The sequence below is a fragment of the Petromyzon marinus genome, chromosome 38, assembly GCF_048934315.1.
Source record: "Petromyzon marinus isolate PM22_M1 ecotype Great Lakes invasive population chromosome 38, UKy_Petmar_22M1.pri1.0, whole genome shotgun sequence".
Taxonomy (NCBI): Eukaryota; Metazoa; Chordata; class Hyperoartia; order Petromyzontiformes; family Petromyzontidae; genus Petromyzon; species Petromyzon marinus.
Window position 1 is genome coordinate 12419443 of NC_133704.1, and position 144179 is coordinate 12563621.

The window sequence follows — 144179 nt, forward strand, 5'->3', positions numbered from 1 at the left end:
CCTTCTCCTAGAACTCACTCACTCAGAGCAGTCCCTCCTCCTGCTCCTGCTCCTAGAACTCACTCACTCAGAGCAGTCCCCTCTTGCTCCTCCTGCTCCTAGAACTCACTCACTCAGAGCAGTCCCCTCCTGTTCCTGATCCTAGAACTCACTCAGAGCAGTCCCCTCCTGCTCCTCCTGCTCCTAGAACTCACTCACTCAGAGCAGTCCCCTCCTTCTCCTAGAACTCACTCACTCAGAGCAGTCAACTCCTCCTCCTGCTCCTAGAACTCACTCACTCAGAGCAGTCCCCTTCTGCTTCTGCTGCTAGAACTCACTCACTCCTCCTGTAGGAATCTAGAAGCTGCGATTCTACTTCGAGGTGGTGGTGGTCGATGGAGCCAGAGGATTGCGGAGTGGTGAATCATCACTGCGGTGACGCCTCCTCCTTCGCGGATATGTCAGTGTGAATGCATGGGTCTCTATGTAAATCTATAGGTCTCTGTGTAAGTCTTTGTGGATCTCAGTGTGAGTCTGTGGGCCTCTATGTGAGTTTATGGGTCTCTCAGTGAATCTATAAGTCTCTGTGTAAAACTTTGTGGATCTCAGTGTGAGTCTGTGGGTCTCTATGTGAGTCTGTGGGTCTCTATGTGAGTCTATGAGTCTATATGTGACTATTAGTCTCAGTGTGAGTCTGTGGGTTCTAGATTTAAAGCTTTCGTGACTGCAAGGATCCATACTCTTTGGTTCTATTCGGTAAAGTCACGTAGGTAAAAAATAAAACAACAAAAATCACGACGTTTCGGCCACAACACAAGCGGCCTTCATCAGGTGAAGGGACCAGGCTGTCTCGACGACAGCGCTGGAGTGAAACACAGCCAAGTTCAGACCGCGACCTTTAAGCTGTGTGCGAGGAAACAAGGTGCCTTGACAAAGGAATTAGCATAAAAATTAGCATTTGATTGGCCGACTTAGCATGATGAACGGTGTAGAGGTGGAGTACATGCGGGTGAACATGCCAGTTGGCGCGGGGGGGAGGGGGAGTTTACCTATTGATGGTGTTGTTGTTGTGTTTGTTGTTGTGTTTGTTGTTGTTGTTGTGTTTGTTGTTGTTGTGTTTGGTGTTGTTGTTGTGTTTGTTGTTGTATTTGTTGTTGTGTTTGTTGTTGTTGTGTTTGTTGTTGTTGTGTTTGTTGTTGTATTTGTGGTTGTTGTTGTTGTGTTTGTTGTTGTTGTGTTTGTTGTTGTTGTGTTTGTTGTTGTTGTGTTTGTTGCTGTTGTGTTTGTTGTTGTTGTTGTGTTTGGTGTTGTTGTTGTGTTTGTTGTTGTTGCGTTTGTTGTTGTTGTTGTTGTGTTTGGTGTTGTTGTGTTTGGTGTTGTTGTTGTGTTTGTTGTTGTGTTTGTTGTTGTGTTTGTTGTTGTTGTGTTTGTTGTTGTTGTGTTTGTTGTTGTTGTGTTTGTTGTTGTTGTGTTTGTTGTTGTTGTGTTTGGTGTTGTTGTGTTTGTTGTTGTTGTGTTTGGTGTTGTGTTTGGTGTTGTTGTTGTGTTTGTTGTTGTGTTTGTTGTTGTGTTTGTTGTTGTTGTGTTTGTTGTTGTTGTGTTTGTTGTTGTTGTGTTTGTTGTTGTTGTGTTTGTTGTTGTTGTGTTTGGTGTTGTGTTTGGTGTTGTTGTTGTGTTTGTTGTTGTGTTTGTTGTTGTGTTTGGTGTTGTGTTTGGTGTTGTTGTTGTGTTTGTTGTTGTGTTTGTTGTTGTTGTGTTTGTTGTTGTTGTGTTTGTTGTTGTTGTTGTGTTTGTTGTTGTTGTTGTGTTTGTTGTTGTTGTGTTTGCTGTTGTTGCCCCACCTCCGATTTTGCACGGTTCGCGACGTACGGTGCGAAAGAAGTCCAGCGCCACACACAACGTTCCCACGACTCAACATTGTCCACACAGCAGCATCATCATCATCAGCATCATCATCAGCATCATCATCAGCATCATCATCAGCATCATCATCAGCATCATCATCAGCATCATCATCAGCATCATCATCGTCATCAGGGCTGCGAGTCTCCGCTATTGCAGTGACGCCAAGTGGACAGCAGGTGGCGGTGTGAGCGCACAGTCCAGACGGGTCCCACACAACCGCCGCGATCCGGTTGCACGCAACTCGCGACTCGCAACTCGCGACTCGCAACTCGCGACTCGCAACTCGCGACTCGCAACTCGCGACTCGCAACTCGCGACTCGCAACTCGCGACTCGCAACTCGCAACTCGCAACTCGCAATCGGTCGTCTGGAAAATGAATCGCGCAACTCAATCGTCGCCCTGCGGCTGCTTTGTCCACCACCCCCCATCCCCCCAGCCCCCACCCCCTGGATACCCCCGGCCCCCACCCCCCCATCCCCCACCTCCCTCGGGCCCCCACCCCCCGATCCCCTCCCCCCGGACCCCACCCCCCATCCCCTCCGGCCCCCCACTCCCCACCCCCCAATCAGAGCGGCTTCGACGTAGCAGCAGCAGCTCGTGGGTCCGAACCCTGCCTGGCAGTGGGAAAAAAACAACAACTCGACACGTTCCGTGTAGCATTCAAATAAAAACAAGATCTAATAGTCGACGTTTCGGGCAACGGCCCTTCTCCGTAGCACACGACAAAGCTGGCACGTCTTCATATAGCGCGTACACGCTGTGCTAATGAAGGAACGTCGCCCTCTAAAATCGCGTCAAATGTATTCGCGTGCCATGAAGTGGGTGCATCGCCCGAATCGTCGCCAATTTCCATGTTGTTTGCTTCCAATGGCGAAAGTGGCCCCCGGCTCCGCTCCGTGAATGAGCGAAGAGCCTCCGTGAGAGAGGAATTCACCAGTAGCACCTTCCCCGTTCATCACGAAACTAAACGAGAACATAATACTCTTTGGTTCTATTCGGTAAAGTCACGTAGGTAAAAAAAAATAAAACAACAAAAATCACGACGTTTCGGCCACAACACAAGCGGCCTTCATCAGGTGAAGGGACCAGGCTGTCTCGAGGACAGCGCTGGAGTGAACACAGCCAAGCTCAGACCGCGGACCTTTAAGCTGTGTGAGCTCGGCTGTGTTCACTCCAGCGCTGTCCTCTAGACAGTCTGGTCCCTTCACCTGATGAAGGCCGCTTGTGTTGTGGCCGAAACGTCGTGATTTTTGTTGTTTTATTTTTCACCTACGTGACTTTACCGAATAGAACCAAAGAGTATGGATCCTTGCAGTCACGAAAGCTTTAAATCGAGAAAATAATAATGTTATTTTACATGATGAAGGCTACCGTGTGTCTCTCTTTCAGAAGCGCCCTGGGCCATCACAAACGAGAGCTCGACGAAGTGGCATTATCATCATCATCTCTATGAGTATTGTGTTTCTTCATGAGTTTCCATGTATCTCACGGAGTTTCTGTGAGTCTCTATATCTCGATGGATCTCTATGAGTCTCTAGGAATCTCTATGGGTCTCTGTGGGTCTCTTTAATTCCCTATTTTATAGCGTACACATATGTAGTCCTGTATTTATTTATTTAAAATTATTAAACTACGTTTAATTTTTTTTTTACCAGGTAAGGCCTACTGAGCTATAGAGTTATTTTTCAGAAGCCACCTGGCCACAAATGATAGCTCAAGGGAGTGAGCTCATCGTCATCATCATCACGTGAACATTTATAGCAGTAACACCGGAGGATCCAGAGAAAAATCCACGCGATCACGGGGAGAGAGACACCGCAGACTCCAAATATACAGCAGCAGCAGCAGGCGTCAGGTTCGGGATTTAACCCACGACCTCCTGCATACCAGGCGAGGTAGTTAACATCTCCTAGCAACCGTGATGATGATGAGAGAGAGAGAGACACGCAAACTCCAAATATACAGCAGCAGGCGTCAGAGTCAGGATCGAACCCACGACCTCCTGTACACCAGGCGAGGTAGTTAACATCTCCTAGCAACCGTGATGATGATGAGAGAGAGACACGCAAACTCCAAACATACAACAGCAGCAGGCGTCAGGTTCGGGATCGAAACCACGACCTCCTGTACACCAGGCGAGGTAGTCAACATCTCCTAGCCACCGTGATGATGATGAGAGAGAGAGAGAGAGACAGGCAAACTCCAAATATACAGCAGCAGCAGGCGTCAGAGTCAGGATCGAACCCACGACCTCCTGTACACCAGGCGAGGTAGTCAACATCTCCTAGCAACCGTGATGATGATGAGAGAGAGAGAGACACGCAAACTCCACATATACAGCAGCAGGCGTCAGGTTCGGGATCGAACCCACGACCTCCTGTACACCAGGCGAGGTAGTTAACATCTCATAGCCACAGGCGTCAAGATCGTAAGGAGATGTTGGGAGGGAGCGGTGGGAGTGCCCAGGTGTCTGCACCTGCCGTGGGGGAGGGCCACGGGTCCCAGGCGGTCTGGGTGAATGTCACACGAAGCGTGCCGCCACGTGACCATTGAGCCGGACACGTTCTGGATCCATAATCGATGATGGTGAATCAGAATCCCGCGCGGCGATGTTGACGCGCGCGCGGGGTGCACTTTGTAAATGTGCCTCGGGTGGGTCTGGGGGGGGGGGTTTGGGGTACACCGTGGGAAGATGACGTCACGCTGCGCGCTCGTCTGCCGACACCTCTTGCGATAGCGCGCGCGAGCGCTCTGCGATGGCCTCTCCCTCCTCCCTCACCCCCTCTCCCTCCTCTCCCTCCTCCTCCTCCTACTCTCCCTCCCCCTCCTCTCCCTCCTCCTCTCTCTCCACTCCCTCCTCTCCCTCCTCCTCCCCCCTCCTCCCCCTCCTCATTTCCCTCCTCCTCCACTCCCTCCCCCTCCTCTCTCTCCTCCCCCTCCTCCTCTTCTCCCTCCTCCTCTCCCTCCTCCTCCTCCTCCTCTCCCTCCTCCTCCTCTCCCTCCTCCTCTCTCTCCACTCCCTCCTCCTCCTCCTCTCCCTCCTCCTTCTCCTCACCCTCCTCCTCCTCTCCTTCCACCTCCTCCTCTCCCTCCTCCTCTCCCTCCTCCACCCCCTCCTCCTCCTCTCCCTCCTCCTCCACTCCCTCCTCCTCCTCTCCCTCCTCCTCCTCTCCCTCCTCCTCCTCCTCTCCTTCCACCTCCTCCTCTCCTTCCACCTCCTCCTCTCCCTCCTCCTCCTCTCCCTCCTCCACCCCCTCCTCCTCCTCTCCCTCCTCCTCCTCACCCTCCTCCTCCTCTCCTTCCACCTCCTCCTCTCCCTCGTCCTCTTCTCCCTCCTCCACCCCCTCCTCCTCCTCTCCCTCCTCCTCCACTCCCTCCTCCTCCTCTCCCTCCTCCTCTCCCTCCTCCTCCTCTCCCTCCTCCTCCTCCTCCTCTCCCTCCTCCTCCTCTCCCTCCTCCTCCTCTCCCTCCTCCTCCTCCTCTCCCTCCCCCTCTCTCTCCACTCCCTCCTCCTCTCCCTCCTCCTCCTCCTCTCCTTCCACCTCCTCTCCCTCCTCCTCCTCTCCCTCCTCCTCCTCTCCCTCCTCCACCCCCTCCTCCTCCTCTCCCTCCTCCTCCACTCCCTCCTCCTCCTCTCCCTCCTCCTCATCCAAGTCGTCGTCATCCTCCGCCTGCCGCCGCATCCTTGGGTCGAGAGCAGAGGGAGGGGGCGAGGGGGGTGATAGTTGTGGTAGTGATGGTGGTGGTAGTTGTGGTAGTGGTAGTTGTGGTAGTTGTGGTAGTGATGGTGGTGATAGTTGTGGTAGTGGTAGTTGTGGTAGTTGTGGTAGTGATGGTGGTGATAGTTGTGGTAGTGATGGTGGTGGTAGTTGTGGTAGTGATGGTGGTGGTAGTTGTGGTAGTGATGGTGGTAGTAGTGGTGGTAGTGATGGTAGTGATGGTGGTGATAGTTGTGGTAGTGATGGTGGTGGTAGTTGTGGTAGTGATGGTGGTGGTAGTGATGGTAGTGATGGTGGTGATAGTTGTGGTAGTGATGGTGGTGGTAGTTGTGGTAGTGATGGTGGTGGTAGTTGTGGTAGTTGTGGTAGTGATGGTGGTGGTAGTTGTGGTAGTGATGGTGGTGGTAGTTGTGGTAGTGATGGTGGTGGTAGTTGTGGTAGTGATGGTGGTGGTAGTTGTGGTAGTGATGGTGGTGGTAGTGATGGTGGTGGTAGTTGTGGTAGTGATGGTGGTGGTAGTGATGGTGGTGGTAGTTGTGGTAGTGATGGTGGTGGTAGTGATGGTGGTGTTGGTTGTGGTAGTGATGGTGGTGGTAGTGATGGTGGTGGTAGTTGTGGTAGTTGTGGTGGTGGTAGTTGTGGTAGTTGTGGTGGTGGTAGTTGTGGTAGTGATGGTGGTGGTAGTTGTGGTAGTTGTGGTGGTAGTTGTGGTAGTTGTGGCAGTGATGGTGGTGGTAGTGATGGTGGTGGTAGTTGTGGTAGTTGTGGTAGTGATGGTGGTGGTAGTTGTGGTAGTTGTGGTAGTGATGGTGGTGGTAGTTGTGGTGGTAGTGATGGTAGTTGTGGTAGTGTGGTGGTGGTAGTTGTGGTAGTTGTGGTAGTGATGGTGGTGGTAGTTGTGGTGGTAGTGATGGTAGTTGTGGTAGTGATGGTGGTGGTAGTTGTGGTAGTTGCGGTAGTGATGGTGGTGGTAGTGATGGTTGTGGTAGTTGTGGTAGTTGCGGTGGTTGTGGTAGTGATGGTGGTGGTAGTTGTGGTAGTTGTGGTAGTCATGGTGGTGGTAGTTGTGGTAGTTGTGGTAGTGATGGTGGTGGTAGTGATGGTGGTGGTAGTGGTAGTTGTGGTAGTTGTGGTAGTGGTAGTTGTGGTAGTTGTGGTCGTTGTGGTGGTGGTAGTTGTGGTAGTTGTGGTGGTGGTAGTTGTGGTGGTGGTAGTTGTGGTGGTGGTAGTTGTTGTGGTAGTTGTGGTAGTCGGGGAAAGGAAGCGTCGTAGTTACGGCACTGCACCTCGAACCCGGCGACCCGAGTTCGATTCCCACTCACGGCCACCAACTCCAGTGACGATTGTCTGAACCATTCCTAGGTCGACTCAGCCTCAAATGAGCACCTGGTGCGGTGTGTAGTAACCATCGCTAGCACTGGGGAGACAAAGGCGGTCGGGCGTGGTGCTGGCCACCCACCCCCTCCTGTGCCGTGCCGGTCTTCATAGGCGCTGCTACTCGCTAGCAGCACTTGCCCCAAAAGTCTTTGGTGGGGGTGTTGGTCATTGTTGTGTTAAGAAGGGGCATTGCCCGAAACGTCGTCTATCATAGACGCGTTCCTTTCAAGGCCACTGCGCTAGATGACATCAACGAGAGCCAACCACGGGATTAAAGAGTAACCATAATGCAGAGTGAACCGATAACCTCATTGAGAAACCAAATCAACAAACTAACAAACTCAATTTCATTTTCATTCTCTCTTTGTCATGGTGCCTACACGCCGCGCGTCTCTCCGCTGCGTGATGTGACCGTGACAAATCTTGATTTGAAGCTTTCGTGACTGCAGGAATCCATACTCTTTGGTTCTTTCGGTAAAGTCACCGTAGGTACAGTAGAAAATAAAATAAATCACCACGTTTCAATCGCAGCACAAGCGGTCGTCCTCAGGTGGGAAAAAAATGTAATCCAGCGGTGGTTCAGCAGTTCCACTGTAACTGTTCAGCAGTGGAACTGTTCAGCAGTGGAATCAGTGGACCTGCTGAACAGTTCAGTAGTTCCACTGTAACTGTTCAGCAGTGGAACTGTTCAGCAGTGGACCTGCTGAACAGTTCAGTAGTTCCACTCTAACTGTTCAGCAGTGGAACTGTTCAGCAGTGGAATCAGTGTAACTGCTGAACAGTTCAGTAGTTCCACTGTAACTCTTCAGCAGTGGAACTGTTCAGCAGTGAACCTGCTGAACAGTTCATGAGTTCCACTGTAACTGTTCAGCAGTGGAACTGTTCAGCAGTGGACCTGCTGAACAGTTCAGTAGTTCCACTGTAACTGTTCAGCAGTGGAACTGTTCAGCAGTGGACCTGCTGAACAGTTCAGTAGTTCCACTGTAACTGTTCAGCAGTAGAACTGTTCAGCAGTGGACCTGCTGAACAGTTCAGCAGTTCCACTGTAACTGTTCAGCAGTGGAACTGTTCAGCAGTGGAATCAGTGGAACTGCTGAACAGTTCAGCAGTTCTACTGCTGAATTTTATATATATTTTTTTCCACCTGAGGACGACCGTCGTGATTTATTTTATACCTAAGTGACCGTGCTAGTTGCGATGTGTGGCTGTAACCCCGGAGTCTGCTCTTAAAGTGACTATGTGTGACTGTGCAAACAGAAAATCCATTAAAAAAACAGCAAAATATTCCTGAAAAAAGCACCGTACACCAACGCTGTGTGCAAAAAAAATCGCAGTTGGATGCAAGTCAAACAACAACAACCACAAGAAAACTTAGATTAAAGCCATCAGTCTAACTCCATACTACAACAAAACAAACATGTCCAAACCAAAAAGACGTTTTCGAAATCACCAAAAAATAAAGCCATAATTGCAACGTAACAGTGATAATAGGGACTGTGACCGAATTTTTACAATAAACTACGTAAATAACATGTAACACCAAATCCTAGAGCCATAGCTGGCTGCATGAGTTACTCCACAACAACAGAAGCATCAGTCGGAGTATCAAATTTGTCAATGCACCTTTAAGATCAGCACGCTAAATCAAAATACAGATAATACTTTGCAGCGTCATCCGGAGCGAAACATTTTATTTTATTTCACGCCAATGAATAGCAGTGGCAGCTAGGGGTGTACAACTCCTCTAGAGCAGTTTTGAGAGAAGATCTCATTGGTAGCGATTCAAGTTGCAGTTTATTGGCAATAGCATTCCAGACCCTGGGGGCATCAATAGCAAAGGCCCTTTCTCCAGTTTTTGTACGGCAATAGGGAATGTGAAGCTGGTAAATGAGCGAAGACCTGAGGTCAAATTTGTTCTTTGAAACAGAGAAGAGATCCAGCAGGTAGTCTGCGGATTTTTTTGTAAGTACATCGTGAATAAATAAGATCTGGTGCACAAGCCGTCGAACATTAAGAGATGTTAAGTTTGACCCAATGTAGAGATCACAGTGGTGAGTCCTATATGGGCAGTTCAATGTAAATCTTAAGGCCGAGTGATAGATGGAATCAAGCTTCTTCAATACAATACTTGGGGCTGATTTATACACGATATCAGAGTAGTCAAGTAGAGGCAGTATGGTAGAATGTATCAATTCCAAACGGAACATTGGGGGGAAGCAGTGCTTGTGTCGATACAGAAAACCAATTTATATTTTTGTCTTTTTACCAATATAATCAATGTGATCTTCAAAATTAAGTTTTGAATCCAGGATGACCCCAAGATACTTATAGATCTTGACTTGCTCTATTTGATAATTTTTTAAGGAATGTAATTGGGGAAAAATAACTTCCTGCTTTAGTCCTGGTGAGAAGCATAGCACCTTGGTTTTGGAGGTATTCAGGACTAGTTTAAGAGCAACTAGCTGATGTTGTAGTTTGTTGAAATCACCCTGTAGCTTAGCAATCACGTCATCCGGAGAGCGACCAGCAGTAATCAGTATCGTGTCATCTGCAAAAAGATTTACCCTGGAATGATCCAGGTCAGTGCCCAAGTCATTGACATAAAGAGAGAACAAGAGGGGGCCGAGGATGGAACCCTGTGAAACCCCTTTTGTTATCTTAACACTGTTTGACCTCCAACCATCTGTGAATACAGTTTGGGTGCGAGAAAAGAGGTAATTTTGTAACCATTTTACTGCGTTTTCGGAAAAACCGAGGCAACTTAGTTTACTAAGCAGGGTGTTGTGGTCTACTGTATCAAAAGCTTTGGACAGGTTTAGAAAAAGACAGGCACAGTACTGCTTATTATCAAGGCTACTGTAAATGTGATTCAGAGAGTCTAATGCAGCAGATGTGGTGCTGTATTTTTTTCTGAACCCAGATTGTTTTAGATGTAGTAGATTGTTGGTGGACAGGAAACTGCTTATTTGGTAGGTCAATAATTTTTCAAAAATTTTCATCAACGTGGACAAAATTGAGATAGGTCGGTAGTTATTTGTATCATCTTTAGGGCCCCTTTGTGAAGTGGACGGACATAGGAATGTTTCCATTCTAGAGGAACTGATGCTTCTTTGATGGACAGGTTGAAAATATGGGCTATAGGTTTGTATATTAGGTGACCAACAGTTAGTAGTGCAAAGACGGGAATACTATCTGCTCTGGTAGAGGAGTACCCTTTGAGGTAGGACAGTTGTTTCAGAACATTACTTTCGTGGATTGGCTGGAAACTAAATTCGTTTAATGTTTGGACAGGGGTGTAGGAATTTGCATGAGCAGGGGTGACTGCCAATACATTATCAAAAAGATTACCAGCTTCAGAAAAATGAAGGTTAAAATTGTCAACTATTTTTTGGGGATCTGAAAAATATTTCCCATTTCGGTTAAGCTCAACGGGCAGATTGTCTGTTTTGGATGCCTTTTCGATAACATTTGATTGTTTTCCAGAAAATCCTGGCATTTCCATGTGATTCCAGGAGAGTGGAGGAAAAGTAGGCATGAAGAGGGAGCGTGTGTTCATGGAAATCGAGAGAGCGAGAGAGAGAGCACGACTCCTCCGGTGTGGTTGACGGAACGAGAGATTTCAGCGAGACGGAGATAATGAGAGAGAGAGAGGGGGGAGCGAGACACGCACACGCGGATAGAGACGCAGGCAAAGATGCCCCGTGTAGCTTCAACAGACTGCTCGGGCAAGTGCTGTTAGCGAGCAGCACCTAATGAAGGCCGGACCGACACACGAGGGGGTGGGTGGTCAGCACCACGCCCGGCCGCCTTTGTCTCCCCAGTGGCGATGTTTACACACCGTACTAAGTACTAATTTGAGGCTGAGTCGACCTAGGGGATGCCCAGGACAGACACGCGTACACGTACAAATATAAAGATACACATATGTAGAGTAAACGCATACTATACTTATATACGAATAAACAAACATGCACGTACTATCATATTCATACACATGTACACACAGAAGCATGTACACATATATACAATATACACACACAAGCATCTCCACAAAAATACATGCATATCCACACAAATACAAACACATATATACACACAGAAGCATCTACACACATACACAGAGGCATGTACACATATATAAACACACAGGAGATTGTACACATATTCACACATATACATACAGATATACACACATATATACACACAGAAGCATGTACACGTATATACACACAGAAGCATGTACACGTATATACACATATACACACATAAATATACACACACACAGAATCATGTACACATAATACACACAGAAGCATGTACACATATATACACATAAGCATATACATATATATTTACAGACCCATATATACACAGAAGCATGTACACATATACACACAGATATACACACATATATATGTACACACATATATGCACACGTAACAAACATATAAAACACGTATACACACATACATACATACACACACAAAGAAGCATGTACACATATATGCACACAGAAGCGTGTACATATATCCACACAAAGACAAAGATCCCCAGTGTAGCCTTAACTGACTGTTGGGGCAAGTGCTGTTAGCGAGCACCAATGAAGGCCGGCACGGCACACGAGGGGGTGGGTGGCCAGCACCACGCCCGACCGCCTTTGTCTCCCTAGTGGCGATGTTTACTACACACCGCACCAGGTACTCATTTGAGGCTGAGTTGACCTAGGGGAGGCCTTTGACCGGTTCCGATCATCGTCACCGGCTTTGGCCGTGAGCGGGATACGAACTCGGGCCTCCGGGTTCCTAGCGCAGTGTAGCGCTAACCGCTACACCACCGCTCGTTATATATATACAGAAGTACAAAGACAAAGATTACCCGTCCAGCCTTAATAGACTGTTGGGGCAAGTGCTGTGAGCGATCATTTATGAAGAGCGCCAGGGCACACGAGGGAGTGGGTGTACGGCAACCACCACGTATTCGTGTGTATTTGTCTTTGTGCCTTTTGTCTGTGTGGCGCGGTGCGTAAGCATCGCCACTGGGGAGACAAAGGCGGCCGGGCGTGGTGTTGGCCACCCACCTCCCTCGTGTGCCGTGCCAGCCTTCATAGGTGCCCGCTAACAGCACTTGCCCCGACAGTCCGATGAGGCTACACGGGGGATCTTTGTATCTGTGGGGAGCGGAGCACAGCGAAACGAATTCCTTTGTGTTCTGACTTTTGGGCCATCCTGCAGTATACCTCGATGCGCGTATAGACCTTTGGATTGTTTGACCATTATTTTACACGGAAAGCAAAACTATTTTCCAGTAAACATAGAAATACACACACTGAAATGGACGCATAAATAATACGCGAATCGTTCTACGGTGCTATGTTTATTTTTTTTTCCGTACTCTTTGGTTCTATTGGGTAAAGTCACGTAGGTAAAAAATAAAACAACAAAAATCACGACGTTTCGGCCACAACACAAGCGGCCTTCATCAGGTGAAGGGACGAGACTGTCTGGAGGACAGCGCTGGAGTGAAAAAAGCCACGCTCAGATCACGACCTTTAAGCTGTGTGAGAAGAAACAAAGCGCCTTGACAAAGGAATTAGCATAGAATTTAGCATTGAAATGGCTGAGTGATTAGCTTGTGACTGGTCACAGAAATGGCTATGTTAAAGTTTAAGTATACACATCCGCAGAGGCACCCCTTGACAAAGGAATTAGCATAGCTAAATCTAGAATCTTTTATTTCCGTCAGTTTTTATTTTAATACCGTACAATACAAAATGTAATATTGCTCTCAATTCAAATTGTGTTTGTTTACAATTGTGAATGATGAGTTATGAAGTGTTTGTGGTATTAAATGTAACTTTTACGGAGGCTGGGAACGCATCCTCATAGTACTAACGGTGTACGTTATTCAACATACGACGTTTCGATATATACGAACGAAGCCCCCCAGACACGTGCCTACCTCGTGTCTCGAGGTGTTGCTGGACTGGTGTCCCTCGAGTTACGAACCGTTAGACTTACGAACGAATCTCAGGAACGAATCGTGTTCGTAAGTCGAATACTTGTGCACGTATACGCAAGCGTTATAGCTGTAGCCAAACACTCGCAAACCGCGGGATGTTGATTCGAAATGGGGAGGGGGAAATCGGAAGACCAGGACAAAAATCCACGCGACCACGGAGAGAGAGACACGCAGACTCCAAATATACAGCAGCAGCAGTAGGCGTCAGGGTCGGGATCGAACCCACGACCTCCTGCACACCAGGCGAGGTCGTTAACATCTCATAGCCACCGTGGTGATGACGAGAGAGAGAGAGACACGCAGACTCCAAATATACAGCAGCAGCAGGCGTCAGAGTCGGGATCGAACCCACAACCTCCTGTATACCAGACGAGGTAGTCAACATCTTCTAGCCACCGTGATGATGATGATGATGAGAGACACGCAGACTCCAAATATACAGCAGCAGGCGTCAGGTTCGGGATCGAACCCATGACCTCTTGTACACCAGGCGAGGTAGTCAACATCTCCTAGCCACCGTGATGATGATGAGAGACACGTAGACTCCAAATATACAGTAGCAGGCGTCAGGATCTGGATCGAACCCAAGACCTCATGTGCACCAGGCGAGGTTGTCAACATCTCCTAGCCACCGTGATGATGATGATGATGAGAGACACGCAGACTCCAAATATACAGCAGCAGGCGTCAGGTTCGGGATCGAACCCACGACCTCTTGTACACCAGGCGAGGTAGTCAACATCTCCTAGCCACCGTGATGATGATGAGAGACACGTAGACTCCAAATATACAGTAGCAGGCGTCAGGATCGGGATCGAACCCACGACCTCTTGTACACCAGGCGAGGTAGTTAACATCTCCTAGCCGCCTGGGGTGCTACTTAGTTGAAGGCGAGAAGCTTAGACACGGGAAGTCGAAGCAAGGTGGCGCTCAGATCCCTCGCCTTACGAAACCTTCGGGTTCACGACATTTCCCGGCAACGCAAAGTTGACAAATCGACGAAATCGAATTCCCGCGTGAACGAAATTTCCCTGCAGGGCGACGCTCCGCAGTGGAGATCATCGAAGGGGGAGCAGCTGCACGGGCAGGCTGCCTCACCCACCAGCGACACAGCATCCCGACAGTTCGTACCTTGTGACGTACGCACCTTGTGACGTACGTACCTTGTGACGTACGTACCTTGTGACGTACGTACCTTGTGACGTACGTACGTTGGACTTCTTTCGCTCCGTACGTAGCCGACCGTACTAATCGGAGGTGCAGTGTTGGGTCTACGGGCGATGTTGAGTCTATGGATTCGTGTTCGTCTATGAGCACTGTGTATGTTGAACTTCTTTCGCAACGTGCGTAGCCAACCGTGCTAATTGGAAGTGCGGGGAGGGGGGGGTGACAACACTAACACTAACACGACAACAACAACAACAACACTAAACACGACAACAACAACAACAACACTAAACACGACAACAACAACAACAACAACAACACTAAACACGACAACAACACTAACCACGACAACAACAACAACACTAACACTAACACGACAACAACAACACTAAACACGACAACAACAACAACACTAAACACGACAACAACACTAAACAACAACAACAACACTAAACACAACAACAACAACAACACTAAACACAACAACAACAACAACACTAAACACAACAACAATAACACTAAACACAACAACAACACTAAACACGACAACAACACTAAACACAACAACAATAACACTAAACAACAACACTAAACACGACAACAACACTAAACACAACAACAACAACACTAAACACAACAACAACAACAACACTAAACACAACAACAACAACACTAAACACAACAACAACACTAAACACAACAACAACACTAAACACAACAACAACAACACTAAACACAACAACAACACTAAACACAACAACAACACTAAACACAGCAACAACAACACTAAACACGACAACAACACTAAACACAACAACAACACTAAACACAACAACAACACTAAACAACAACAACACTAAACACAACAACAACAACAACACTAAACACAACAACAACACTAAACACAACAACAACAACAACACTAAACACGACAACAACACTAAACACAACAACAACAACACTAAACACAACAACAACACTAAACACAACAACAACACTAAACAACAACAACACTAAACACAACAACAACAACAACAACACTAAACACAACAACAACACTAAACACAACAACAACAACACTAAACACAACAACAACACTAAACACAACAACAACACTAAACAACAACAACAACAACAACAACACTAAACACAACAACAACAACACTAAACACAACAACAACAACACTAAACACAACAACAACAACACTAAACACAACAACAACAACAACACTAAACACAACAACAACACTAAACACGACAATAACAACAACAACAACACTAAACACAACAACAACAACACTAAACACAACAACAACACTAAACACAACAACAACAACACTAAACACAACAACAACAACACTAAACACAACAACAACAACACTAAACACAACAACAACACTAAACACAACAACAACAACACTAAACACAACAACAACACTAAACACAACAACAACAACACTAAACACAACAACAACAACACTAAACACAACAACACTAAACACAACAACAACAACACTAAACACAACAACAACAACAACACTAAACACAACAACAACAACACTAAACACAACAACAACAACAACACTAAACACAACAACAACAACAAGAAGCAGTGCAGCGATAACGCCCTCGGCCTCACGGCTCCGGTCATTCCAACATCGCAGCGGGTCCTTGGTCGAATTCCCCGAAAAGGTCTAATTATTTTTTTTATTTTAAATTAATGAGTGTCGTCATTCATTATAATTCGATAGTGTTCATGTTTATGTTGTTTAGTATCATCGTTGTGAAGAGGTGATATAGGCGCTGTGCATTTTGTAGGCTTGGGAGTAGAGTTGGAACAAAGGCTGTCCGTAACGCGTCTGTAAAATAAAAATAAAAATTAACCAAATCAACGGCGACAATCCATGTCGGGATTTTATTCATTTCATTTGGCGCGCGTCTTTAATGGCTAGGAGATGTTGACTACCTCGCCTGGTAATGCGGCAGGTCGTGGGCTCGATCCCGACCCTGACGATGCCTGCTGCTGCTGCTGTATATTTGGAGTAAGTCGAGGTATCGCTGCAAGTCTGAAAAGCTTTAGCGAGACGAGAATTAAGCGTTGCGATGGGGCTGCCGAGTTCACGGCTGATCGCGAGCTCTGCTCAAGTGGCAAGCCAAGTCACCAGGGGGAATGCATCAAACCAAATCTACTTTTTTGTTGTTGTTTTTTTTACCAGGTGAGGCCCCATTGTGTTGCTGTGTCGCTCTCTTTTGGAAGCGACCGGGCCACCACAAATGACAACTCAACCAAGTGGGCTCATCGTCACGTGGACATTCATAGCAGCAGACACATACTCCGAAACGCGCGATGTTGATTCTAAATGTGGAGGGGAAACCCGCAGGAATAATCCTCGTGACCACGGGGAGAGAAAGGGAGAGACGCAAACTCCAAATATACAGCAGCAGCAGGCGTTAGGGTCGGGATCGAACCCACGACATCCTGTACACCAGGCGAGGTAGTTAACATCTCCTAGCCACCGTAGTGATGATGAGAGAGAGATACGCAGACTCCAAATATACAGCAGCAGGCGTTAGGGTCGGGATCGAACCCACGACCTCCTGTATACCAGGCGAGGTAGTTAACATCTCCTAGCCACCGTAGTGATGATGAGAGAGATACGCAGACTCCAAATATACAGCAGCAGGCGTCAGGGTCGGGATCGAACCCACGACCTCCTGTGCACCAGGCGAGGTAGTTAACATCTCAGCACCGCGGCGGGTGGTGCATCCACGGTTCTAGCGGCCGAGAGAGGGTACATAGAGACTCGCACAGAGCACAGGTGAGGAGAGGGGGAGTGACAGACAGAGAGGGACAGGCGGGGTAGAGTAGGAGGAGAGAGACGCTGACAGAGAGACAGAGATGGAGGAGATAGAGGCTGACAGAGAAAGAGACAGAGAGATTGAGTAGAGAGATGGGGTGCCTTACCTGGCTAACAAGTGCCGTGACCTCACCAACTTCGCCTGTGCTCAGGCGAAGTTGGCGGTGTACAGAACGAGGAAGAAGATGCTGCAAGGTGACACTGACGGCTGCTCTGTGCTGCTTCCAGTGTTCAGGGGCCTGCTCAAGGCGCGGCTCCGGCTGGAGCACGCCACGTGACACACCCACGTGTCGGTGATGTGCAGCGCGTCTTCTTCGAACGATGGTGAGCCGGACAAGCCCCTCTCTGTACCAGCGTGGACAGCACCACCCCACGTGTTCACCTTCTGAAGCGCTCGCTCGTCAACGTGGCGCGCGCGATGACCACCACCACCACCACTACGTGACTTTTCTTTCGTGTTGTGCGCGGCGCATTTAGCGCCACAGCGCGTGGATTTATAGCGATTATTTGTGTTGCTGGTGACTTTGTGTGTTTCATATCGAAATCGCCTCCAGTGCTGTTACTGCTGGCGGCCAAATACAAGTTATTTATATTAAAAAAAGTAAAAAATGGAGGCGAGAGAGAGAGAGAGAGACAGACAGAGAGAGGTTTAAACCAGTTTTATTGCTGCCAGCAGCAAAAGTACCGGAGGAAGATTTCGATACAGAATCACGTCGAGTACAGCGTCACGTGCGCGCGTCACAAACACAACACGTGGCACGTAGCACGTGGCGCCGCACGTGACGCGCGCAAACAACGAGCACGGGCGTCGTCACCCCACGGCACGCCGCCCGCGACCAATGTGCCTCGTCAGGAAGTGAATGTCCACAACGCCGGTTGCAGAGGGATCGCAAAAACGCCACGCGCGCGTGCGTCCACGGCACTGGCGTGGCACGCGCGCTCCTGCCGGAGCCTTGCGGAAGCCCCCAAACAATGGCAGCACCGCAGAGCGGCCGTCAATCTCCCATCGCGACGTCGTTTTTAAAAATAAAAATAAAAAAAATGTTGTCCCGCTTATTGTAAACCGTGCGATCTTTGCGTGGACACAGACAAAGCTTGCGAGATCGTGGCGCTCATGAACCAGGTGAGACAACCACGGCTACTTGTGAAAAGGGCACCCCCCGGTCTCCTGTGCGGGAACCCCCAAAAAGCCGGGACATCGAGTTGAGCCGCAGACACCGCTGGGAGAGAGAGAGAGAGAGTAGCACAGAGGGGGGGAGAGATAACGTGAGAAAGCGGGAGAGAGGGGCAGACTGAGAGAGTTGGAGAGCGGTGGAGGGAGAGACGGAGAGAGAGAGACACGACTGAGCGGAAATAAAGAGAGACACAGAAGATATTGAGATGGAGGGAGGGAGAGAGGGAGAGAGGAGGAGCGGGTTGTGGAGTGACTGCGAAGGGGAGTGGGGGGGGCTGTGGAGAGTGGGGGGGGGCGGTGGGGAGGTGGGGGGGAGGAGTGGGGGCTGTGGGGTGGGGGCTGTGTGTGGGGAGTTGTCTCTGAACAGGGAGAGTCGATCTCGGGGTCACCTCGCCCGAGCTCAGATCGACCTCGCAAACACCGTCCCACTCTCCCTCCCACTCTCCCTCCCACGCACCCTCCCACTCTCCCTCCCACGCTCCCTGCCACTCTCCCTCCCACTCTCCCTGCCACTCTCCCTCCCACTCTCCCTGCCACTCTCCCTGCCACTCTCCCTCCCACTCTCCCTGCCACTCTCCCTCCCACTCTCCCTCCCACTCTCCCTGCCACTCTCCCTGCCACTCTCCCTCCCACTTTCCTTTTATCCCTCTCGATGTATATCTATGGATCTCTATGAGTGTGTCTCTTTATGAGTCTCTGAGTCTATGAATATGTATGGGTCTCTATGGGTCTCTATGAATCCCTATTTATGTAACCCTGTATTTATTTAAAACTAGTGCCCCACTGAGCCTGTGTATCTCGTTTTCAGAAGCGACCTGGGCCACCACAAATGATAGCTCAACGAAGTGGCGGCTTACCATCATGTGGACATTTCTAGCAGCAGCCAAATACTCTGAACGCGTGGTGATGTTGATTCTAAATGTGGAAGGAAAACCCGGAGGATCCGGAGAAAAATCCACGGGACCACGGGGAGAGAGACACGAAAACCCCAAATATACAGCAGCCGGCGTCAGGGTCGGAATCGAACCCACGCCCTCCTGTACACCAGGCGAGGTAGTTAACATCTCTGGATCGAACCCACGACCTGTAGACCAGGTGAGGTAGTGAACATCTTGTGATCGAACCCACAACGTCCTGTATAGCAGGCGAGGTAGTGAACATCTCTGGATCGAACCCACGACCTGTATACCAGGCGAGGTAGTGAACATCTCTCGATCGAACCCACGTCCTCCTGTATAGCAGGCGAGGTAGTTAACATCTCGGGATCGAACCCACGACCTCCTGTACACCAGGCGAGTTAGTTAACATCTCGGGATCGAACCCACGACCTCCTGTATACCAGGCGAGGTAGTGAACATCTCCAAGACACCGCGCCAAATGACTCGGTGACGTTTGTGCACTGCACCTCCTCCACTGCGACGCAACTTGGCACGGCGCTCCGGACAAAATAGCCGCGGCGGAGGGCCTCGGTGAACACGCGCAAGAGACGGGGAGACAGAGGTCCCCCGGATAGCCCGGACAGGACTTGTGATGCGAGTGCTGTTCGCGAACAGCACCCGCGGTCCCGTGGATTTTTCTCCGGATCCTCCGGGTTTTCCCTCCACATTTACAATCAACATCACCACGCGTTCAGAGTGTTTGGCTGCTGCTAGAAATGTCCACGTGATAGTAAGCCGCCACTTCGTTGAGCTATCATTTGCGCTATACGCTCCGGACCCGGCGGAGTCCCGAGTTCGATTCCCGCTCGTGGTGAATAACAGCAAAGATAAACTCGGCCTCGAATGAGTGCGTTGGTGCGGTGTGTGGTAAACGTCGCCACAAGGGAGACAAAGGCGGCCATGCGAGGTGCTGGCCACCCACCCCGTCGCGTGCCATTCCGGCCTTCATAGGTGCTGCTTCTCGCTGAGAGCACTTGCCCCAACATTGTGGTGAAGGCTAACCGGGGGATCTGTGTCTTTGTTGTGTGTGTACATACACCTTATATGTACGTCCGTGTGTGTGTTTGTTTGAATGTTTGTGTGCCGACGTAGAGATAAGCGTACGTCTGTAATATACACAGATGTTCGCTGTTTATTTACGTGAGCGTGTGTATGTGTATACATGCCGAAACAAAGACAAATATCCCCCGTATAGCCTCAGCAGACTTTTGGGGCAAGTGCTTTTAGCGGGCACCTATGAAGGCCGGCACGGCACACGAGGAGGTGTGGGACCAGCACCACGCCCGGCCGCCTTTGTCTCCCCAGTGGCGATGTTTACTACACACCGCACCAGGTACTCACTTGAGGCCGAGTCTACCTACGGGAGGCCGCTTCACCGCCTGACGACCGGTACCAGCGGTGTCAAGATCGGCCTCCGTGGAGTAAGGTTCGTGAAGGAGGCTACCGGGCTAGTGCCAGGCTAGGTGCACCTTGAGGCTACTGGGCAGTTGGAGACATTCGCCCTCCAACAACAACAACAACGGAGGGCAGAGGAGCGACGCTCACAACAACGAGCGGAGCGCAGGGCGGCTAAATGGCCGTGAGTTGGCACAGTAGGGGGCACGGGTGGCGCGTCTGCGACCCGTCTCAATCAGTCAACCCGTGGCACGCCCGGGTCTGCCCCGTGGGTGTGGAAACACCAACACGAGAGAGACAAAGGCGGCCGGGCGTGGGCTGCTGGCCACACTACCCCCTCGTGCGAGTGCCGACCTTCGTAGGTGCTACTCACCAACGGCACTTGCCCCAAAAAGGAAAGTGAGGCTATACGGGCGGGGGGGGGAGCTTTGTCTTCATCTTTGTACACGCATTGAGTGTAAGTAAATAGCAGAGACGGTTGCCACAACATCGGGAGTCGACTGCTCACGATGCGTTGACAACTTGGCACGGCGCGCTGGCCGCAAATTGCAGAGTGATGGCAAAATTGTAACCACCTCCGTCGTCGTCATCATCATCAGCGTCGTCATCATCATCAGCGTCGTCGTCATCATCAGCATCGTCATCATCATCAGCGTCGTCGTCGTCATCATCAGCGTCGTCATCATCATCAGCGTCGTCGTCATCATCATCAGCGTCGTCGTCGTCATCATCAGCGTCATCATCATCAGCGTCGTCGTCATCATCATCAGCGTCGTCGTCGTCATCATCATCAGCGTCGTCGTCATCATCATCAGCGTCGTCATCATCATCATCAGCGTCGTCATCATCATCAGCGTCGTCATCGTCATCATCAGCATCGTCATCATCATCAGCGTCGTCGTCATCATCAGCGTCGTCATCATCATCAGCGTCATCATCATCAGCGTCATCATCATCATCAGCGTCGTCGTCATCATCAGCGTCATCATCATCATCAGCGTCGTCGTCATCATCAGCGTCGTCATCATCATCAGCGTCATCATCATCAGCGTCATCATCATCATCAGCGTCGTCGTCATCATCAGCGTCATCATCATCATCATCAGCGTCGTCGCTACGTTCACGGTCTCCAACATTTACCGCTGTAGGGGCTCCGCCTCGCAAAACGCAGCCACGACAGCTCCGTCGTAGTAGCAGCAGCAGCAGCAGCAGCAGGAGGAGCAGCAGCAGGAGCAGCAGCAGGAGTAGCAGCAGGAGCAGGAGCAGCAGGAGCAGCAGCAGGAGCAGCAGGAGCAGCAGGAGGAGCAGCAGCAGGAGCAGCAGCAGCAGGAGCAGCAGCAGGAGCAGCAGGAGCAGCAGCAGCAGGAGCAGCAGTAGCAGGAGCAGCAGCAGGAGCAGCAGCAGCAGGAGCAGCAGCAGGAGCAGCAGGAGCAGCAGCAGCAGGAGCAGCAGTAGCAGGAGCAGCAGCAGGAGCAGCAGCAGGAGTAGCAGCAGGAGCAGGAGCAGCAGGAGCAGCAGCAGGAGCAGCAGGAGCAGCAGGAGGAGCAGCAGCAGGAGCAGCAGCAGCAGGAGCAGCAGCAGGAGCAGCAGCAGCAGCAGGAGCAGCAGCAGCAGGAGGAGCAGCAGCAGGAGCAGCAGCAGGAGCAGCAGCAGCAGGAGCAGCAGCAGGAGCAGCAGCAGCAGCAGGAGCAGGAGCAGCAGGAGGAGCAGCAGCAGCAGGAGCAGCAGGAGGAGCAGCAGCAGCAGGAGGAGCAGCAGCAGGAGCAGCAGCAGGAGCAGCAGGAGCAGCAGCATGGACTGTCGGGGCGAGTGAAGGCTGGCACTGTGGCACGCGAGGGGGTGGGTGGCAAGCACCATGCCCGCCCGGCCGCCTTTGTCTCCCTAGTGCAAGTGATGTTTACTGCACACCGCATCAGGTTACTCATTTGAGGCTGAGTCGACCTTAGGGGAAGCCCAGGGCCGGTTCAGATAATCGTGACTGAGTGTTGGTGGCCGAGAGGGGGAATCGAACTCGGGTGGCCGGGTTCGTAAGGCGACCCCCCCACCCCCTCCCCCTTACCCCCTATCACCCCCCAGCCCCTCCCCTCACCCCCACATTCCCACGCGCTCCGTGAAGCCAGTGCAGACACACTTTATATAATTATTAACATTCCTAACTCTTTCCCTATATTCCTCATTAAAAACGTGAATGAGCACTCCACTATCCGTGGTGGGTGAAGGGGGTTGCGTCTGCTTACTCAGTCTCGACACGCCTGTCGACCGACATTTAGAGTTTGTCTCTCTCTCATCATCATCACGGTGGCTAGGAGATGTTGACTACCTCGCCTGATATACAGGAGGTCGTGGGTTCGATCCCGACCCTGACGCCTGCTGCTGCTGTATATTTGGAGTTTGCGTCTCTCTCTCTCTCATCATAACCACGGTGGCTAGGAGATGTTAACTACCTCGCCTGGTGTGCAGGAGGTCGTGGGTTCGATCTCGACACTGTCGCCTGCTGCTGCTGCTGCTGTATATTTGGAGTCTGCGCGTGTCTCTGTCTCTCCTCGTGGTCGCGTGGATTTTTCTCGAGGTCCTCCGGTTGTTCCCCTCCCACATTTAGAATCAACATCACCACGCGTCTCAGAGTTATTTGGCCGCTGCTATAAATGTCCACGTGATAAGCGGCCACATCGCCGAGCGGTTATCGTCGGTGATAGGCCAGGTCGCTTCTGAGAAAGAGCTACTACATAGCTCAGTGGGGCCCTACGTGGAAAAATTAAACAAACATGCCTCCAATATGTGACTGCCAGACACACACACACACACAGAGGAGCAGCCTCCAAGTCGTCTCGTCCACCACGCCTCTGCCTGCTGGCCTCTCTTGTTTAATGTGCCCTGAAAAAGGGGCATTGCCCGAAACGTCGCCGACTATATGTCTTTCGTTTTGAGACCACACGCATATACACAGTGACGTTATTGACGAATATATGTTGAGGTTTTTATATATATACAGTATACATTCAGTAGAGAAACAGTGCATATACAGTATGAATACAGTATATATAAAGTGGGTGGTCAGAACTGTCCCAGTCGTCTGAGCTGAGACAGTTGTGGAAATTCCACGTTCCTATGCCGGAAGTGAGTATCACTCCAATGAACAACCCTCTTCTTAGAGAGTCCCTCTAGAGAGTCCCTCTAGAGAGTCCCTCTAGAGAGTCCCTCCCCCTAGAGAGTCCCTCTAGAGAGTCTCTCCCTCTAGAGAGTCCCTTTAGAGAGTCCCTCTAGAGAGTCTCTCTAGAGAGTCTCTCTAGAGAGTCTCTCCCTCTAGAGAGTCCCTTTAGAGAGTCCCTCTAGAGAGTCTCTCTAGAGAGTCTCTCCCTCTAGAGAGTCCCTCTAGAGAGTCTCTCTAAAGAGTCTCTCTAGAGAGTCTTTCCCTCTAGAGAGTCCCTCTAGAGAGTCCTTTTAGAGAGTCTCTCTAGAGAGTCTCTCTAGAGAGTCTCTCCCTCTAGAGAGTCCCTTTAGAGAGTCTCTCTAGAGAGTCTCTCTAGAGAGTCCCTCTAGAGAGTCCCTCTAGAGTGTCCCTCTTCTTAGAGACTCCCTCTCTCTCTAGACTTTTGTATACTGTATACAGTATATACAACCAAGTATAAACTGTATAAGGTGTCGCTCAATATTAAAATGCTGTCTAAGGCAAAGATCCCCCGTATAGCCTGTAACAGACTGTTGGGGCAAGTGCTGTTCACGAACGGCAGCGCCTATGAAGGCCGGCACGGCACACGAGGGGGTGGGTGGCCAGCACCACGCCTGGCCGCCTTTTTCTCCCCAGTGGCAATGATTCACATACCGCACCAGGTACTCATTTGAGGCTGAGTCGATCTAGGGGAGGCTCACGACCGGTTCAGATCATCGTCACCGGTGTTGGCCGTGAGCGCAAATCGATCTCGGATCGCCGGGTTCGTAGCGCAGCGTAGCGCTAACCGCTGCACCACCGCTCCCCACATCAACAGCAACACACACTCACGCATTACCGTGTATGTAAAATTACGATAAAAACACGTGGAAAAAGAACCACCAGCGGTTGCTGCAGAACTACGTCTGTGGTCATCGTCGACGTGGATTTGAGTGAATGATGTGAGCAAGCGCACAGCAGCAGAGACGCAGCGGAGATTCTATTCGGCTCTTGCCAATCGATCCAACAGCCACGGGTCCAGGAGTTCCATGACCAACGTGGAGGTCCTCCTGCTGCTGATCCTGCTGCTCCTGCTGCTGATCCTGCTCCTGTTGCTGATCCTGCTGCTACTCCTGCTACTCCTCCTGCTGCTCCTCCTGCTGCTGCTGCTACTGCTGCTGATCCTGCTGCTCCTGCTGCTACTCCTCCTGCTTCTGCCGCTCATGCTGCTGCTACTCCTGCTACTCCTCCTGCTGCTCCTCCTGCTGCTGCTGCTCCTGCCGCTTCTGCTGCTGCTCCTGCTGCTGCTGCTCCTGCTGCTCCTGCTGCTGCTGGTCACGACGAGAGGTGAAGTACAGAGAGAGAGAGAGTTCGTGTCGTGTCGCTGTTTCTCCGTTGAAGGATCGCAGACCACAGCGGGTTCACTGTGCGGGTCTCTATGTATCTCTATGTGCCTCTGTGTACCTCAATCATTCTCTATGGGTCTCTATGTATCTCTATGTGCCTCTGTGTACCTCAATCATTCTCTATGGGTCTCTATGTATCTCTATGTGCCTCTGTGTACCTCGATAATTCTCTATGGGTATCTATGTATCTCACTGGGTCTCTACCTGTCTCTATGGGTGTCTATGCATCTCCGTGTGTCTCTGTGCATCTCTATGAGTCTATGTTTCTCTATGGGTTTCGATGTGACTCTATGGGTCGCTATGTGTCTCTATGGGTTTCTATGCATCTCTATATGTCTCTGTGTATCTCTATGAGTCTATGTTTCTCTATGGGTGTCTATGTGTCTCTATGGGTCTCTATGCATCTCTATGCATCTCTATGGACGAATCCAACAGGAGCGCGTTCACGAGATCCACAGTCAATGTCGAGTGCAGCCGTCGCGACGAGAGGACGTCGGCAGAGAGTTCTGTGTCGTGTCGCTGCTCCTCCTCCGTTGAAGGAGCGCAGACAAAAGTGGCTTCACGACACAGAATCCATGCCTCTGTACGAGTCCCCATGACGCGTAGGCTTTCCCCGACCAATATTATTCGTATTAAAGGGGGGGGGGGGGGGTTGTTGGTGACATCGCTTGAGTATAAATGTGGTGTCGTTCAACCCGACACCACCGGACATTGACAAAAAAACGTGCCAATTAGTGACCACTTCAGCCCACGTGCGTGTTGGAGAGTAAACCAACGACAGCATTAACGACTCGAGAACGGCGACGTTTCGCCGGTGAGAACATCAAGCGGCATCATCGGGCGGTTTGGCAGAGCGAACTAATAGTTTAAAAAAAAAACGTTAAACTACTGCAATCATTGCAAATTCGTTCATTCCCAAGGCTGAGCAATAGCGAATTAAATCAAGGGCCTCAATAGCACCTAGACATTACGGGTATTCAAAGATTCATAAAAAAAAAAATTTAGTGCTCGATTAAGACCCATAGTAAGTACAATAGGCTCTGCCACACACATATATATTTTAGTACAATACGTAACAAGGCAAATACAGGCCCGCATCGCGAGGGCATCTTAAGTCATACGAAACACGGAACGTGTTGTGAATGTGATTTAAATATATAAAACTTAACAATAATGATATTCTGGTAAGCTTTGATGTTCTTTTTCTGGTCACGGGGGTTCCGGTTAAGGGGCCGCCCATAAATGACGTCACGCACCTGGGGGGGGGGGTGGGGGTCAGACATTTGTGACGATGTGTGACGAGGGGGAGGAGGGGGGGTTGAGAAATGTGACGTCATATCCAAATTCGCAACTTTAAATAAATATAGGCAACACGTTCTACTTAATTAAATATACTTTTTAATAAATGTTTACTACTACAACATCAGAGTGCAGCGCCACATTAAATACGCACTACAATGACAATCGTTTAAAGCGATTTGAAGCATGTTTTATTTTCAAAAAGGAAATATGGTTTGGGGGGGGGGGGGGGCAGAGCTTTGTGACGTCATATTTGAGGGGGGGTCTGACTTTTTGTGACGCCGTGTGACGAGGGAGGGGGGGCTCAAAAATCGTCCAAAATCGCGTGACGTCATTTATGGACGGCCCCTAAGGAACCAATTAAACTCCTCGACTCGCCGGTAAATAAGACAGGGTTACCCCAAGAGATTCCACAATTAGCTGAGCATTGTCTCAAGAACGCTCATTCCTTATGAAGCGCTGATTTCTATGAACAAAAGGAGCAGCAATGGGCTCGCCTTCGTCTCCTGCCATTGCGAATCTGTACATGCATGGGAGACTTTAAAGCAAGAGCACCTGCTTCAAGGACACTAAAACCATCTATTTGGTTTAGATATGTGGATGCCACTTTGGTTGTATGGCCACGTGGTAAAGGTGCACTTAATTAATTGCTAAATCATCTTCAATCCGGAAAAACCCGAACATCCAGTTCACCATGGAAGTGGAAGTTCACACAACTCCCCCGTTCCTGGATATTTTGCTCGGACGCTGCCGAAATGGTCAAATCACGCACAGCGCGTTCACCGACAGGAAACGCGCACTGATGCCTACATGAATAGAGATTCGCATCATCACCCCGCACAGACATCCTCTGTCATCAAGACCTTCATGCATTGGGCTAAAGCACTGCCGGATGGTGAAAGACTAACCCAAGACACATTTGATTATACGTCTCTTCACGTAACTACATGTTGTGTATATCGTTGATTGTTAAATTTCAATCACAGTTCGTATGATTGCTGTTGGCCTGATAACTTTAATCTAAATTGTCTGATGGTTGTTATTGTTTGACTTGCATTACATTGGGATCTGTGCACACGGCGTTGTAATACGGTGGGGTTTTTTTTTCTGGAAGATTTGCTGGTTTATCCCAGGATGTTTCTGCTTCGCGTCGACGCTTTAAGATGTTTCTCTGTTCACGTTTTTGTTTGTTGCAGTTGCACCCGACTCAGGAGCCGCGTGGCTCACAGGGCTACACCTAATGAATGGAACTTGAAACTATATGAGTCTTTATGGGTCTCCATGCATCTCTATGTATCTCTATGGATATTTTTTTCATCTCGATCTAACTCTATGTATATCTATGTAACTCTATGGGCCTACTACACAGATTCTATGTATCTATACGAGTCTCTACGTAACTGTATGCGTCTCTATATAACGCTCTGTGCATCTCTACGTGTAACTGAGTGTCTCTATGTATCTCTAGGTAACTCGATGTGTCTCTGTGCATCTCTACGTGTAACTGCGTGTCTCTATGTATCTCTAGGTAACTTGATGTGTCTCTGTGCATCTCTACGTGTAACTGCGTGTCTCTATGGATCTCTAGGTAACTCGATGTGTCTCTGTGCATCTCTACGTGTAACTGCGTGTCTCTATGTATCTCTAGGTAACTCGATGTGTCTCTGTGCATCTCTACGTGTAACTGCGTGTCTCTATGTATCTCTAGGTAACTCGATGTGTCTCTGTGCATCTCTACGTGAAACTGCGTGTCTCTATGGATCTCTAGGTAACTCGATGTGTCTCTGTGCATCTCTACGTGTAACTGCGTGTCTCTATGTGTCTCTGTCGGTCTCTATGGTTCTCTGTAACTCGATGTGCCTCTGTGATGCTGACCACAACTCACTGACTCATCCATTTATGAGTCAATGAGTTGTGGTCAGTAAATATTCATATGAATACGTATTATTATAATTAGCTACGGAACAATGACGTCATGACACCTACATGCCAGTCAACTCCGCTCGGGAAACCGCTCTGACAAAGCATCCATTCCATGGACACAAGTTTTATTGATAAGTCACGGTTTTTATTCAGCAGGGAAGGCGTCTAGAACGCACGAGGACTTGCAGCTCAGTCGCAGGTTCAAGTTAATTTCGTTTAGCCAGGGGCGAGGGCTCTAAGTCTCAATCGCACGAGTTAACCTCGCTCCATTGCGCACAATACAAAAAATACTATTAAGATTAATAATACAGGGTTTTTTTAAAAAAAAGATTGACCCAATTGCAAAGCAGTACTGCTTTGCAATTGGGTCCATATCTTTAAAACACCCTGTACAATTTATTTTTTACTTTTCGATATTGCCAATGATTTTCTCATGCTTAGCTGCATCACTGTTTCAGTAACTCAAATCAAGCGATGATTTGAAGCACCGCTCAAACGAAACTGATCTCCCGAGAGGGGAAACATCTTGGAATTTAAATGCAGTGCTTTGAGCGCCAGCTCAGAATCAGAATCTTTATTTGAACTTCAGCAGGAGGAATCTGATGAGCTATGAAGCTCTTTGTTTCACTGATGTCCAGCCAGGGGCACGAGGTCAGCTATCTGGGTCTCCCGTCGTCTCGACACAAAGACAAAGGTCCCCCGTGTAGCCTGTAACAGACTGTTGGGGCAAGTGCTGTTAGCGAGGAGCAGCACCTATGAAGGCCGGCACTGTGGCACACGATGGGGGTTGCGTGGCCAGCAACCACGCCCGGCCGCCTTTGCCTCCCCAATGTATGTACTACGTGGAACTTCTTCCGCACCGTACGTAGCCAACCGTGCTCATCGGAGGTATCGGGGCAAGGACAACAAACGAAGCACGCGCCAAAGAATGCTGACGTCTGCACATCGTAACCGGGGCACTTATCAAGGGCCGAGTCGACCTAGGGGAGGCCCAGGACCGGTTCAGATTCCCGTCACTGATGATGGCGAAGGGAGAGCGGTAAAGGGAGAGCGAGGGGTGGTCGAGCGAATGAAGGAGTGAAAGTAAAAGTGAGAAGACGAGCGAAGGGAGAGTTAAAGGGAGAGATAAATGGAGAGATTAAGGGAGAGATTAAGGGAGAGCGTGCGGGTGGCGGGGGGGGGTGAGAGCGAGATAGGGAGAGCGAGGGGGAGAGAGCGGGGGAGGGAGAGGGGTCGCAGGGGTCACGGATCCGAGGGGATGAGGTTGTTGTTAGAGCGGTGATTGGGGAAGGGTGCGAGTGGGGTGCTTGGGTGGGAGTGTGCGCGTGTGTATTGGGGGAGCGGTGGTGCAGTGGTTAGCGCACTTCACGCAACAAAGCCCTCCGAGTGGGGGATTAATTATCTGAATCGGTCCCAGACCTCCACGAGGTCGACTCAGCCTCAGTTACGAGTAAGCCGGTGCGGTGTGTAGTAGACATCGCCACTGGGGAGACAAAGGCGGCCGGGGCGTGGTGCTGGCCACCCACCCCCTCGTGTGCTGTGCCGGCCTTCATTAGGTGCTGTTCGCTAACAGCACTTGCCCCAACAGTCCGTTCAGGCTATCGGGGGATCTTTGTCTTTTTTGTATATATACACACACACCGGCTGTCCGAAAATGAACATACCACAAAGTTGAACAGTTGTATTGTTCATAAAGCAGTTTTTTTAGTTGGGTTAGTTCACGTCAATATATTAACGTGTTGTTAAAGCCCCACCAGTTCTATTGTCATTCGCGATACTGGCCTCAACGTGATGTTAACAGCCGCACGAGGGCTGACATCGCTTCAAGCTGGCGTGTGTCAGTAATTGACCGGCACTTTCTCGATGCTTCGGGAGCAAATCTCCCTCCCCTCCCTCCCTCCATCCTTTTTTTCATTTTTTTTTAGTAAACTTAGAAATTTAATGCAATACAACACAGAATCATCATCAGCATCATTATCATCAGCAGCATCGCCATTATGATGATCATCACAAAATATACATGAACTTCAGCGCGGTGAATGATCATCATCATCATCATTATCTCCAATTCATCCATCCCCCTCCCACAATCCCTCTCGTCCGCCCTCTCCTCCCTCCCACCTGAAAGAGGCCGAGGGCGGCTGGAGAACAGTTTCACAATTCTGGCAACTACCTGATGGTGGCGGCTGTAACTACCAGCGAAACGTCGGACATCGCAATTGTTAAACGTTACGTGCGTGGATCGCTCTTCCAACAACATCGACGGCGCTGCTGAATCCGTCATACATTGTCCACGTGACAACTTTATTCATCGGCTGTGTCGGCTGGATGAGGGCGCACGACACGAAATGTTTGCTCACGCGGCGTGAAGCACAAAACATTTGACGACGAAACAAGCTACAACTCAACTCTGAAAACGAACGAGGGTGATGGCAAAACGAGCTCGGCATTTGGAGGCAGTCGCCCTCCGGCGACAACGGAGGGCGGAGGAGCGACGCTCACAACAACGAGCGGAGCGCCGGGCGGATAAAACGCAGCGAGTTGGCGCAGTAGGTGGCACAGCTGTCGTGCATTCATGACAGTCAGCCAACAGGGTAAATAAATCGAGCAACACGCGAGGCATTGAGGTCGCTGGCAGCGCCGGGAACCCGACACGCAGAGAGGGCGTGGAGTCACACTCGAGCAAGAGACCGCCACTCGTGCGCTCACACGACTGCAGATGAAACGTGCGATGTTCAGACAAATTTGAACATTTTTCAGGTGTTGAATTCACCTCCCTCCCTCCCTCCTCCCCCTCCCTCCCCTCCTTCCCTCCCTCCCTCGGACGTCCCGTTCGCTACGACACGCGCGCTTTTCGCGTGACCAACATTCTCAATTGTGTCTCCCACACGCAGCGCTGCTGTAGCGGCTCACGGATCGCCCGCGTTTCGTGTTCCAGCGACACAAACCTCCTCTCGAGTAGGCTGTGTCGGGTGGTGGCGGGGTTCACAACACACCTCGTGTTGTTCATGCTGCCGTGTTGAGCATCAGTCCCTCTCCAGCCGTGTTGGGGAATACTTTTCTCAGACTCTTTGGTTCTTTGGGTAAAGTCACCTAGGTATAAAATAAAATAAATCACGACGTTTCGGGCGCGACACAAGCGCCCGTCACCAGGTGGGAAAGCGACGGACGCTTGTGACGCTTGTGTTGCGTCCGAAACGTCGTGATTTCATTTTATTTTCTACCTACGTGACTTTGCCTAAAGGACAAAAGATTCCTGCAGTCACGAAAACTTCAAATCACTTTTCTCAGAGTTTAGACGCCGAATTAGTTTGATGAAAGTTAACGATGGGCGACATTCAGAAGCGTATTAATCATTCGAGAATATCAGTAGCATTCAAAAACACACACACACACATCCGCGTATCAGTCTACAACTAATGAAAGTTCGTGAGAATTACGTCACTGTTATGTTATTCACTTTCGGGCACCCTGCATCTACACACACATTGTGTGTGTGTGCGTCTAATGCGCTATATACACGCACGTTATGTATGTGTATTAAATTGTATTATACACAGAGTGTGTGTCTACTGTGTCATATATAGTTATACGCACATTGTGTATGTGTGTGTAGATTGCGTTACATACAGACATTATGTATGTGTATATATTGCGTTAAGTGTGTTTATTGCGTCATATACACACACATTATGTATATATGTGTGTATTGTGTTATACACGGATTATGTATATACGTGTGTCTATTGTGTTATATACCTACATATTGTGTATGTGTGTGTACCTAGTGTGTTATATACACACGCTATGTATATGTGTGTACCTATTGTGTTATACACACATTGTGTATGTGTGTGTCTATTGTGTTATATACACACACTATGTATATGTGTGTATTGTGTTATACACACATATTGTGTATGTGTGTACCTAATGTGTTATATACACACTATGTATATATGTGTGTACCTATTGTGTTATACACACACATTGTGTATGTGTGTACCTTTTGTGTTATACACACACATATTGTGTGTGTCTATTGTGTTATATACACACATATTGTGTATGTGTCTATTGTGTTATATACACACTATGTATATGTATGTGTGTATATTGTGTTATACACACACTATGTATATGTGTGTCTATTGTGTTATATACACACATATTGTGTATGTGTGTCTATTGTGTTATATACACACTATGTATATGTATGTGTGTATATTGTGTTATACACACTATGTATATGTGTGTGTCTATTGTGTTATGTACACACATATTGTGTATGTGTGTGTACTGTGTTATATACACACACTATGTATATGTGTGTGTCTATTGTGTTATACACACACTATGTATATGTGTGTGTCTATTGTGTTATATACATACACATATTTCGATTTAAAGCTTTCGTGACTGCAATGATTCATCTTCTTTGGTTCTTTCGGTAAAGTCACGTAGAATGAGAATAAAATAATAAATTGATAAAATAAAATAACACAATAATATTCTCACGACGTTTCGGCCACAACACAAGCGGCCTTCATCAGGTGAAGGGGCGAGCCTGTCTGGAGGACAGCGCTGGAGTGGAAGAAGCCACGTTCAGATCACGACCTTTAAGCTGTGTGAGAGGAACAAAGCGTGCTGAAATTTGAGGGCGCTTTGTTCCTCTCACACAGCTTAAAGGCCGTGATCTGAACGTGGCTCTTTCACTCCAGCGCTGTCCTACCAGACAGTCTCGCCCCTTCACCTGATGAAGGCCGCTTGTGTTGTGGCCGAAACGTCGTGAGAATATTATTGTGTTATTTTATTTTATCAATTTATTATTTTATTCTCATTCTACGTGACTTTACCGAAAGAACCAACGAAGACATACACATTGTGTATGTGTGTGTCTATTGTGGTATATACACACACACTATGTATATGTGTGTATATTGTGTTATACACATACACATTGTGTATGGGTGTATCTATTGTGTTATATACACACACTTATGTATATATGTGTACCTATTGTGCGCTACAAACCTGTAACCCTGGGGTTCGATTCCCGCTCACGTGACTACAACAGTGGCGATTGCTTTAGAACCGGTCCTCGGCATCCCCCTGACACTTAGCCTCAAATGAGTACCGGTGCGGTGAGTAGACATCGCCACTGGGAGAGACAAAGGCGGTCGGGCGTGTTGCTCGCCACCCCACTCTCTGAATCGACCACGCAAAGTCCACCGAATCTGCTGCTGCCCCCTTGTTCAAGTCCACTCTGTACCACGTGACCTGCCCCGTGTGCTTGAGACTCTGCTGCTGCTGCCCCCTCGTTCAAGTCCACTCTGTACCACGTGACCTGCCCCGTGTGCTTGAGACTCTGCTGCTGCTGCTGCTGCCCCCTTGTTCAAGTCCACTCTGTACCACGTGACCTCCCCCGTGCGGTTGAGACTCTGCTGGTGCCCCCTTGTTCAAGTCCACTCTGTACCACGTGACCTGCCCCGTGTGCTTGAGACTCTGCTGCTGCTGCCCCCTTGTTCAAGTCCACTCTGTACCACGTGACCTGCCCCGTGTGTTTGAGACTCTGCTGCTGCTGCCCCCTTGTTCAAGTCCACTCTGTACCACGTGACCTGCCCCGTGTGCTTGAGACTCTGCTGCTGCTGCCCCCTTGTTCAAGTCCACTCTGTACCACGTGACCTGCCCCGTGTGCTTGAGACTCTGCTGCTGCTGCCCCTTTGGTCCAGCCAAGACCGAGGCAAGAGATGGCGTCACTTGACGTGCGAACGGCTAAAAATTGTGGACATTTTTTTCCCTTCCTGTGAAACCGTTTGGAGATTCCGCAGCCCTCCGAACCAAAACAAACATCTCCATCTCATCCTCATTCTTCTTCTTCTTCCTCCACGCGTTTGTCTCGCTCGCGCGGGGTGTTCCTCTGTCCTGGCCAACCTTCCCCACGCTGCCGTGTGCTGCTCCATCTCTCTCCGCTCCTCGTATCACCACGGTCCCATCGTACCACATCGCCCCCCCTCCCTCCTCCCCACACCTCTTCATCATCTCTTTCACTCCACTCGCTTCACTCTCTCTCATCTTCTCCGTGACTTCTACCACCTTGAGTCTTCCCTCTCGCTGCGTCATTTCTCACGCCCCGTGTCCTCCCCTGTTGAACCGAACATCTCTGTCACTGCTGTTGCTTGGTCCTCCCTCCGTCTTGTGCCCCAGCACTCCGGCCCAAACAACAAAGGAGACATCTACTTTTGTGTCATGTTGTGTACAGGCAGATCTCGTCGAGCGCGGGGGTTTGCGGTTCCTGGAAAATGCCGTGTTGGAAAATAAACCGCGTCAGAACTGCTTCTTGTTGTTGTTGTGTTTAGTGTTAATAAGTTCAACGTACGCGCGCGCGCATATACTCATGAGTGACGGCACACTTGCGAAACGGCATTAAACTGGGAAGACGTACATCGGGGCATGCGTGTATATTTGTGCGTATAGTGTTGTGTATATGTGTGTGTGCATATATGATGTGTATATGTATACATCATATGGGGCGTGTGTATTCGTGTGGAGACGGATTTTGTTTGGTGACTCTGCTGGCTTCTGCTGCTGCGTTGCCTACTGGTGCTACACGCACAGTCAACAACATCAACACGCTCTGTGTCAACAACAACATCAACAACAACTCAACACGCTTCGTGTCAACAACAACATCAACAACTCAACACGCCCCGTGTCAACAACAACATCAACAACTCAACACGCTCCATCAACATCAACAACTCAACACGCCCCGTGTCAACAACAACAACTCAACACGCTCCATCAACATCAACAACTCAACACGCTCCGTGTCAACAACAACATCAACAACTCAACACGCTCCATCAACATCAACAACTCAACACGCTCCGTGTCAACAACAACATAAACAACAACATCTCAACACGCCCCGTGTCAACAACAACATCAACAACTCAACACGCTCCATCAACATCAACAACTCAACACGCTTCGTGTCAACAACAACATTAACAACTCAACACGCTCCATCAACATCAACAACTCAACACGCCCCGTGTCAACAACAACATCAACAACTCAACAACGCAACACGCTCCGTGTCAACAACAACAACTCAACACGCTCTGTGTCAATAACAACATCAACAACGCAACACGCTCCGTGTCAACAACAACATCAACAACTCAACACGCTCCGTGTCAACAACAACTCAACACGCCCCGTGTCAACAACAACATCAACAACTCAACACGCTTCGTGTCAACAACAACATCAACAACTCAACACGCTCCATCAACATCAACAACTCAACACGCTCCGTGTCAACAACAACTCAACACGCTCCGTGTCAACAACAACAACAACAACTCAACACGCTCCGTGTCAACAACAACAACATCAACAACTCAACACGCTCCATCAACATCAACAACTCAACACGCTCCGTGTCAACATCAACAACTCAACACGCTCCGTCAACATCAACAACGCAACACGCTCCGTGTCAACAACAACATCAACAACTCAACACGCTCTGTGTCAACAACAACATCAACAACTCAACACGCTCCATCAACATAAACAAGAACAACTCAACACGCTCCGTGTCAACAACAACATCAACAACTCAACACGCTCCATCAACATCAACAACTCAACACGCTCCGTGTCAACAACAACATCAACAACTCAACACGCTCCATCAACATCAACAACTCAACACGCTCCATCAACATAAACAAGAACAACTCAACACGCTCCGTGTCAACAACAACATCAACAACTCAACACGCTCCATCAACATCAACAACTCAACACGCTCCATCAACATAAACACGAACAACTCAACACGCTCCGTGTCAACAACAACATCAACAACTCAACACGCTCCATCAACATCAACAACTCAACACGCTCCATCAACATAAACAAGAGCAACTCAGCACGCTCCGTGTCAACAACAACATCAACAACAACATCTCAACACGCTCTGTGTCAACAACAACATCAACATCAACAACTCAACACGCTCCGTGTCAACAACAACATCAACAACTCAACACGCACCATCAACATAAACAAGAGCAACTCAACACGCTCCGTGTCAACAACAACAACAACAACGCACGTGGCCTTCAAATGATACTCGGCGACGATTCGGGCAATGGCTCTTCTACACACCACGTGTGTGTGTCAAAAAACGTGGACCCCCTTAATGGAGCATCTTCGCCGGTTGGAAACATTTAGGCTGGCCTGCCTACGATCCATCCTGGGTTTAACCAGGCTGCATTGTGTGAGGAGCTCACAAATCCTCGAAAGATCTGGGCAACGTCCCATCGGTGAGCTCCTCCGGTAGGCAAGGCTGCGTTGGCTGGGTCATGTGGCCCGCATGCCCAGCCACCGCATGCCGAAACAGCTTTTGTTCGGCCGGATCGAGGGGGCTAAACGGGCGCGGCACGGGCTAGAGAAGAGATGGAGTGTTGCGGTACAGGAGGACGTGGAGCTGAGTGGACTTGCCGATGACTGGTACCAGCGGTGTCAAGATCGGCCTCTGTGGAGGAGGCTCGTGAAGGACACTACTGGGCAGTTGTACAAGCGATGCTCACAACAACGAGCGGAGCGCCGGGTGGCTAAAGCACAGCAGGTTGGCACAGTAGGGGGCACAGGTGGTGCACCAGCCAGTCATCTCAGTCAGTCGACCCGTGGCACCTGGGTCTGCCCCGTGACCTCCTGCCCGCGGGCGTTCGACACTTCACGTGGCCTCAAGGTGCACATAGCCTGGCACAAGCGTCGTGGTGACGTCACCGCCACTTAGTGGCGAATGGCGGTTATGTACACGAGGCGGTGGGTGGCCAGCACCACGCCCGACCGCCTTTGTCTCCCCAGTGGCGATGTTTACTACACTCCGCACCAAGTACTCATTTGAGGCTGAGTCGACCTAGGGGAGGCCCACGACCGGTTCAGATAATCGTCACTGCTGTTGGTGGCCGTGAGCGGGAATCGAACTCGGGTCGCTGGGTTCGTAGCGCAGCGCGCTGACCGCTACACCACCGCTCCCCACACACACACAGTTACACACACACACAGTTACACACACACACGGACACAGTTACACACACACAGTTACACACACACAGTTACACACACACAGTTACACACACACACAGTTACACACACACACGGACACAGTTACAAACACAGTTACACACAGTTACACACACACAGTTACACACACACACAGTTACACACACGGACACAGTTACACACACACAGTTACACGCACGGACACAGTTACACACACACACAGTTACACACACGGACACAGTTACACACACACACAGTTACACACACACAGTTACACACACGGACACAGTTACACACACACACAGTTACACACACACACAGTTACACACACGGACACAGTTACACACACACACAGTTACACACAGTTGCCTTCACGTAGCACGGACACCCGACACACGCACACACACAACATTGATCATCTACTCGTTAAACACTACAACTACGACGACAACACTTCACCCGGCGTCATTTACAAGTGAGGACTTCGGCTTAATGATATAAAAGAGGAAAGTCCAGCGACAGTTTGTGGGGGATCTCAATGCGGCCGATCGCGGTGGAGTAAAGACGAACAGCTAGCTGTGCGGAGCCGGCCTCCCTCCTATGCAGATGCCGCCGAACGTTCCCCAGCTGCCTCGGCGGCGGCGTCTGCGGCAAGAGATGGACACCTGAGGCGCTCCCGGCTCCCAGCAGCGGCTGGCTCACTCACACATCATACACTGACTCACTCACACTACCACTGACTCACTCACACACCATGCACTGACTCACTCATACATCATGCACTGACTAACTCACACATCATACACTGACTCACTCACACACCATACACTGACTCACTCACACATCATACACTGACTCACTCACACTACCACTGACTCACTCATACATCATACACTGACTCACTCACACATCATACACTGACTCACTCACACACCATACACTGACTCACTCACACACCATACACTGGCTCACTCACACACCATGCACTGACTCACTCATACATCATGCACTGACTCACTCACACATCATACACTGACTCACTCACACATCATACACTGACACACTCACACATCATACACTGACTCACTCACACATCATACACTGACTCACTCACACTACCACTGACTCACTCACACATCATACACTGACTCACTCACACATCATACACTGACTCACTCACACATCATACACTGACTCACTCACACATCATACACTGACTCACTCACACACCATACACTGACTCACTCACACACCATACACTGACTCACTCACACACCATACACTGACTCACTCACACATCATACTCTGACACACTCACACATCATACACTGACACACTCACACATCATACTCTGACTCACTCACACATCATACACTGACTCACTCATACATCATGCACTGACTCACTCACACATCATACACTGACTCACTCACACATCATACACTGACTCACTCACACACCATACACTGACTCACTCACACATCATACACTGACTCACTCACACACCATACACTGACTCACTCACACATCATACACTGACTCACTCACACATCATACACTGACTCACTCACACACCATACACTGACTCACTCACACATCATACACTGGCTCACTCACACATCATACACTGACTCACTGACACTACCACTGACTCACTCATACATCATACACTGACTCACTCACACATCATACACTGACTCACTCACACACCATACACTGACTCACTCACACACCATACACTGACTCACTCACACCACCACTTACTCACTCATACATCATACACTGACTCACTCACACATCATACACTGACTCAGTCACACATCATACACTGGCTCACTCACACATCATACACTGACTCACTCACACATCATAGACTGACTCACTCACTCATCATACACTGACTCACTCACACTACCACTGACTCACTCACACACCATACACTGACTCACTCACACACCATACACTGACTCACTCACACATCATACACTGACTCACTCACACATCATACACTGACTCACTCACACCATGCACTGACTCACTCACACATCATGCACTGACTCACTCACACATCATACACTGACTCACTCACACCATGCACTGACTCACTCACACATCACACACTGACTCACTCATACACCATACACTGGCTCACTCACACATCATACACTGACTCACTCACACATCATACACTGACTCACTCACACTACCACTGACTCACTCACACATCATAGACTGACTCACTCACACATCATACACTGACTCACTCATACATCATGCACTGACTCACTCGCACATCATACACTGACTCATTCACACATCATACACTGACTCACTCACACATCATACACTGACTCACTCACACATCATACACTGACTCACTCACACCATGCACTGACTCACTCACACATCATGCACTGACTCACTCACACATCATACACTGACTCACTCACACCATGCACTGACTCACTCACACATCACACACTGACTCACTCATACACCATACACTGGCTCACTCACACATCATACACTGACTCACTCACACATCATACACTGACTCACTCACACTACCACTGACTCACTCGCACATCATACACTGACTCACTCACACATCATGCACTGACTCACTCACACATCATACACTGACTCACTCACACCATGCACTGACTCACTCACACATCACACACTGACTCACTCATACACCATACACTGACTCACTCACACATCATACACTGACTCACTCACACACCATGCACTGACTCACTCATACATCAAGCACTGACTCACTCACACATCATACACTGACTCACTCACACACCATGCACTGACTCACTCATACATCATGCACTGACTCACTCACACATCATACACTGACTCACTCACACATCATACACTGACTCACTCACACTACCACTGACTCACTCACACATCATACACTGACTCACTCATACATCATGCACTGACTCACTCACACATCATATACTGACTCACTCACACATCATACACTGACTCACTCATACATCATGCACTGACTCACTCACACATCATACACTGACTCACTCACACATCATAGACTGACTCACTCACACATCATGCACTGACTCACTCACACCATGCACTGACTCACTCACACATCATGCACTCGCACAACCACTGACCCATTCACTCATCATACACAGGTTCACTCATCGTGTGCTGGCTCACTCGCACATCATACGCTGACTCACTCATCATGCGCTGACTAACACATCGTGCGCTGATTCACACATCATACACTCACTCACGCTGCTGCTGACTCGCTCACACATAATACACTCGCTCACACATCATACACTGACTCACTCACACATCATACGTTGACTCGCACATCATACGCTGACTCACACATCATACAGTCACTCACGCTACTACTGACTCACTCACACATCATACACTCACTCACGCTGCTGCTGACTCACTCACACAACATACACTGACTCATCCACACATCATACACTGACTCACTCACACATCATACACTGACTCACTCACACCATGCACTGACTCACTCATACATCATGCACTGACTCGCTCATCATGCGCTTACTCACTCACACATCATGCACTGACTCGCTCATCATGCGCTTACTCACTCACACATCATACACTCGCACAACCACTGACCCATTCACTCATCATACACAGGTTCACTCATCGTGTGCTGCTGGCTCACTCGCACATCATACACTCACTCACTCATCATGCGCTGACTAACACATTGTGCGCTGACTCACACATCATACACTCACTCACACTGCCGCTGACTCGCTCACACATCATACACTGACTCACTCATCATACGCTCACTCGCACATCATACACTGACTCGCACATCATACTCTCACTCACGCTGCTGCTGACTGACTCACTCGCACATCATACACTGACTCACACATCATACATTCACTCAAGCTACTACTGACTCACTCATCATACACTGACTCACTCACACATCGTACGCTGACTCACATCATACGCTGACTCGCGCTGCTGCTGACTCACTCACACATCATACACTCACTCACGCATCATACACTCACTCACGCTGCTGCTGACTCACTCACACATCATACACTCACTCACACATCATACACTCACTCACGCTGCTGCTGACTCACTCACACAACATACACTGACTCACTCACACATCATACACTGACTCACTCACACATCATACACTCACTCACGCATCATGCACTCACTCACGCTGCTGCTGACTCACTCACACATCATACACTCACTCACGCATCACACACTCACTCACGCTGCTGCTGACTCACTCACACATCATACACTGACTCACACATCATACACTGACTCACTCACACATCATACACTGACTCACTCATCATGCGCTGACTAACACATCATACACTCGCTCACACATCATACACAGACTCACTCATCATACACTGACTCACACATCATACACTCACTCACTCACACATCATACACTGACTCGCACATCATACACTGACTCACACATCATACACTCACTCACGCTAATGCTGACTCGCTCACACATCATACACTGACTCACACATCATACACTGACTCACTCACACATCATACACTGACTCACACATCATACACTCACTCACTCACACATCATACACTGACTCACTCATCATGCGCTGACTAACACATCATACACTCGCTCACACATCATACACACACTCACTCATCATACACTGACTCACACATCATACACTCACTCACTCACACATCATACACTGACTCGCACATCATACAATGACTCACACATCATACACTCACTCACGCTAATGCTGACTCGCTCACACATCATACACTGACTCACACATCATACACTGACTCACTCACACATCATACACTGACTCACACATCATACACTCACTCACGCTACTGCTAACTCACACATCATACACTGGGAGTGTCGTGCTGCCAGCTATGGCTGCAGTTTTTTGTCGTACGTGTTATGTATATCGTTTATTGTTAAATTAAAATCACAGTTCCTATGATTACTGTTGTTACATTGTTTTTTATTGCTTTATTTTGGTGATTCGAAAACATATGGTTGATCTAAATTGTCTTATGGTTGTTGTTGTTGGCTTGCACCACATTGTGATTTTTGCACACAGCGTTTTAATAATTTTTTGTGTGTGGAATATTTGCTGGTTTATTCCAGAATGTTTCTGTTACGCGTTGTCGCTTTAAGATGTTCTGTGTTCAAATTTTTGTTTGTTGCGGTTGCACCCGAGTTAAGAGCCGCATGGCTCACAGCGCTATACCTAATAAATTAAACTTGAAACTTGAAAACACACACGCGGACACAGTTACACACACGCACACACACAGTTACACACACACACAGTTACACACACACACGGACACACACAGTTACACACACATAGTTACGCACACACACGGACACACACAGTTACACACACACACGGACACACACAGTTACACACACACACGGACACACACAGTTACTCACACGGACAGAGTTACACACACACACGGACACACACAGTTACACACGGACACACACAGTTACACACACACAGTTACACACACGGACACACACAGTTACACACACACAGTTACACACACACGGACACACACAGTTGGTGGGGAACGGCTACAGCGCCGTTAGGGAGACAAAGGCGGCCGGGCGTGGTTTGCTGACCACCCAACGCCCCGCGTGCCCTGCCCATCGTGCTTGGTGCTGCCGCTGCTACTCGCGAACAGCACTTGCCCCAACAGCCTGCTACAGGCTATACGGGGGACCTTTGTATTTGTGTTGCTGTTGGTGGGAGGGAGGGAGGGGTGGGAGGGAGGAGCCTCGGAGCCGGGTTCACGCGGAGAGTCGGGAGGGAGGGAGCCGGGGGAGACGGGGAGGGAGGGAGGGGAGAGGGGGGAGATGGGATGGATGTAGCAGGGGGTGAGGGAGGGGAGGGGCAGGGGGTGAGGGAGGGGAGGGGCAGGGGGTGAGGGAGGGGAGGGGCAGGGGGTGAGGGAGGGGAGGGGCAGGGACTTGCCTCGTCTCCTCCTCCGACTCACTCGGCTCGCGTCTCCCACGTCTCGAACCTCGCCTCCTCCTCCTCCGCCTCCTCCTCCTCCTGCTGCTGCTGCCCCCCCACTCAGCCCCTCGCCTAGGACCCAGCGGTCTCCTCGCCCCAGGGGGTAGGGACCCCCCCCCTTACACCCCCCACTTCGCCCCCTCCCTCGCCCCCACCCCCCTCCCTCTCTCTTGGCTCCCCACCCCGGCCCCGCCCTTCCCTGGACGGGCTCCGTCGGAGTCGCCTCGCGGTAAGCGACGCGCGTGGACTCGACCCGGACTCGACCCAGACTCGACCCGGACTCGACCCGGACCCGGACTCGACCCGGACTCGACCCGGACCCGGACTCGACCCGGACTCGACCCGGACCCAGACTCGACCCGGACTCGACCCGGACCCGGACTCGACCCGGACTCGACCCGGACCCGGACTCGACCCGGACTCGACCCGGACCCGGACTCGACCCGGACCCGGACTCGACCCGGACTCGACCCGGACTCGACCTCGATTCAAATCGAACTCAACCTTGACGCGACCCGGCACCGATCTCTAGGGGATCACAGCTCGCTCCACTCCACCTCGACTCCACCTCCACTCAACCAAGGCAATGCTGACCCTACCTCGACCTTACTCACCCCGACCTCACTCACCCCGAACTTACTCACCCCGACCTCACTCACCCCGACCTTACTCACCCCGACCTTACTAATCGCGACCTCTCCCGACCTTACCGGACTCTGAGGCCGTCGATTCCAAAGGGAGCTCTGGCGGCACGGAGCGTACGGAACAGAGAGAGAGAGAGAGAGGGCCCTCCCCGCCGGCCCTCCTCGCCGGCCCTCCCCGCCGGCCCTCCTCGCCGGCCCTCCCCGCCGGCCCTCCCCGCCGGCCCTCCCCGCTGGCCCTCCTCGCCGGCCCTCCTCGCCGGCCCTCCCCGCCGGCCATCCTCGCCGGCCCTCCCCGCCGGCCCTCCCCGCCGGCCCTCCCCGCCGGCCCTCCCCGCCGGCCCTCCTCGCCGGCCCTCCCCGCCGGCCCTCCTCTCTCTATGAATCATCTCCCGTCTCTCTGTGCCGCCCAGCCAAGACTCTCTGACTCTGCCCATCTCTCACTGGCATCTCTTGCTGACATAGCTTCTCCCCCCTGATACCGCATGTCTCTCTCTCTGTGCCACTCTACTGCTGGCTAACTTGATTTAACTCTCCCACTCTCTCCCTTCTACATCTCTCTCGCTGTCATCTCTATTGATGTGTTTTTCTCCCGCTACGCTCTCCTTGATCCCCTCCCCTTCTCTCTACTCTCCGTTAAATAACGAACCCCATCGAGCGTAAACTACATATAGACCCAGAGCTCCATCTCTCATCTTCTCTGTACCATTTCTCTCTCTCCATCTCTACCTCTATCTCCCCTACATATCCATATCTTTCCACATCGCAATCCCACTATCTCTCTCTTCCACATCCCAATCCCACTATCTCTCTCTCTCTTCCACATCCCAATCCCACTATCTCTCTCTCTTCCACATCCCAATCCCATTCTCTCTCTCTTCCACATCCCAATCCCACTATCTCTCTCTCTTCCACATCCCAATCCCACTATCTCTCTCTCTTCCACATCCCAATCCCACTATCTATCTCTTCCACATCCCAATCCCATTATCTCTCTCTTCCACATCCCAATCCCACTATCTCTCTCTACCACATCCCAATCCCACTATCTCTCTCTCTACCACATCCCAATCCCACTATCTCTCTTCCACATCCCAATCCCAGTATCTCTCTCTCTCTCTCTACCACATCCCAATCCCATTATCTCTCTCTCTTCCACATCCCAATCCCACTATCTCTCTCTTCCACATCCCAATCCCACTATCTCTCTCTACCACATCCCAATCCCACTATCTCTCTCTCTCTCTTCCACATCCCAATCCCACTATCTCTCTCTCTTCCACATCCCAATCCCATTCTCTCTCTCTTCCACATCCCAATCCCACTATCTCTCTCTTCCACATCCCAATCCCATTATCTCTCTCTTCCACATCCCAATCCCACGATCTCTCTCTTCCACATCCCAATCCCACTATCTCTGTCTCTTCCACATCCCAATTCCCCAGTATCTCTCTCTTCCACATCCCACTATCTCTCTCTCTTCCACATCCCAATCCCACTATCTCTCTCTCTTCCACATCCCAATCCCAGTATCTCTCTCTCGGCTCCTTCTCCCTCCGCTTGGTTTTTCCCCTCCATCGATTTGGCGACGATCAGCTGCTGCACGACCTCCTCATCCCACCCCTACACCCCGATCGTGGAGGGAGTTGTTTCGTTCATACTTCCCCACTCTGGTCACTCTCTCGAACAACGCTATATTTCACCAGGACATACTGATATAACTCTCCATCACTACATATAAACGGTGTCTCATCTGCAGACATCAACGACCATCATCATCCTCACGAATAATCCCTCTCATCAGACCCATATTTCGCCCCAACGCAACAGCCATCTGCGATCAATCTCACGTCTCTCTGCGTTAAACAATCCCCCCCCCTTCTCTCTCTCTCTAAGCTCTCCTTGCCCTCTCCCCCCACCCCTTCTCTCTCTCTACGCCCTCCTTGTGCTCTCCCCATCGTCACCTTTCTCTCTCTCTCTCTCGCTCCATAAATCTCTCCCCTTACCCCCCCCCACCTCTCCTCCTGCAGTGGTCCCATGCCCACGTGAAGTACCCGGGCCACTCTGTCGAGAGGGCGCGCGCGGAGTCCGAGGTGAGTGCCCGGGGTACCTCTCCTGACGAGCACTGTTTTGTCGAACTTCTTCCGCACCGTACGTACCGAGCCAACCGCGCTAACCGGAGGTACGCAGTGAGGGTGGTAAGGACAGCCACCCCAGACACGACAGCCAGACACGACACAGCCACCCCAGACACGACAGCCAGACACGACACAGCCACCACAGACACGACAGCCAGACACGACACAGCCACCACAGACACGACACAGCCACCCCAGACACGACAGCCAACACAGACACGACAGCCACCCCAGACACGACAGCCACCACAGACACGACAGCCACCACAGACACGACAGCCAGCACAGACACGACAGCCACCCCAGACACGACAGCCACCCCAGACACGACAGCCACCCCAGACACGACAGCCACCACAGACACGACACAGCCACCCCAGACACGACAGCCACCCCAGACACGACAGCCAGACACGACACAGCCACCACAGACACGACAGCCAACACAGACACGACAGCCAACACAGACACGACAGCCAGACACGACACAGCCACCACAGACACGACAGCCAACACAGACACGACAGCCAGACACGACACAGCCACCACAGACACGACAGCCACCACAGACACGACAGCCAACACAGACACGACAGCCAGACACGACACAGCCACCACAGACACGACAGCCACCACAGACACGACAGCCACCCCAGACACGACAGCCACCCCAGACACGACACAGCCACCACAGACACGACACAGCCACCCCAGACACGACACAGCCACCCCAGACACGACAGCCACCCCAGACACGACACAGCCACCCCAGACACGACAGCCACCGCAGACACGACACAGCCACCCCAGACACGACAGCCACCCCAGACACGACACAGCCAGCACAGACACGACACAGCCAGCACAGACACGACAGCCACCCCACACACGACAGCCACCCCAGACACGACAGCCACCCCACACACGACAGCCACCCCAGACACGACAGCCAACTAAACCCAACAGGCAACGGCAGCTGTGACGAAGCGAGGTTTTGGTCAACGAAGACGACGAAGTGGAAGTTCACCGCGGCTCCCTGAGCAGCTTCTCCCCCCCCCCCCAGCGAGAGGCGTTCCAGACGGCCCCAGGGGGCTGCCGCTGCGTCAACCATCCCACTAGGTCGGATAAACTCGGCAACAAGAAGTTGGGTCGTGGTGTGCCCCGTGCGTCCACGATTGGGGGCATGGCGGGGGGGGCATGGCGGGGGGGGGCATGGCGGGTGGGGGGGCATGGCGGGGGGGGGGCATGGCGGGGGGGGGGCGGTCTGGGCGCGCTGCGCTACGGAACGCGGAGCGACACCCCGGGTCGCATCCCGGTGGAGGGCGACATCACCACTTGTGTATATATATACTATAGTATACATACTATAGTATATATTATATATACTATAGATATACTATAGATATATACTATAGATATATACTATAGACTGTGTGTGTACTATAGACTGTGTATTATAGACTGTGTACTATAGACTGTGTGTGTGTGCTATAGACTGTGTGTGTACTATAGACGGTGTACTATAGACTGTGTGTGTACTATAGACTGTGTGTGTGTACTATAGACTGTGTACTATAGACTGTGTGTGTGTACTATAGACTGTGTACGATAGACTGTGTGTACTATAGACTGTGTACTATAGACTGTGTGTACTATAGACTGTGTACTATAGACTGTGTACTATAGACTGTGTGTGTACTATAGACTTTGCGTGTACTATAGACTCTGTGTACTATAGACTGTGTGTACTATAGACTGTGTGTACTATAGACTGTGTACTATAGACTGTGTGTGTACTATAGACTGTGTACTATAGACTGTGTACTATAGACTGTGTGTGTACTATAGACTGTGTGTGTACTATAGACTGTGTACTATAGACTGTGTACTATAGACTGTGTGTACTATAGACTGTGTGTACTATCGACTGTGTGTACTATAGACTGTGTGTACTATAGACTGTGTACTATAGACTGTGTGTACTATAGACTGTGTGTGTACTATAGACTGTGTGTGTACTATAGAGTGTGTGTACTATAGACTGTGTACTATAGACTGTGTGTGTACTATAGACTGTGTGTACTATAGACTGTGTACTATAGACTGTGTGTGTACTATAGACTGTGTACGATAGACTGTGTGTAGTATAGACTGTGTGTGTGTACTATAGACTGTGTGTACTATAGACTGTGTGTACTATAGACTGTGTGTACTATAGACTGTGTGTACTATAGACTGTGTGTACTATAGACTGTGTACTATAGTCTGTGCGTGTACTATAGACTGTGTACTATAGACTGTGTACTATAGACTGTGTTTGTACTCTAGACTGTGTGTGTACTATAGACTGTGTACTATAGACCGTGTGTGTACTATAGACTTGTACTATAGACTGTATGTGTACTATAGACTGTGTACTATAGACTGTGTACTATAGACTGTGTACTATAGACTCTGTGTGTACTATAGACTGTGTGTGTACTATAGACTGTGTGTACTATAGACTGTGTGTGTACTATACACTGTGTACTATAGACTGTGTACTATAGACTGTGTACTATAGACTCTATGTGTACTATAGACTCTATGTGTACTATAGACTGTATGTGTACTATAGACTGTGTGTACTATAGACTGTGTGTACTATAGACTGTGTACTATAGACTGTGTGTGTACTATAGACTGTTTACTATAGACTGTGTGTGTACTATAGACTGTGTGTGTACTATAGACTGTGTGTACTATAGACGGTGTGTACTATAGACTGTGTGTGTACTATAGACTGTGTACTATAGACTGTGTACTATAGACTGGGTGTGTACTATAGACTGTGTACTATAGACTGTGTGTGTACTGTATACTGTGTACTATAGACTGTGTGTACTATAGACTGTGTACTATAGACTGTGTACTATAGACTGTGTACTATAGATTGTGTGTGTACTATAGACTGTGTGTGTATTATAGACTGTGTACTATAGACTGTGTGTGTACTATAGACTTTGCGTGTACTATAGACTCTGTGTACTATAGACTGTGCGTTTACTATAGACTTTGCGTGTACTATAGACTGTGTGTGTACTATAGACTGTGCGTGTGTACTATAGACTGTGTGTACTATAGACTGTGTGTACTATAGACCGTGTACTAGAGACTGTGTGTGTGTACTATAGACTGAATGAGATGGTCACGGAAACAGCCTCTGACGGTGGTGGTATTGGTGGTGGTGGAAGTGGTAGTTGTGGGGTTGGTGGTAGTGGTGGTGGTAGTCGTTTTGGTGGTAGTGGGGTTGGTGGTAGTGGTGGTGGTAGTGGTTTTGGTAGTAGTGGGGTTGGTGGTAGTGGTGGTTGTAGTGGTTTTGGTGGTAGTGGTGGTGGTAGTGGGGTTGGTGGTAGTTGTGGTGGTAGTGGTTTTGGTGGTAGTGAGGTTGGTGGTAGTGGGGTTGGTGGTAGTGGTGGTGGTAGTGGTTTTGGTGGTAGTGGGGTTGGTGGTAGTTGTGGTGGTAGTGGTTTTGGTGGTAGTGGTTTTGGTGCTGTTTGTGGTTGCAGCGTTTCTAGCATTCGTTGTAGTGATTGTGGTTGTAGTGATTGTGGTTGTAGTGGTGGTGATGGTTGTAGTGGTGGTGGTTGTAGTGGTGGTAGTTTTGGTGGTGGTTGTAGTGGTGGTGATAGTTGTAGTGGTGGTGGTTGTCACGTTGGTTGTAGTGTTGGTGACGGTTGTGGTGGTTGTGGTGATGGTTACAGTGGTGGTGGTTGTAGTGGTGGTGGTTGTAATGGTGGTTGTAGTGGTGGTGGTTGTAGTGGTGGTGGTTACAGTGGTGATGGTTACAGTGGTGGTGGTTGTAGTGGTGGTGGTTTTGGTGGTGGTTGTAGTGGTGGTGGTTGTAGTGGTGGTGATGGTGGTGGTGGTTGTAGTGATTGTGGTTGTAGTGGTGGTTGTGGTTGTAGTGGTGGTGGTGGTGGTTGTAGTGGTGGTGGTTGTAGTGGTTGTAGTGGTGGTGGTGGTTGTAGTGGTGGTTGTAGTGGTGGTGGTTGTAGTGGTGGTGGTTGTAGTGGTGGTGGTTGTAGTGATTGTGGTTGTACTGATTGTGGTTGTAGTGGTGGTGGTGGTGATCGCTGCGGTCTCTGAATGATCAGGGGGACATCCAACAGGCGCGCGTCTCCGTGTGCCATGTAAACATTGCCAACAACAACAATAACAACAATAACAACAACAACAAACAACAACGCGCGTGGCCTTCAAATGAACCAAACGTGCATTCGGCGACGTTTCGGGCGACGGACCTTCTCCGAAGCGACGTAGCCCTTCTGTGCTCAGGACAACGTTTTGGAGGCGCGTGTCAAGTTGAGTGGTGGTTGTTGTTGTTGTTTACTCGCTGCTCTGTGTGTACCTGGGAGCGGCAGACGCTGGCGTGAGACGTGCGGATTGGCTCCCAGGACGTGGCTACGGCGTTGACTGCTCGCGAGCAGCACTTGCCCCAACACTCTATCAAGGCTATTAAGGAGGGGGGGGGGGGTCTTTGTCTTTGGTGTGTAAACGTCGCCACTGGGGAGACAAAGGCGGCCGGGCGTGGTGCTGGCTACCCACCCACCCCCTCGTGTGCCAAGTGCCGGTAGCCTTCATTAGGCGCTACTACAACTCGCGAAACAGCACTTGCCCCAACACTCTATTAAGGCTATACGGGAGAGTTGGGGGTTCTTTGTCTTTGGTGTGTAAACGTCGCCACTGGGGAGACAAAGGCGGCCGGGCGTGGTGCTGTCCACCCACCCTCTCGTCGGTGAGCTCGTGCCGAACTTCATGGGCGCTGCTTCTCACTCGTCGACAGCACTTGCCCCAACACTCTATTAAGGCTATACGGGGGGATCTTTGTCTTTGTATTGTAATATCTGGCTAGGAGTCCAGCCTGTGTACACACACACACAGAAGGTAAATCTACATGTAAATGTGTGTGTGATGTATATAACGGATTATGAGTAACTTTTTAATGTTGCTGAAACACGCTCAGAGCGCCGTCACCCAACCACGTGAACAATGATAATGCGACCATTGTAAACAATTTGACAAATATATAATTTACATATATACATTCTATAATTGATTTGAAGCTTTCGTGACTGCAGGAATCCATACTCTTTGGTTCTTTCGGTTAAAGGCGCGTACAAAAATAAGAATTGATAACGACGTTGCAATAGATCACATCGTGATCTATTGCTAGATCGCTTGATCACGATCACATTGTGATCTATTATTATTTTTCTACATTACTTTACCGAAAGAACCAAAGAGTATGTATATACATACATACTATTGTGTTTAACCAGCCCCCAGGATATATAGATAGAGCCTTATATATTCAAACTGAACTATGTTGTTAATGATAATTGTTTTTTTACCCTTTTATCCGGCAACAAAACTGACGCCTTTTTTTACAAGGAGTCATGTTTACATTGACCACAATACCTGCGGTCGGAACGCAAACAAAATACAACAACTCTGATAATGTATGCACTTTGCAATGTTGTGTAAATGCTTAACCCCGAGCTCTCATACTCTGATGGTGCATTGCCTTTGAGTTGTGCGCCTTTTGGCGTCATCTGGTCCAACACCAACGTGAGACGAGGCTCTAAAGAAAGCTGTCTCGGGTGTGGACCAATCAATTTCAAGGACAGTGCCACATACATTATCAGAGTTGTTGTTTTTTAGTTTGCGTTCCGACCGCAGGTATTGTGGTCAATGTAAACACGACTCCTTGTAAAAAAAAGGTGTCAGTTTTGTTGCCAGATAAAAGGGTAAACAACCAATTATCATATTTTGTTACTGGCAAAATGAGGTTTCCCATGTTGTTAATTCCACCAGCTTATGATGCCCACCGAGATGCTCTTCGTCTACGAGAAGCTACCGGGCGGGCCAACTCGATGCGGCTCTCGCTAGCGGCCACGGCAGACGAAACACAACTTTAGTTTTACAGGAACTGAACCTCGTCGCGCTGCGAGAAATCGATCGACAAATTGTCATCAGCGGCCCTTCAAGCAGGGGGTGCGACCAGGCCACACTCGCCCTGGGGGCTGCGAGACGACACGCACAGAATTGTTTATTTTTAGAAGGTAAATCAACAAGTTTAGCACAGGGCACGTCAGTTACAACTCTCTTTGTTTCATAAACACCTCTGTGTTTATGAACATTCTTGCTGGGGTTTTTTTTTTACGATTGACAACCAAAGCGGTGCATGGTTGCAGTGAAGGTTAAGCACCACCGATATAGTCCGAACCATAAAACTAAATCATTGTTAAATACACCCAGGGACGTCCAATGGGGAGGGGTGGGAGATTGGGGGGGGGGGACTGCGCCCCAGCCCCCCAAAGCGCAGGGCCCGGGGCGGTCGCCCCGATTGGCCGTTACTCCACGGGACGCCTCTGAATGTTGTACAGCAACAACAAGAGCAACAAGAACAATAACAACATTGTCACCACACCGGAGGCGTCACTCGGTCGCTGTCGACCGGTGTGGGTTGACACTGCTAGTAGCACACTTGCCATCACGACACAAATACGTGAAACGTTAAACACACACACACACCATACACACACACACACACCATACACACACACACACACCATACACACACACACACCATACACACACCATACACACACCATACACACACACACCATACACACACACCATACACACACACACCATACACACACACACCATACCCACGTAACAGTGGGTGACGTTAATCTGCGTATTGCTGCATATGATGGTACTGCAGCGGATACAGTAATACCTGCGACGAGCACGCTGGGGCTACGTACTGTGTGAAAGAAGTTCAACATGCAAATATAAATAGCGGTCGGTGTATGCTGTGTATATGTGTGTATGCTGTGTATATGTGTGTATGCTGTGTATATGTGTGTATGCTGTGTTATGCCTCAAGGTGCACATGGCTTGGCACAAGCGTCGTGGTGACGTCACCACCATTTAGTGGCGAATGGCGTTTGTTGTGTGTATGCTGTGTGTATGCTGTGTGTGTGTATGCTGTGTGTGTATGCTGTGTGTATGCTGTGTTTATGCTGTGTGTGTATGCTGTGTGTATGCTGTGTGTGTGTTATGCTGTGTGTGTATGCTGTGTTATGCTGTCTGTGATATGCTGTGTGTGTTATGCTGTGTGTATGTATGCTGTGTGTGTATGCTGTGTGTGTGTATGCTGTGTGTGTGTATGCTGTGTGTGTATGCTGTGTGTGTTTATGCTGTGTGTGTATGCTGTGTGTGTATGCTGTGTGTGTATGCTGTGTGTGTATATGCTGTGTATGCTGTGTGTGTATGCTGTGTGTGTATGCTGTATGTTTGTGTTTATGCTGACATGGCTTACGGGCTTGGTCTGTGCCACGACTGTAACGGGAGGATATCGTCAAGACATCGCGTCCCGCTGCCATGATGGTGATGACGGTGGTGGTGATGGTGATGATGGTGGTGGTTATGGTGATGATGGTGGTGGTGATGGTGGTGATGGTGATGATGGTGGTGGTGATGGTGATGATGGTGGTGGTTATGGTGATCGTGGTGGTGGTGATGGTGGTGATGGTGATGATGGTGGTGGTGATGATGGTGGTGATGATGGTGGTGGTTATGGTGATCGTGGTGGTGATGATGGTGGCAGTGGTGGGGTGTTGTCGTGGTGGTAGTGATGTTCGTTTTGCCTCCTTACAGCGTGGCGCTCAGTCCATACCCCCCCGTGTGTGTGTGTTTGTGTGTGCCTGTGCGTGTGTGTGCGTGTTTGTGTGCGTGTGTGTGTGTTTGTGCGTGCGTGTGCGTGTGTGTGCGTGCATATGTGCGTGCGTGTGTGTGTGTGCGTGTTTGTGTGTGCGTGTTTGTGCGTGCGTGTTTGTGTGTGCGTGCGTCTTTGTTGTGGCTGTGTTTGTGCGCATATTTTATTGTGTATTTGTATTTTTTGTACACGTGTGTGTGTATATATGTGTCTTCGTGGGGAGCGGTAGTGTCATCATCGTCATAGGCTCGTGTAGCAGTCCTGGGCCTCCCCTAGGTCGACTCAGCCGTAAATGAGTACCTGGTGCGGTGTGAAAACATCACCACTGTGGTTGTGTGTGTGTAGTTGTGTGTGTAGTTGTGTGTGTGCTTGTGTGTGTAGTTGTGTGTTGTTATATGTGGGTTTGTGTGTGTGTGGTTGTGTGTGTGTAGATGTGTGTGTGGTTGTGTGTGTGGTTGTGTGTGTAGTTGTGTGTGTGCTTGTGTGTGTAGTTATGTGTGTGGTTGTGTGTGTGGTTGTGTGTGTGTAGATGTGTGTGGTCGTGTGTGTGGTTATGTGTGGGGTTGTGTGTGTAGATGTGTGTGTGTGTGGTTGTGTGTGTGGTTGTGTGTGTAGTTGTGTGTGTGCTTGTGTGTGTAGTTGTGTGTGTAGTTGTGTGTGTGGTTGTGTGTGTAGATGTGTGTGTAGTTGTGTGTGTGTGGTTGTGTGTGTGTGTAGATGTGTGTGGTTGTGTGTGTAGATGTGTGTGGTTGTGTGTCTGGTTATGTGTGGGGTTGTGTGTGTAGATGTGTGTGTAGTTGTGTACACCCAGGACCCCATTCTGACCTAAAGTGGCCTGGTCTCAGTTATCTGATGAAAGTTGCAAGCGAGAATTTCATCATCGCTTGCGGCTGGGATTGGCATCGTCCCCGACTCCTCCTGATGTCGAGGGTAAATGGGCGAGGTTTAGGACTGTGACTCATGCAGCTGCAATGGCTGCTTTGGGTACGCGGTCCAGACCTCCCCAGAGACCCTGGCTGACAGAGGAGGTGTTCAGGATGGTTGAGAAAAAGCAACAGGTCCACTGTCATCGGCTACAGAATCCCACGTCAGAGAATGAGGAGGCTTACCGCAGCCTTCGCTCGAAGGTTCGGAGAGCCGTGAGGCGCTGCAAGGATGGGTGGTGGTCGCGGGTTGCTGAGGAGATGGAGTCTGCCTCAGTGGCCCGTGATCACAAATCTCTATTTAACTCCATCAAAAAAGTAACCTGCAGCGCCACACCTATTACCATCATTAGGGGAAAAAACGGTGATCCAATCTCCGACCCCCAGGAACAGGTTTGCAGATTTGCTGAGCATTTCTGTGAGGTCCTGGGGGAGGGAAAATCCCTCAGCCAGGAAAACATCGTGGCACAAAGTGAGGATGACCCTGCTGAGGCTGCGGTGCCTCAAATATTGGAATAAGTCACCCCTTGTGAGTGGCTGGCTGAGGTGCCATCTGTTGAGGAAGTACTGAAGGCGATCCGGAGTCTGAGACCAGGAAAGGCAGCGGGCAGAGATGATCTCCCAAGCGAAATGCTGAGGGAGGGTGGCGTTTGTGCACAGACTGCCCTATATGACATCATAACAACGGTCTGGACTACTGGACGGGTTCCACAGGATTGGAAGGATGCCCTGGTGGTCCCCCTCTTTAAGAAGGTGGACCGCACAGACTGTAACAACTACAGGGGTATCTCACTCCTCAGTGTGCCGGGAAAGGTCCTGGCAAGGATTATTCAGCATCGCCTTGCCAGGCACGCTGAGGAGAGGCTCGCGGAGCCCCAATGCGGTTTCAGGAAAGGGCGGTCCTGCACAGATGCCATATTTTCTGTCCGTCTGCTACAGCAGAGGTGTAGGGAATTCCAACAAGACCTACATCTCTGCTTTATTGTCCTGGTCAAGGCCTATGATACCATCAGTAGGCCTGGGCTCTGGGTCGTTCTTCGTGCTTTTGGAGTACCTGACCCTCTGCTCACGATCATTAAGGACCTTCATGATGGTGAGCGGGCCCGGGTAAAACTACGTGGCCGGGAGTCAGAGCCATTCCCTGTACACCTTGGGGTGCGACAGGGATATCCTCTGGCTCCCACATTATTTAACATCTATTTTGACCACGTAGTTCGTGAAGCCTTCAATAGCTGTACCGGGGGAATCTCCATATGGTACAGATATAATGGGAGGCTGATCGATGCCCGGGTGCGGTTAAGGGATGGCTCCCTATTGCTCAACCACGTTATGTATGCTGATGATTTGGTAATAGCTGCTCAGTCAGAGGAGGAGTTGGAGACGGTGCTGCTGAGACTGGAGCGTGCCACTAAGAGGTGGGGCCTTACCATCAGCCCCACCAAAACTAAGCACCTGCCTGGGTATTTTGTACCATCGGACACTCCACCCCCACAACTCCCAATCGGTGATGGGGCAGTTGTGGAGAGAGTGGAGAGTTTCCCATACCTGGGCAGTGTGCTTATGACCGGCTCCAGTTTAACAGCAGAGGTCTCACTCCGAATCAGTCGAGTGGCAATATCTTTTCATCGGTTGCGTAATGCTGTGTGGAAGCTACCTGGTCTGTCGCTCCGCACTAAGCTTCAGGTCTTCTCGGCCACGGTCATTCCCTCCCTTCTCTACGCTTGCGAAACATGGACCCCCCTAATGGAACATCTTCGCCGGTTAGAAACATTTAGGCTGGCCTGCCTACGATCCATCCTGGGTTTAACCAGACTGTATTGTGTGAGGAGCTCACAAATCCTTGAAAGATCTGGGCAAGGTCCCATCGGTGAGCTCCGGCGGGCAAGGCTGCGATGGCTGGGTCATGTAGCCCGCATGCCCAGCCAACGCATGCCGAAACAGCTTTTGTTCGGCCGGATTGAGGGGGCTAAGCGGGCGCGGCACAGGCTAGAGAAGAGATGGAGTGATGTGGTACAGGAGGACGTGGAGCTGAGTGGACTTGCCGATGACTGGTACCAGCGGTGTCAAGATCGGCCTCTGTGGAGGAGGCTCGTGAAGGATGCTACTGGGCAGTTGGAGGTAGTCGCCCTCCAACAACAACGGAGGGTGGAGGAGCGACGCTCACAACAACGAGCGGAGCGCCGGGTGGCTAAAGCACAGCCGGTTGGCACAGTAGGGGGCACAGGTAGTGCATCAGCCAGTCATCTCAGTCAGTCGACCCGTGGCACCTGGGTCTGCCCCGTGACCTCTTGCCAGCGGGCGTTCGACACTTCACGTGGCCTCAGGGTGCACATAGCCTGGCACAAGCGTCGTGGTGACGTCACCGCCACTTAGTGGCGAATGGCGATTGTTGTTGTTGTAGTTGTGTGTGTGTGTGGTTGTGTGTGTGGTTGTGTGTGTAGTTGTGTGTGTGCTTGTGTGTGTAGTTGTGTGTGTAGTTGTGTGTGTGGTTGTGTGTGTAGATGTGTGTGGTTGTGTGTGTGGTTATGTGTGGGGTTGTGTGTGTAGATGTGTGTGGTTGTGTGTGTGCTTGTGTGTGTAGTTGTGTGTAGTTATGTGTGGGGTTGTGTGTGTGTAGCTGTGTGTGGTTGTGATTGTGGTTATGTGTGGGGTTGTGTGTGTGTATAGTTGTGTGCGTGTGTAGCTGTGTGCATGTGTAGCTGTGTGTGTGTGATAAACATTCCGGCTGTCCCTCCCTCGGATCCATCCGTGGCTTTAACCAGACCGCCTGATAGCCCCAGGAGCTCACGGACGCCTTTAAAGCAAAATCTGGACACGGTCCCCCATCATCAGCGAGCCGAGCTGTGCTGGCTGGGGTCACGAAGCCCGCGCATGGCCCCCTAGCCCCCCCCCCTAGCCACCGCATGGCCCCCTAGCCACCGCATGGCCCCCTAGCCCTCCCCCTAGCCACCGCATGGCCCCCTAGCCCCCCCCAGCCACCGCATGGCCCCCTAGCCCCCCCCCCCAGCCACCGCATGGCCCCCTAGCCCCCCCCAGCCACCGCATGGCCCCCTAGCCCCCCCCCCAACCACCACATGCCCCCCCCTAGCCACCGCATGCCCCCTAGCCCCCCCCAGCTACCGCATGCCCCCCCCAAGCGGCTTCTCTTTGTCCGAACAGACATAGGGGGGGGGTGCTGAGGGAGTCGAGGGATGGAGCTGAGTGAGTGATGGAGCTGAGTGAGTGATGGAGCTGAGTGAGTGATGGAGCTGAGTGAGTGATGGAGCTGAGTGATGGAGCTGAGTGAGTGATGGAGCTGAGTGAGTGATGGAGCTGAGTGAGTGATGGAGCTGAGTGAGTGATGGAGCTGAGTGAGTAATGGAGCTGAGTTAGTGATGGAGCTGAGTGAGTGATGGAGCTGAGTGAGTGATGGAGCTGAGTGAATAATGGAGCTGAGTGAGTAATGGAGCTGAGTGAGTGATGGAGCTGAGTGATGCGCTGTAGCTGAGTGATGGAGCTGAGTGAGTGATGGAGCTGAGTGAGTGATGGAGCTGAGTGAATAATGGAGCTGAGTGAGTAATGGAGCTGAGCGAGTAATGGAGCTGAGTGATGCGCTGGAGCTGCTGATGCGATGGAGCTGAGTGAGTGATGGAGCTGAGTGAGTGATGGAGCTGAGTGAGTGATGGAGCTGAGTGAGTGATGGAGCTGAGTAAGTGATGCGATGGAGCTGAGTGAGTGATGCGCTGGAGCTGAGTGATGCGCTGGAGCTGAGTGAGTGATGGAGCTGAGTGAGTGATGGAGCTGCTGATACGCTGGAGCTGAGTGATGCGCTGGAGCTGAGTGAGTGATGGAGCCGAGTGAGTGATGCGATGGAGCTGAGTGAGTGATGGAGCTGAGTGATGGAGCTGAGTGAGTGATGGAGCCGAGTGAGTGATGCGATGGAGCTGAGTGAGTGATGGAGCTGAGTGAGTGATGGAGCTGCTGATACGCTGGAGCTGAGTGATGGAGCTGAGTGAGTGATGGAGCTGAGTGCCACTCGCCAATGAGCGGCACCAGCAGTGTCAAGGTCGCCCTCCCTCATGGAGGAGGAGGAGGCTCGTGAAGGACGCTGCTGCTGCTGCTGCTACTGGGCAGATCGTGGGAGTTGTTGTTGATGATGTTGTTGTCCATACTTCGCCACGTCGGTAAGTGCGAGTTGCTGAATGACTGCGTAAATAAGTCGTCGCGGTCCCGTACCGCACTAGCAAGCGATAGGCCTTAGCGCCACCAGTATTAGTGCACTTTAAATATGCGGTGTTGTACGATGGATACTTGAAGACATTTTAAATTACTTAAACAACATCAATTTGTTTTGTGCACATACTGTACTGTTACATATCGATAAATTGCGATAATTCGTGGAAACAGAGATCCATTTATAGATACCCTCGGCTTAACGCTAGGCAATCTTACACGGGCGACTTTGGATGCAAGTTCCATCGGCAACAGCAACAACAGAGTTTTAGAAAAGACGTCACGACATTCGCGTCGAGATCGGCGGGAGACGCGTAGAGCCTGCGCATCCATAGACACGTGCGTTCAATCTTAATATTAGCTGAACGCTTGTTAGTCTAGTGGGGTATCTTTAAATGGATCGCGCTGGCATTTAACGTTCCAGCTTCGTCGAGACGCGCGTGGGGGGTCGTGGGGGGTAGTGGAGCGGGTTACTAACGCAGCCACTGCGCCAACCTGCTGCGCTTTAGCCACCCAGCGCTCCGCTCGTTGTTGTGAGCGTCGCTCCTCCGCCCTCCGTTGTTGTTGGAGGGCGACTGCCTCCAACTGCCCAGTAGCCTCAAGGTGCACCTAGCCTGGCACTAGCCCGGTAGCGTCCTTCACGAACCTTACTCCACGGAGGCCGATCTTGACACCGCTGGTACCGGTCTTCAGGCGGTAGTGAAGCGGTCTCCCGTAGGTAGACTCGGCCTCAAATGAGTACCTGGTGCGGTGTGTAGTAAACATCGCCACTAGGGAGACAAAGGCGGCCGGGCGTGGTGTTGGCCACCCATCCTCTCGCGTGCCGTGCCGGCCTTCATAGGTGCTGCTCGCTAATAGCACTTGCCCCAAAACGTCTGTTAAGGCTATACGGGGGATCTTTGTCTTGTGTATGCGTGGACCGAACATATACATAGGGTGGCCCAAAAGTCATGACGCAGAGCGTTATTATATTTTCGTTAACAAATCACACATAGGACAATTACATTTGTTTGAACAAATATAATGCACGATGCATGAAATCGAGACGTTAACCACCTCGCCTGGTGTACAGGAGGAGGTCGTGGGTTCGATCCCGACCCTGACGCCTGCTGCTGCTGCTGTATATTTGGAGTCTGCGTCTCTCTCTCTCATCATCATCATCACGGTGGCTAGGAGATGTTGACTACCTGGCCTGGTGTGCAGGAGATCGTGGGTTCGATCCCGACCCTGGCGCCTGCTGCTGTATATTTGGAGTTTGCGTGTCTCTCTCTCATCATCATCACGGTGGCTAGGAGATGTTGATTACCTCGCCTGGTATGCAGGAGTTCGTGGGTTCGATCCCGACCCTGACACCTGCTGCTACTGCTGTATATTTGGAGTCTGCGTATCTCTCTCTCTCTCTCTCCCCGTGGTCGCGTGGATTTTTCTCCGGGTCCTCCGGTTTTTCCGCTCCACATTTCGAATCAACATCACCACCACGCGTTTCGAGCGTTTGTCTGCTGCTATAAACTTCCACGCGATGACGAGCCGCTTCGCTGAGTGGGTCTTATCGGTATTATATCGGTCCACTGCATAGACAAAATTCACTCACATATAGCCTGAACAGATTATTAGGGCAAGTGCTGTCAGCGAGCAGTACCTATGAAGGCCGGCACGGAACACGGAGTGGGGGGGGGGGGGGGTCAGCACCACGCCCGGCCGCCTTTGTCTCCCTCGTGAAGATGTTGACACACCTCACCAGGTACTAATTTGAGGCCGAGTCGACCTAGGGTAGGCCCAGGACCGGCTCAGATATTCGTCACCGGTGTTGCTGGCCGTGAGCGGGAATCGAACTCGGGTCGCCGGGTTCGTAGCGTAGTGTAGCGCTAACCGCCACACTACCGCAACTCCACAATATAAATGCGTGTACACTAGACACTGCATCACGTTATGTACACGTACTATGTGTGAAATATACCTGCAATATACCTGCCAAGCGTGTACACACATATGCATAGGGCCTATGCAACCGTGTGTTAATAATAGTTCATGAGTAATATAAATGCAAACTGACGAAGGTGATATTCATGCATTTGCCCGTCAAAGTCTGCTGAAGGCCATACGTGTGGGGTTGGGGAAGATTTTGTGTTCATTTTAAAATATTCATCGAACATTAAACAAATGCGACGCCTAATCCACGAATACTTAACGCTCGGTCGACACTTGTATGTGTATGTAAATACCGCGTGGATGTACTGGGGCCCGTCGCGTTAATGTGGAATTTCCATGGTCGTCCATTTAAGCAGGGGTGTGAGGAGCGGTGGCGCAGCGGTTATGGCGCTGCGCTACGAGCCCGATCCACCCGAGTTCGATTCCCGCTCACGGCCACCAGCACCGGTGACGATTATATGAACCGGTCCTGGGCCTCCCCTAGGTCGACTCAGCCTGCAGTGAGTACCTGGCGCGGTGTGTAAAACATCCACACTGGGGATGGTGCTGGCCACCCACCCCCTCGTGTGCCGTGCCGGCCTTTATAGGCGCTACTCGCTAACAGCACTTGCCCCAACAGTCTGTTAGAGGCTACACGGGGGATCTTTGTCTTGTCTCGTGGTGAGCGGTGGCGCGGTGCTTAGCGCACTGCCCTAAAAGCAGTTGCACGGCCCCCGGTTTTGGAGGAACACGAATTTTGAACTAATTTCGAAGTTTTAAGCAACACTTTATACACGTGTTATATTTGTGTATATACATGTGTGTGTGTGGATCTTAATTTTAGGACAGATTTGTGAAATAATTCAATTAAAATAGCAGAATGTTGGTTCTTTAAATATTGGGGAGATCAAATATGAACATACGGACACGTTCCGAATCAGTCTTGATTTAGACTGCAGGAATCCGATGAGCTATGAAGCTCTTTTCACAGATATCCATTCATACAAATATCCCAGGTGTATATTTTACCGGTGTATATTTTACCGGTGTATATTTTACCGGTGTATATTTTACCTGTGTATATTTTACCGGTGTATATTTTATCTGTGTACATTTTACCGGTGTATATTTTACCGGTGTATATTTTATCGGTGTATGTTTTATCGGTGTATATTTTATCGGTGTATATTTTACCGGTGTATATTTTACCGGCATATATTTTACCGGTGTATATTTTACCGGCATATATTTTATCGGTGTATATTTTACCGGTGTATGTTTTATCGGTGTATATTTTATCGGTGTATATTTTACCGGTGTATATTTTACCGGTGTATATTTTATCGGTGTATATTTTATCGGTGTATATTTTATCGGTGTATATTTTACCGGTGTATATTTTACCGGTGTATATTTTATCGGTGTATATTTTACCGGTGTATATTTTATCTGTGTATATTTTACCGGCATATATTTTACCGGTGTACATTTTACCGGTGTATATTTTATCGGTGTATATTTTACCGGCATATATTTTATCGGTGTATATTTTACCGGTGTATATTTTACCGGTGTACATTTTATCTGTGCATATTTTATCGGTGTATATTTTATCAGTGTATATTTTATCGGTGTATATTTTACCGGTGTATATTTTATCGGTGTATATTTTATCGGTGTATATTTTATCGGTGTATATTTTACCGGTGTATATTTTACCGGTGTATATTTTACCAGTGTATATTTTACCGGTGTATATTTTATCGGTGTATATTTTATCGGTGTATATTTTATCGGTGTATATTTTATCGGTGTATATTTTATCGGTGTATATTTTATCGGTGTATATTTTATCGGTGTATATTTTACCGGTGTATATTTTATCGGTGTATATTTTACCGGTGTATATTTTATCGGTGTATATTTTATCGGTGTATATTTTATCGGTGTATATTTTATCGGTGTATATTTTACCGGTGTATATTTTACCGGTGTATATTTTATCGGTGTATATTTTATCGGTGTATATTTTATCGGTGTACATTTTACCGGTGTATATTTTATCGGTGTATATTTTACCGGTGTATATTTTATCGGTGTATATTTTATCGGTGTACATTTTATCGGTGTATATTTTACCGGTGTATATTTTATCGGTGTATATTTTATCGGTGTACATTTTACCGGTGTATATTTTACCGGTGTATATTTTATCGGTGTATATTTTACCGGTGTATATTTTATCGGTGTACATTTTATCGGTGTATATTTTACCGGTGTATATTTTATCGGTGTATATTTTACCGGTGTATATTTTACCGGTGTATATTTTACCGGTGTATATTTTATCGGTGTATATTTTACCGGTGTATGTTTTATCGGTGTATATTTTACCGGCATATATTTTACCGGTGTATATTTTACCGGTGTATATTTTATCTGTGTACATTTTACCGGTGTACATTTTACCGGTGTATATTTTATCGGTGTATATTTTATCGGCATATATTTTACCAGTGTATATTTTACCGGTTTATATTTTATCCGTGTATATTTTACTGGTGTACATTTTACCGGTGTATATTTTACCGGTGTATATTTTACCGGTGTATATTTTACTGGTGTATATTTTATTGGTGTATATTTTACCGGTGTACATTTTACCGGTGTACATTTTACCGGTGTATATTTTACCGGTGTATATTTTACCGGTGTATATTTTACCGGTGTATATTTTATCGGTGTATATTTTATCTGTGTATATTTTATCGGTGTACATTTTATCGGCGTATATTTTACCGGTGTATAGTTATCCTGCAGTCTCTTTGAGTTCTCAGTCGGAGGTTACACACAAAATCATCTTTTTGGGGGTTATGCCGCGTAAATATATAAATGTGTCGTTAAACCCGCCACCACCCGACACAGCCAATCGGTAAAGTTTGTCACAACACGAGCACGCACGTATATGTGCGTACTCGTGTGTGCGTGCATGTGTGACCGTGTCTTTGTGCGGGCGTGGTGCCGACCACCCACCCCCTCGTGTGGCACCGTGCCGACCTTCACCGGTGCTGCTATACTCGCGAACAGCACTTGCCCCGGCAGTCGTTAAAGGGATCTACTGAGGATCTTTGTATGTGGGGAGTGGTGGCGCAGCGGTTAGCGCGCTGCGAACCCGGCCACACGAGTTCGGTTCCCGCTCGCGGCCAACATCAGCGGCGGATGTCTTAACCGATGCCGGGCCTCACCTAGGTTGACTCAGCCTTTAAAATGATGAGTACCTGGTTACGGTGTGGAAACATCAGCAATGGGGACACAAAGGCGGCCGGGAGTGGTGCTCGCCACACCCCTCCCTCGTGCGCCGTGCCGGCCTTCATAGGTGCTCGCGCACAGCACTTGACCCAACAACCTGTGTAGGCTATACATGGGGAAACTTTATATTTTTATATACCATTAAACAAGTGCTCGGGTGAGTACACGTGTGTCGTACGTGTGTGTGTGTGGGTACGCATGTACGTGCACGTGAGTACTTCTATGCGTGTATTGTAGGGGTAGTCGTAGTGCAGCGGTTAGCGTGACCCGAGTTCGATTCTCGTTCAAGTTGACGAATACCTACAACGGGCTTGGGCCTCCACTATAGGTTCTTAGATTTTTTTGTAAATTTCTACTAATTATGTTAATAATAATAGATGAAATCTATAATTTTAAAGGATGCATAATGTACAATGCGATGGCAAAATAAGAATAGGTCCATAATAGATGTTTTTTTGTGTTAAATCACGTAAATATATAAATGTGTCGTTAAACCCGCCACCACCCGACACAGCCAACTAGTAAGGTTTAGTGTCGCGTAAACTAGTGTATAGTGTAGTGTATAGTGTAGTATACTAGTACAGCACTAGTGTATAGTGTAGTGTATAGTGTAGTATACTAGTACAGCACTAGTGTATAGTGTAGTGTATAGTGTAGTATACTAGTACAGCACTAGTGTATACTGTAGTGTATAGTGTAGTGTATAGTGTAGTATACTAGTACAGCACTAGTGTATAGTGTAGTGTATAGTGCAGTGTATAGTGTAGTGTATAGTGTAGTATACTAGTACAGCACTAGTGTATACTGTAGTGTATAGTGTAGTGTATAGTGTAGTATACTAGTACAGCACTAGTGTATAGTGTAGTGTATAGTGCAGTGTATAGTGTAGTATACTAGTACAGCACTAGTGTATACTGTAGTGTGTAGTGTAGTGTATAGTGTAGTATACTAGTACAGCACTAGTGTATAGTGTAGTGTATAGTGCAGTGTATAGTGTAGTATACTAGTACAGCACTAGTGTATAGTGTAGTGTATAGTGCAGTGTATAGTGTAGTATACTAGTACAGCACTAGTGTATAGTGTAGTGTATAGTGTAGTGTATAGTGTAGTATACTAGTACAGCACTAGTGTATAGTGTAGTGTATAGTGTAGTATATTAGTACAGACTAGTGTATACTGTAGTGTATAGTGTAGTGTATAGTGTAGTATACTAGTACAGCACTAGTGTATAGTGTAGTGTATAGTGTAGTATACTAGTACAGCACTAGTGTATACTGTAGTGTATAGTGTAGTGTATAGTGTAGTATACTAGTACAGCACTAGTGTATAGTGTAGTATATAGTGGAGTGTATAGTGTAGTATACTAGTACAGCACTAGTGTAGAGTGTAGTGTATAGTGTAGTATACTAGTACAGCACTAGTGTATAGTGTAGTGTATAGTACAGCACTAGTGTATAGTGTAGTGTATAGTGTAGTATACTAGTACAGCACTAGTGTATAGTAGTGTAGTGTATAGTGTAGTATACTAGTACAGCACTAGTGTATAGTAGTGTAGTGTATAGTGTAGTGTATAGTAGTGTATAGTGTAGTATAGTAGTACAGCACACCGGTTGTGTGTTGGAGAGTAAACCCACAACATATACAATGTGAGTACCGTGACGAGACGGCTGCCTGCTCAGTAGCGCGCATAGCAAGTACACACTGGTTGTTGTATATGTGTGTATCTATGTGTGATTCTCTGTGTGTATCTCTGTGTGTGTATCTGTGTGTATATCTGTGTGTATCTCTGTGTGTATCTCTGTGTGTATCTCTGGGTGTATCTCTGTGTGTATCTCTGTGTGTATTTCTGTGTGTATTTCTGTGTGTGTATCTGTGTGTATATCTGTGTGTGTATCTGTGTGTATCTCTGTGTGTATATCTGTGTGTGTATCTGTGTGTATATCTGTGTATATCTCTGTGTGTGTATCTGTGTGTATCTGTGTGTATATCTGTGTGTGTATCTGTGTGTATATCTGTGTGTATATCTGTGTGTGTATCTGTGTGTATCTCTGTGTGTATATCTGTGTGTGTATCTGTGTGTGTATCTGTGTGTATATCTGTGTATATCTCTGTGCGTATCTCTGTGTGTATCTCTGTGTGTATATCTCTGTGTGTATCTCTGTGTGTATCTCTGTGCGTATCTCTGTGTGTATCTCTGTGTGTATCTCTGTGTGTATCTCTGCGTTGTCTCTGTGTGTGAAACAGCACACACTGCGTACACACACAGTACACACGCAGCACACACTCCATGCACACACAGTACACACACAGTACACACGCAGTACATACACAGTGCACACACAGTACATAGACAGTACACACACAGTACACACACAGCACACACTCCATACACACACAGTACACGCGCAGTACACACAGTACACACATAGTACATAGACAGTACACACACAGTACACACGCAGTACACACAGTACACACACAGTACACACAATGTTGTATATCTATGTATGCCTATGTGTGTATCTCTTATTTATAATTGTGTATGTATCTGTATATATATGTATCTCTATGTGTGCGTATCTGTGTGTGAGACAGCTGCCTGCCCAGTGGCGCACACAGTACACACACAGTACACACACACAGTACACAGACAGTACACACACAGTAGACACACAGTACACAAATAGCGCACACACTACACGCATAGTACACACATAATACACACATAGTACACAAACAGTACACAGTACACAAACAGCACACATGACACACAGTACACACAACACACACAGTACACAGACAGTACACATGACACAGTACACACACAGTACACACATAGTGCACACAGTATACGCATAGTACACACATAATACACACATAGTACACAAACAGTACACACAGTACACAAACAGCACACATGACACACAGTACACACAACACGCAGCACACAGACAGTACACATGACACAGTACACACATAGTACACACACAGTACACACACACAGTACACACACACAGTACACATACAGTACACACACAGTACACACATAGTACACACACAGTACACACATAGTACACACAAAGTACACACATACAGTACACATACAGTACACACAGTACACACAACACACAGTACACAGACAGTACACATGACACAGTACACACATAGTACACACAGTACACATGACACAGTACACACACAGTACACAGTACACATGACACAGTACACACACAGTACACACAGTACACATGACACAGTACACACACAGCACACAGACAGTACACATGAGACAGTACACACACAGTACACACATAGTACACACAGTACAGATAACACAGTACACACACAGTACACACATACAGTACACACACAGTACACACAACACACAGTACACACAGTACACATGACAGTACACACACAGTACACACAGTACACATGACACAGTACACACACAGTACACACAGTACACATGACACAGTACACACAGTACACAAAACAACAAGGCCGTAGCCATGGAGTCAGCATTGGGGGGGACCAAATCTTCCAGGGGGTCTGGGCTCCCCCCGCCCCCCCCCCCCAGAAAAAAAATCTAAATTTGAAAACTAATTTCCTGCCTAAAATATATATAATGCACTAACACATGGGATGTATTATATTACATTGCTCTGTTTTTCTTTTTTACCTTATCTTTTTTCATTGTATGTAATGGCAGAGATGAGGGATTAATAAAGTACAACCATAACCACAATCATATAAACATAAACCTATTTTATAGTAATATATTGGGGGGTGACATTTTGAGCATATTTGAATATATATTATAATTACGGCCTTGCAAAACAGTACACACGCAGCACACACACAGGACAGCACACACACAGGACAGTACACACATACAGGACAGTACACATACAGGACAGCACACATACAGGACAGTACACACACAGAACAGCACACACATACAGGACAGCACACACACACAGGACAGCACACACACAGGACAGCACACACACAGGACAGTACACACAGGACAGTACACACACAGGACAGCACACACACAGGACAGTACACACAGGACAGTACACACACAGGACAGCACACACACAGGACAGTACACATACAGGACAGCACACACACAGGACAGTACACATACAGGACAGCACACATACAGGACAGCACACACAGGACAGTACACACACAGGACAGTACACACACAGGACAGTACACATACAGGACAGTACACACACAGGACAGCACACACAGGACAGTACACACACAGGACAGCACACACATACAGGACAGCACACACATACAGGACAGCACACACATACAGGACAGCACACACACAGGACAGTACACATACAGGACAGTATACACGCAGCACACACACAGGACAGCACACATACAGGACAGCACACATACAGGACAGCACACACACAGAACAGCACACACATACAGGACAGCACGCATACAGGACAACACACATACAGGACAGTACACATACAGGACAGCACACATACATGACAGCACACACACAGAACAGCACACACATACAGGACAGCACGCATACAGGACAACACACACAGGACAGCACACACACAGGACAGTACACATACAGGACAGCACACATACAGGACAACACACATACAGGACAACACACATACAGGACAGTACACATACAGGACAGCACACATACAGGACAGCACACATACAGGACAGCACACATACAGGACAGTACACACATACAGGACAGTACACACGGAGCACACACACAGGACAGTACACATGCAGCACACACACAGGACAACACACATACAGGACAGTACACATACAGGACAGCACACACACAGGACAGTACACATACAGGACAGTACACATACAGGACAGTACACATACAGGACAGCACACACATACAGGACAGCACACATACAGGACAGTACACATACAGGACAGCACACATACAGGACAGTACACATACAGGACAGTACACATACATGACAGTACACATACAGGACAGCACACACACAGGACAGCACACATACAGGACAACACACATACAGGACAGCACACATACAGGACAGTACACATACAGGACAGTACACATACAGGACAGCACACATACAGGACAGTACACATACAGGACAGCACACATACAGGACAGCACACATACAAGACAGTACACACATACCGGACAGTACACATACAGGACAGTACACAACGTCGCCCCACGTCAAACCGAGCGAATGTCTTATGCTGCAGTGCTTCTCGGCGACGCGTGGACCGATCCCGCACAGAGAGTGGGAATCCTGCCCAGGGTTAAGTCTCGCGGCGTTTGACATCGACTCTCGCTTAGAACTCCTGCACGTTGTTATTGTTACGTCGGTTTTTTTTTATTTTTATTAAAATGTTTCTGTTCAGCTCACTTCACCACGCCGGTTCAGATCTCATCACACGCCGCTGATGTTAAACCGAGGCTGTCGCGTCTCTTAGCGTCATGAGCGAATGTTAATCATCATCATTAAATCACCATCATCATCATTAAATCATCATTAAATCACCATCATCATCATTAAATCATCATCATTAAATCACCATCATCATCATGATTTAATAATGAAAATCCTAGGATGGAATGCGAATTATAAATCTGAATTATTTTCATTAACGTTATTAACATTGCACGAGAGTCAAACCCTTTAGAAAAAATGTATGTCACGTATTGTCCTGAATCCCTGTGGTCCTAAATGTCAAGAAAGATATTTCCTGCTTCTTTCATTCAAATCAAGATCGTTCACTCGGAACGGAATACTTTGCACGTTATTATCGGGGTTCATGTTCATAATTTCCCTGATGTGATGCAATGTACAATATACACGTGGGGCGAGGCGAGGCGTGGCTGGTGGATTATACTTCACCACGCTGGTCAATGCGGACACGGATGGGGGAGAGTCCCTCACGTGGCAGCGGGCTGAGTTCAGAAGGCACTGTGCTAACCGCTGCGCCACCGCTCGCTCTGCCGGTTTAACACAGTCGAGATCTTTGGAGAGTCTCCATCATCCCTGATGTTGACTACCTCTCCTGGTATGCAGGAGGTCGCGGGTTCGATCCCGACCCTGATGTTGACTACCTCTCCTGGTATGCAGGAGGTCGCGGGTTCGATCCCGACCCTGACGCCTGCTGCTGCTGCTGCTGTATATTTGGAGTCTGCGTGTCTCGCTCCCCGTGGTCGCGTTGATTTTTCTCCGGTTCCTCCGGTTCCTCCGGGTTTTCCCTCCACGTTTAGAACCAACATCACCACCACGCGTTTAGAGTGTTTGGCTGCTAGACATTTCCACGTGATAAGCCAATACTTCGTTGGGCTATCATTTGTGGTGAGGTCGCTTCTGAAAAAGAGCTACATAGCTCAGTGGGGCCTTACCTGGTAAAATCAAAACATTTAATAGTTTAGTTTAATATACACTATGTACGTTGAACTACTTTCACACCGTACGTAGCTAATCGGCGGTGTGGGGGAAGGACGACTACAAACTAAACACGAAAAGCAGTTCTCATTAAATTCGTTTTTCAATCGAGATTTTAAAGTGCATAGCTTCCTAAACATCGGAGAGGGGACACCTGTGGAAAAAAGAGCTTCATGGCTCATCGGATTTCTCCAGGATGAATACAGCTTCTGATATGAACACCAGGGTTAAACGATTGAGTTGGTTCTTTCAGTGAAGTCACGTAGGTAGAAATAAAATAAGATAAAATAAAATAATATGGATTCCTGCAGTCACGAAAGCTTCAAATCAAGATTGATTGAGTTGGTTTAAAGATAGGGGAGATAGAGATCGATATATGAGAGATCTTCAGAGTGGGGGTAGCCACACAGAAGTCACGTGGTTTACTGGATGGTCTAGCTGGTTTAGATCGAGTATGCAGTATCGATGAGTCTCATTTATCCCGATAAAAAATCTTGCATACAGCGAGAAGCACTAACAATCTTATTGTTAAATATATACGAACGTTGTCTTAACACGTTTGTTTAAGATTATTGTAACTCTTCAGTTAAACCAATGACATATACTGTACAAGGCACCTTTAACTCGTACAACCGCTCTAATTTAAACTATCAAACTAAACGAAAGTAAAAAAAAATAACATTTGTGGTGCAGCGTTGGCACGAAAACCTCAACACAGTAACACCGCCCCAAAGAGGGGGGAAAAACATGTAGAAAATATGCGACGTTTCAGGCAATAGCCCTTCTTCATGGCAGAGCAGTCGTACAGGGTGTTTCAAAATATAGACCCAATTTCAAAGCGGTGTATTTCACGATGGCAACATGTTACAATTACACAAAAAGTTACAAACGGTTTCACGAGTTATCACGTTTCACTAACCATTTTATAAATGCTCTATGTGCCCTCCACCCGCTGTACGGAGAACATCGAGACGATAGTTGAATTCGTCCCAAACGCCTCTCAAAGTGAAGTCTTCTCTTCCACTGAAGTCACCGCTGCTGTGATTCTGTTTTTGAGGTCATCCAGATTAGTCGCTAATGGTGGCACAAAAACACCACGGGTCTTTGACGTATCCCCACAATAAAAAGTCGCAGGGTGTGGTGATGTCTGGGGGTGATCTTGGGGGCCAAGGGCGTAGCGCCGAGTCTTAGGGTGCCGTGCGACCTATCCAACGTTGAGGCAGTGTGTCGTTTAGAAAACGTCGAAATTGCAGGTGCCAATGTGGGGGTGGTCCGTCTTTATTTAAAAAAAAATACAGAGCACCGTCTTCACGTCCTCCTGGTACACAGGAGGACGTGGAGCTGAGTGGACTTGCCGATGACCGGTACCAGCGGTGTCAAGATCGGCCTCTGTGGAGGAGGCTCGTGAAGGACGCTGCTACTGGGCAGTTGGAGGCAGTCGCCCTCCAACAACAACGGAGGGCGGAGGAGCGACGCTCACAACAACGAGCGGAGCGCCGGGTGGCTAAAGCACAGCGGGTTGGCACAGTAGGGGGCACAGGTGGTGCATCAGCCAGTCATCTCAGTCATCTCCGTCGACCCGTGGCACCTGCTGGGTCTGCCCCGTGACCTCCTGCCCGCGGGCGTTCGACACTTCACGTGGCCTCAAGGTGCACATGGCCTGGCACAAGCGTCGTGGTGACGTCACCGCCACTTAGTGGCGAATATCGGTTGTTGTTGTGCTCCGTCTTGCTGAAAAATGAAGTGATCGGAAGTTGAAGTGGTAAGAGTTTCATTCATGGGCGGTTCGTGATTGCAGAGATATAGCGATTTCAAATCGGGTCCATCTGTTTAATTTTAAAAAAAAACACTCTGTATAACGCGGAGCGCGCACCCCGTTGTAACGTGGTTTCGCGACGACGGACTACTTTCTTGAGCTGCGCGGCTGAGCGGCTGAGCGGAGGGACACGGTACGCGGAGTGATACGAGCGTAACGCGGCGGCGTGCCCTCTGCTATTTGGCCCGCCGTCTCAGCAGCACGCGCTGTGCGCGGTAGGAGCGCACAGCGCGCGGGATCTCGCCACGCTTCGTCCGAATGGCATCATATTCTTTGGGTGTTTGGGTAAAGTCACGTCGATAGGTTGAAAGAAAATAACAAACAAAAAAATATATATGGACGACCGCTTGGGTTGCGATCGAAACGTCGTAGTTTTTTTTTTCATTGTTATTTTCTGACTTTACCGAAAGACCCAAAGAATATGAATCCCTGCAGTCACGAAAGCTTCAAGTCAAGTAATTACATCACTTCGGGGGAAAATCCTCGCTGCTCAACGCTGAACTCTTCAGGAACGCGTCGACTCCCGACTACCGCGGTCAAAGTGGTACGTTTGTCGGGCTAGGGTCAGGGTCAAACTGGTGGGGGTCAGGGTCAGGTCAGGGTCAAACTGGTGGGGGTCAGATCAGGGTCAAACTGCTGGGGGTCAGGGTCAAACTGGTGGGGGTCAGGTTCAGGGTCAAACTGGTGGGGGTCAGGGTCAAACTGGTGGGGGTCAGGTTCAGGGTCAAACTGGTGGGGGTCAGGGTCCACGCGTTCAGGCTACTGACGGACTCTCTGTAACTTTACCTGCGGCCATTCGGGGGCCACGCGCTGGACCCAGACTCAGAGCCCCAGAGACCCCGGGGTGAACGATTCACGAGACTCGGTGTTTGAGTTTTAATGATTCATTGGGGGCGGTGGCGGGGGAGGAGGGCTATGGGGTCGCGTGCTTTGTGTCGTAGGGATGAGGGTTCGCGGCTAGCGCCCAAGGCAAAGACGGGTCGAGTTGTATCGGGCGGAGTTGTGGAGTTGAGGGGCGGTGTTTGGGTTTGCAGTTGTTGGGACGACTGCATTGGCTTCTTCTTGCCGAGCGGATGCGGCGGTTTAAGGTCGCACTCGTCACACAAAGAGCTCACCACAGATGAACCGCGACACCTCGTCCATTCCGACACCTCGTCCATCCCGACACCTCGTCCATCCCGACACCTCGTCCATCCCGACAACTCGTCCATCCCGACACCTCGTCCATCCCGACACCTCGTCCATCCCGACACCTCGTCCATCCCGACACCTCGTCCATCCCGACACCTCGCCCATCCCGACAACTCGTCCATCCCGACACCTCGTCCATCCCGACACGGAGCGTCATCGACCGGCAGCGTCACGCGGCGCTCCGCTCGTCACCCTCGCAGCGGCTTCTGGCTGCTCGGCCGTCGAACAAATCCGGTGGCGGTCACCGCATCGTCATCGTCGTCGTCATCATCGTCATCATCGTCGTCATCATCGTCGTAATCGTCATCATAATCGTCATCATCGTGGTCGTCATCGTCGTCATCATCGTCATCATCGTCGTCGTCATCGTCGTCATCGTCATAATCGTCGTCGTCATCGTCGTCATCGTCACCGTCATCGTCGTCATCGTCGTCGTCATCATCGTCGTCGGCATCATCGTCGTCATCGGCATAATCGTCGTCGTCATCGTCGTCATCGTCGTCGTCGGCATAATCGTCATCGGCATAATCGTCGTCGTCATCGTCGTCATCGTCGTCGTCGGCATCATCGTCATCGTCATCATCATCGTCGTCATCGTCGTCATCATCGTTGTGCGGCGCTTTCGGATGCGCTGCTTCCTGCGGCCGTCTGGAACGTCTCTTCCTTGCGGTATCAGGAAGCCACTGGGGGAGCTGCGATGCACTTTTACATCACCATCATCGCGAAAGCCGACGTGTCACACCAAATCATCATCGAGATTGACAAACTCATTTCGACTAGGACTGCTCTTTGTCGTGCTAGTTGTTGCCCTTCCCCCCTCCCCCCGCACCGCCGATTAGCCGGGGTTGGCAACATACGGTGCGAACGAAGTTCAGCATACACACATACAACATACGTGCAACATACTCTTACACACATTACTGTACTTGTGCGATTGTATTATGGGACTATTCGCCTGGTGACTGTGTACCGAATACAAGTAGTTTATTTATGACAGCAGCATAATTGCAGCTTGACACGTGGGGTTTTCGCAACCAATGTTATCGAGAGCACAGGTGGCAATCCACGTGGGCTCGGAATTGCGCGCCCGAGTTCGAGTGCGGCACAGAGACCCAGTGCGTGGGATCGAGTTGTGGGGTTTGGAGGACTATGATCGAAGTCCTATCGGGGTCTTGTGTGATGTGGTTCGCTATTTGCGTCATTGTCAAGTCTAACAGGGGCCTCACAGGGGGCTCCCAGTGGCCCCTGGGATGCAACGAAGAAGTTCGCCGCTCCACGGGACGGGTGGGGAGGGGGGGTAGCTCTAGGAGGAAACTCGAGAACCCGGAGGGAAGTTGGCCAGAACACAGGGAGATCACACAAACTACACTCACTCTGTAGAACACACAAACTACACTCACTCTGTAGATCACACAAACTACACTCACTCTGTAGAACACACAAACTACACTCACTCTGTAGATCACACAAACTACACTCACTCTGTAGATCACACAAACTACACTCACTCTGTAGAACACACAAACTACACTCACTCTGTAGAACACACAAACTACACTCACTCTGTAGATCACACAAACTACACTCACTCTGTAGAACACACAAACTACACTCACTCTGTAGAACACACAAACTACACTCACTCTGTAGATCACACAAACTACTCTCACTCTGTAGAACACACAAACTACACTCACTCTGTAGAACACACAAACTACACTCACTCTGTAGATCACACAAACTACACTCACTCTGTAGAACACACAAACTACACTCACTCTGTAGAACACACAAACTACACTCACTCTGTAGAACACACAAACTACACTCACTCTGTAGAACACACAAACTACACTCACTCTGTAGATCACACAAACTACACTCACTCTGTAGATCACACAAACTACACTCACTCTGTAGAACACACAAACTACACTCTGTAGATCACACAAACTACACTCACTCTGTAGAACACACAAACTACGCTCTGTAGATCACACAAACTACACTCACTCTGTAGAACACACAAACTACACTCACTCTGTAGATCACACAAACTACACTCACTCTGTAGATCACACAAACTACACTCACTCTGTAGAACACACAAACTACACTCACTCTGGAGATCACACAAACTACACTCACTCTGTAGATCACACAAACTACACTCACTCTGTAGATCACACAAACTACACTCACTCTGTAGAACACACAAACTACACTCACTCTGTAGAACACACAAACTACACTCACTCTGTAGATCACACAAACTACACTCACTCTGTAGAACACACAAACTACACTCACTCTGTAGATCACACAAACTACACTCACTCTGTAGAACACACAAACTACACTCACTCTATAGAACACACAAACTACACTAACTCTGTAGATCACACAAACTACACTCACTCTGTAGAACACACAAACTACACTCACTCTGTAGATCACACAAACTACACTCACTCTGTAGAACACACAAACTACACTCACTCTGTAGATCACACAAACTACACTCACTCTGTAGATCACACAAACTACACTCACTCTGTAGAACACACAAACTACACTCACTCTGTAGAACACACAAACTACACTCACTCTGTAGATCACACAAACTACTCTCACTCTGTAGAACACACAAACTACACTCACTCTGTAGAACACACAAACTACACTCACTCTGTAGATCACACAAACTACACTCACTCTGTAGAACACACAAACTACACTCACTCTGTAGAACACACAAACTACACTCACTCTGTAGAACACACAAACTACACTCACTCTGTAGAGCACACAAACTACACTCACTCTGTAGATCACACAAACTACACTCACTCTGTAGAACACACAAACTACACTCACTCTGTAGATCACACAAACTACACTCACTCTGTAGAACACACAAACTACACTCACTCTGGAGATCACACAAACTACACTCACTCTGTAGAACACACAAACTACACTCACTCTGTAGATCACACAAACTACACTCACTCTGTAGAACACACAAACTACACTCACTCTGTAGAACACACAAACTACACTCACTCTGTAGATCACACAAACTACACTCACTCTGTAGAACACACAAACTACACTCACTCACTCTGTAGAACACACAAACTACACTCACTCTGTAGAACACACAAACTACACTCACTCTGTAGAACACACAAACTACACTCACTCTGTAGATCACACAAACTACACTCACTCTGTAGATCACACAAACTACACTCACTCTGTAGAACACACAAACTACACTCTGTAGATCACACAAACTACACTCACTCTGTAGAACACACAAACTACACTCACTCTGTAGATCACACAAACTACTCTCACTCTGTAGAACACACAAACTACACTCACTCTGTAGAACACACAAACTACACTCACTCTGGAGATCACACAAACTACACTCACTCTGTAGATCACACAAACTACACTCACTCTGTAGATCACACAAACTACACTCACTCTGTAGAACACACAAACTACACTCACTCTGTAGATCACACAAACTACACTCACTCTGTAGATCACACAAACTACACTCACTCACTCTGTAGAACACACAAACTACACTCACTCTGGAGATCACACAAACTACACTCACTCTGTAGATCACACAAACTACACTCATTCTGTAGATCACACAAACTACACTCACTCTGTAGATCACACAAACTACTCTCACTCTCTAGAACACACAAACTACACTCACTCTGTAGAACACACAAACTACACTCACTCTGTAGAACACACAAACTACACTCACTCTGTAGAACACACAAACTACACTCACTCTGTAGATCACACAAACTACACTCACTCTGTAGAACACACAAACTACACTCACTCTGTAGATCACACAAACTACACTCACTCTGTAGATCACACAAACTACACTCACTCTGTAGATCACACAAACTACACTCACTCTGTAGAACACACAAACTACACTCACTCTGTAGAACACACAAACTACACTCACTCTGTAGAACACACAAACTACACTCACTCTGTAGATCACACAAACTACACTCACTCTGTAGAACACACAAACTACACTCACTCTGTAGAACACACAAACTACACTCACTCTGGAGATCACACAAACTACACTCACTCTGTAGATCACACAAACTACACTCACTCTGTAGAACACACAAACTACACTCACTCTGTAGAACACACAAACTACACTCACTCTCTAGAACACACAAACTACACTCACTCTGGAGATCACACAAACTACACTCACTCTGTAGAACACACAAACTACACTCACTCTGTAGAACACACAAACTACACTCACTCTGTAGATCACACAAACTACACTCACTCTGTAGAACACACAAACTACACTCACTCTGTAGAACACACAAACTACACTCACTCTGGAGATCACACAAACTACACTCACTCTGTAGATCACACAAACTACACTCACTCTGTAGAACACACAAACTACACTCACTCTGTAGAACACACAAACTACACTCACTCTGTAGATCACACAAACTACACTCACTCTGTAGATCACACAAACTACACTCACTCTGGAGATCACACAAACTACACTCACTCTGTAGAACACACAAACTACACTCACTCTGTAGAACACACAAACTACGCTCTGTAGATCACACAAACTACACTCACTCTGTAGAACACACAAACTACACTCACTCTGTAGATCACACAAACTACACTCACTCTGTAGATCACACAAACTACACTCACTCTCTAGATCACACAAACTACACTCACTCTGTAGAACACACAAACTACACTCACTCTGTAGAACACGCAAACTACACTCACTCTGTAGATCACACAAACTACACTCACTCTGTAGAACACACAAACTACACTCACTCTGTAGATCACACAAACTACTCTCACTCTGTAGAACACACAAACTACACTCACTCTGTAGATCACACAAACTACACTCACTCTGTAGAACACACAAACTACACTCACTCTGTAGATCACACAAACTACTCTCACTCTGTAGATCACACAAACTACACTCAATCTGTAGAACACACAAACTACACTCACTCTGTAGATCACACAAACTACACTCACTCTGTAGAACACACAAACTACACTCAATCTGTAGAACACACAAACTACACTCACTCTGTAGAACACACAAACTACACTAACTCTGTAGATCACACAAACTACACTCACTCTGTAGAACACACAAACTACACTCATTCTGTAGATCACACAAACTACACTCACTCTGTAGAACACACAAACTACACTCACTCTGTAGAACACACAAACTACACTCACTCTGTAGAACACACAAACTACACTCACTCTGTAGATCACACAAACTACACTCACTCTGTAGAACACACAAACTACACTCACTCTGTAGATCACACAAACTACACTCACTCTGTAGATCACACAAACTACTCTCACTCTGTAGAACACACAAACTACACTCACTCTGTAGATCACACAAACTACACTCACTCTGTAGAACACACAAACTACACTCACTCTGTAGAACACACAAACTACTCTCACTCTGTAGATCACACAAACTACACTCACTCTGTAGAACACACAAACTACACTCACTCTGTAGAACACACAAACTACACTCACTCTGTAGAACACACAAACTACACTCACTCTCTAGAACACACAAACTACACTCACTAAACTCACTCTGTAGATCACACAAACTACACTCTGTAGAACACACAAACTACACTCACTCTGTAGATCACACAAACTACACTCACTCTGTAGATCACACAAACTACACTCACTCTGTAGATCACACAAACTACACTCATTCTGTAGAAAACACAAACTACACTCACTCTGTAGAACACACAAACTACACTCACTCTGTAGATCACACAAACTCCACTCACTCTGTAGAACACACAAACTACACTCACTCTGTAGAACACACAAACTACACTCACTCTGTAGAACACACAAACTACACTCACTCTCTAGAACACACAAACTACACTCACTAAACTCACTCTGTAGATCACACAAACTACACTCACTCTGTAGAACATACAAACTCCACTCACTCTCTCTGTAGAACAGGGGGAGATCATACAAACTCCACTCACTCTGTAGAACAGGGGGTGGTCATACAAACTCCACTCACTCTGTAGAACAGGGGGAGATCACACAAACTCCACTCACTCACTCTGTAGAACAGGGGGAGATCACACAAACTCCACTCACTCACTCTTTAGAACAGGGGGAGATCACACAAACTCCACTCACTCACTCTGTAGAACAGGGGGAGATCACACAAACTCCACTCACTCACTCTGTAGAACAGGGGGAGGTCATACAAACTGCACTCACTCTGTAGAACATGGGTACAACATACAAACTCCACTCTCTCTGTAGAATATGGGTAGAACATACAAACTCCACTCTCTCTGTAGAACATGGGTACAACATACAAACTCCACTCTCTCTGTAGAACATGGGTACAACATACAAACTCCACTCACTCACTCTGTAGAACAGGGGTAGAACATACAAACTCCACTCTCTGTAGAACATGGGTACAACATACAAACTCCACTCACTCTGTAGAACATGGGTACAACATACAAACTCCACTCACTCTGTAGAACATGGGTACAACATACAAACTCCACTCACTCTGTAGAACATGGGTACAACATACAAACTCCACTCACTCTGTAAAACATGGGTACAACATACAAACTCCACTCACTCTGTAGAACATGGGTACAACATACAAACTCCACTCACTCTGTAGCTCCCAAAAACTACACTCATTCTGTAGATCACACAAACTACACTCATTCTGTAAATCACACAAACTCCACTCACTCTCTCTGTAGAACAGGGGGAGATCACACAAACTCCACTCACTCACTCTGTAGAACAGGGGGTGGTCATACAAACTCCACTCATCTGTAGAACAGGGGGAGATCACACAAACTCCACTCACTCTGTAGAACAGGGGGAGATCATACAAACTCCACTCACTCACTCTGTAGAACAGGGAGAGATCACACAAACTCCACTCACTCACTCTTTAGAACAGGGGGAGATCACACAAACTCCACTCACTCACTCTGTAGAACAGGGGGTGGTCATACAAACTCCACTCATCTGTAGAACAGGGGGAGATCACACAAACTCCACTCACTCTGTAGAACAGGGGGAGATCATACAAACTCCACTCACTCACTCTGTAGAACAGGGAGAGATCACACAAACTCCACTCACTCACTCTTTAGAACAGGGGGAGATCACACAAACTCCACTCACTCACTCTGTAGAACAGGGGGTGGTCATACAAACTCCACTCATCTGTAGAACAGGGGGAGATCACACAAACTCCACTCACTCTGTAGAACAGGGGGAGATCATACAAACTCCACTCACTCACTCTGTAGAACAGGGGGAGATCACACAAACTCCACTCACTCACTCTTTAGAACAGGGGGAGATCACACAAACTCCACTCACTCACTCTGTAGAACAGGGGGAGATCATACAAACTCCACTCACTCACTCTGTAGAACATGGGTACAACATACAAACTCCACTCACTCACTCTGTAGGACATGGGTACAACATACAAACTCCACTCTCTCTGTAGAACATGGGTAGAACATACAAACTCCACTCACTCACTCTGTAGAACAGGGGTAGAACATACAAACTCCACTCTCTGTAGAACATGGGTACAACATACAAACTCCACTCACTCTGTAGAACATGGGTACAACATACAAACTCCACTCACTCTGTAGAACATGGGTACAACATACAAACTCCACTCACTCTGTAGAACATGGGTACAACATACAAACTCCACTCTCTCTGTAGAACATGGGTACAACATACAAACTCCACTCTCTCTGTAGAACATGGGTACAACATACAAACTCCACTCACTCACTCTGTAGAACAGGGGTAGAACATACAAACTCCACTCTCTGTAGAACATGGGTACAACATACAAACTCCACTCACTCTGTAGAACATGGGTACAACATACAAACTCCACTCACTCTGTAGAACATGGGTACAACATACAAACTCCACTCTCTCTGTAGAACAGGGGTAGAACATACAAACTCCACTCTCTCTGTAGAACATGGGTACAACATACAAACTCCACTCACTCTGTAGAACATGGGTGCAACATACAAACTCCACTCACTCTGTAGAACATGGGTACAACATACAAACTCCACTCACTCTTTAGGACATGGGTACAACATACAAACTCCACTCACTCTTTAGGACATGGGTACAACATACAAACTCCACTCACTCTGTAGGACATGGGTACAACATACAAACTCCACTCACTCTGTAGGACATGGGTACAACATACAAACTCCACTCACTCTGTAGAACATGGGTGCAACATACAAACTCCACTCACTCTGTAGAACATGGGTACAACATACAAACTCCACTCACTCTGTAGAACATGGGTACAACATAAAACTCCACTTACTCTGTAGAACATGGGTGCAACATACAAACTCCACTCACTCTGTAGAACATGGGTACAACATACAAACTCCACTCACTCTGTAGAACATGGGTACAACATACAAACTCCACTCACTCTGTAGGACATGGGTACAACATACAAACTCCACTCACTCTGTAGGACATGGGTACAACATACAAACTCCACTCACTCTGTAGAACATGGGTGCAACATACAAACTCCACTCACTCTGTAGAACATGGGTACAACATACAAACTCCACTCACTCTGTAGAACATGGGTACAACATAAAACTCCACTCACTCTGCAGGACATGGGTACAACATACAAACTCCACTCACTCTGTAGAACATGGGTACAACATACAAACTCCACTCACTCTGTAGGACATGGGTACAACATACAAACTCCACTCACTCTGTAGAACATGGGTACAACATACAAACTCCACTTACTCTGTAGAACATGGGTACAACATACAAACTCCACTCACTCACTCTGTAGGACATGGGTACAACATAAAACTCCACTCACTCTGTAGAACATGGGTACAACATACAAACTCCACTCACTCTGTAGGACATGGGTACAACATATAAACTCCACTCACTCTGTAGAACATGGGTACAACATACAAACTCCACTCACTCTGTAGAACATGGGTACAACATACAAACTCCATTCACTCTGTAGAACATGGGTACAACATACAAACTCCACTCACTCTGTAGAACATGGGTACAACATACAAACTCCACTCTCTCTGTAGAATATGGGTACAACATACAAACTCCACTCTCTCTGTAGAACATGGGTACAACATACAAACTCCACTCACTCTGTAGAACATGGGTACAACATACAAACTCCACTCACTCACTCTGTAGGACATGGGTACAACATAAAACTCCACTCACTCTGTAGAACATGGGTACAACATACAAACTCCACTCACTCTGTAGAACATGGGTACAACATACAAACTCCACTCACTCTGTAGAACATGGGTACAACATACAAACTCCACTCACTCACTCTGTAGGACATGGGTACAGGGGGGGGTCTCGGGGTCCTGCGGGGGGGGGGGTCTAGGGGGGGGTCCCGGGGTCCTGCGGGGCGGGGGGGGCTGCTGAGGCTTCGTGCCCCATCTAACACTGCGAGGTCACGGGGGGGTCAGCGCTGCTGGAGGGAGGGAGGGAGGCGAAGCTTTCGAGTTGCCAAGTGAGAGTTGGAGTCAGGGTTAGGGCTGAGGTGCCTTTGAGCTCGTGCCGTTATTTATTTATTTATTTTACACGCCATTGCCTTTAAGGGGATTAACGGGGGGGGTGAAAGGGGGGGAGGAAGAAGGCTGGGACTGGTGGGGGGGGGGGGGGTTGGGGGGGGTTGTATCGTCAACACCGGCGACGATTATCTGAACCGGTCCTGGGCCTCCCCCTAGGTCGACTCAGCCTCAAACGTGCAGCTGTTGCGATGCGATGTGTACACGTCACTACTGGGGAGACAAAGGCGGCCTGGGTGTGGTGCCGGTCACCCACCCACTCCCTCGTGTGCCGTGTCGGCTTTCATAGGCACCGGTTCTCGGTGCCACGGTGGCTAGGAGATGTTAACTACCTCGCCTGGTGTGCAGGAGGTCGTGGGTTCTACCCCGACCCTGACGCCTGCTGCTGCTGCTGTATATTTGGAGTCTGCGTCTCTCTCTCTCTCCCCGTGGTCGCGTGGATTTTTCTCCAGGATCCTCCGGGTTCTCACCTCCCACATTGAGAATCAACATCATCACCACGCATTCAGAGTTATTTAGCCGCTGGCTCTACATGTCCACGTGGTGATGATGATGTTCATGATAAGCCGCCACTTGGTCGAGCAGCTGTCATTAGTGATGGCCAGGTCGCTTCTTAAAAAACACAGATACGTAGCTCAGTGGGGCCTTACCTGGCTAAAACAATTTAAAATGTTCAAAGTCAAATAGTTTATAGCTGCCCCGTAAAGTAATGCTGAGCACGGTAGGATACGACGCTCTGTGCGTGGTCCACCAACCCCACCTCACAACGCCCGTGTCTCCTTCCTCCACAGAGTCATGTCGGATGAGTTGGGGCCAGGGCCTCGCTCCCCCGCGTCTCCCCCAGAGCCCCCCCCTCCCGCCTCGCCCGGCCACAGTCCCGCCCCCACGCCACAGCAGGTGACACTCCTCACCAGCTCGCTCACCAACTCGCTCACCAACTCACCAGCTCGCTCAGCAACTCACCCGCTCGCTCCCCAACTCGCTCACCAACTCGCTCACCAACTAATCCGCTCGCTCCCCAACTCGCTCACCAACTCGCCCACCAACTCGCCCGCTCACTCACCAGCTCGCTCACCAACTCGCTCACCAACTCACCCGCTCGCTCCCCAACTCGCTCACCAACTCGCCCGCTCACTCACCAGCTCGCTCACCAACTCGCTCACCAACTCACCCACTCGCTCCCCAACTCGCTCACCAACTCGCCCGCTCACTCACCAGCTCGCTCACCAACTCGCTCACCAACTCACCCACTCGCTCCCCAACTCGCTCACCAACTCGCCCGCTCACTCACCAGCTCGCTCACCAACTCGCTCACCAACTCAACCAACTAGCTCCCCAACTCACTCCCCAACTCACCAACTCGCTCACCAACTCACCAACTCGCTCACCAACTCGCTCACCAACTCGCTCACCAACTCGCCCACTCACTCACCAGCTCGCTCACCAACTCACCAACTCGCTCCCCAACTCGCTTCCCGACTCACCAACTCGCTCACCAACTCGCTCACCAACTCACCAACTCGCTCCCCAACTCGCTCCCCGACTCACCAACTCGCTCACCAACTCGCTCACCAACTCACCCGATCACTCACCAACTCACCCACTCGCTCACCAAATCATCCACTCACTGACCAACTCGCTCACCAACTGACTCACTCACTCACCCACTCACGAACACACAGAATTGCTCACCGAATCTCCGATGCACTCTCATAGTCAGCCATCCACGAAACCACCCACGCATCCACTGACTCACCAACTCACTCACCTGATCCCTGTCTCACCAGCTCAATCACTCACCCATCCACGAACTGTCAACACTTACTCACCTATTCACTCGCTCACTCACCTAACCAACTTACCCATTCACCCACCCACTGAACTTACCAAAGTGATCACCACTCACCCAATCACTCACTCACCCACCCATCTACTAACTCAACAGGTGAACTCACTCGCCAAAGGACTCACAGGCTGTGTGAAGGTGCAGTGGGGAGCGGTGGGGCAGCGGTTAGCAGCGCACTGCACAGCGAGCCCGGCGAGCCCGAGTTCGATTCCCGCTCACGACCAATAGCAGTGGCGAACATTTTCACCGGTCCTGAGCCTCCCCTAGGTCGACTCTGCATCAAATGAGTACCTGGTGCGGTGGTGCAGTAAACATCGCCACTGGGGAGACAAAGGCGGCCGGGCGTGGTGCTGACCACCCACCCCCTCGTGTGCCGTGCCGGCCTTCACAGGTGCTGCTCGCTCACAGCACTTGCCCCAACACTCTGTGAAGGCTACACGGGGGGTCTTTGTATTTTTTATTGTATAGCGTGGGGAGCGTAACGGTCAGCGTGCTACACTGCTCGCCGAACGAATCCGGCCACCGGAGTTCGATTCCTGCTCACGACCAACATCTGAACCGGTCGTGGGCCTCCCCTACGTCGACTCAGCCTCAAATGAGTACCCGGCGCTCTGCGTGAACATCGAGAGGACGAGGGGCGGCCGGGCGTGAGGCTGGCCACCCCACCACGTCGCGTGGACGTGCCGGCCTGCTGCTGCCGCTCGCTCCTCGCGGCACTTGCCCCAGCGGTGTGTCGAGGCTACCTGGGGGGTCTTTGTCTGTGCAGGGCGGGCTGGAAGGGGCGCGCGTCCACCTGCACGAGAAGGAGCTGTGGGCGCGCTTCCACGACGCAGGCACCGAGATGATCATCACCAAGGCGGGCCGGTGAGAGAAACGCGACGCGCAAGGCACAACGCACACTACACAATGTACACACAACACACACAGCACACACACAACACACACACACACACACACAACATACACAACATACACAACACACACACAACATACACAACACACACACAACATACACCACACACAACATACACCACACACACAACACACACAACACACACACAACATACACAACATACACCACACACACAACACACACAACATACACAACATACACCACACACACAACACACACACACACACACAACACACACCACACACACAACACACACAACATACACAACATACACCACACACACAACATACACCACACACACAACACACACCACACACACAACATACACCACACACACAACACACACCACACACACAACACACACACAACATACACCACACACACAACATACACCACACACACACCACACACACAACATACACCACACACACACAACATACACAACACACACAACACACACCACACACACAACACACACCACACACACAACACACACAACACACACACAACATACACCACGCACACCACACACACAACATACACCACACACACAACACACACAACACACACAACACACACAACACACACACACAACACACACAACATACACCACACACACCACACACACAACATACACCACACACACAACATACACCACACACACAACACACACCACACACACATAACATACACAACATACACCACACACACAACATACACCACACACACAACACACACCACACACCACACACACAACACACACCACACACACAACACACATAACATACACAACATACACCACACACACAACATACACCACACACACAACACACACCACACACACAACACACATAACATACACAACATACACCACACACACAACACACACAACATACACCACGCACACCACACACACAACATACACCACACACACAATGCACACAACACACACCACACACACCACACACACAACATACACACAACACACACACAACACACACACAACACACACACAACATACACCACACACACAATGCACACAACACACACAACACACACAACACACACACACGACACACACAACATACAACACACACACACACCACACACACAACACACACACAACACACACCACACACACAACATACACCACACACACAACATACACCACACACACAACACACACAACACACACCACGCACACCACACACACAACATACACCACACACACAACATACACAACACACACAACACACACAACATACACAACATACACCACACACACAACATACACCACACACACAACACACACAACACACACAACACACACAACACACACACACCATACACACAACACACACAACACACACAACACACACAACATACACACAACACACACACAACACACACCACACACACCACACACACACAACACACAACACACACACACAACACACACACAACACACACACAACACACACACACCATACACACAACACACACAACACACACAACATACACACAACACACACACAACATACACCACACACACAACACACACCACACACACAACACACACACACACCACACACACAACACACACACAACACACACAACATACACCACGCACACCACACACACAACATACACCACACACACACAACATACACCACACACACAACACACACCACACACACAACACACACACAACACACACACACAACACACACACACGACACACACAACATACAACACACACACACCACACACACCACACACACACGACACACACAACACACACACAACATACACCACACACACAACATACACCACACACACCACACACACACAACACACACACAACACACAACACATACACCACACACACAACACACACAACACACACAACACACACACAACACACACAACATACACCACACACACCACACACACACAACACACACACACCACACACACACCACACACACACCACACACACAACACACACACAACACACACACACCACACACACAACACACACACAACACACACACACCACACACACAACACACACCACACACACACACAACACACACACACAACACACACCACACACACACCACACACACAACACACACAACACACACACAACACACACAACGCACACAACACACACACACAACACACACAACGCACACAACACACACACACAACACACACAACACACACAACACACACACAACACACACAACGCACACAACACACACAACACACACACAACGCACACAACTCGGGGGTGCGGCTCCTCTCCCTCGACACGGTCTCGTCCTCGCTGAGCGAGACGCGCCCCCTGCCACCGCTGAGCGAGACGACCACTTGTGGTGTGTGACGGGGGACCGCTTTGTGTGTGACAGGAGATCACTTTGTGTGTGACGGGAGACCACTTGTGGTGTGTGACAGGAGACCACTTGTGGTGTGTGACGGGAGACCACTTGTGGTGTGACGGGAGACCACTTGTGGTGTAACGGGAGACCACGTGGTGTGTGACGGGAGACCACTTTGTGTGTGACGGGAGACCACTTTGTGGTGTGTGACGGGAGACCACTTTGTGTGTGACAGGAGACCACTTGTGGTGTGTGACGGGAGACCACTTGTGGTGTGTGACGGGAGACTACTTTGTGTGTGACGGGAGACCACTTTGTGTGTGACGGGAGACCACTTGTGGTGTGTGTGACGGGAGACCACTTGTGGTGTGTGTGACGGGAGACCACTTGTGGTGTGTGACGGGAGACTACTTTGTGTGTGACGGGAGACCACTTGTGGTGTGTGACAGGAGACCACTTGTAGTGTGTGACAGGAGACCACTTGTGGTGTGTGACAGGAGACCACTTTGTGTGTGACGAGAGATCACTTGTGGTGTGTGACGGGAGACCACTTTGTGTGTGACGGGAGACCACTTGTGGTGTGTGTGATGGGAGACCACTTTGTGTGTGACGGGAGACCACTTTGTGTGTGACAGGAGACCACTTTGTGTGTGACGGGAGACCACTTGTGGTGTGTGACAGGAGACCACTTGTGGTGTGTGACGGGAGACCACTTTGTGTGTGACGGGAGACCACTTTGTGTGTGACGGGAGACCACTTTGTGTGTGACGAGAGACCACTTGTGGTGTGTGACGAGAGACAACTTGTGGTGTGTGACGGGAGACTACTTTGTGTGTGACAGGAGACCACTTTGTGTGTGACGGGAGACCACTTGTGGTGTGTGACGGGAGACCACTTGTGGTGTGTGACAGGAGACCACTTTGTGTGTGACGGGAGACCACTTGTGGTGTGTGACAGGAGACCACTTGTGGTGTGACGGGAGACCACTTGTGGTGTGTGACGGGAGACAACTTGTGGTGTGTGACGGGAGACCACTTTGTGTGTGACGGGAGACCACTTTGTGTGTGACAGGAGACCACTTGTGGTGTGTGACGGGAGACCACTTGTGGTGTGTGACGGGAGGCAACTTGTGGTGTGTGACGGGAGACCACTTTGTGTGTGACAGGAGACCACTTGTGGTGTGTGACGGGAGACCACTTGTGGTGTGTGACGGGAGACCACTTTGTGTGTGACGGGAGACCACTTGTGGTGTGTGACGGGAGACAACTTGTGGTGTGTGACGGGAGACCACTTGTGGTGTGTGACGGGAGACAACTTGTGGTGTGTGATGGGAGACCACTTGTGGTGTGTGACGGGAGACCACTTTGTGTGTGACAGGAGACCACTTGTGGTGTGTGACGGGAGACCACTTTGTGTGTGACGGGAGACCACTTGTGGTGTGTGACGGGAGACAACTTGTGGTGTGTGACGGGAGACCACTTGTGGTGTGTGACGGGAGACAACTTGTGGTGTGTGATGGGAGACAACTTGTGGTGTGTGACGGGAGACCACTTGTGGTGTGTGACGGGAGACCACTTGTGGTGTGTGACGGGAGACAACTTGTGGTGTGTGATGGGAGACAACTTGTGGTGTGTGACGGGAGACCACTTTGTGTGTGACGGGAGACAACTTGTGGTGTGTGACGGGAGACCACTTGTGGTGTGTGACGGGAGACAACTTGTGGTGTGTGATGGGAGACAACTTGTGGTGTGTGACGGGAGACCACTTGTGGTGTGTGACGGGAGACCACTTGTGGTGTGTGACGGGAGACAACTTGTGGTGTGTGATGGGAGACAACTTGTGGTGTGTGACGGGAGACCACTTCGCGTTCTCCCCTCGACGCCCTCCCTCCCTCCCCCCCGTGCTAAGAGCCGCGCTACGTTTCAGCCCCCCCCCCCCCGCCCGTCCCCCCCCCCCCAACCGAAGTTTTCCGTTCCCGAACAACTTTTTTCATTTGTTTGTTGACGTGGTGAGAAATGCTAAAAAGTGTAATAATGTTCATTTACGGGGGAGAAAACATCGAGCGTGACACTCGCCTCACGACGTCACCCCGCGCTGCCGTGACGAGTCATCGCTAACGACCAACGTCACTATCTCTGGGTCCTCGTGTGTCCCCGTGCCCCCGTGCCCCCATGCCCCCGTGCCCCCGTGCCCCCGTGTCCCCATGCCCCCGTGTCCCCGTGCCCCCGTGTCCCCATGCCCCCGTGTCCCCATGCCCCCGTTACCCCGTGCCCCCATGCCCCCGTGCCCCCGTTACTCCGTGTCCCCATGCCCCCGTGTCCCCATGCCCCCGTGTCCCCATGCCCCGTGCCCCCGTGTCCCCATGCCCCCGTGTCCCCATGCCCCCGTTACCCCGTGCCCCCATGCCCCCGTGCCCCCGTTACTCCGTGTCCCCATGCCCCCGTGCCCCCATATTCCATGTCCCCGTGTCCGCACGCAGCCGCATGTTCCCGGGCCTGAAGGTGCGTGTGTCGGGCCTGTCCCCACGCACCAAGTACATCCTGCTCATGGACGTGTGTCCCGCCGACGGCCACCGATACAAGTTCGCAGACAACAAGTGGTGGGTGGGGCTAGTAGGTGGGGGGGGCGTGGTTAGAGGGCGGGGCCAGCAGGTAGTGGGCGGGCCCGGTGGGTGGGACTAATGCGCAGGCGTGTTGGGCTAGTGGGCGGAGCTAGTGGGCGAGGGCGAGGTTGGAATGCAGGTGGGCGGGGTTAGCGTACGTCGTCGGTTTTTCTTCCGATTCCGTTCTGTACGTTTGTGTCGTTTGAACTTTTAGCCGATTCCGAACGGAATCGGAGGTAGCAGGCCACGCGAGAGGGCGCGTGGCACCGCGCGTGGCACCGCGCGTGGCACCGCGTGGCACCGCGTGGCACCGCGTGTGGCACCGCGTGTGGCACCGCGTGGCACCGCGTGTGGCAACGCGTGGCACCGTGTCGGCGACGGCTACCACAGAGTGGCGGCGGTCGTGTCTCGAGGGTTCTCTGCTGTGAGCGCAGCATCTTTAAAAACAGCGGCGCCGCTGCCACGCCTCTCTCAATGAGATGAACGCCGACCCCGCGGTCGCGCGTCCCGAGATTCTGCGGTGGGCCAGTAAACCCCTGCAACCTGCCGGCGTCTCGGAACGCGGACAGCCGTTCATCGGCCTGCGGCGGGCGGCGGTGGGGGGGGGGGGGGGTTTACGGCACGGCAATTCTACTGGCGCACGTGATCTGACCGGGCAAAATCAAAGTCTTTGGATCCGTAACATCCGGTGGCAAAAGCCCCGCTGCCGCCGATGCCGCTGCTGTCGCTGACCCCGTGGCACCCGGTGTGTGCGTGTGGGGCGGGGGTGGCGGGCCCAGGAGCGTGAGCGGCAAGGCCGAGGCGGCGATGCCCGGCCGCCTCTACGTGCACCCCGACTCGCCCGCACCGGGCGCCCACTGGATGCGCCAGCTCGTCTCCTTCCAGAAGCTGAAGCTCACCAACAACCACCTGGACCCGTTCGGACACGTACGGGCACACACGCACACACACACACCACTCCGTACGGCACACACGCACACACACACACAACACTCCGTACGGCACACACGCACACACACACACACACCACTCTGTACGGCACACACGCACACACACACACACACCACTCCGTACGGCACACACGCACACACACACACACACCACTCCGTACGGCACACACGCACACGCACACACACACCACTCCGTACGGCACACACGCACACACACACACACACCGTACGGCAAACACGCACACACACACACCACTCCGTACAGCATACACACACACACACACACCGTACGGCACACACGCACACACACACACACCGTACAGCACACACGCACACACACACACCACTCCGTACGGCACACACGCGCACACACACACACCACTCCGTACGGCACACACGCACACACCGCCACTACCACACAACCACTCCGGCTCCTCCTCTCCCCCACCTCCTCTCCCACCTCCTCGTCCCCCGCCTCCTCCTCTCTCCTTATCTGGTTGACTTGTTTACCCTGTACCTGATTGGTTGATCTGCCCACTGAGTACTTGAATGGATAGTTTGTCATTCATGTGATTGGTTGCTGCCTGTTCACATGGTGGCTGATTTGTCATTGGTTGAGAGTTAGTAACTGGTTGGTTGACGCTAAAACTGATTAATAGTCGACGTGCTGCCTATGATCGGTTGATAGTCGATAGATTGCTTGAATGTGATTGGTTGGCAGTTGGTGTACTGCTTGTGATTGGTTGATAGTCGGCGTGCTGCTTGTGATTGGTTGATAATCGACGTGCTGCTTGTGATTGGTTGTCAGTCGACGTGCTGCTTGTGATTGGTTGTCAGTCGACGTGCTGCTTGTGATTGGTTGTCAGTCGACGTGCTGCTTGTGATTGGTTGTCAGTCGGCGTGCTGCTTGTGATTGGTTGACAAGCCGATGTGCTGCTTGTGATTGGTTGTCAGTCGGCGTGCTGCTTGTGATTGGTTGATAGTCGACGTGCTGCTTGTGATTGGTTGGCAGTCGACGTGCTGCTTGTGATTGGTTGTCAGTTGGCGTGCTGCTTGTGATTGGTTGATAGTCGACGTGCTGCTTGTGATTGGTTGTCAGTCGACGTGCTGCTGGTGATTGGTTGATAGTCGACGTGCTGCTTGTGATTGGTTGTCAGTCGGCGTGCTGCTTGTGATTGGTTGGCAGTCGACGTGCTGCTTGTGTTTGATTGACAAGTCGGCCTGCTGCTCGTGATTGGTTGACAAGCCGGCGTGCGTGCCGATTGGCTGATTGCGCGGCACAGATCATCCTCAACTCGATGCACAAGTACCAGCCGCGGCTGCACGTGGTGCGTGCCGACGAGGCCAACGGCTTCGGCTCGGGCCGCACGGCCTTCAGCACGCACGCCTTCCCCGAGACGGCCTTCATCGCCGTCACCTCCTACCAGAACCACCGCGTACGCGCCCGCTCCTCACTCGCTCCTCACTCACTCACCCAGCATTCACTCGCTCACTCACTCGCTCCTCACTCGCTCCTCACTCACTCACCCAGCACTCACTCGCTCACTCACTCGCTCCTCACTCGCTCCTCACTCACTCACCCAGCACTCACTCGCTCACTCACTCGCTCCTCACTCACTCACCCACCACTCACTCCCTCCTCACGCACTCACTCCTCACTCACTCCTCACTCACTCCTCACTCACTCACCACTCACTCGCTCCTCACTCACTCCTCACTCACCCACCTATCGCTCGTTCCTCACTCACTCGCTCCTCACTCACTCACCCACCACTCACTCGCTCCTCACTCACTCACCCACCACTCACTCGCTCCTCACTCACTCACCCACCACTCACTCACTCTTCACTCACTCGCTCCTCACTCACTCACTCACCCACCACTCACTCACTCCTCACTCACTCACTCGCTCCTCACTCACTCACCCACCACTCACTTACTCCTCACTCACTCACTCACCCACCACTCACTCGCTCCTCACTCGCTCCTCACTCACTCCTCACTCACTCACTCGTAGTCCAGTCTCTCTCCTATGTGTTAAACTGACGTCATCACCGTCACCATCGTCATCACCGTCACCATCTTCACCGCACGCTAATATCATCACAGCACCTACCAGGACATCACCGTCTGCACCCCCCTCCTACACAACACAAAGGGCACGGACAAGTGCAGGAGTGAAGCCGTAGGAATGGCATCGTCAAGTTCCATGCCAGTGCGTGGGGGGGGGGGTGCGAGGGAGGGGTGCGTGGGGGGGGGGTGCGAGAGGGGGGTGCGTGGAGGGGGGGTGCGAGGGAGGGGGTGCGTGGGGGGGGTGGTGCGAGGAGGGGGGGGGGGTGCCCCAGGTGCCTCCTCTCCCCGCCACGCTCTCCTCTCTCTCCCTCTCTGTGCGTGCGCGAGTGGCGAGTTATGTCGAGCGCTGTGTACGCACGCGAGCTGCTGGCTTTTTACTGCGGAGATTATGCAGAGGTGGGGTTGGGGGTCGGTTTCCTCCTCCTCCTCCTGCGCTGCTGCTGCTGCTGTTGACGGGCTACCGTTGCCCATTGAAGGGGGCTGGAGGTTGCCCCCTTCGCTTTATGAGGGCACGAGGGTCTGGCGAGTATCATGGCCCTGAGACGATCCTCCCACTCCTCCGGCGTCAGTATTTTTATTTGTTCAATGGGGGGTTTTTTTTTCAGCCAGCTTGGCTCAGGTTTGGGTCAAATGCGCCGTTACGCAAGGGGCAGCGCGGTGGCTATGAGATGTTAACTACCTCTCCTGGTGTGCAGGAGGTCGTGGGTATGATCCCGACCCTGACGCCTGCTGCTGTATATTTGGAGTCTGTCTCTCTCTCTCTCTCATCATCATCACGGTGGCTAGGAGATGTTGACTACCTCGCCTGGTGTGCAGGAGGTCGTGGGTATGATCCCGACCCTGACGCCTGCTGCTGTATATTTGGAGTCTGTCTCTCTCTCTCTCTCATCATCATCACGGTGGCTATGAGATGTTGACTACCTCTCCTGGTGTGCAGGAGGTCGTGGGTATGATCCCGACCCTGACGCCTGCTGCTGTATATTTGGAGTCTGTCTCTCTCTCTCTCTCATCATCATCACGGTGGCTATGAGATGTTGACTACCTCGCCTGGTGTGCAGGAGGTCGTGGGTTCGATCCCGACCCTGACGCCTGCTGCTGTATATTTGGAGTCTGTCTCTCTCTCTCTCTCATCACCATCACGGTGGCTAGGAGATGTTGACGACCTCTCCTGGTGTGCAGGAGGTCGTGGGTTCGATCCCGACCCTGACGCCTGCTGCTGTATATTTGGAGTCTGTCTCTCTCTCTCTCTCATCATCATCACGGTGGCTATGAGATGTTGACTACCTCGCCTGGTGTGCAGGAGGTCGTGGGTTCGATCCCGACCCTGACGCCTGCTGCTGTATATTTGGAGTCTGTCTCTCTCTCTCTCTCATCACCATCACGGTGGCTAGGAGATGTTGACGACCTCTCCTGGTGTGCAGGAGGTCGTGGGTTCGATCCCGACCCTGACGCCTGCTGCTGCTGTATATTTGGAGTCTGCGTGTCTCTCTCTCTCATCATCATCACGGTGGCTAGGAGATGTTGACTACCTCTCCTGGTGTGCCGGAGGTCGTGGGTTCGATCCCGACCCTGACGCCTGCTGCTGTATATTTGGAGTCTGTCTCTCTCTCTCTCTCATCATCATCACGGTGGCTATGAGATGTTGACTACCTCGCCTGGTGTGCAGGAGGTCGTGGGTTCGATCCCGACCCTGACGCCTGCTGCTGTATATTTGGAGTCTGTCTCTCTCTCTCTCTCATCACCATCACGGTGGCTATGAGATGTTGACTACCTCGCCTGGTGTGCAGGAGGTCGTGGGTTCGATCCCGACCCTGACGCCTGCTGCTGTATATTTGGAGTCTGTCTCTCTCTCTCTCTCATCATCATCACGGTGGCTATGAGATGTTGACTACCTCGCCTGGTGTGCAGGAGGTCGTGGGTTCGATCCCGACCCTGACGCCTGCTGCTGTATATTTGGAGTCTGTCTCTCTCTCTCTCTCATCATCATCACGGTGGCTATGAGATGTTGACTACCTCGCCTGGTGTGCAGGAGGTCGTGGGTTCGATCCCGACCCTGACGCCTGCTGCTGTATATTTGGAGTCTGTCTCTCTCTCTCTCTCATCATCATCACGGTGGCTATGAGATGTTGACTACCTCGCCTGGTGTGCAGGAGGTCGTGGGTTCGATCCCGACCCTGACGCCTGCTGCTGTATATTTGGAGTCTGTCTCTCTCTCTCTCTCATCATCATCACGGTGGCTATGAGATGTTGACTACCTCGCCTGGTGTGCAGGAGGTCGTGGGTTCGATCCCGACCCTGACGCCTGCTGCTGTATATTTGGAGTCTGTCTCTCTCTCTCTCTCATCACCATCACGGTGGCTATGAGATGTTGACTACCTCGCCTGGTGTGCAGGAGGTCGTGGGTTCGATCCCGACCCTGACGCCTGCTGCTGTATATTTGGAGTCTGTCTCTCTCTCTCTCTCATCACCATCACGGTGGCTATGAGATGTTGACTACCTCGCCTGGTGTGCAGGAGGTCGTGGGTTCGATCCCGACCCTGACGCCTGCTGCTGTATATTTGGAGTTTGCGTCTCTCATCATCATCACGGTGGCTAGGAGATGTTGACTACCTCGCCTGGTGTGCAGGAGGTCGTGGGTATGATCCCGACCCTGACGCCTGCTGCTGTATATTTGGAGTCTGCGTCTCTCTCACTCTCTCTCATTACCATCACGGTGGCTAGGAGATGTTGACTACCTCGCCTGGTGTGCAGGAGGTCGTGGGTTCGATCCCGACCCTGACGCCTGCTGCTGTATATTTGGAGTTTGCGTCTCTCATCATCATCACGGTGGCTAGGAGATGTTGACTACCTCTCCTGGTGTGCAGGAGGTCGTGGGTTTGATCCCGACCCTGACGCCTGCTGCTGTATATTTGGAGTTTGCATCTCTCATCATCATCACGGTGGCTAGGAGATGTTGACTACCTCGCCTGGTGTGCAGGAGGTCGTGGGTATGATCCCGACCCTGACGCCTGCTGCTGTATATTTGGAGTCTGCGTCTCTCTCACTCTCTCTCATTACCATCACGGTGGCTAGGAGATGTTGACTACCTCGCCTGGTGTGCAGGAGGTCGTGGGTTCGATCCCGACCCTGACGCCTGCTGCTGTATATTTGGAGTCTGTCTCTCTCTCTCTCTCATCACCATCACGGTGGCTATGAGATGTTGACTACCTCGCCTGGTGTGCAGGAGGTCGTGGGTTCGATCCCGACCCTGACGCCTGCTGCTGTATATTTGGAGTTTGCGTCTCTCATCATCATCACGGTGGCTAGGAGATGTTGACTACCTCGCCTGGTGTGCAGGAGGTCGTGGGTATGATCCCGACCCTGACGCCTGCTGCTGTATATTTGGAGTCTGCGTCTCTCTCACTCTCTCTCATTACCATCACGGTGGCTAGGAGATGTTGACTACCTCGCCTGGTGTGCAGGAGGTCGTGGGTTCGATCCCGACCCTGACGCCTGCTGCTGTATATTTGGAGTTTGCGTCTCTCATCATCATCACGGTGGCTAGGAGATGTTGACTACCTCTCCTGGTGTGCAGGAGGTCGTGGGTTTGATCCCGACCCTGACGCCTGCTGCTGTATATTTGGAGTTTGCATCTCTCATCATCATCACGGTGGCTAGGAGATGTTGACTACCTCGCCTGGTGTGCAGGAGGTCGTGGGTATGATCCCGACCCTGACGCCTGCTGCTGTATATTTGGAGTCTGCGTCTCTCTCACTCTCTCTCATTACCATCACGGTGGCTAGGAGATGTTGACTACCTCGCCTGGTGTGCAGGAGGTCGTGGGTTCGATCCCGACCCTGACGCCTGCTGCTGTATATTTGGAGTCTGTCTCTCTCTCTCTCTCATTACCATCACGGTGGCTAGGAGATGTTGACTACCTCGCCTGGTGTGCAGGAGGTCGTGGGTTCGATCCCGACCCTGACGCCTGCTGCTGTATATTTGGAGTTTGCGTCTCTCATCATCATCACGGTGGCTAGGAGATGTTGACTACCTCTCCTGGTGTGCAGGAGGTCGTGGGTTTGATCCCGACCCTGACGCCTGCTGCTGTATATTTGGAGTTTGCATCTCTCATCATCATCACGGTGGCTAGGAGATGTTGACTACCTCGCCTGGTGTGCAGGAGGTCGTGGGTATGATCCCGACCCTGACGCCTGCTGCTGTATATTTGGAGTCTGCGTCTCTCTCACTCTCTCTCATTACCATCACGGTGGCTAGGAGATGTTGACTACCTCGCCTGGTGTGCAGGAGGTCGTGGGTTCGATCCCGACCCTGACGCCTGCTGCTGTATATTTGGAGTTTGCGTCTCTCATCATCATCACGGTGGCTAGGAGATGTTGACTACCTCTCCTGGTGTGCAGGAGGTCGTGGGTTTGATCCCGACCCTGACGCCTGCTGCTGTATATTTGGAGTTTGCGTCTCTCATCATCATCACGGTGGCTAGGAGATGTTGACTACCTCGCCTGGTGTGCAGGAGGTCGTGGGTATGATCCCGACCCTGACGCCTGCTGCTGTATATTTGGAGTCTGCGTCTCTCTCACTCTCTCTCATTACCATCACGGTGGCTAGGAGATGTTGACTACCTCGCCTGGTGTGCAGGAGGTCGTGGGTTCGATCCCGACCCTGACGCCTGCTGCTGTATATTTGGAGTTTGCGTCTCTCATCATCATCACGGTGGCTAGGAGATGTTGACTACCTCGCCTGGTGTGCAGGAGGTCGTGGGTATGATCCCGACCCTGACGCCTGCTGCTGTATATTTGGAGTCTGCGTCTCTCTCTCTCTCCCCCCGTGGTCGCGTGGATTTTTCTCCGGGTCCTCCTGGTTTATCCTCCACATTTAGAATCAACATCACGCATTTAGAGTATTTGTCTGTTGCTGTACATGTCCACGTGATGAGCCACTTCGTGGAGCTATTATTTGTGGCAGCCAGGCCGCTTCTGAAAGCTCAGTGGGGCCTTACCTGGTAAAATAAAAAAAATAGTTGATCGTTTTTATAGTTTCACTCAGGCAACCGGAGAGCAGCAACAGACTCAGGTCTTTTTCCGTCTTAACTTGTCACTAAAACAACGAATAATTTCATATAAGTATGCACACGTACTCTTAAGATGAATAATACAATTTATTTGTATCTTTTCCATCTAGCCAATGATTTTCCCATGCTTATGTGCGCCACTGTTCCGGTAACTCAAATCAGGCGATGATTTGAAACGCCACTCAACAAAACTGATTTCCCAAAAGGGGAAACATCTTTGAATTTAAATGCAGTGCTCCGAGCGCCAGCTCAGAATCAGAATCTTTATTCCGACTTCAGGAGGAGGAATCCGATGAGCTATGAAGCTCTTTCACAGATGTCCAGCCGTGGGCACGGGGTTGCCTCTCTGGGTCCGGACCCAGTCCCCGAAAATGGGGCCAATGGGGATCGCACGGCAACATTTGGCGCCGCTGTGTTTACAAAGTGCCTGGGCCGGTCCCAGTCCGTCGCTGCCTACAGTAGCCCCCGTGAGGGCACAAGTTGGTAACAGACACGTGGACGTCTGCGTCACGGGCGAGCAAAAGGGAAAGTGTCGACTCGCGACATTCCGCAGCTCCGCCGGTACCTACGGCGGCGTCGGTGACCGCGCCAGGCCGAGACGGAAGTGGTTGGCGCGGCCGCGGTTTGGCGTGGCCACGGTTTGGTGTGGCCACCGCGATTCCCTCGAGGACCGCGGCGCGGGGTGGCGGTGGCGCGGGGTGGCGGTGGGGTGGTGGTGGCGCGGGGTGGCGGTGGCGCGGGGTGGCGGTGGGGTGGTGGTGGCGCGGGGTGGCGGTGGCACGGGGTGGTGGTGGCGTGGGGTGGCGGTGGCGCGGGGTGGCGCGGGGTGGCGGTGGCGCGGGGTGGCGGTGGTGCGGGGTGGCGGTGGCACAGAGGCGCGGGGTGGCGGTGGCGCCTCTCTCAGGCCCCCGTGCCACTGTCGTCCTCCCTGTCTCTGGCTGCCTGCAGATCACGCAGCTCAAGATCGAGAACAACCCATTTGCCAAGGGCTTCCGTGGCGGGGATGAACTGGAGCTGCAGAGGGTGGCACGGTTACACAGGTAGCACGCGTGTGTGCGGGCGTGTGTCTTTCTGTTCAGCAGGAGAGTGCGAGTGTGGGCACAGGTGGTGCATCGGCCACTCGTCTCAGTCAGTCGACCCAGGCGCCTGGGTCTGCCCCGTGACCTCCTACCAGCGGGCGTTCGACACTTCACGTGGCCTTGACGTGCACCTAGCCTGGCACAGGCACGGTGGTGACGTCACTGCCACTTGGTGGCGAATGGCGGATGTTGTTTAGGTGAAAGTTGGCACAGGAAGGGGGCACAGGTGGTGCATCTACCAGTTATCTCGGTCAGTCCATCGCACCTGTGTCTGTCCCGTGACCTCCTGCCAGCGGGCCTTCGATACTTCAAACGTGGCCTCAAAGTGCACCTAGCCTGGCACGGCGTCGTGGTGAATGGGGGTTGTTGTGTGTTCAGGTGAGTTTGTGTGTGTTCAGGTGAGTTTGTGTGTGTTCAGGTGAGTTTGTGTGTGTGTTCAGGTGAGTTTGTGTGTGTTCCATTAGTGTGTGTGTGTGTTCAGGTGAGTTTGTGTGTTAAATTAGTGAGTGTGTGTGTTCAGGTGAGTTTGTGTGTTAAATTAGTGAGTGTGTGTGTTCAGTTGTGAGGAATGATAGTTCAACGGTTAGGGTGCTGCGCTACGAACCTGGCGACCCGGGTTCGATTCCCGCTCATGGCCACCAACACCAGTGACGATTATCCGAACCGCTTCTGGGCCTCCCCTAGGTCGAATCGGCCTCAAATGAGTACCTGGTGTGGTGTGTAAAACAACAAACAAAAAACATCATCACTGGGGAGACAAAGGTGGCCGGGCGTGGTGCTGGCCACCCACCCCCTTGTGTGCCGTGCCGGCCTATATAGACACTACTCGCTAACAGCACTTGCCCCAGCAGTCTGTTACAGGCTACACGGGGGATCTTTGTTTGTCTCGTGGTGAGCGGTGGCGCGGTGCTTAGCGCACTGCTAAGCACCACACCAAGGGTCGGCCACCTCGTGTGTCATAGGTGCTGGCTCGCTCACAGCACTTGCCCCTGCAGTCTGTTGAAGGCTACACGGGTGTGGGGATCTTTGTCCGTGTCCGTTCACCCACAGCAAGGAGTGCCCGGTCCTCCCGCGCTCCGTGCTTCGGCCCGGGATACCCCGGGACCCCCTCGTCTCCCACGTCGTCAACTCGGGTTTCCATGGCGACGAGAGGACACTGGTCCCACCCATCGATGGAGGAGGCGGTGGGGTTTACTTCACGGAAGCGATCCCTAGAGGTGAGCGTTTGTGTTGCCGCTGGAATCGCGATTCAATCTCCCGGCGCGGCAGCTGAGGTTTAAACAACACCACCGGTGACGATTACCCGAACCGCTCCTGGGCCTCCTCCCCTAGGTCGACTTCGACCTCCAATGAGTACCCGGTGCGGTGTGTGAACATCGCCACTGGGGGAGACAAAGTGGGGCCGGGCGTGGTGCTGGCTACCCAACCCCCTCGTGTGCCACCGTGCCGGCCTTCGTAGGTGCTGCTACACGCTAACAGCACTTGCCCCAACAGCCTGTTAAGACTATGCGGGGATCTTTGTCTTTGTTGGAGTGGGGTAAAGTGTGGGTGCTCCCACCAACGTCCGAGATGTCTGGCCGGCGTGGAAGAGTAGCCCCCGATATACGATCCCTCGTTAGCGGACGCCCTTCCGCCAGCAGTGGCGTGGGCGGGTAGTTTCAGGGCTGCGCCTTTTTCACAACTTCACAATCGCGTTGCGGTGCCATGTCGAGCGAAATGTGACGACGACGACAATCATTCGTGGGTCGCCGACACCCAGATCCCCGTCATCGCCAGCCTCCCTCGAGCGCCCCGTCCGCTTAAATAGCGAGCGACGCTCGGCCCACCGCTCCGCAGGTGACTGCACGTACCGGGCGGCCGGCGGCCGCAAGCGCGGGGGGCCTCAGCGCGGAGGAGGAAGCGGCGGCAACGGTAACGGGGGCCTTCCCGCGACGCCGGGCCACGGCGGCCTCCTCGGCCAGCACCCGGCGTGCTTCCCCTGCGAGCCGGTGCAGGCCCGCCACGCCTGCATGTACGCCACCGCCGCCGCCGCCGCCGCCGCCGCCGAGCTCGCGCCCGCCGTGGGCCCTCTCGCGCCGCCCGAGATGTCGGCCTACGTCCGAGAGGGCGACGACGGTGACCGCTCGCACGGGCGGCCTACGTCGGACGGCTTGTACGTGCTCTACGGGGGGGCGGGCGCCGCCGCCGCCAGCGGCGCCGGCGGCGGCGGCGGCGGCGGCGGCGTTGTCGGGGATGCCATGAACTCGGGCTGCAGGGGGTGGACGCCCGGCGGAGTCGGCGGGGAGAACGCCCAGTCGGCCGCCGCCGGTGGCCTCCACCACCCGGAGTGGATTCCGGTCGCGACCGGAACGCCGTGCGAGGCCGCGTACCGAGGCTGCGGCGTCGGCGTCGACGCCGTGCCGGCCTCCGTCTACCGCCGCTGGGACGCGGCCACCGCGGCCGCCGCGGCGTTCGCCCAGGCATGGGGCAACGGGGGCTCCGGTCCGGCCTGCGGCGGGCCGCAGCAGTACGGGCAGCAGCAGCAGCAGCAGCAGCAGGCGGCGGGCGAAGGCCTCGCCTCGATGATGTTCCAGGATGACGAGCAGTGCCAAGGCCTTGGCCACGAGGCTTCGCCCTGGGCGGCGGGCCTCGTCGGTTCGCCGTTCGGGTCGGGCCTCCCGCTGGCGGCAGCGGCGCCCGGCCTGGGGTCTCCGCACGACGGCGCTGACGTGGGGTTGTTTCTGCAGCAGAATGCGCGGAGTCTGAAATGACTGCGGCCCAAATCCTGAGTCAGGAGGCCTGGGAAAAAAACACGTCGTGTAGATTGTGCGCGCGTGTGTGTGTATACGTGCGTCTGTGTATATACTATAGGTGCTACTCGCTAACAGCACTTGTCCCCAGAAGTCTGTTAAGGCTATTACGGGGGTCCTTTGTCTTTATATATATTATAGAGATACCGAAGACGTGTGGAGTGGTGATTGTAGCGTTTAGCAAACTCACTGACCGCGCCGTGGACCCGGTTTGCCGGGGTCCAATACGTGGACAGGATGTCGTGGTTGTTGATATCTCATCGATACCCAGGGGAGGCCTCGCCTAGGCTGACTTTGCCTCACATAAGTAGGCCTGCTGCTACACCGTGCAGTGGCAATGCCGACTTACACACGCATCGGGGTCTGTGTGGTGCTGGCCCCATCACTAACCGCTAACTCTGTGCTCACCAACCAGCGCTTGGCCAGACAAAAATGTAGGCTTTTTATTTTTACTTTTCATCTAAGGTGCCATCCTAAAGTTACGTGTGCATATACATGTATATGGTGTACAAATGAGATGGACATGGTTGGGCAAAAATGCCACAATTAAATGAATACTTGGCAAGTAAAGAATTATGTTTATTCACATTAGAGGGCGATCCATTTGCAAATACCTCATTGAAGTAATAGGGATACATTCCAGAAACCAATTTTGTTTTATTTCAAACCTTATGCACGTCTCACACTAATTACATATTTTAGGTCCCATGATGTAGCCGCTCATAACCCGAGCTATAGATGCGCTGATACGTGCATTGTCTTTGTGGTGTTCGCCTTTTGGCGTTGTCCTCTGGTCTTACCCTCGTTGAGACTAGGCTCTAAAGAAAGCTGCCTCGTCATATCCTACCAGAGCATGTTGTTTTGTTTGCGTGTTCACCACAAGTAGTGCGTGCGGTTAATGCAGACAGGATTCCTTACAGAAGGTTTCTGCTTGGTGTTTGAACATCTTGACACCTCCTGATTTATTTGCCAGAAATGGTAAAAAACCTATCCTTGTACATATTTAACCCTGATCTCCCCTCTGTAAGATATGAAGCCCCACCGCGCTCACTATTCGATCAACTCTTCTTTGGTTCTTTCGGTAAAGTCACGTAGAATGAGAATAAAATAATACATTGATAAAATAAAATAACACAGCTTAAAGGTCGTGATCTGAGCGTGGCTTTTTCACTCCAGCGCTGTCCTACCAGACAGTCTCGTCCCTTCACCTGATGAAGGCCGCTTGTGTTGTGGCCGAAACGTCGTGAGAATAATATTGTGTTATTTTATTTTATCAATTTATTATTTTATTCTCATTCTACGTGACTTTACCGAAAGAACCAAAGAAGATGAATCCTTGCAGTCACGAAAGCTTTAAATCGAAATTCGATCAACTATTGAGCTGAAAGTAAGAGGGAAGATCGGGTGCCGTCCAGCCATCAATGGGGTATCTGTAAATGGGTCGCGCTCTTACGTTTACAGCCAATGTCCAAGCAGCACATGCAGAGTTGAAACTCGAATAATAAAACAGTGCGTTATACAACATACGATACTTTATACACACACTGTGCCACTCGATGTTTGTGTGTGTGTTGTGACCTATAACCAATTGATTCGTTTTATTATTGTTAACTGTAAATTCCTATTTATATGTAATAGTTAAATATGGGGGGGAGCGGGGAGTGATTTATTTTTTTTGGGTATAAAATGGCAAGTGCCATGATTTTGCCGATTGTTTTTTTTTAAGGCAAGTATAAAATATAAATCATGCGACAAGTCTCTGCAGCCAGGCGAGGCTTTGTATCCGTGTCCTTTATTTAACCATTCACGGATTGTGGCTACCGAAAACCCCTTCTGCAAGCTGTGTTGTGAAGAATGGATCCAAATGTGTATCTTTGTGTGTGTAAGTCAGCAACGGAGGGTGCACCTCGCTTCAATTCACATCCGTGTAACAGGTAATAATTTAAAGTTGCTTTAATTTGAGCTTCTTGAAACTATTGTTGATTTTAACAAATAAGGTCCCCACAAAGCTGCTACGGAGCTGTTTCCTCAGAAGCGACCTGGCCCATCACAAATGAGAGCCGCTCAACAAAGTGGCGGTTTAACGATTGTTATTTATCAGTGCGGAAATGTATAGTTGCAGCCAAATACTCTAAGACACGTTTTGATGTTAATTCTAAATGTGGAGGGGAACACCCGGAGGACCTGGAGACAAATCCGCGCGACAATGGGGAGAGAGACACGCAGACTCCACATATACAGCAGCAGGCGTCAGGATCAGGATCGAGCCCACGACCTCCTGTATACCAGGCGAGGTAGTTAACATCTCGGGATCGAACCCACGACCTCCTGTATACCAGGCGAGGTAGTTAACATCTCGGGATCGAAACCACGACCTCCTGCATACCGGGCGAGGTAGTTACCATCTCTGGATCGAACCCACGACCTCCCGTCTACCAGGCGAGGTAGTTTTAACAGACCTTTCTAAACTCACCAATCCATAAGCAATGCGGTGGTTTTCCAAGAGTAACCAGCGAGCGGGAACAAATGAGCGACTGTTGATGTTCACTCTTTTATTCACCTGCAGTTACTTAGATAGCTCGGATTTAACCTCACAAAGTGGCCAATTTGGTTAAAAAAATATTGACATTGATTTATTCACAACCATGTTGGGTCAGGGCAAGGGGGGGCCTTACTACGGTTGAAACAAGTTACAGCCTTAGCCAACCACTGGGCTAGAACAGCAGTGGCCCAGACACCACGCGCCACTGTTGATGGGCCCAGTGAGTTTGGGTCTCATCGGGCCTCCACTGATCCACCCAGGAAGAGCTGTTGACCCCCAACGATTAACCGGGACGGATTTAACAAACCCATTTCTGACAAAACAACAGGAGTTGTGTTCAGATGTTCAAACACCGAGTCGAAACTTTTTACATTAACCACACACACAGTACTTGCGGTGAACATGCAAACACACGTGGCTCTGATAGCATTTGATGCATTGTCTCTGAAACTGATTGGCCTACACCAGAGACAGCAGCCTTCTTTCGGGCCTAGTCTCACCAGTGTCTGAGCAGAGAACGCTAAAAGGCGAACGGTACAAAGACAATGCACGTATCAGAGCATTTACACCTCGGGGAGAGCAGCTATATTATGGAACACCTTTTTATATTTTTGATACTGTCAAAAACAGTCCCATCATAATTGGAACGAATAAAGTCTCCGTGCCTTCCACAGCAAGTCCCTCGTTTTTAACGCGCGAGTGGGAGTTTGTTGCGTTCCGGAAAGATGGCGCATTATAGAGGAAAAAACCGCGTTGAACGAAAACAATTTCCCCATAAGGAATGTAGTAGCGATGAAATATTTTTTTTTTACGAAATACGACATGCTACTATTACTACGCACACGACGTGGTGAGGACACGCTGCCGCGGTCCTGTACCACTCCCTGGGCTGTGTCAGCCGAGCAGCTCAAGGAGGTAGTTCGTCTTCACCGTTATAACGGTGCAACGCGTTCAGAGTTATAACAGTGCACGTTCCGCATTATAACGATTCGCGCGCTCCACGTTATGACGGTGTGCTTTCAGCGTTATAACGGGGGTGTGCACTCCACGTTGTGCGAAGAGTGTGTACCCTTATGGAAGAACCGCGTCACAGCGATAACGTGTCATAGCGTGAACAAACGCGCGTTAAGCGAGGACTTGCAGCATCGGTACAAGTTTTCCTGTGGATTCTTAGTGGGGTTTGTTTTTTCCTATCAGCCATAGCGAACAAATGGTTGCAGTACTTTGATTAGGCCTGAGATCCACGCAACACATTTGGCGATCCACGTATTGGCCACTGCTGCTCGATAGACTACTGATGGGCAAAATGAGAATCGCGTTTGCCAGAGAGAAAGAGGGATTTATGTTAACCGAATGAGAGATGACATGCTGATGCCACTGCGTATCCTAAGTTTGAATTCTAGTTCCGCGCAACCTGTGATTCCTGGACGTCTGTGAGAAAGAGCCTCATGGCTCAGATTCCTCCTAAATAAACATTCTGATTATGTGATTAAACCGCCGCCTCAACAAGTGTATAAAATGTTTTTTCATATATACAGGGACTCCTCTACTTACGATCGAGTTAGGTTCCAGAGGTCTGTTCGTAAGTCGATTTGATCGTGAGTCTTTACTCCTGCCGATTTCAAACATGGTGTACGGTGTGTACACTAAACGCCGGGAATGGCATACACGTTGTATAATGTCCTGTAGATGTAGATGCCACTGGTTCTTCACGTTCTGCAGATGTAGATGCCACCACCGCCCTCCATTGCGCGGTGGTTGAACTTACAAATCGGTCCCAACAGGCAACTAGACATACGGACAGGTTTGTTCGTATCTCTGAAAGTTCGTAAGTCGAATGTTCGTAAGTAGAGGAATCCCTTATATATTTCACCAATTACTGCGGAGAAAGTGTGTTTTCACTTCACGTGACATATTCCAGCTGAACACGTAATAAACATTGCTTTCATTACGAAACTATGGACTCTATTTATAAAGCGTATGAAGTAGGGTTTGCCAAACTCCATTCGGACCACCACCAACGTCACGTTCCGTCTCTGTACGAGTTTACCAATTTACTCCACATCCAAGTACAAATGAACTCGTTCCACATTACACGCGTCCGATGGTTAAAACTCCCCACGTGGCGCGCGCTGAGACAATAACGCTGTCTGCGTTACGTGGAACGCGTGCACACACACACACGTGTACACACACGGAATACGCGTACACTCACAAGGAACGCGTGTACACACACACACACGTGTACACACACGGAATACGCGTACACTCACACAAGGAACACGTGTACACACAAGTAGCACGTGTACACACGCATGCACACTGAGATCTTCATTTAAAACGACTTGCTTAACGCAGGCAGCGTTATTACTCATCGTGTCACGTGGGGCGTGCTTAAGCACCATCACGCAAGTGCAGTGTGGGATTATTTTTTCATTTGAGTGGGGTTAAATTTCGATTTAAAGCTTTCGTGACTGCAAGGATTCACCTTCTTTGGTTCTTTCGGTAAAGTCGCGTAGAATTAGAATAAAATAATAAAATAACACAATAAAATTCTCACGACGTTTCGGCCACAACGCAAGCTCTGTCGTCCCGACAGGTCTGTGCCTTTCACCTGAAGACGGCCGCTTGCGTTGTGGCCGAAACGTCGTGAGAATTTTATTGTGTTATTTTATTATTTTATTCTCATTCTACGTGACTTTACTGAAAGAACCAAAGAAGTTGAGTGGGGTTGTGAATTGGTAAAGACGACGAAGCATAGCGTGGTGCGTCGTACGGATTGGAAATTGGAAAAAGCCAGATGTCAAGGAATGCCACCTCACGTCGACCTGGGTAAGAGGTCGATTTTTAAGTGACTTCAGAAATCGTTCTGTGGCATCTTCTTACCGGAAAGCCGAACTCGGACGCGAGGTGATGTAAACGTTGTTGTGGGGATTACTCTGCAACCCACAACCAGTTAGTGCTGAACTAGTAACTAATTAGCACGTTTTGTTTACATGACAAACCTTACTAATTGGCTGGGTCAGGTGGCGATGGGTTAACCACACATTTATACTTATACGATCTAACCCAAAAAACCCGTTATTATGGAAGAGGTGATGATTGTGTTCGCACGGTGACACGACGCTGATTGGACAATAGAAATATCCTGTACGTCGGGATTTCTCAAACTTTAATATTAACAAAAAATATAGGAGGTTTAAAACAAATCGGTCAAACGCTGCTGGATTTTTCATTACTTTGAGCTGAAGAGACAATCCTCAAAATACCCCTCCAATTCGTTTAATTGATGAGCAAATTTCATGCGGAAAAATTTTGTAAACGCATGCAGATGTAAAACTAAACGATAAGCATATTTTTTATTTTACCAGGTAAGGCCCCACTAAGCTATATAGCACTTTTTTTTTCAAAAGCGTCCAGGCCACAAACGATACCACAACGAAGTAGCTTATCACGTGGACATTTATAGCCGCGGCTAAATAACTCTAAAAGCATGATGTTGATTCTAAATGTGGTAGGAGAAATCGGAGGACCCGGAGAAAAAGCCACACTAACACGAGGAGAGAAAGAGACACAAACTCCAAATATACAGCAGCAGCAGCAGGCGTCATGGTCTGACTCGAACCCACGACCTCCTGTATACCAGGCGAGGCAGTTAACATCTCCTAGCCGCCGTGTGTAGGCAGAGCCACAGTTCTGGCAATTACCGCAGCACTCTGACGTCGTGGAGGTAACTGACATGTTGTGACGTCACCGGCTGCCACGTGGGAGCAGAATAGAAAATGGCGGTCGTCTCTTGTCTATCGAAGGACACGGATCCTCCATGCAAGACTTGGAAAACTTGAACAAAAAATGTTTGTTTTTGTTAAAAAGCAACTGGTGGCAATTAGGCAAAAAGTTATGCCGTGAAATCAAGAAACCAATAACTACGTCGTAAATTATTGTCTTGTTAATGCGTGTAATTATATTTTGATTTAAAGCTTTCGTGACTGCAGTAATTCATATTCTTAGCTCTTTCGGTAAAGTCACGTTGAAGGGAAACAATAAAATAATAAAATATAAAACAACAAAAATTCTCACGACGTTTCGACCATAACACCGTTTGGTCGAAACGTCGTGAGAATTTTTATTGTTTCATATATATTTTATTATTTTATTGTTTCCCTTCAACGTGACTTTACCGAAAGAGCTAAGCGTGTAATTATGTTTTAATTTACACGCGCTGTAATTGCCATCGATTAAAACAAATAAACCAGTGCTACAGACGCCGCAACTCACGACTACCCCACTTGGAGGAATCCGATAAGCAATGAAGCTCTTTTTCACAGATTTCCCGTAGATTTGCAGCTGTCACTGGGACCTGGCCTGTGGGGAGCGATGGTGCAGTGGTCAGCGCTACGAACCCACGAGCCGGGCTCGATTCCTGCTCACGGCCACCACGAGTGACGATTATCTGAACCGGTCTTAGGCCTCCCCTAGGTCGACTCAGCCTCAAATAGGTACCTGCTGCGGTGTGTAACCATCGCCACTGGTGAGACAAAGACGGCCGGGCGTGGTGCTGGCCACCCACCCCCTCGAGTGCCGTGCCGGCCTTCATAGGCGCTCGCTAACAGCACTTGCCCCAACAGTCTGTTGCGGCTACACGGGGGATCTTTGTCTTTACTTCTTTGTGTGACTTTGTTAACTGAAAGCGTTGGACGTTTTTGGACGTTTGCCAAAGGGGTGAGGGAGGTTCTTGTCGCCCAAGACCTGTTTCCAAACGTTTCCTTTGGGTTGTTGTAACTCCCACTAAGCTAAATGAAAAACAAATTCACAAGATCTGTTATTTTATATGTATGGCCACCCACTAGAACAGTGGTTCTTAACCTGGGGGCGCGAGATGTCCTTTCTGGGGGTGCGAGATGTCCTTTCTGGGGGTGCGAGATGTCCTTTCTGGGGGTGCGAGATGTCCTTTCTGGGGGTGCGAGATGTCCTTTCTGGTGGTGCGAGATGTCCTTTCTGGTGGTGCGAGATGTCCTTTCTGGTGGTGCGAGATGTCCTTTCTGGTGGTGCGAGATGTCCTTTCTGGTGGTGCGAGATGTCCTTTCTGGGGGGTGCGAGCCATGGCCAGATTTGTTTATTGAAGGTAAATAAGCGAAAACACAAATAAAGCGCGCGCACGTAAGCTACAACTGCTTTGTTTCATCAAACTTGTTTCATCAAACTTGTGTATTCATTAACATACAATTGTTTTTTTTTTTACGAATGCGAACCAAAGGAGTGCAAGTTTGCGGTAATAAAGGTGAAGAACCACGGCTGTGGAGCAACGTTGCCGCAGGCTCTCAGACACCGGACTTTAGCGTCGCGAATGGAACATATATACAGCAGATCATCGATTATTCGGATTTTCAAAAACGCCGGACAATTACTAATCACCATTAAAAATAGCTTATTTTTGCACATTCTCGCATCACGTTATGTTTTTAGTTTGTGGTGTATATGTTTCATTTCGTGTTTCAAATTGGTTTAGTATATGAAATTGGCATAAATAAGCATTAAAATGGATACACATAAATATCCCACTGCTAAAAAGTGACTATTTACCGTATATCGTACTTACTCCAATCTTGAACACTTTAACCCCGTGATGCAGAATCCTCGAGTAGTACTTCGTACGACGACGCTCTTGTTTCAACAACTTGATGTGTTTGACGATGGCTGCACCGGTTTTTGCCGGAACGGCCCGGCACCGCCGGGAAACGTCGGTGAGCAGCCGGATCATCGCGCGCCCGATAATCAATGATCAGCTGTATATCGCTACAACCACGTGACTCGTGTGATGGGCTACGCCGCACGTAGTCACGTGTTTCTTGTTCATGTTTTTGTTTGTCGCGGTTGCACCCCGAGTCAAGAGCCGCATGGCTCACAGGGCTTTTACCCAATCAATGAAACTGAAAACTGAAACGTGGCCGCCTGCAATCCAGCACCGCGGAGGCAGCAGTGAGAATTGGTGGATCGCCGCACACAAATGTTGCGAAACTCCTTCCCCGTGTGCCTCAGGGGTCCCTGTACCCTGCCATCCCGTCCGTCCCGTCCCTCCCGCGCGCGGTGCCGTGTTGCAACCTTCACTCTCACGCGCGGATTTTTTTTTTTTCCCCCGGGTGCCCCGATTTCCTCCCACGTGTTTAAACGCTCACGAATTCGCTGAAACATCCTCGTGTATATATAGAGAGAGAGGACTGCAGAGCTTGGGCAGTTGTTGCTAGCGGCGGCTCGCCATCCTGGTTGCTCCCGTCCCACTTGGCTCTGAGGCTCCTCAGTGACTGAAGAGATGCAATGTACACAATGGCCGACGACGCTATAGGGGGTCAGTGTTCATCACTGCAAGGCCAGCGGGCCTCTGGTGGGCCCCTGGTGGCCTATTAATGCGGCCCTTGACGTGCGCAGCACCCCCCCCCCCTCCCCCCCCCGACAATACACAAGTGGTGAAAAACACCCCACATCATCATCATCATGGTTCTGCTGTCAAACCCAACAATGGTTTCAAATGTGTGGCGGCGGTCTTCACACTGATGACGTCTAATCGGCGAAAATGCACCCCCCACCACCACCCCCCAACACCCCCACACTCTGAAAATTCGTGACGAACATTGCTATATATAAAACTGCAAGTACTGTACACATGTTTTTATTTATTTAAAGCTTTCGTGACTGCAGGGATTCATATTCTTCGTTATTTCGGTAAAGTCACCACGTAGAAGGGAAACAATAAAATAAGAAAAATAGAGATTTTTATTTAAAAATATATTTGTTATATTTTTACGTGACTTTACCGAAAGAACCAAGAATATACTGTACACATCATGAGTATTACTGTTCACGCCCGGCATAGCGTCCTCTGGTGAAAGGGTGCGCTTGAGGGCCCTCGCCTCGCGTTCACCACGTGGGAACCCACGTGATCCCACCGGCTACGTAATAACGGGCCCTGCATTATGACGTCATATTCCGGAAGCAAGGCTGGACGAGGGACGCCGCCGCGTGCCGTCGCCCGGGATTTCAGAGGTGAGATCGGAAGTTTGATCTGGAGAAGCAGATCTTAGCTGCCGTGTGGATTTTGGATACTTTTTTTGTTTCAATAATGTAAGAAACTTAGCATACGCTTGTGCTTTGTGTGCTCTGAAGAAGGACCATTGCCCGGAACGTCGACCATTATATATGTATGTTTATTATTGAGGAGGTGTCAACAGATAGCTTCACAATCTCATTCACGACGCAGTATATCAATTTCACGCTATATAACAAAGACAAAGATCCCCCGTATAGCCTTTACAGACTGCTGTGGCAAGTGGGTGACCAGCACCATTCCCGGCCGCCTTCGTCTCCCTTCGTGACGATGTTTACACACACGGCACCAGGTACTCGTTTGAGGCTGAGTCGACTTTTGGGATAGGCCGAGGACCGGTTCAGATAACCGTCACCGGTGTTGGCAGCCGTGAGCGGGAATCGAACTCAGGCCAGCTGGGTCCACAGTGCAGCTCGCTAAACTGCCCCCCCCCCAAAGCGCAGGGCCTGGGGCAGTCGCCCAGATTCGCTCTAACGCCTAGGCACGGCTCTGGTGGCCATCGCTATAGGACGCGGTGGTTTTGTTTGTTAACTCCACTCGCCTTGGGTCACCTTCATCCCTTGCGATGAAAGGGTTAGACAGTAGTCTGGGTGGTTGTTGCTGTGTTTAATGTCCGTGAAAGTCGGCTATCAAACGCTGCCGAATCAAATTTCGATTTAAAGCTTTCGTGACTGCAATGATTCATCTTCTTTGGTTCTTTCGGTAAAGTCAGGTAGAATGAGAATAAAATAATAAATTGATATTATTGTGTTATTTTATTTTATCAATTTATTATTTTATTATCATTCTACGTGATTTTACCGAAAGAACCAAAGAAGCTGCCGAATCACATTCTTTGCAATTCGCTTTCGATCCTAACACGCCCTGGTTTTTTTCTTTTTACAAACCAATCTTCACATAAAGCGCCACCGGCCGGCTTTGTGTGGTCAAAATCACTTCTTTAAAAAAAAAATCCCCGGTCACGCACGTGAATGAAGCCGTCAAGCCTACTTCAGGACACAGGTTGTGTGTCGCAGAGTAAACCCGCATGTTGTGAACCCCAATGTTGTGGCTTGACTCCGCGACACACACACACACACACCGGGTGCGCTGCCGAAGCAAGTCACTCGCTTGGTCACGTTGCGTTAGCGTGATATACCCCTTAGCAATGGACGTCCGTGTCGGGTGGTGGCGGGTTTAACGACACACTTTCAATCACGCCATCTAACCCCCCTGCCCCCACCAAAAAAATATATTTATTATGGATCCATTTTGTAGCCCCCCCCCCCCCACCACCACCATTTAAACCCCTACAATAGCCTGGGCCTCGGCGCGCCGACAACGTGAAGGTGACTCCGCATCTCGATGGGGCCTTTGACTCAAGCGGAGCAGTCACGTGGAAGGCGCGGGGGGAGGGGCGGGGGGGAGAAGCGCAGCCCAGGACGGGCTCCACAAACACACAACACCACAAAGACAAAGAGCCCCCGTATAGCCTGGACACACCTTTGGGGCAAGTGCTGTAAGCGCGGACCTATGAAGACCGGAACGGGACACAAGAGGGTGGGTGGCCAGCACCACGTCCGGCCACCTTTGTCTCCCTTAGTGGCGATGTTTACGCATAGCACCAGATACTCATTTGAATCTGAGTCGACCTAGGGGAGTCGCTGGACTGGTTCTGATAATCATCATTGGAGTTCGTAGCCGTGAGCCGAAGTCAGTTTACATTTTTTTCAGTTTCATTTATTAGGTATAGCCCTGTGAGCCATTCGGCTCTTGAATCGGGTGCAACCACAACAAGCAAAAAACTAAAACATGAACAAGAAAACATCTTAAAGTGACTTTGTGACTTTGTGCAAACAGAAAATCCAAGAAAAGACAGCAAAATATTGCAGAAAAAGCACCGTACACCAACGCTGTGTGCAAAATTCCCAGTGGGATGCAAGTCAAACAACAACAACAACCACAAGACAACTTAGATTAAGGCCATCAGTCTAACTCCGTACTACAACAAACAAACATGGCCGAACCAAAAAACTTTTCCAAATCACCAAAATAAAGCCATAAAAGCAATGTAACAGTGATCATAGGAAGTGTGACCGAATTTTCACAATAAACGACATAAACAACATGTACCACCAAACCCTGCAGCCAAACTCGGGTCGTCGGCTTTGTGTAGCGCGCTAACCGCTCCGACACACACTCACCCACGCTCACACACACACTCACCCACGCTCACACACACACTCACCCACGCTCACACACACACTCACCCACGCTCACACACTCACTCACCCACGCTCACACACTCACTCACCCACGCTCACACACTCACTCACCCACGCTCACACACTCACTCACCCACGCTCACACACACACTCACCCACGCTCACACACACACTCACCCACGCTCACACACACACTCACCCACGCTCACACACTCACTCACCCACGCTCACACACACTCACCCACGCTCACACACACACTCACCCACGCTCACACACTCACTCACCCACGCTCACACACACACTCACCCACGCTCACACACTCACTCACCCACGCTCACACACTCACTCACCCACGCTCACACACTCACTCACCCACGCTCACACACTCACTCACCCACGCTCACACACTCACTCACCCACGCTCACACACTCACCCACGCTCACACACTCACTCACCCACGCTCACACACACACTCACCCACGCTCACACACTCACTCACCCACGCTCACACACTCACTCACCCACGCTCACACACTCACTCACCCACGCTCACACACTCACTCACCCACGCTCACACACACTCACCCACGCTCACACACACTCACCCACGCTCACACACTCACTCACCCACGCTCACACACTCACTCACCCACGCTCACACACTCACTCACCCACGCTCACACACACACTCACCCACGCTCACACACTCACTCACCCACGCTCACACACACACTCACCCACGCTCACACACTCACTCACCCACGCTCACACACACTCACCCACGCTCACACACTCACTCACCCACGCTCACACACACTCACCCACGCTCACACACTCACTCACCCACGCTCACACACACACTCACCCACGCTCACACACACACTCACCCACGCTCACACACTCACCCACGCTCACACACTCACTCACCCACGCTCACACACTCACTCACCCACGCTCACACACACACTCACCCACGCTCACACACACACTCACCCACGCTCACACACTCACCCACGCTCACACACTCACTCACCCACGCTCACACACTCACTCACCCACGCTCACACACACACTCACCCACGCTCACACACACACTCACCCACGCTCACACACTCACCCACGCTCACACACACACTCACCCACGCTCACACACTCACCCACGCTCACACACACACTCACCCACGCTCACACACTCACTCACCCACGCTCACACACACACTCACCCACGCTCACACACTCACTCACCCACGCTCACACACTCACTCACCCACGCTCACACACACACTCACCCACGCTCACACACAGAGTCGGCTGCGGCTTGGGGGATGATGATGATGGTGGTGGTGGAGGCTACAGGCTTGGGGATGGTGGTGGTGGAGGCTACAGGCTTGGGGGATGGTGGTGGTGGTGGTGGTGGAGGCTACAGGCTTGGGGGATGGTGGTGGTGGTGGAGGCTGCAAGCTTGGGGGATGGTGGTGGTGGTGGTGGTGGAGGCTACAGGCTTGGGGGATGGTGGTGGTGGTAGTGGTGGTGGTGGTGGAGGCTACAGGCTTGAGGGATGGTGGTGGTAGTGGTGGTGGTGGAGGCTACAGGCTTGGGGGATGGTGGTGGTGGTGGTGGAGGAGGCTACAGGCTTGAGGCTAACTCTCTGTGACGCTGCCTGCCCTCACTCTCCACGGGAGCTCTCTGCGCCGGCGACCCGCCACATCAAACGCTGTGGCCATTATGAAACAAAACAAATAAATCCCACGAGGAATCCCCGGGTTGACATTTTTTTATAATAATAACTAAAAACCCCTCTACATAATCCTATTTATGATCGCGTCAATCTCGCTCGGGCTCGGGGCATAATTAGAAACAGATCTAATGGGCAGCTGAAACAATGATGGAGAGGCAAAGGATATTTAACTAAAAAACATTCTTACAACTCAACCACACGGCAAAAGCCCCACTCACTCACTCACTCCCACACGCGCCTCTCGGCAGCCAGCCACGTGGGTAACCCTCGCCTCGGCCCCACAACCATCCACCAAACATCTTGGCCCGCGTGGATGAGCAGGCCGGAAGGTTCTTCTCTCTTTCACGGATGGAGCAACCCCGCCCCACCCATATATCTCTCTCTCCTGCGGGAGATGACCAGATGAACTCCCGCCCCAGGCAAAACTCAACTATTTTTTATTTTACCAGCTAAGGCCCCACTGAGCTGTGTAGCATCTTTTTTCAGAAGCGATATGGGACGTGTTGAGTCTATGGGCAGTGTTGATTATATGGGCAGTGCTGAGTCTGTGGGCAGTGTTGAGTCTATGGGCAGTGCTGAGTCTGTGGGCAGTGTTGATTATATGGGCAGTGTTGAGTCCATGGCTCTCAGTGTTGAGTCTATGGGCAGTGTTGAGTCTATGGGTCTCAGAGTTGAGTCTATGGTGTAGAGTTGAGTCTATGGGCAGTGTTGAGTCCATGGCTCTCAGTGTTGAGTCTATGGGCAGTGCTGAGTCTATGGGCAGTGCTGAGTCTATGGGTCGCAGTGTTGAGTCCATGACTCTCAGTGTTGAGTCTATGGGCAGTGCTGAGTCTATGGTGCAGTGCTGAGTCCATGACTCTCAGTGCTGAGTTTATGGACAGTGTTGAGTCTATGGGCAGTGTTGAGTCCATGACTCTCAGTGTTGCGTCTATGGGCAGTGTTGAGTCTAAGGGCAGTGTTGAATCTATGGTGTAGAGTTGAGTCTATGGGCAGTGTTGAGTCTATGGGTCTCAATGCTGAGTCTATGGACAGTGTTGAGTCTATGGGATGTGCTGGTCAATGTACAGGGGAAGTTGATTCCAGTGGAGGGGTGCAAGTAGGGAGAATGACTGGAAACGAGATTGGGCTCAGGGAGAGACAAAGAGAAGAATCAGACTCAGAATTTACACTGCAGGAGGAATCCGATGAGCTATGAAGCTCTTTTTCACAGATGTCCAGTAGTGGCACGGGGTAAGAACGTTACGACAACGAGCACACAAACATCATTGGGGACTCAGAGGAAGAGAGGAGGGGACACGGAAGGAGACGAGAGCGGCGACAGGAGATTGTAATTGTACGTTGCGTTTGTCTCTCGAAGGCGAGTGAACGATCGTGCACGGGTGTCGGGAGACGCCATCGCTTCCAGGAGAAGTGTGGGAACAACAACAACAACAAGCTGGGAACAACAACAACAACAAGCTGGGAACAACGCAAACAACGGGAATCCTCAACGTGTGGCCACCTCAACACCTTGAGATGATGATGGTGGTGGGGGTGGGTGGGTGGGGGAGGGCACATTGGGGACTCGATCCCTTGTCCCAGCGCAGTGATGAGCGCGTGCACAGAAAGCAACGCGCCTCGCGGGCAACGTTCCCTGGCTGCATTGCAAGCCAACGTTGAGCTTCTTTCGCACCGTACATGGCCAGCCGTGCTAATCGGTCGGCTGCGCAGGAGCGCGAACCACCACCACCATCATCATCACCATCACCACGTGACACTTCGATGGCCACCCTCTCAGCAGCAGCAGCAGCGGCGGCGGCGGCGGCGGCTTCTGACTCTCCTGTCGAACAAAGGCGGTGGTGGTCACCGCATCGCGCGGCGCTTTCGGATGCTTCTTCCGCGGCCGTCTGGAACGCTCTTCTGCCTTCCGATATTGGGAAGCCACCGGAGCTATGCAACTTGTAAAAGGATCATCTAGATCGACAAACTCATTTCTTAAGAACTGCTTTTTGTGTTTAGTTTGTTGTCCTTTCTCCCACACCACCGATTAGCCACGGGCGGCTACACATGGCACGAAAGAAGGTCCACACACATACGTGTCTGAATCTAACAGAACCGGCACGGAGAAGAGAGAGAGAGATAGCACGGCAAGAGACAAGGTGGAGAGAAAGTGAGAGAGAGAGCCAGAAGAGGAGATAGATAAACCGGGGAAAAGACTTTGACTTTCAAACCACTTTTATTGCCGCCAGCAGTAACAGCACTGGAGGCGATTTCGATATGAAACACACAAAGGCACCAGCAAACACAAATAATCGCTCTAAATCCACGCGCTGTGGCGCTAAAAGCACCGCGCACAACACGAAATAAAAATCACGTGGTGGTGGTGGTCATCGCGCACGCCACGGTGACGAGCGAGCGCTTCAGAAGGTGAACACGTGGGGTGGTGCCGTCCACGCTGGTACAGAGAGGGGCTTGTCTGGCTCCCCAGCGTTCAAGGAAGACGCGCTGCACATCACCGACACGTGTGTGTGGTACGTGGCGTGCTCCAGCCGGAGCCGCGCCTTGAGCAGGCCCCTGAACACTGGAAGCAGCACAGAGCAGCCGTCAGTGTCACCTTGCAGCGTCTTCTTCCTCGTTCTGTACACCGCCATCTTAGCCTGAGCACGGGCGAAGTTGGCGAGATCATGGCGCTTGTTAGCCAGGTAAGGCACCACCCCATATACGAAGCTGCTGTTGTAGAAGGGTACTCCCAGTTTTCTGAAGATGTCCCCCAAAAGGCCGGAACATTGGGTTGAGCCGCTGGCAGCGTAAGTACCGGTGGGGCAGATCCTGCCTGGCACGGCAGGAAATGCACCAAGTCTGTGACCCCTGGCGAGATGAATAGAGGGAGGCAACACAGAGAGATTTGTAAGCCAGCTGTCGACGACAGCGTCACGTGCGCACGTCACAGACACAACACGCGGCACGTGGCGCTGCACGTGCCACGTGCCACGCGCGACCAATGAGCTCGTTAGAAAGTCAACTTCAGAATGCCGTGTGCGTCCGTGCAGGGGGCTTGACCCCCCACTGTGCAAAAACCACGCGCGCGTCGCCAGCGTTGGTGAAAGGAAAAGTGTGAGAGAGAGAGAGATGGAAGGGAGAGGGACAAAGATAGTTGGAGGGGGAGCGAGAGGCAAAAAGAGAGAGATGGAAGGGAGAGAGATGGAGAGAGAGAGAGAGGGACAGAGACTTTTTAGACTTTTAAACAACTTTATTGCCGCCAGCAGCAACAGCACTGGAGGCGATTCCGATATGAAACACACAAAGTCACCAGCAACACAAATACACAAAGTCACCAGCAACACAAACATACAAAGTCACCAGCAACACAAACACACAAAGTCACCAGCAACACAAACAACACACAAAGTCACCAGCAACACAAATAACACACAAAGTCACCAACAACACAAATACACAAAGCCACCAGCAACACAAACACACAAAGTCACCAGCAACACAAACAACACACAAAGTCACTAGCAACACAAATAACACACAAAGTCACCAGCAACACAAACACACAAAGTCACCAGCAACACAAACAACACACAAAGTCACCAGCAACACAAACGACACACAAAGTCACCAGCAACACAAACGACACACAAAGTCACCAGCAACACAAACAACACACAAAGTCACCAGCAACACAAACGACACACAAAGTCACCAGCAACACAAACAACACACAAAGTCACCAGCAACACAAACGACACACAAAGTCACCAGCAACACAAACAACACACAAAGTCAGCAGCAACACAAACAACACACAAAGTCACTAGCAACACAAATAACACACAAAGTCACCAGCAACACAAACAACACACAAAGTCACCAGCAACACAAATAACACACAAAGTCACCAGCAACACAAACAACACACAAAGTCACCAGCAACACAAATGAAAACAAACGCTGTACATCCACGCGCTGTGGCGCTAAATGCACCGCGCACAACACGAAAGAAAAGTCACGTGGTGGTGGTGGTGGTGGTCATCGCGCACGCCACGGTGACGAGCGAGCGCCTTAGAAGGTGAACACGTGGGGTGGTGCCGTCCACGCTGGTACAGAGGGGGACAAAGAGAGAGGAGATGGAGGGGGGGGAGAGATAAGGAGGGAGAGGGAGAGCGCCGGAGACGACCCCCCAATGCGAGAGGCGCTCCCCCACCATCAGCGATGTCACCAAACGAGGCCCGACGCTGCGAGGTCACGAGGTCACGCCTCGGTGTCCCCATTTCCCCCCCCCCGGCACCCCCCAGCCCCACCCCCCAGCTGCCCTCTCCATCATTGGCCGACAGCGACCCCCCACCACGCGGCGACGATCGCCATTGGTCCACACGGACGAGCTCAGTGGAGGGGGCGCGCTGTGAGTGTCGCTCTCATTGGCGCTGCGCGGCTCGACTGCCGACTTGGCCACCGTCGTCACCATCATCTTCGTCGTCGTCACCATCGTCGTCATCGTCACCATCATCTTCGTCACCATCATCTTCGTCGTCGTCACCATCATCTTCGTCGTCGTCACCATCGTCGTCATCGTCACCATCGTCACCATCATCTTCGTCGTCGTCACCATCATCGTCATCTTCGTCATCGTCATCATCGTCGTCATCACCACGAACAACGTCATCGTCACCACCATCATCGTCACCACCATCATCATCACCACCATCAGAATATGAAGAAGCCTGCATCCCGGCCACGCGGTCCTGTGGAGTGTGACCTCCACCCGCTCCATCCGTGCGGGATAGAGCGTTGCCCCCTCACGCTCGTTCATTTTCTACCGGGATGCTCCCGCTTTCCTTCAACGTGTCAACGCTCAACACCGATTGGCCGAGAGCATCTTCACATGTCGAGGGCCGTAGAGCTTGGGGCAATTGTTGGCGCCGGCTCACCGCGGTGACCGCCTTCTTGCTACTCTCTGCGGTTCCTCCTCCTCCTCCTCGCGCCTATTTGAATCGTCGCCCCTCTCTCTCGCTCTCACCACCACGTGACGTTGTTGTGTTGTGCGTGCCGCAGTGCGTGGTTTTTTGTATGTTATTTTTTGTGTTATTTGTGTTTGCTGGTGACTTTGTGTGTTTCGTATCGAAATCGGCTCCAGTGCTGTTTCTGCTGGCAGCAATATAAGTGGTTTCAAAGTCAAAAGTCTCTCTCGCTCTCTCTCTCTCTCGCTCTTCCTATGGGAGACGAAGTGTGATCCAGTGCGTTGTGTATGTACGTGTGTACAATCTGTTGAACTTCTTTCGCACCGTGCGTAGCCATTCCTTTAGAACTGTTGTCTGTGTTTAATTTCTTGTCCTATCCCCCGCGCCTACGATTATCACGGTTGACTACGCACGGTGCGAAAGAAGTTCAACGTACACACACAGCCATCGAACAAAGAGAGTGGTCACCGCATCGCGCGCTTTCAGATGCGCTTCCGCGGCCGTCTGGAACGCTCTCCGCTCCGTTATTAGGAAGAAGCCACTTGAACTGCGCACCTTATAAATCATCATCCAGAGTGCCCAAACTCATTTCTTGAGCACTGATTTGTGTGTTAGTTTATTGTCCACCCTCGCACCTCCGATTAGCACGGTCGGCTAACGTACGGTGCAAAAACAAGTTCAACATACACACAAATACTATTTCTACACGCGACGTTTCTGGAAGTGACCCTTCTCCAGGACACATACATAGAGGGGCCAGAGACGGACCGTGGAGTCGATCGGAGTCGGAGACTTCCACACTTGCCACCTCGGGGTCTCATGAGAATTACATTTGAATCGTCGTTTTCTGACCAACATTTTTTTCTACAATATTCGTTTTGTTTGTATTTTAGGTCCACGCTGTTGTTATTGACACGGGAGCCTGCTGAGTTGCTGTTGTTGTTGTGCGGCGTGGTGGTGAGCGGCTGCTGCCTTCCCAGCTGTTTGACACGGGTTCGAGTCCCGTCTGCCGCAAGTTGGATAGACACACATATATATACATTACACGTTCTTAGTTTTCGTCTTTTCTTTTACCAGTTTCCATGGATTTAAGAGAGCAGATCTGAGCGGCCACCCATTTGGGGAGGAGGAGGTCTCCATCCAGCAGTGTATTGAGCCTGGTTGAGGATGTTTATGGTGGTTACGATGATGATGGTGGTTACGATGATAACGATGGTGGTAATTATGATGACGATGATCATGTTTGGGTCAATAGCTAGCTGTTCAACACAAGACGGCGACACTCCGCGTGTAGCGGTGAGCTTAGCTTCCGCCTTCCAAGCAATTGGGCAGGGATCTGTTCTCAGCCGTCGCAGGAGAATTACTCCTCATTCTCATTGTGCCGAGTGTGGAACGGAACACGGAGACAGAGAGAGACAGAGAGAGAGACAGAGAGAACCAGAGAGAGACAGAGAGAGACAGAGAGCGCCAGAGAGAACCAGAGAGACAGAGAGACAGAGAAAGACAGAGAGAGACAGAGAGAGAGAGAGAGAGACAGAGAACCAGAGAGAGACGGAGAGACAGAGAATGACAAAGAGAGAGACAGAGAGAGACAGAGAGAGACAGAGAGAACCAGAGAGAGACAGAGAGATAGACAGAGACACAGAGACAGAGAGAGACAGAGAAAGACAGAGAGAGACAGAGAGAACCAGAGAGAGACAGAGAGAGAGACAGAGAGAACCAGAGAGAGACAGAGAGATAGACAGAGACACAGAGACAGAGAGACAGAGAGACAGAGAAAGACAGAGAGAGACAGAGAGAACCAGAGAGAGACAGAGAGATAGACAGAGAGACACAGAGACAGAGAGAGAGACAGAGAGAGACAGAGAGCGCCAGAGAGAACCAGAGAGAACCAGAGAGAGACAGAGAGAAAACCAGAGAGAGACAGAGAGAGAGACAGAGGGTGATGGGGAGGTCACCGTGAGAGTCGCAGGGGCTGCAAGGATGCATTGTACAACGCAGCACAGCAAGTAGGACCCCCATCCTTCATCGTCCTCAGCCACGATCAATCCACTGCTGGATGAAGGCCTCGCAATCTTACGTATTAACTTGTGCTTGTGCACGAGTGCCGACTCAGCACCACCACAAGAGCGTTTCGTTACCGGCCGCGAGTGAGAAGGGAATTGGAACAACGAATAAATAATCCGGCCAATGCAAGACGCCTCCTGCAAACTCGCCTCGAGATGGCGACCTTGACGTCTTTGACTTTGCGCAGAATTACAGCACCGGGAGAGAGACAGGGAGAGAGACAGCGAGCGAGAGAGAGGTCAAACGATGCGTCGGGCCGAGTGGCTTGGTGACAGGCTGTACACACACCGCCCTGGGAGAGTTGTCGTGGCAGGGGCCTAAACCGGCATGCAAACTCGCAGCAGCAGCGGACGCTTTTGGCGAACCATCGAACAAAGGCGGTGGCCGTCTGGAACGCTCTTCCCTTCCGATGGCTTCGGAAGCCGCTGGGAGCTGTGATGCACTTTTAAATCGCCGTGTCTAGGTTGACAAAAGCTCACGTCGTTAGAACCGCCCCTCGTGTTTAGCTTGTTGTGTTTCCCCCTGCACCTCCGATGATGAGCAGCCGCGGCTGGCTACGCACGGAGCTCTTCGCAGGTGATGTGGGCAGCGTGCTGAGGCTGTGCTCACACCACCCAGACTGTGGTCATACCCAGTGCCAGATTAAGCGAGTGCGGGGCCTTTAGCGTGTGCTATGAAGGGGCCCTAAATAAATAAATTAAACGTTCATATTAAAACACTATTTTTTTTACTTGCACAATAAAGTAATTGTGCTTATCCATTTGCTATACAGCCAGATAGTAACGACAAATCGCTAACCTTAAACACCCAGTCGTTCATAAAAGTTGAAGGCGGTATAGTACTATAGTAATAGAGCAAGTGCAGAATCACTGAACCAGAATTGATAGCTTGGAAGCGTTTAGCGCGGGGCTCTTGAAAGTGCGGGGCCCGTTGCTACTACTACTACATGTGTAGCTACTACTACATATGTAGCTACTACTACTACATGTGTAGCTACTACTACATGTGTAGCTACTACTACTACATGTGTAGCTATTACATATGTATGTACATATGTAGTAGTATGTATGTACATATGTAGTAGCTACTACATGTGTAGCTACTGCGTGTGTAGCTACTACATGTAGTAGTAGCTACTACATGTGTGTAGCTACTACTACATGTAGTAGTAGCTACATGTAGTAGTAGCTACTACTACATGTAGTAGTAGCTACTATAGTTAGTAGTAGTAGCTACTACTATATATAGTAGTAGTAGCTACTACTACATGTGTAGCTACTACTATAGTAGTAGTTTAGCTACTACTATAGTAGTAGTGTAGCTACTACTATATGTGTAGCTACTACATGTGTAGCTACTACATATGTCGTAGTAGCTACATATGTCGTAGTAGCTACATATGTAGTAGCTACGTAGTAGTAGCTACACATGTAGTAGCTACTACTACATAAGTAGTAACTACATAAGTAGTAGCTACTACATATGTAGCTACTTTTGTTACTGGGATAATCCGGCACTGGTCACACCACCCAGAACAGAGATCGTGCAACACGTGTCAGTGACTCGGTGCCACATTCACAGATAGGAAGAGGGAGGAGGCGTCACTGCGGCGACTCCTAGGGCCATCATCTGGCTCCATCAACCACCACCAGCTCGATGTAGAATCACAGCTGTAGCTCTCGACAGCATCATCATCATCACCATCATCATCATAGTCATCATAACCATCATCATCACTATTATCATCATCATCATCATCACCACCATCATCATCATCACCACCATCATCACTACCATCATCACTATTATCATCATCATCATCACCACCATCATCACCATCATCACCATCATCACTATTATCATCATCACCATCATCACTACCATCATCATCACCACCATCATAATCATCATAACCATCATCATCACTATTATCATCATCACCATCATCACTACCATCATCATCACTATTATCATCATCACCATCATCACCATCATCACTACCATCATCACTATTATCATCATCAACACCATCATCACCATCATCATCACCACCATCATCATCCACACGGAGAAGACCCCCACCTGATCCCCCCTCTCCCTCCACCCCCTCCCTCCCCACCCCCTCCCCCCCCACCTCCACCCCCTCCCTCCCCACCCCCTCCCTCCCCACCCCCGTCCCTTCTCATCCTCGCCCACACCGCGTGAACTTGTCCCGCCGCGGGGCTCCGCGCTCCTCTTATCGAGCAGATAACGCGGGGGAGGGTGGGGGCGGGGGCGGGGGTGGGGGTGGGGGCGGGGGGGGGTAATGCGCTCCAGATTCACGGCGCTATCCAGCCGCGTTCCCAGTCACTCTCCCTGCCTCTCTCTCCTCACATCGCTCTCTATCTCTCCCTCTCTCAGATCACTCTCTAGCTCCCTCACTCTCTCCCTCTCTCCCTCACTCTCTCCTCACATCGCTCTCTATCTCTCTCACTCTCAGATCACTCTCTAGCTCCCTCACTCTCTCCCTCTCTCCTCACTCTCTCCTCACATCACTCTCTATCTCTCTCACTCCCTCTCTCAGATCACTCTCTAGCTCCCTCACTCTCTCCCTCTCTCCTCACTCTCTCCTCACATCGCTCTCTACCTCTCTCACTCTCTCAGATCACTCTCTAGCTCCCTCACTCTCTCCCCCTCTCCTCACTCTCTCCTCACATCACTCTCTATCTCTCTCACTCCCTCTCTCAGATCACTCTCTAGCTCCCTCACTCTCTCCCTCTCTCCTCACTCTCTCCTCACATCGCTCTCTACCTCTCTCACTCTCTCAGATCACTCTCTAGCTCCCTCACTCTCTCCCTCTCTCCTCACTCTCTCCTCACATCACTCTCTATCTCTCTCACTCCCTCTCTCAGATCACTCTCTAGCTCCCTCACTCTCTCCCTCTCTCCTCACTCTCTCCTCACATCGCTCTCTATCTCTCTCACTCTCAGATCACTCTCTATCCCCCTCACTCTCTCCCTCTCTCCTCACTCTCTCCTCACATCGCTCTTTATCTCTCACTCCCTCTCTCAGATCACTCTCTAGCTCCCTCACTCTCTCCCTCTCTCCCTCACTCTCTCCTCACATCACTCTCTATCTCTCTCACTCCCTCTCTCAGATCACTCTCTAGCTCCCTCACTCTCTCCCTCTCTCCTCACTCTCTCCTCACATCGCTCTCTATCTCTCTCACTCCCTCTCTCAGATCACTCTCTAGCTCCCTCACTCTCTCCCTCTCTCCTCACTCTCTCCTCACATCGCTCTCTATCTCTCTCAGTCCCTCTCTCAGATCACTCTCTAGCTCCCTCACTCTCTCCCTCACTCTCTCCTCACATCGCTCTCTATCTCTCTCACTCCCTCTCTCAGATCACTCTCTAGCTCCCTCACTCTCTCCCTCTCTCCTCACTCTCTCCTCACATCGCTCTCTATCTCTCTCAGTCCCTCTCTCAGATCACTCTCTAGCTCCCTCACTCTCTCCCTCTCTCCTCACTCTCTCCTCACATCGCTCTCTATCTCTCCCCCTCTCTCAGATCACTCTCTAGCTCCCTCACTCTCTCCCTCTCTCCTCACTCTCTCCTCACATCACTCTCTATCTCTCTTACTCCCTCTCTCAGATCACTCTCTAGCTCCCTCACTCTCTCCCCCTCTCCTCACTCTCTCCTCACATCGCTCTCTATCTCTCACTCCCTCTCTCAGATCACTCTCTAGCTCCCTCACTCTCTCCCTCTCTCCTCACTCTCTCCTCACATCGCTCTCTATCTCTCTCCCTCTCTCAGATCACTCTCTAGCTCCCTCACTCTCTCCCCCTCTCCTCACTCTCTCCTCACATCGCTCTCTATCTCTCTCACTTCCTCTCTCAGATCACTCTCTAGCTCCCTCACGCTCTCCCTCTCTCCTCACTCTCTCCTCACATCGCTCTCTATCTCTCTCACTCCCTCTCTCAGATCACTCTCTAGCTCCCTCACTCTCTCCCTCACTCTCTCCTCACATCGCTCTCTATCTCTCTCAGTCCCTCTCTCAGATCACTCTCTATCCCCCTCACTCTCTCCCTCTCTCCTCACTCTCTCCTCACATCACTCTATCTCTCTTACTCCCTCTCTCAGATCACTCTCTAGCTCCCTCACTCTCTCCCTCTCTCCTCACTCTCTCCTCACATCGCTCTCTATCTCTCTCACTCCCTCTCTCAGATCACTCTCTATCCCCCTCACTCTCTCCCTCTCTCCTCACTCTCTCCTCACATCGCTCTCTATCTCTCTCCCTCTCTCAGATCACTCTCTAGCTCCCTCACTCTCTCCCCCTGTCCTCACTCTCTCCTCACATCGCTCTCTATCTCTCACTCCCTCTCTCAGATCACTCTCTAGCTCCCTCACTCTCTCCCTCTCTCCTCACTCTCTCCTCACATCGCTCTCTATCTCTCTCCCTCTCTCAGATCACTCTCTAGCTCCCTCACTCTCTCCCCCTCTCCTCACTCTCTCCTCACATCGCTCTCTATCTCTCTCACTTCCTCTCTCAGATCACTCTCTAGCTCCCTCACGCTCTCCCTCTCTCCTCACTCTCTCCTCACATCGCTCTCTATCTCTCTCACTCCCTCTCTCAGATCACTCTCTAGCTCCCTCACTCTCTCCCTCACTCTCTCCTCACATCGCTCTCTATCTCTCTCAGTCCCTCTCTCAGATCACTCTCTATCCCCCTCACTCTCTCCCTCTCTCCTCACTCTCTCCTCACATCGCTCTCTATCTCTCACTCCCTCTCTCAGATCACTCTCTAGCTCCCTCACTCTCTCCCTCTCTCCCTCACTCTCTCCTCACATCGCTCTCTATCTCTCTCAGTCCCTCTCTCAGATCACTCTCTAGCTCCCTCACTCTCTCCCTCTCTCCTCACTCTCTCCTCACATCACTCTCTATCTCTCTCACTCCCTCTCTCAGATCACTCTCTAGCTCCCTCACTCTCTCCCTCACTTTCTCCCTCTCTACTCTCTCACATCACTCTCTCCCTCTCTCACGTCACCCTGCCTCTCTCTCCTCACATCACTCTATCTCTCTCCCTCTCTCAGATCACTCTCTAGCTCCCTCACTCTCTCCCTCTCTCCTCACTCTCTCCTCACATCACTCTATCTCTCTCCCTCTCTCAGATCACTCTCTATCACCCTCACTCTCTCCCTCTCTCCTCACTCTCTCCTCACATCACTCTCTATCTCTCTCACTCCTTCTCTCAAATCACTCTCTATCCCCCTCACTCTCTCCCTCTCTCCTCACTCTCTCCTCACATCGCTCTCTATCTCTCTCACTCCCTCTCTCAGATCACTCTCTAGCTCCCTCACTCTCTCCCTCTCTCCTCACTCTCTCCTCACATCGCTCTCTATCTCTCTCCCTCTCTCAGATCACTCTCTATCACCCTCACTCTCTCCCTCTCTCCTCACTCTCTCCTCACATCACTCTCTATCTCTCTCACTCCCTCTCTCAAATCACTCTCTATCCCCCTCACTCTCTCCCTCTCTCCTCACTCTCTCCTCACATCGCTCTCTATCTCTCTCACTCCCTCTCTCAGATCACTCTCTATCCCCCTCACTCTCTCCCTCTCTCCTCACTCTCTCCTCACATCGCTCTCTATCTCTCTCAGTCCCTCTCTCAGATCACTCTCTAGCTCCCTCACTCTTTCCCTCTCTCCTCACATCACTCTCTATCTCTCTCACTCTCAGATCACTCTCTAGCTCCCTCACTCTTTCCCTCTCTCCTCACATCACTCTCTCCCTCTCTCACGTCACTCTCCCTGCCTCTCTCTCCTCACATCGCTCTCTATCTCTCTCAGTCCCTCTCTCAGATCACTCTCTATCACCCTCACTCTCTCCGTCTCTCCTCCCCCTCTCTCTTTTTTTACGATCAGAGGAAACAAGAAGATGCTCGGTGTAGTCGGCACTTTGCTCCGTTCATCATTTCGTTTTTTTCATGCTTTGCTTTATGTAAACCCCCCACCCCCATTTTAAATGAAAGACCCAACAAAATATTTTTTTATTTTTTTTTCTGCTCTCCTTACCCCTTCCCTCTCTCTCTCTCTACCCCCCTCTCTGCCTCTCCTCTCTCTCTCTGCCCCCTCTCTTCCTACTCCATTTCGCTCTCTCTCTCGCTCACTCTGCCGCTCTCTCTCCCTCACTCTCTCCCTCTCTCCTCACTCTCTCACATCACTCACTCTCCCTGCCTCTCTCTCCTCACATCACTCTATCTCTCTCCCTCACTCTCTCCCTCTCTCCTCACTCTCTCCCTCTCTCCTCACAACACTTTCTACCTCTCTCGCCTCACATCACTTTCTATCTCTCTCCCTCCTTCGATCTCCCGTCCCTTGTGACTCTCAAATGCTCCGAGAAAAACCGACCTCTCCCATCAGTGAGCTGCAGGCCCGGCTATCTGCGCGAGGCTTTCTGACCTCCTTTCACTGCTCCCGCTATCGCCAAAAAATAACAAACAAACAGCGAGACGGAGTGGACGACCTGGGACTATCTCTCCCCCTGCGTCCCATCCCCCCTCTCTCTCCCCTTCTCTCTCTCTCCCACTCTCTCTCTCCCACTCTCCCCCTCTCTCTCTCCCCCTCTCTCTCTCTCCCACTCTTCCCAGCTCCCCCCCTCTCTTTCCCTCTCTCTCTCTCTCTCCCACTCTCTCTCTCCCCCCCCCCCTCTCTCTCCCCCTCTCTCTCTCCCCCTCTCTCTCTCCCCCTCTCTCTCTCTCCCCCCCTCTCTCTCCCACTCTCTCTCCCACTCTCTCCAGCTCCCCCTCTCTCTCTCCCCCTCTCTCTCTCTCCCCTCTATCTCCCCCCCCCTCTCTCTCTCCCCCTCTCTCTCTCTCCCCCTCTCTCTCTCTCTCCCACTCTCTCTCTCCACTCTCTCTCTCTCCCCCTCTCTCTCTCCCACTCTCTCCAGCTCCCCGTCTCTCTCTCTCCCCCTCTCTCTCACTCTCTCTCTCCCACTCTCTCTCTCGCTCTCTTTCCCGCTCTTCCCACATCTCCTGTTGTCCGTCTCCCTTACGAGCCCAACCTCCACCCCTCCTTCCCTAAATAGAGCGTTACAATTTTGATTTAAAGCTTTCGTGACTGCAGGGATTCATATTCTTGGTTCTGTCGGTAAAGTCACGTAGAAGGGAAATAATAAAATTATAATTATATAAAACAATAACATGCTCAAGACGTTTCGACTGCAACACAAGAAGCAACCATCATCAGGTGTTTTTCACACCCGAAAGAACCAAGAATAAGAGCGTACAATTGTTGACTATTACGCATTCGTGATAACCTAGGTTGCAAAACTACTCAACTATTGACTTAAAGCTTTCGTGACTGCAGGAATACATATTCCATGGGTCTTTCGGTAAAGCCATCTACGTGGCTTTACCGAAAGACCCAAAGAATATGAATACTAAACCATTTTCTTATTTTATTTAAGCCAGGCAAGGCCCCGCTGAGCTGTGTAGCTCTTTCCCAGAAGCGATCTGGCTGCCACAGATGACAGCCCAACCAAATGTCTTGTCGTCAGCATCATCGTTGTCGCGTGCAAATATCGAGCAGTATCCCAAACACTCTCTAAGCGTGGTGATGTTGATTCTAAATGTGGGAGGGGAACAACCGGAGGACCCGGAGAAAAATCCACGCGACCACGGGGAGAGAGAGAGAGAGACACGCAAACTGCAAATATACAGCAGCAGCAGGCGTCAGGGTCGGGATCGAACCCACGACTTCCTGCACACCAGGCGAGGTAGTTAACATCTCCTAGCCACTGTGATGATGATGATGAGAGAGAGACACGCAAACTCCAAATAAACAGCAGCAGCAGGCGTCAGGGTCGGGATCGAACCCACGACTTCCTGCACACCAGGCGAGGTAGTCAACATCTCCTAGCCACCGCGAGAGGTTTACTCATAGGAGTTGCGCGTTTATAAATCTACTTCCTCACTCCCTCTCCATCCTCTCTGACTGAGTCACTTTGCCTGGAAGGCGGTGGTGGTGGTGGCTACCCTGGGGAGCGGTGGTGCAGCAGTTAGCGCGACGCTGCGCTACGAACCCGGCAACCCGAGTTCGATTCCCGCTCACCGCCAACAGCGGTGACGATTATTTGAACCGGTCCTGGGCCTCCCCTAGGTCGACTCAGCCTCAAATGAGTACCCGGTGCGGTGTGCAGTAATAATTGTCACTGGGGAGACAAAGGCGGCCGGGCGTGTTGTTGACCACCCACCCACTCCCTCGTGTACCGTGCCGGCCTTCATCAGAGCAACTCGCTAACAGCCTCCTCCCCGAGAGTCGACTCAGCCTCAAATGAGTACTTGGTGTGATGGGGAGACAAAGGCGGCCGGGCGTGGTGCCGGCCACGCACGCACTCGAGTAGCACACGTGCCTTCATGAATACGACTCGCTAACAGCACTTGCCCCAACAGCCCTGCTGAGGCTATCCGGGGGATCTTTGTCCTTGCTGCACGCGGCTGCCCGTCACCCCGACAACTGTGGAGACGGCCCCCACCACGGCAGAGAAGGATGTTGGATCACCGCACCGATTTTTGTTGTTTTTGGGGCGGAAACTCCCTTCGCCGTGTGCGGGTGTCGAGGGGGAGCCGTACCCCGTGGCCCTGCCAGGAGCAGGCGGAAACAGCAGGAAACAAAGCAGCATACAACAAGACGCGCGGATTCCACCTGCTCCGTCTGCGTGGGATACAGTGTTGACCCCTCGCACGCGTGAGTTTTCTTCCGGAGCTGCGCGCGGTGCTGTCCGGAGGCTGAACTCCGGTAAAAAAAAAAAATCCAATTCCCTTCCCTCAGCACTGTCGGAGGCTGCGGGAGTGGAAAGGGGGGGGGGGGGCGAGGAGGGGGGGGGGCGAGGGGGGCGAAGAAGGGGAGAGAGAGGGGGGGGGGTCTGAATACATTTCCATGAGAAATGAATCCCTGTAATCCACGTCCCGTGGTCGCCACTGCGAATCGAAACAAACACCGCGTGGAGAGACGAAGTTCAAAGCGGCAGCTGCTGCCCATCACATCACTCGCCCTCCACCCACCCACCGAGCCCGCTTCGCCTGCCCCGCTGTTAGCGAGCACCTATTGAGGCACACGAGCGGGGTTGGGGGTGCGCGTCTCTCTGTGTCGGCCGGGCGTGGTGCTGGCCACCTTCCCCGCTCGTGTGCCCAGCCGGCCTTCATAGGCGATGCTACTGCTGCTGCTCGCTAACAGCACTTGCCCCAACAGTCTGTTAAGGCTACACGGGGGATCTTTGTCTTTGTACGTGCCTGGGCCTCATCCTCACGAACACAGCACGTTGTTGGGACCAGCGATGAGGCCAGAGCCGCCTTTGTCTCCCCAATGTTGGGTGGGTCACTCGTTTACGGCTGAGTCGACCTAGGGAAGGCCCAGCACCGGTTCAAAAACCGACATCACTGGTGGTGTTGGCCGTGAGTGGGACTCGAACTGGGGTCGCCGGGGTTCGTAGCGCAGCGCGCTAACCGCTACACGACTGCTCATCCACACACACAGAGACACACACACACAGACACAGACACACAGACACACACACAGACACCCACACACACAGAGACAGAGACACACAGACACACACACACAGACACACATACACACAGACACACACAGAGACAGACACACACACAGACACACACAGACACCCACACACACACAGACAGACACACACACAGACACAGATACACACACACACACAGACACCCACACACACACATACAGACACACAGACACACACAGACACAGATACACACACAGACACACACACACAGACACACACACAGACACACACAGACACGCGCACGTTCACGCACACGCAACAACCCATCACGCCTGGCCACTTTAAGTGCCCGCGACCACCTACCCAGCACGACCGCCGCGCTGTTTATTGTCGCGGCGCGCGATCAAACGCGAGAGACACCTCCAGCCCCCCCCCCGTGACCTTTTACATCGTGCACCCAAAAAATATATTACACAGCCCCGCCCCCTCTCCCACCGTGCCCCCCCATGTCGACTTTCTCGCGAGGATCAGAAGTTTCCTTACCGCCCAGTTGAGCAAATTTGGCCGAGAAGGTCGATTTTTTTTATTGTTCTTAAAGAGCGACCTCGGCCAGCCGGCAGCATCAACTCATTCGAGAATTATATCTTTTAAAATAACCCTAACAACAACAACAACATTAACCACGTTGTAAAATTAACACAACATACCCTTTGCGTCTTTCGGTAAAGTCACGTAGTTAGAGAAATAAAACAAAATAAAAAATAATTCTCCTACCTACGTGACGTTTACCGAAATAACCAATGAGTACGGATTCGTGCAGTCACGAAAGCTTCCAAACAAGATTTTACCACGACACACTTCACCGTTAGCCACTGTCAAACTCGGGGCAGAGAGGCAGCGCCCTAGCCGGGGTCCGTGGCCACTGCCGACGCTTCCAGACGGACGACCCCAGCGGTCTGGCAGCGCTCCGCGCCTCCTCGCCCGGTGCCCCGCGACGCCGATCAGCGGCACGACTGGCGGCGTGCGGCGCCAAAGACGCTCAAGGCGCGGCATATCGCGGAGAGTCTACGACGATGATCTGCCTCCTCCTCCTCCTCTTCTTCATCTTCTTGTTGTTCTTGTTGTTGTTCTTGTTGTTGTTGTTGTTCTCTCGTGCGGCATCTTTGGGGATTGCAACGGATGAAAAACAAAAATCGTTGTCGAGATTCGATGCCCACTATGTGTACTGGTGAACACGTGTCACGTGATCCACTATGTCTACTGGTGAACACGTGTCACGTGATCCACTATGTCTACTGGTGAACACGTGTGACGTGATCCACTATGTCTACTGGTGAACACGTGTCACGTGATCCACTATGTCTACTGGTGAACACGTGTCACGTGATCCACTATGTCTACTGGTGAACACGTGTCACGTGATCCACTATGTCTACTGGTGAACACGTGTCACGTGATCCACTATGTCTACTGGTGAACACGTGTGACGTGATCCACTATGTCTACTGGTGAACACGTGTCACGTGATCCACTATGTCTACTGGTGAACACGTGTGACGTGATCCACTATGTCTACTGGTGAACACGTGTGACGTGATCCACTATGTCTACTGGTGAACACGTGTCACGTGATCCACTATGTCTACTGGTGAACATGTGTCACGTGATCCATTATGTCTACTGGTGAACACGTGTCACGTGATCCACTATGTCCACTGGTGAACACGTGTCACGTGATCCACTATGTCTACTGGTGAAAAAGTGTCACGTGATCCACTATGTCTACTGGTGAACACGTGTCACGTGATCCACTATGTCTACTGGTGAACACGTGTCACGTGATCCACTATGTCTACTGGTGAACACGTGTCACGTGATCCACTATGTCCACTGGTGAACACGTGTCACGTGATCCACTATGTCTACTGGTGAACACGTGTCACGTGATCCACTATGTCTACTGGTGAACACGTGTCACGTGATCCACTATGTCTACTGGTGAACACGTGTCACGTGATCCACTATCTGTACTGGTGAACACGTGTCACGTGATCCACTATGTCCACTGGTGAACACGTGTGACGTGATCCACTATGTCTACTGTTGAACACGTGTGACGTGATCCACTATGTCTACTGGTGAACACGTGTCACGTGATCCACTATGTCTACTGGTGAACACGTGTCACGTGATCCACTATGTCTACTGGTGAACACGTGTCACGTGATCCACTATGTCTACTGGTGAACACGTGTCACGTGATCCACTATGTCTACTGGTGAACACGTGTCACGTGATCCACTATGTCCACTGGTGAACACGTGTCACGTGATCCACTATGTCCACTGGTGAACACGTGTCACGTGATCCACTATGTCTACTGTTGAACACGTGTGACGTGATCCACTATGTCTACTGGTGAACACGTGTCACGTGATCCACTATGTCTACTGGTGAACACGTGTCACGTGATCCACTATGTCTACTGGTGAACACGTGTCACGTGATCCACTATGTCTACTGGTGAACACGTGTCACGTGATCCACTATGTCTACTGGTGAACACGTGTCACGTGATCCACTATCTGTACTGGTGAACACGTGTCACGTGATCCACTATGTCTACTGGTGAACACGTGTGACCGCTCACCCTCCCGTGACCCCCACGTGACCCTCGATCGCGGCCTCTGCCATCTGAACGACTCTTCGTATCATCGCCCGGTTGTGTTTTTAATTTCTCTCTTTCTTCAAACTTACGGGTTAAGCGCCTCTTTGTAAACAGAAACGCCCCGTGTAAAGAATGTATCATCAGATCCGTGGGCTGGATGGATTCCCGTGTCGGGAAGGAGCGGGGCGAGGGGGACCTCTCTGCATGACTCACCCGAGGTGATTCGCTGTCCTCTGTCACCACGAAGTGGCGATGGACAATTCTCGCGTCGCGCTGCGGGAGGTTTCCAACTAAAACTGAACCCCAAACTTCGTAATTTTTTATTCATGACCTGGTAAGGCCCCCCCCCCACTGAGCTACGAGACTGCTCGATTTTTTTTCAGAAGCGACCTGGCCTATCACAAATGACAGCTCAGCGAAGTCACGTGCAAACTCATCGGAGCAGCCAAATAACTCTCGAGGCGTGGTGATGCCGATTGTCAAATGTGGAGGGGAGCAATGGGAGGTACCCGGAGGAAAATCCCACGGGGCCACGGGGAGAGAGAGAGAGAGAGACGCGCAGACTCCACGTGGAGAGCAGCAGGCATCGTCAGGGTCGGGATGGAACCCACGACCTCTCGTCGCGTGGCAGTAAACACAGAACAAGGTAGTCCCCGCTTAACGCGATCGTTCCATGCGTTCCTCAAAAGTGCCACGTTCAGCGAAGATCCTCAAATTCAACAATAAAACATCAAATGCCGCCGGCTAGCAGCAGCTGCAGCAGCAAGGGGCCCTGCTGAAGACCAGCCCGACGCCTCAGTTGTGGCTTTCGTGCATAAATATAAAAATATATTATAAAATAAAAAAATAGTGGATTTATGGTTTGGGCGCGTGCCGTGTTGTGATCATCGCGACGCGAGACTCCAAGAGGAGCGACGCCCCCCGCCCGCCCCGCCCCCCACGACTTCCCCCCCCACCACGGTGCCCCCCACCACGGTGCCCCCCCCCCGCACCACCGCCCCCACCTCGTGCCGCTGCTGCCGCTGTTGTTGTTATTGTTGTTATTGTTGTTATTATTGTTGTTATTGTTGTTGTTATTGTTAGTATTCACGAGACGCGTCATTTATCTGGCTCGGGCCGAGTCTGGGTTGACGCTGATTCACTCGCCCCCAGCCGATCTCTACGCATTCCTGTGCGCTTTGAAGTGCTCCTCCTGAACATCACGCATCCTTCCCTCTCCCTCTGACTCCCTCTGACTCCCCCCCCTAACCCTCCCGCTCTCCCTCTTTCTCCCACTCTCTCTCTCTATCTCTCTCTCTATCTCTCTCTCTCGCATTCTCTCCCCTTCCACTCTCCCCTCTCGCTCCCCACTTGCACTCTCTCCCTCTATCCTAATCCTGCCCTCTCACTCACCCACTCTCTCTCTCCCTCGCGCTACCTAAACTCTCTCTCATATCTCTCTCCGTCTCCCTAATCTCTCTCGATGTCCCATCTCACTGTCTCCCTCTCTCTGCCCCGTCGCCCTCTATCTCTAACTCTCCCCTCTCTCTCTTTCTCTGCCTCTCTCTTGATTATCTCCTGAAAGCGTCGCGTGACAACGGCCCGCGGAAGCGGCACCCTGGGAGCCACCTCCGAGGCCCCGTCCCTGTTCGCGGCAGTACGGGAACTAGGTTTGAGTCTCAGAGCCGGGATGTATTTTAATCAAATGCAAACCCATTCACGGCTTTTACGCCAAGCTGAGACTGTGAGCTCACGCATGGTTCTTCTTTTTAAATCGTTCGGTGATGCAGCTGCTCCGTGAGCATCGGTGCACATGCACAGACAACAACAACAACAACGACAACAACAACGACAACAACAACAAAAAACATCAACGCATTCGTCAATATTTGCTGCCTTAAAAATGCTAAAGTAAGACTGAGTTTGTGTAAATCGTTCCACGGATGGCCCTGTGGTGCCGGTGTGCGCGATGTTCTGCACGGGGGATCCGTGCTGGTGCAACAGCAGCAGCGGACAGCATCAGAATCGGCATCTTTATTTATCCTCGAGAAATCCGATGAGCTTTCAAGCTCTTTTGTCGCAGACGTCCAGTAGGGGCGGGTCAAAAAGTTACAACAACACGATAGGAGTGCAAATGAATGTATAGGAAAGTCAAGAAAATCAGTATAAATAAACTAAACTTTGTATTTTACCAGCTAAGGCCCCACTGAGCTATGTAGCTAATTCTCAGAAGCGACCTGGCCACAATTCATGGCGGCTTACCATGTGGACATTCATAGCAGCAGACAAACACTCTGAACGCGTGGTGATGCTGATTCTTAATGTGGAGGGAAAACCTGGAGGACCCGGAGAAAAATGCGCGCGATCACGGGGAGAGAGACGCAAACTCCAAATATACAGCAGCAGCAGGCGTCAGGGTCGGGATAGAACCCACGACCTCCTGCACACCAGGCGAGGTAGTTAACATCTTCTAGCCACCGTGGAGTAGAACAGCAGGGTCCTGAGGAGAGAGGGGGGAGAGAGAGGGAGGGAGAGAGGGGGGAGAGAGAGGGGGGGGATGGAGAGAGGGGGGGAGAGGAAAGAGAGGGGGGGGAGAGAGGGGGGGAGAGAGGGGGGAGAGAGAGGGGGGAGAGGAAAGAGAGGGGGGGGAGAGAGGGGGGGGAGAGAGGGGGGACAGAGAGGGGGGGGAGAGATGGAGGGGGGAGAGGAAAGAGAGGGGGGGAGAGAGGGGGGAGAGGAAAGAGAGGGGGAGAGAGAGGAGAGAGGGGGAGAGAGGGGGGAGAGGAAAGAGATAGGGGGGGAGAGAGGGGGGGTGAGAGGTTATCTTGAATTTAACGAGAGGGCCGTCTTTGGGAAATGGAGGGCTGGGGGTTATCACCCCCACCCCCTCACCCCGCCCCTTCACCATCCAAGGCTGAAGCCAGGATAAGGCTTCCACTCCACGGAGAGACACAGACAGCCCGGCCGTCTTTGTCTCTCCGCAGTGCAGCGCCGTTGTTTGTGACTCCACAGTCCCAGCGGTGCGACCTTTAGGCCGAGTGGACCTAGGAGAGGTCCAGGCCAGGTTCGGAGTACGAATTTTGCCACTGGTGCTGATGCGTGCAATGTGTGTCCACGGGCAGGAATCGAACCCGGACGGGCCGTGTGTGTGAGCTACAAAGACAAAGATCCCCCCTGTAGCCTTACACAGACTTTTGGGGCAAGTGCTGTTCGCGAGAAGCAGCACCTATGAAGGGCCCTCAATGTGGCACACGAGGGGGTGGGTGGTCAGCACCACGCTCGCCCGGCCGCCTTTGTCTCCCCAGTGGCGACAAAGGCGGCCGGGCGAGCTGAGTCGACCTAGGGGAGGCCGATGAACGGCTCAGATATTGGTTATTGATCGCTATGGGCTTAGTGAACTGAGCGGCCTTTCTCTCTACTCACCGACCTGTCCGCTCACCTGTCCATTCACATTATCCACTCACCTGCTCAACTCACTTGCCCCAATTCACCCGCTCGCCCGTTCATCAGCCTGGCTACTCACCAGACCAAAATCTCACCTGTCTGCTCACTCACCCTCTGCACGCTTACACACCTGTCCACTCACTCACCTGTCCACTCACTCACCTGTCAGCTCGCTCGCCTGCTCACTCACCTCTGTTCGCCACTCACCTGTCCACTCACTCACCTGTCCGCTCACTCACCTGCTCACTCGCTCACCTGCTCACTCACCTCTGTTCGCCACTCACCTGTCCACTCACTCACCTGTCCGCTCACTCACCTGCTCACTCGCTCACCTGCTCACTCACCTCTGTTAGCCACTCACCTATCCGCTCACTCGCTCACCTGCTCACTCACCTGCTCACTCGCTCACCTGCTCACTCACCTATCCGCTCACTCGCTCACCTGCTCACTCGCTCACCTGCTCACTCACCTCTGTTAGCCACTCACCTATCCGCTCACTCGCTCACCTGCTCACGCACCTGCACCGCGCCGCGGCCACGCGCGGGCCGAGCGCGACCCCTGGCGGCGACTCTCGAGAACTTCGCGGCAGGGAGAGCGGCGAGGGGGAGAGGAGGGGGTGAGAGAGGAGGGGGTGGGGGTGGCAGAGGGGGGGAGAGTATGGGGAGAGAGAGAGAGTAGAGGGAGAGAGTAGGGAGAGAGTAGGGAGAGAGTAGAGGGAGAGAGTAGGGGGAGAGAGAGTAGGGGGAGAGTAGAGGGAGAGAGTAGGGAGAGAGTAGGGGGAGAGAGAGTAGGGAGAGAGTAGGGGGAGAGTAGGGGGAGAGAGAGAGTATGGGGGAGAGTAGAGGGAGAGAGAGTATGGGGGAGAGTAGGGGGAGAGAGAGTAGGGGGAGAGAGTAGGGGGAGAGAGTAGGGGGAGAGAGTAGGGGGAGAGAGTAGGGGGGAGAGAGTAGGGGGGAGAGAGTAGGGGGGAGAGAGTAGGGGGGAGAGAGTAGGGGGAGAGAGAGTAGAGGGAGAGTAGGGGGGAGAGAGTAGGGGGAGAGAGAGTAGAGGGAGAGAGAGTATGGGGGAGAGTAGGGGGAGAGAGAATAGGGGGAGAGAGTAGGGGGAGAGAGTAGGGGAGAGAGAGTAGGGGGAGAGAGAGTATGGGGAGAGAGTAGGGGGGAGAGAGTAGGGGGGAGAGAGTAGGGGGAGAGAGAGTAGGGGGAGAGAGAGTATGGGTGAGAGAAGGGGAGAGAGAGAATAGAGGGAGAGAGAGAGAGAATGGGGAAAGTGAACGAGGAGGAGAGGGGAGAGAGAGAAAGGAGGAGAGGGAGAATGAGGGATTCGCACCAACTGTTGTCACCTTCTCACCAAACTGCTTGGCAATGGTCTTGTAGCCCATTCCAGCCTTGTGTAGGTCTACAATCTTGCCCCTGACATCCTTGGAGAGCTCTTTGGCCTTGGCCATAGTGGAGAGTTTGGAATCTGATTGATTGCTTCTGTGGACAGGTGTTTTTATACAGGTAAAACGCTGAGATTAGGAGCACTCCCTTTAAGAGTGTGCTCCTAATCTCAGCTCGTTACCTGTATAAGACACCTGGGAGCCAGAAATCTTTCTGATTGAGAGGGGGTCAAACACCTATTTCCCTCATTAAAATGCAAATCAATTTTTAACATTTTTGACATGCGTTTTTCTGGATTTTTTTCGTTATTATGTCTCTCACTGTTCAAATAAGCCTACCATTAAAATTATAGACTGATCATTTCTTTGTCAGTGGGAAAACGTACAAAATCAGCAGAGGATCAAATACTTTTTTTTCCCCTCTGTATATGGGTAGGTGGGTGATTGGTGTGTGGGTAGGTGGTATGTGGGTAGGTGGTATGTGGGTAGGTGGGTGGTTATATGGGTAGGTGGGTGATTGTTGTGTGGGTATGTGGGTAGGTGATACGTGGGTAGGTGGGTGGTTATTTGGGTAGGTGGGTGGTTATGTGGGTCGGTGGGTGATTGGTGTGTGACTAGGTGGTTCTGTGGGTAGGTGATACGTGGGTAGGTGGTTCTGGTAGAGCTCTGTGAGCCAGCAGTCGCGAGTCTTCTTCTTCCGTACGGCTGCTGATGTGGCTGCAGAGCCACACAACGACAGTGTCACATGCAGGTGGTGAAGCCCAGCTCACAACCGCGTCAGGAGTAGAGTAGTAGTGTAGTAGTAGTGTAGTATAGTAGTAGTGAGGTAGTAGTAGTGTAGTAGTATAGTAGTAGTATTGTAGTAGTAGTGTAGTAGTATAGTAGTAGTATTGTTGTGGTAGTGTAGTAGTAAAGTAGTGCAGTAGTAGTATAGTAGTGTAGTAGTATAGTAGTAGTATTGTAGTAGTATAGTAGTGTAGTAGTATTGTAGTAGTATAGTAGTGTAGTAGTAGTACAGTAGTGTAGTAGTATAGTAGTAGTATTGTAGTAGTAGTCTAGTAGTGTAGTAGTAGTATAGTAGTGTAGTAGTAGTGTATCATCATAGTCGCTGTGATGTCTCCTTCATCTGTGTGGATTATCGGGGCGTTGCGTCGTGACGCGTTGCACGACCACGTGACGCGTTGCACGACCACGTGACGCGTTGTACGACCACGGCCTCTGCTCTGGATGACCACAGTCGCCACCGCTACTGGAGGGAGTTGTAATAGTATCCATTTGTGCATCATCAGGGGTATCAGCATCTACTGCTGCCATGGTCACGAGTCCGGCTGGCAAAGTCGCGTCTCGTACCGACTGCTGCTGCTGTTGTTCATTCGCCCAGATAGTCGAGTTTACTGCTGCTGAGTGAAGCGGAATTTTTGTATGCTTACTCAATTGCTCCACTCCCAAGTGTGACGATTCATTCGCCTCTTTAACAACACTGGTGCCATGAGTAAGACTACACGTTCTGTCATTCCCATCAGGCCCCCGCGGTACAAACAGTGCCCGACAAGTCACTGACCACATTGTAGTTTTCATTTGAAGGCTACGCACACGCACACACAGTCGTGTTACTGATGTGTTGTTGTAATTGTTTAGCTACTTGGACATGCGGTGTGTGGACCTTTCACATAATGCACCGTGCAATTATTTAGCGTGTGCAGAACATAAGTGCAATATATATTTTATTCTGACAACATAACATGACATTTCAATGTAAAGAAGTTCATTATATAAATGTACATTATATATAATTGTACATCATATTATAAATGTACATCATAATATGATTGTACGTCATAATAGAATTGTACATCATATTATAATTGTACATCATATAACAGTGAGGGAAAAAAGTATTTGATCCCCTGCTGATTTTGTACGTTTGTCCACTGACAAAGAAATTATAAGTCTATAATTTTAATGGTAGGTTTATTTGAACAGAGAGACAGAATAACAACAAAATCCAGAAAAACGCATGTCAAAAATGTTATAAATTGATTTGCATCTTAATGAGGGAAATAAGTATTTGACCCCCTCTCAATCAGAAAGATTTCTGGCTCCCAGGTGTCTTCTATACAAGTAACTAGCTGAGATTAGGAGCACACTCTTAAAGGGAGTGCTCCTAATCTCAGCTTGTTACCTGTATAAAAGACACCTGTCCACAGAAGCAATCAACCAATCAGATTCCAATCTCTCCACCATGGCCAAGACCAAAGAGCTCTCCAAGGATTTCAGGGACAAGATTGTAGACCTACACAAGGCTGGAATGGGCTACAAGACCATTGCCAAGCAGCTTGGTGAGAAGGTGACAACAGTTGGTGCGATTATTCGCAAATGGAAGAAACACAAAAGAACTGTCAATCTCCCTTGGCCTGGGGCTCCATGCAAGATCTCACCTCGTGGAGTTGCAATGATCATGAGAACGGTGAGGAATCAGCCCAGAACTACACAGGAGGATCTTGTCAATGATCTCAAGGCAGCTGGGACCATAGTCACCAAGAAAACAATTGGTAACACACTAGGCCGTGAAGGACTGAAATCCTGCAGAGCCCGCAAGGTCCCCATGCTCAAGAAAGCACATATACATGCCCGTCAAAGTTTGCCAATGAACATCTGAATGATTCAGAGGACAACTGGGTGAAAGTGTTGTGGTCAGATGAGACCAAAATGGAGCTCTTTGGCATCAACTCAACTCGCCGTGTTTGGAGGAGGAGGAATGCTGCCTATGACCCCAAGAACACCATCCCCACCGTCAAACATGGAGGTGGAAACATTATGCTTTGGGGGTGTTTTTCTAAGGGGACAGGACAACTTCACCGCATCAAAGGGACGATGGACGAGGCCATGTACCGTGAGAACCTCCTTCCCTCAGCCAGGGCATTGAAAATGGGTCGTGGATGGGTATTTCAGCATGACAATGACCCAAAACACACGGCCAAGGCAACAAAGGAGTGCCTCAAGAAGAAGCACATTAAGGTCCTGGAGTGGGCTAGCCAGTCTCCAGACTTTAATCCCATTGAAAATCTGTGGAGGGAGCTGAAGGTTCGAGTTGCCAAACGTCTGCCTCGAAACCTTAATGACTTGGAGAAGATCTGCAAAGAGGAGTGGGACAAAATCCCTCCTGAGATGTGTGCAAACCTGGTGGCCAACTACAAGAAACGTCTGA

General features: G+C 50.5%; 1 protein-coding gene across 2 annotated transcripts; it reads left to right on the forward strand.

Annotated features, from left to right (window-relative positions):
* Nucleotides 1–46125: 46125 nt before the first annotated feature.
* LOC116950306 (uncharacterized) lies at nt 46126–107882 on the forward strand. Of its 2 annotated transcripts, none has more exons than XM_076072679.1 (9): nt 46126–46229; nt 84472–84577; nt 86293–86390; nt 91303–91422; nt 92205–92352; nt 93659–93811; nt 100465–100556; nt 101646–101812; nt 102432–107882. In XM_076072679.1, the coding sequence occupies exons 2-9, from the start codon at nt 84476–84478 to the stop codon at nt 103343–103345; spliced, it is 1794 nt and encodes a 597-aa protein (XP_075928794.1). In that variant the 5' UTR covers nt 46126–46229; nt 84472–84475; the 3' UTR covers nt 103346–107882. The 2 variants fall into 2 exon arrangements, with proteins under 2 accessions (XP_075928794.1, XP_075928793.1); XM_076072678.1 differs by lacking the exon at nt 46126–46229 and adding an exon at nt 72439–73215.
* Nucleotides 107883–144179: the final 36297 nt, after the last annotated feature.

What these genes read in the sequence shown, in the direction of transcription:
- LOC116950306 (XM_076072679.1), top strand. Translation starts at nt 84,476, where the DNA reads ATGTCGGATGAGTTGGGGCCAGGGCCTCGCTCCCCCGCGTCTCCCCCA. An exon ending in ACCTGGACCCGTTCGGACAC is followed by an intron (nt 92,353 to 93,658) that starts GTACGGGCACAC and finishes TGCGCGGCACAG; the next exon opens with ATCATCCTCAACTCGATGCA. An exon ending in AGGGTGGCACGGTTACACAG is followed by an intron (nt 100,557 to 101,645) that starts GTAGCACGCGTG and finishes GTTCACCCACAG; the next exon opens with CAAGGAGTGCCCGGTCCTCC.